Here is a 144179-nt window from a genome sequence, read left to right as displayed (position 1 = left end):
GGTTACTTCCAAAAATGAAACCAGAACTATGGAAATTGTTCAAGTAGGGAAACCTTGAACTCCCTGGTCTTCTTGCTTTCTTGTGCTGGGTGCCCGAAATGACTGGTTGCCCAGAACTTGCCAGGCGAGCATGCAGAAAGCTCAGGTCACAGGAGCAACCTTGACCATTATTGATCTGCTGCAGGGAGCTGCACCCACCTCTCAACGTTAAAAGAATATGGAGGGGACGCCTGGGTGGCTCAGTCAGTCAAGCGTCCGACTCTTGATCTCTGCTCAGATCATGATCTCATGGTTCCCGAGTTCAAGCCTCGCTGTCAGCACAGAGCCTGCTTGGGATTCTCTCTCTCTCCCTCTCTCTGTGCCCCTTCCCTGCTTGCATGCTCTCTCCTTCAAAATATATAGCTAAACATTTAAAAAATAAATAAACTTAAAAAAATAAGATAAAAAATATGGAAACCTCATTAAAGTAATACTCGAGTTCAAATCCTGACTTTTCCACATACTAGTGTGTGCTCTTACTCAAAATATTTATTTAGTTGTTTGTTAAAATGTAAACTCATTCTTAAGATACAGAAATACATATATAAGCAAAACTTCTAATGATAGCATCTGATGAAGCTTTTCAGGAATTTCCTAGACATAGACAATGTATTTTCTTTTTTTTGGTTTGTTTTTCTTTTTTAATTTTTTTTAGACAATGTATTTTCATATTTTTTACACAAATGGATTGTACTATAATGTTCTTTTTACCTTTATTAATACCTCTTAAAATATTACCACTTCCTTATAGGCTTCCTCATATTTCATTTTTGTGGATATACCATACTTACTGAAACAGACCTGTTAGCAAACATGTACGTTGCTGTTTGGGGTTATTACAAAGCAATGGTTTACTGAACATCCTTCTCACTCAAGTCTGACAGCAGGATAGTTTCCTAGAAGCAGAGCCACCAGGTCCAAGGTTACAGTCATTTCCAATTTTGATAAGTATTACTAAATCAGCCAAGTTACTTAAGTGAGCCTTGATTTCTTCATGTCTGTAAAGAGTGGACAATAATGGCTTTCTTAAAGGTTTCTTATAGGGGCGCCTGGGTGGCTCAGTCGGTTGAGCGTCCGACTTCCGCTCAGGTCATGATCTTGCAGTCTGTGAGTTCGAGCCCCGCGTCGGGCTCTGTGCTGACAGCTCAGAGCCTGGAGCCTGTTTCAGATTCTGTGTTTTCCTCTCTCTCTGACCCTCCCCCATTCATGCTCTGTCTCTCTCTGTCTCAAAAATAAATAAACGTTAAAAAAAAAAAAAAAGTTTTCTTATAAGGACCAAATGGGATTAAGGCATGTGAGAGCTATACAGCAGTAGGCTGTCAATGAGTGCTGGTCTCCAACTTCCCTTTTTACTTAGGAAAGACTGTTTATATTATGATGCTTATAGCTTCAGTCACGAGCTCAGCAAACAAACATTCACAGTGCTCTATAGCGCCATGTTCTTTTTTTTTTTAAGTTTATTTATTTATTTTGAGAGAGAGAGAGAGTGCGCATGGGCAAGGGAGGGGCAGAGAGAGAGGGAGAGAAAGAATTCCAAGCAGTCTCCATGCTGTCAGCACAGAGCTCGATGCAGGGCTCGAACTCACAGAACCACAAGATCATGAGCTGAGCTGAAATCAAAAGTTGAACACTTAACCGTCTGAGCCTCCCAGGGGCCCTGTGCCGTATCCATTTTAAAGTCCATGGTTGAATGTAACTAATGAAATCCTGGAGGTCAGATAGGATATTTTTCAGAGGACACAGATTTGACATTAACTCTAAATACTGCTTTCCTAGCCTAATGTTGATCCTATCTGATAGCTGTCTGTTTTAACATATATATCCTTGATAATAAAAACAAAATGTACTAGACTAATATAGTAATTAAGATATATCTTCCAGTCATGTCTTTTGTACTTGAGTAAAACTCTTGCCACTCAATTTGAGTCATTCATTTATTAATAAAACCCATATATCCAGCTCTGAAGAGAAACATTTTCCAAAAAAAAAAAAAAAAGGAAAATTTTAGACCTCTCATTTCCACTTTAGGAAACCTGTTGTATCTCCCTCAAACCTCCAGGGCCCTGAGGCATTTTTAAATTTATCGAGAGTCTAGGAGGAGGTTAATTGGACATCTCAGAACAAAATCCCCAAGTGTCTCGGCCCAGAAGTTCCAGTTGGGATCACAGCCTGTGGTAACCTCCAGGCCGGAGACAGAACCTCCTTGGAAGGTGTCTCGAACATGCAATAAAAGCGTGTTGTGTCTTTCCACAGTGCCGGCCTTACTCAATCACATAGCAAGGTTGACAATTGTCAAGCAGGTTCAGGATTTCAAACTCAATGACATTTCACTATGCATTTAACTTGGCTTCACACACGTCACACAAGATGAGATATAATACAAAGGCACACAACAAACGAAATGCCATGAAGGTAAGAAGTTAACAAACCAAAGGCGAAGGCAGTCCCTGAGCGCAGTTGAGGCGGGGCGGCCGTCTGGTCCGGGTCAGCTCTCATGCTCACCGCTGATTGTTCGAGCCACGGAGGATCTCTGTCATGTTCGGAGATCAACCAGGCAGAACCTTCGGGGGCAGCTGCCTCTCCAATGTGGCCACACGTGGGGGGGTCAGAGTCTGGAGAGGCTGACCGTTGGCCGTCCTCCCTCTCAAAGGAGTTTAATCAGGCTTGGGCCTTCGCAGGCCTCTTCTGGTTCTAGTGATTATCAGCCCCTGGTTCTTCCAGGTTCTGTGGCCTTCTTGTTTATCAGCCCTTAGTGCGGCCAGTCTGTGTTGGTTTGGGAGATAGCTGGTCACAGCTGCAGGGCCCTTGGCTGCTTTCCTGTTTGGGTCACTACTTGACATGAGTGACTCCATCTTGCTCCCTACATCCCATCCCGTGATTACTCCTGACTAGTCATAAGGGCTGTACAGCAATCAAATACATTTTTAACCAGGTCAGCAGTATGGTTTTATCCTGCTATGGATAAAGGCAAATCTAAGTCATGCACTCATGGTTCCAATGAAAATCAAACAAAATCAAGTCAATCTCAAATCATATGAAATGTCAATTGACATCATAAAATGAAAATCACAACAAATCAAAACAAGTTAGATAAAATAAACTGAATCAAATAGAGGTAAATCAATTTAGAGTAAGGCAAAATCAATGAAGGATTAAATAAAATATCAATTAAGTCAGGTTGTAAAGTCAAATCAGAATCAAAATTCAAACTCAAAGTCATATCTAAGAAGAATTAGTCAAGTCAGAAACCAAACTAAATCTGAATTCGATTAAGGTAAGTTAACAAATCAACAGAGCAGTCAAATAAATCCAGTGAAAATCATACTATCAAGTGTGGTAGACAGAAGTCCAAAAATATATATGAAATCTTTGACATAGGCTCACGGCACATACAGAATAGAAAAGCAAGGGTATGGTTAAATCATAGTCTTTTTGCAATCTTCCCTTCTTAAGCCTGAAGGTGCATAACACGCTAATAGCATTTTTAATAAAATAGCAAAAATAATAGCCAAAAGCAATAGAAGGGTTTCCTTAAAGGATTCTCAAATATGAGTAGAGAAATAATTCCACCCCATCTTTAAGCATTTTAAAGTGTTATAGTGAGACCATGAACTAGAACAAATGACGTATTTGAAAGGTTTCTTTAGCAACTCTAGAAAGGAACATTTATCGTGTAAGCTTTGAATACTTTTGCTCAGTGTGGCTAGGTTTGTGTCGATGAGTGCTGAGGCCGCATGAATGACATTCCCAGGGTTAGCTTACTGGTCGAGGTTTTGTGGGCTGCTCCAAGTTCTTCTAAGTTTTCATCCAAAGTTTATCGATCTTATCAGTTTTTACTCAAGGTAACTGTTACCTTAGTATGAGAGGATGTTGGAAAATTCTTATGTGGATATTCTGAGATAAAGGTATCCATTTTGGTAACATTATTAAATGTCACATTAAGAGCATATAATATTTTAATACATTCTTTGTCTATGGTGACAATGGTATCATTTCCAGTTGAAAAGTGTCCCAGGTCTAAGAATAAATTTTTTGTGCAGGTTGTTGTTAGAGGATGAAGATTAGCATTGATTTACAGTTCAGGCAAATATCTCCAGGTAGTAAATACCCATCAATCCATAAGGGCGCATGTTTTGTCAAAAGTGATGTGTTACCATGTACTTGTTGTGGTTTAGTGTATGTGTTATATGCTAATAGGCTCTGACCACCTAATAGTCTCAACAATGAAAGTTTATATATATTGTTCTGTATTGTCAACCAGATGGTCTGGAAGTGTCTAACTATAAACAGACTCTGTCCAGTCAGAAGAATACATTTCCCCTGTTAAATCATGTTTCTGATATCATTCCATGCTTTCTCTAGTAGGTTACTGATTCTGTAGCAACCATTTTTAAGTTTATTTATTTATTTTGAGAGAGAGAGAGAGCGGGAACAAGGGGGAGAGAGAGAGAGAGAGAGAGAGAGAGAGAGAGAGAGAGAATCCCAAGCAGGCTTCACGCTGTCAGCGCAGAGCCCAGTGAGGGACATGAGCTCTCAAACCATGAGATCATAACCTGAGCCAAAATCGAAAGTTGGACACAACCAACTGAGACACCCGGGCACCCCATGCAGCAGCCATTTTTTCGTTGTTCTTTTATGTAGAAATTTCTAAGATTGAATAAATTTTGCTGGAGGACCTCGACCTTACGGTCAGTGTCATAGTTAAATTCCAGTTGGTAGGCATGGTGATCATGGATTGTAGTTCTCTGAATGCTGAGGAGATCTTGGAACCTAAGCTACCCACTGCATTAGATAAGGGGTGAACATGTGTTTTTTTTTAAATGCAAATAGCTCCTGCTTAATAGTGTGGATTTCTGCTTCTTGTATCCCAGAGATAATTAAGTTAGCGATGATACCCAGTCGTACCAGGAATTGTAGTTTTTTAAGTCTAATTTTATCAATGGGTGGTGAGTCAGGCAATTCCTGGGTGGTCATTCCTATTTCTGTTGCATAAATTTTACATTCAGGCTGTATATAGAACAAATTGAATTATTCTTCTTGTTATTTCAACTCTCTGTGGCATCAGTTTATATACAATTCTCACTGGGTTAAGTAATACAGGTTCAAACATATTTGGCTTGAGGATTTTCCATGTTGGTTTGGTAATGCCATGTACCCGTTGTGGTTTCCAATGAAAAGTTCTCATACGATGTGTAGTATTTAAAATCCTCTCTCAATAATACATGGGCCCGGGCTGTTGGGTGATACACCACATTTGTCAAAGGTAACTCCTTTAGCCATGTAAGTTGGTATCGATGAATCCGTTCTGGATCTATTCTCATAGATAGGATGCTGTGCCAAGGGTGTGTGTTCTACCCACCATGCATCTGATGGTTGGATCAATGAAAAGAAATATTGTTGCATACCTGGTTCAATCTATGTCAATGTTACTAATTAATGTTACTAAATTTGCATTAAAATCAGTTCCCAATATATCCTGCCATGCTGGTGATCTTCCTTGTGTAATTGAGGTTTTATTAACCAGAGGTCATAAAAATATATTGCATCTAGTTGTTCTAATGGACAAACCAGCATGATTACTTCCTTTGTTGTATTATATAGATTGCTGCAGATTTTGATATTAAGGTAGCATTATATGTGCCATTTATTTTAAGCTGTTTACAAAACCTGTATTTTAGGTGGGATCTGTGTTGGAGTAATTGATTTGTGTCTATACCACGAAGGTGTAAAAGGACCTAACATAGCTGGACTCCGAGCTGCAAGGCTATTAAAATTATCTAGAGTATGATCACAAGTAAAGATCTTATGCCCCATTTACCTCTTCTGTGCTAAAACTCATTTAGGTATAATTGTATAGTTGTGTCACAGACTGTTCTGGGAACCATTGTTTTAACTACTGGGTACCCAGATTGCCCACATTTTGTCATATTAACTGGCAGTTAGTAAGTTGTGCAGTAGGGGACTCCGTAACAGATAGTCGTTAAAGCCATAAACATTGTCTCTGGAAATATTCCACCATGTAATGTTGCCTCTAAATTTTGATAAGCCTGGATTGTGTCCGAAAGTGTTACTGCTGGAGGACAAGTCCCTTCCATGGGGACATGGTGCCATAATGACATATTTTGTGAAGATGTCTTTAATGATGGAGGTGTTGTGTGGCATCCATGTGTAACCTTTGTTTGTGTCACCATTCCATGGTATACTATATCCTGCATTATTGAAGCGTAACTTCAACTCAGCTGTACCATTAAGTGGGAGTTACCTGATCGTGGTGTTGTTCAAGATTTGTGATTCCATTCCGTTATGACTTGGTATGTAAAAGGTGTCAACAGTTGAATCTGAGCCTAGAGGTCCTGCTCAAAGCAATTTACTAGTCCATCAGGGCAATGCCCATGCCCTGTAAACTAATGTTTTAAAGTCTGAATTGTTCCAAATGGGTAGTTTAGGTTCTGGTTCTCTGAATATTCTGTGTAAAAATATCCCTCGGTGTGTGGTGCTGTAAGGTTCAGTTGAAAGCATAAGAGAACTGGTTTGAAAAGCATTCGTCTTGCAGCTTTGTCCCCGTGTAGGTGTGTGGTAAAATTACCTTTCAAGCCTCTCGGGCATGCCAATGTCCAATTACGTCATAATTGTTCCATATGATAATGTGTGTTTTGGGGTACATGTAAATCAGGTCTAGCTTGATGTGTGAAGTGGTGATCTGGCTATGTAAGCAAGGTTGGTCCTATTTTTAATTTCCAATCTAATTTTGTGGGTGCAAATATTCCATTTCCTCTTGTATAAATTTCCTCGGGTTGATGAAGCCTTGGCTTACCAAGTACAATGTGTATTATTACATTGTGAATCTTCATGTCTTGTACCAAAATTGCCAAACAATGGGATCTGTTAAATAATAGTCATAATAGGTAACAATCTTGTTTGTGGATATGATGTTATAATCCTTCAGGTACCCAGTTGGCATTGGAAGCTTGTCTAGGAATGGGTGAAAGGGTGGAAATGATAATAATGAGGGTTTAGTATGAGTAGTTTTGAGATACTCATATTCATCCCATACATCCTCTTGTTCCATAGGCGGTTGGTACAAAAATTGACACCACGTGTTGACAAAGGATTTGTATGAGTGTATAATAATATTTATCCAATGGGATGTTCAGATATCTTGCAGTGTATGGCTCCTTGTTTGGTGGTGAGATTATGTAGGACGGTCCTAATGTTTTAAAATTCCATGGAAGTGGTTAATTCCATGTCTTCACTTAAAAAAATTAAAAAAAAACCCACCTCAAGCCAATATACCACTCATATTACAAATAAGACAATTTTAAAGTTTTATTTTATTTTTGAGAGGGAGAGAGAGCCACAGGGTACGAGCGGAAAAGGGACAGTGAAAGAGGGAGATGCAGAATCCTAAGCAGGCTCCAGGCTCTGAGCTGTCAGCACAGAGCCTGATGTGGGACTCGAACTCTGAACCGTGAGATACAACATGAACTGAAGTTGGATACTTAACCAACTGAGCCATCCAGGTGCCCGTTTGAGATATTATTAAAGTCTTCACTGAATGAACATTAATTCTGGTCTTTTACACTTTATCGTATTTTGTCTGCAGTGATCTGGTGTGTGATCTATATTTTATGTATAGCTCCATAAAGGGGTACAGTTTGTAAGGTAGAGCAAAAATTTGTTGGCAAAGCTTAATATCACTGTAAGTGCAAAATGGTCTTAAAGTTGCTGTTTGAGCCCCACTGGAATCAAGCATGTATGTAATTAGCTCTCAAAACAGAGAGATATTATTGTAAAAAATACAGCCTGGTATGTATTCAGGCAGTCCTGGTATGGTTGGGACATGATTTGAAAAATCGACTTTTGGTGTGGGCTGGGTTTGTGGTATAGGGAAAGTTATGTTGTAATCAGGATCTGGTGTCTTATTGGTGTCTCCTGTGCTCATTGGGTTAGTGGCTGTACTTATGATGAAGATACATAAAACTGGCCACCAAATCTTGGTAATCATGTGATACATGTTTCCAGCCTAGAATAATGTCCTCTATTAGCTCTCTGACTAATCAGCCCTTGTATATATTGACGATAGTATCTTAAAAGCCAGCAAATATCAATTAAGTGACTTATGTGTGTGACCTCCACTAGTCCTTGTAAAGTTCCTAGTGCTGCTGCTAGTTCAGTCAAGAAGCAATCATTAGAGGCGTCTGGGTGGCTCGGCTGGTTGAGCGTCTGACTTCAGCTCAGGTCATGATCTCGAGGTTTATGAGTTCAAGCCCCGAGTCGGGCTCTGTGCTGACAGCTTGGAGCCTGGGGCCTGCTTCGGATTCTGTGTCTCCCTCTCTCTCTGCCCCTCCCCTACTCCCACTCTGTCTCTCTCTCAAAAATAGGTAAACATTAAAAAAAAAAAAAAAAAAAGAAGCAATCATTAAAATTAGTATGCCTCATGGGAGTCAGCACATCTTGGCACTCATGTGAATCAGCACGTACCTGCTGTGACCAGGTGTCATCATCCGACATTGTCTTCCAAGAGCTCTGAGAGATCTTCCTGGCTGCTTCTAGCAGCGGGGTAATCTCTGGATCGTCTTCCCATGTTATTTGTGCCAAGTCTAGATCATTGTCAGGAGATACTGGGGAGTCTGATAGGGCAGAGTCTGGAATTTGGTGCATCTCCCTGTTGATCCTGATGTAGAAAGTCTTATTCTTTTAATGCTTTGTTAATTAGGCATTAATTAGTTAACTAGGTTTGACTAGTTAGGCTAACGAAACTAGGTTTAACTAAACTAAGTTTAACTAGTTAACCTAGTGTAGTTAACTAGGTTTCTGCACAGTAGGTGGGTCCTGTTAGTTCAGTGAGACAAAAAATCAGGACGATATTGGTAATTAAGAGAAATACTTCCCCCCGCAGCGTCACTGCCACGAAACTAGATCAACGCTGCATATTTGTATCCTAATCGATGATGCGATTTGTGTGCAGGAGTATCACTTGTCTTATAGTGACCGTACAAGTGAGCAAGAACACACAGATTAGATGCAGTATATAGCAGTTTTCTAGTCTATAATATGAGGACTGTTGTGTTTTACATGTGCCTGGCACGCTTGTGTAATATATAATGCCCATATGAGCGTGCGGTTATTAGCCAAAGTATAATGCCATGTAGTAGGATTCTAACTAGAATGCACTTTTCCTCTAATTCTTTTTAAAAAAATTTTTAATGTGTATTTATTTTTGAGAGAGAGACAGAGAATGAGTGGGGGAAGGCAGAGAGAGAGGGAGACACAGGATCCGAAGCAGGCTCCAGCCTCCAAGCTGTCTGCACAGAGCCCTACGGGGGGGCTCGAAGTCACAAACTGTGAGATCATGACCTGAGCTGAAGTCAGACACTTAACTGACTGAGCCACCTAGGTACCCCTATTTTTTTTAATGTGTATTTATTTTTGACAGAGAGGGAGAGACAGAGCATGACCAGGGGAGGGGCAGAGAGAGAGACACACACATACACACACACACAGAATCTGAAGCAAGCTCCAGGCTCTAAGCTGTTAGCACAGAGCCCGATACAGGGTTCAAACTCATGGACTGCGAGATCATGACCTGAGCTGAAGTTGGAAGCTTAAACTGAACCACCCAGGCGCCCCCCTCCGATTATTCTTCAAGTATGCCCATGGGGAAAGGATCCCGGATTTTCTTACATTGCAGCGGTCCTTTGGCCCCTGTGATCTACTAACTTTCCATGTCTATGAGCAACAGTAATTTGTAAGGAGACAGAACTGTCTTTCAGTTTAGGTGCTACCTTATGTAGAAGTTTGGGTGTGTCTACTGGTGTCTCCCTTTTTCCTTTATCTGGGGCAGAAGTGTTTAAGATCTTATAAGGATACCTTTTGTAGTGTCTCTCTTTGATTTAGCACAAAGTAACCCATATCTATGGCCTGTTGAAAACTCCCTTGTCTATCAATTGTTAATTGTCTTTTTAATAATCCACCAAATCTCTCTATATATCCAGCAGATGTAGGGTTACAGGCTAGGTGGCAATTCCATTCTAAGTTCTATAGATCACAGAGCTTTTTGAACTGAGGTGGCTGTAAAATAAGTTCCCTGGTCGCTTTCTACAGTTATTGGTGCCCATGATTTTGGAGTTCTTACTGTTGCATGGGCTAAGGGGCTAGAGGCAGCCGCAGCTATCCCCAGTCCTGTATATATGTATACCATGGTTGTGGCAAGCTTCTATAGATAACTGTGATTTCACCATCCTAGGAGATCTATTTGAATTATAAAATTAAATGTAGTGGGTTTGTATGTGTCTATTGGTGCAGTATACCCACATTTGTCTATCATTTGTTTATATATGATGCATCATTGCAATGCTCTTTTATTTCCTAAGTAACCCTGAGATTTCTTTGTGAACCATTTGAATAATGCATGTGTTCTTATGTGATCTTTCTATGTATTTCCATAACTGAATGGTTTCATGAGGGGTTTTCAGCTAAAGAAGAGACCAGACGGGGCGCCTGGATGGCTCAGTCGGTTAAGCATCAGACTTCAGCTCAGGTCATGATCTTGCGGTCCATGAGTTCAAGCCCCGTGTCAGGCTCTGTGCTGACAGCTCAGAGCCTGGAGCTTGCTTTGGATTCTGTGTCTCCCTCTCTCTCTGCCTCTCCCCTGCTCATGCTCTGTCTCTGTCTCAAAAATAAATAAAAAAAAAAAAAAAAAAAGAAGATACCTGATGCATCTGTGTACCTGACGGTGCAACCGTGTTTGCTCCACTATCCCACACATGGAGCAGCCAGTCTATATCACATAGGTTTTTAACAGAAATCTGTCCTGATCTTCTGAAGCTTAGCACAAGTATATTCTTTATCTTCTGATACTTCTATTGGTTGTCCTGGCCCATGATTATAATCTACCACTCTTTTGCTTGTAATTATAGGTCTGCTTCGATAATCATCCTCCCCACCCTGGAGTTACCATAGTCTCCTGGGTCCTCAGGATGGGGTCCCGAGGGTAGTTTGTCTTTTAAATTCAAATTATTGGAACACGTGGGTGACTCAGTCAGTTAAGAGTCGGGTTCTTCATTTTGACTCAGGTTATGATCTCACAGTTCATGGGTCTGAGCTCTGCATCAGTCTCTAGGCTGACAGTGTAAGCCTGCTTGGGATTCTCTCTGTCTCTCTGCCCCTCCCTGCTCGCTCTGTCTTTCAAAATAGTAAAAATACACTTCAAAAAACAATTTAAACTCAAATCATTCATAGATTTGGCCTTCCTTTTTATTCTGTTAGCTAGCTCCTTGCCCTTTTATTGGTCCTGGTCTAGCTGCAAGGTGGTTTTCATTAGCAAGACGGGAACCTCTGTAGGGGGAGCTGGGGACATTAACAGTTTTACATTCTGAGAATCCTTCAGATCCATGATTACATGGGGTCCCAGTTGTGAGCCTCTTTCTGACTTCTAGTTCTGTGGGGGTAACACAGATCTTCTACACAAAGTAGGATGTCTGACCTCTGGGAATTTCTACCTTCATTTTTAGGCATTTACCTGGTGCCCACATTTTTCTTCCTTTCTTGTATTCTAGCAGCTGTTATATACAATTTCTTAACTACGTAGAGCTCTAGTTCTCCCATATACCTGGGAAATGTCTATAGGTTTCTACACAGTTTTTGTTCCTGTCTTTCTTTCCTTCAAGTTGTAGATTATTTTGGTCCCTAGTGACATACATTTTTGCAATGCTTCTGAATGGTTCAATTTTTCATAAGCTTCCAAGTGCCTTTCTAGGTGGTGTCCCTTGGTTTCGGCTTTAGCTACTTCTACCTCCTGCCCCGCTTGCAAAAGGGGGAAGCCAGGCTTCTGCTGCTAACTGCCTCCTGCACACAGCTGGTCTCCATTTCACCTGCCTGTGCCAATACCTTTGGATCTCACCCCCAGCAAAACACGTGGAAATTCTATTTTCACACAAATTTATCCCCAACTTACTGTTTTTAATTCTGCTATCATCAATTCCAGCAAGACACAAGGAGTTTTTTCCCCTCAATTCTTCCAAGTTTTCTAAAAACACGTAGTGAGTCAGTGACACAGCATTCTGACAACTCAGCCAACTTAGGCGAGTCGTAAAGGCCTGTACACCAGTTGTGCCTTTTCCACAGTGCCGGCCTTATTCGATCACATAGCAAGGTTAACAATGTCAAGCAGGTTCAGGATTTCAAACTCAATGACATTTCACTATGCATTTAACTTGGCTTCACACACGTCACACAAGATGAGATATAATACAAAGGCACACAACAAACGAAATGCCATGAAGGTAAGAAGTTAACAAACCAAAGGCGAAGGCAGTCCCTGAGCGCAGTTGAGGCGGGGCGGCCGTCTGGTCCGGGTCAGCTCTCATGCTCACCGCTGATTGTTCGAGCCACGGAGGATCTCTGTCATGTTCGGAGATCAACCAGGCAGAACCTTCGGGGGCAGCTGCCTCTCCAATGTGGCCACACGTGGGGGGGTCAGCGTCTGGAGAGGCTGACCGTTGGCCGTCCTCCCTCTCAAAGGAGTTTAATCAGGCTTGGGCCTTCGCAGGCCTCTTCTGGTTCTAGTGATTATCAGCCCCTGGTTCTTCCAGGTTCTGTGGCCTTCTTGTTTATCAGCCCTTAGTGCGGCCAGTCTGTGTTGGTTTGGGAGATAGCTGGTCACAGCTGCAGGGCCCTTGGCTGCTTTCCTGTTTGGGTCACTACTTGACATGAGTGACTCCATCTTGCTCCCTCCCCAGGGCCAGTGGGACCGGGAAGCCATTGCCTCCTTCCGCCCTGGCTTTTAGTACTTATTTTACGCAGTCAAGAGCACAACCGGCTCCACATCACTCGCCAGCGGAGCAGAGATCCCCGTGGGTGACTCTGGCCCTGCCAGGAGGGCGTGGAGTGCACCGGGTGCACCGGCCACAAGAAACTTCGGACGCGGCCTACGGCGCGGTCCTGCGGGAGGCAGTCGGACCGGTCCTCCAGGCAGGGGGACCCAAGCGAATCCTCACACCCCTTGAAGTTTTCCCGCGGGCAGCCACGCGGGGCGCCGACCCAGGCCCGGCCGCTTCTCGGGACGCGGCCGGCGCTGGAACAAAGGGCGCCCGGCGCAGGAGGCGGCGGCGGCGGCGGCGCGGGCCGGGCGGAGGCTCGGGGCGGGGGCGGAAAGTGGGAGAGGAGGCCGGGCCGGCCGAGGGCACCGGGCGCGCTTCCGCCGGCCGCGCCGCGCACGCCGCGGTAAATGGGAGGCTCGGCCGGCAGGGGCGGGGGCCGCGCAGCCGGGGAGTTTCAGGAACTGGAGGAGCGGGCGGCGGCCGGAGTCGCGGAGCGCCCAGCGGCGGGGCCTGAGCGCCGAGACTCGGGGCCGAGGCGGAGCCGCCGCCGCCGCAGCGCCGGGGCCCAGCCGTAGCCGCCGCCGCCGCCCTCGCCCGCCCGCCTCGGGCCGACAGCCGCGGCGCCGGAGAGGAGCCGGCCGTCCCGGGCCGGGGGAGCCGCCCGCCATGGCCACCAAGGTGAGGGGCGCGCGGCGCAGGCCCGGCCGGCCGGCCGCTGGGGCCCGCGGCGGCGCGGGGGAGGGTCGGGGCCGGGGGCGCGGGCGGCGGCGGCGGCACGGCCCAGTCACGCGGGGGCGCGGACGTTCGGGGGCTCGGCGCGCGGCGCGGGAGGGTCGCGGGGCGGGACCCCGGACGCCAGCGGCGGCGTCTGCAAAGTTTGCGCCTGAGCGTGGGCTGCGGCTGGGCCGGAGGGAGGGAAAGTTCCCTCAGCCCCGGAGCTCGTTTGGGGCAGCCGTCCGGCCGCCGGGATACCCCGGTCCTGCCCCGAGTGGCGTCCTCTGCCCGCTGCCGCCGCCGCGAGAAGCGCCCCTCCCTCCGCCGGAGGGTGGGACCCCGGCGGCGCGGGCCGGTTTTGGGGGACCCGAGCCCCGGCGGACGGGACTGGACATTTCAAATGACGGCCCGCGAGCCAGTGCTGTCGCGGACGGAACCCGCACACCGAACGCCCCGCGCCTCCACTTCCTTCGTTTTTTTTTGTTGTTTTTTCCTTTTGTTTTGCTACCTTTTCAGTTTGAATGGTATTTCCAGCGTGAATAAAATACGAAGAGGGAAATGACTGTGCTTTCAGCAACGAGTTTGCTTGAAAAAAAAAAAAAAAAAAAAGGCCCAGGCCCCAATTACGTGGTGGAACTTTAGCTCGATCTTGGTAATTGGCCAAGAGTAGTGGTTTGCTTATTTCAGGGTATTGTTCGTGGAATTAGCGGTCACCCTTTGCTACCTGAGTGTGTCGAAGCCACCCTCCCCCCGCCTCTTTCTGGGGCGTTTTCTTTAGCTCTTCATGTAAAGTAGTAGCTGGGAAAGTCACAGTCGCTGAATAGGGCACTACTGGTTAGGAGACCCCTCCTAGAGCTAGTGATGTGGTTTGAGGAATGGCTTGACTTTTGCAGATAGTTTTCGTGATGTCACTTTTATACAGCATCAGCACCCTCTTCCATATTCATGTTTGAAATCTCCGAGCTTCTTTTGGGTTGGCGAAAACCTTAATTTTTTGTTGTTGTTGGGTTTTTGTTTTGGATTCCAGGATAATTTAGGAAAGGATAAAAATTTTGAAATCCCTTAGAAAGATCAGATTGTCTGATGTCACTTCAGTCTGTTAACATTTTGTGCTCTGACACTACGGGCAGTGTTTATTTAAAAAAGAAAAAAAGATTCTCCACGGGGAACCTGTTGTCTACTGTTACAGAAATAATTACCTGCTTGTTAATACATTATTGGCTGCACTCTTCCTTGGTTTTATTAGATGTCTTAGAACTTGCTACCTTTTTAACATATGTAATTTTGTGTTGATCTCTTTAAAAACAAAGCTCAAGCCAAGGATTTCTAAGGAGATTTGGTTTTGAGGTTTGTTGCCAGCCATTCCAGAAATCACCAATTACCGGACCTATTTTGCATTCATCTTGCAACCTGAAAAGCTGTTTGTGGTAGATTGTGTTCAGTGGTGGTCAGTGTTGTGGTATTTTGCATTCTGATCTGCTGATGCATGTTACCCGTACCCCTCCTACCAGTGGGACCCAGGTAATGAAACTGGTTTGATTAAACTGAACTGAGTTTTTTTGTAAAGTGAAAAAGGACAGTGGTTCTTGTAGTAAGCTTGACTTGCACGTGTCCTCACTAAACCAAGCCTTAAAGCATGTGTAAGCACTTCCTACTTTGTTATCTCCACTACTCGTAGGCGAATTCCCATGATTCCAAGTCTGTCTGTCCTGCACCTTTCTAATCACTATTGCACATGGCATTCGGCACCATGTTTACGTGATGACAAGCCACTTCCATTCTCAAAAAGAAGGGAGGAGCAAAGAAGCACTTGTTAAAAGGGGACCCTACCCCAGTTCTCTGGTTTTGCTACTTCCTAGTGATTCTTGTGTCAAACCAGGGTCATTTTTTCATTGTTGCCAGAGAGGAAAGTTGTCCTTGGTTTCCTCTCGCCCCTGCAGCCACACCCCTGCCTTTGCAGACATCTGAGTAGTTTGGGGTTTTTCCTTCCCTTTCTTTAATTGGGTAGGTGGTGAGAATGTAGCTTGCTAAGTAATGACTTCTAACTTTTTAGGGAATCGGAGACTCACGGGGCGCTCAGGCTCTTGCTAGAAGCCTTAAGTAATGACAAACACGACATCTGGGTGTGTGAGGTGGTGTTGCGTTTCCCTTTGAATTTACCAGAGAATGGCTTTAGTTGTCTGCAAATATAATTTTCTTTTGTATTCTTCTTACGTGTTTTTTCCCCAAGATGCAGTTATCTCTGAACTGTCGTGATTTTTTTTTTTTTTAAACAAAATCCACTGGTATGTTCCCAATAGAAAGAAATTCTCTTTTAGAAGAAAAACTTTAATGGGGCAGTTCTTCACTGCCAAAGAAAGTTAGTCAGTAACTGCATATTAGAGATTATCTTCTCTGTTTCTAATCGCCACACAGGAGGATGCTGAATTCAGTTGTTAAGTAAGTACATTATTCTGAGTCCAGTCTTATCTCACTTAACAAATACAGTGAAGGGCTAGTATGTGTGTTTAAGCCTTGGCTTCTACTAGAAACCTCAGAGGGTTGTATTTTATCACAGTCATATGGTGGATTTAGGAGTCAAATAAGTCTTATATATCAAGTCATGAGAAAGAAATTTTTTCTTTTTTTGCCCATATGTATCAAAAGAAGCATGAAAATAGTCGATGGAAGTTGATCCGCAGCCTTATAACACGGTCATTTCCGTGTCAGAGTTAACCTTTGGTAACTAATTTGGTTCCTTTTGTGCTTACATAATCACTTTTAAGAGTAATCATTATAACAAGATTCTGAGAGTCCCTGAGGATTCCCACCCCCAACTTTCTAGCTCCAATATTTAAAGTTAAACATTTGTGCTCGTGCTTACCTGGTTGAATTAAGTGGGTGCGAAGTGTTGAAAATACTGGTGGGAAATGAGTGAATTGCTCAGGACTGTTCCATGATATACATTAGTGAGAACAGCAGAAACCATGCTTTGTAATGTCTCCTGAGCAAAAACCTCTTTGAGTGGAAGAATAGAAATATCTTCCTAATAGAGCTTTAGGGATTCAAGTTGGTTTTGATTATTTTTAAAAACTGTACAGAAAATGCTAACTATTCAATTTTGTGTACGTAATTTTTTAAGGGTCTTACTAAATAGAATATCTGGACAGTATTTGTGTAGTCAAAGAAAAATTCTGACAGTAAAAAGGTCAACCACTTTTTTATTAAGGAAGGAATAGATGAGGAAGCATAAAATTTTTGCAGAGTTTTCTGTTGCACCGTTTCTATATTGACTGTATGAAAATTAATAGTTTTCCTTTGCCCACCTAAACCTTTTAAATTTTGCCTGTGCTGTTCCTTTCTTTTCTGGAATGCTGTTCTCTGGCTTCTTCCCTCCAGGTACCTTTTTTTTTTTTTTTTTAACACCTTCTGTCTTAGCTCAAAGCAATGCTTCCTCCAGAACTCCTTTCCTGATCTCCCTGACCTCTGTTACAGGGTGACATTGTGCGTCTGGGCTGCCATTTTACCTGTGATTTTGTCTAGTGACCGTCTCCTGTAGGAAGCTCTCAGCCCCAGGAGGCTGGGTCTGTGTGTATTTCCTCACTTTGAATCCTCTGTGACTGGCACAGGCAAGGCTCTTGATAAATTGTTACTGCACGAACGGATGCTGAATTTTCTTGCCTGGGTTCCTTGCTGTCCAGTTTGAAAGAGTAAAAGATATTCCAGTGACATAAGTGATGGCTGAAGAAAACTGTTTTCAGCAGTAAACTGTCTTTCTTGTTCACTGCGTTTCAGTAAACTTTCCCTTTTTAAGTATACATCCACAATGGACAATACACATCTACAGCGTAGGTACTAGCATGTGTTTGAAATCGAATAATTCAGTTTTATTGGTTCTTATGTTTTCAGGTGTTTGGAACAAACCTCATACTGCTGAGACTTTAACCCATAGTTGTTAGAAATGTGTTTGATTACCAAAAGTATAGGGTGTTCCCATTTACCTTTTTGTTAATGATTTCTAACTTAATTGCATTGTGACCAGGGAATCTGATTGCTAGTAATACCATACCTGAAAATTTGTTGAGGCTACCGTTGTATCTGTCCTGTAGTCTGTTTTCATAAAGGTGCCATCTGTTCCTGAAAGTATGTATATCTGCTAATTGATGTATATATTTGTATTCTGTGTATGTCCATTAGATTGAATTTATTATACTAGTCACATGTGCATCCTTACAAAATCTGTTGTATCTGGCTGATCTGTTGTCTACTTGATGGAGATATTAAAATGCTGCATTTAAGAAATTTAAGAAGTTTAGGGGTGCCCTGGTGGTTCAGTCTGTTAAGTGTCAGACTTGTGCTCAGGTCACGATCTCACGGTTGGTGAGTTCAAGCCCCGCATCAGGCTCTCTGCTATCAGCACAGAGCCTGCTTCAGATCTTCTGACTCCCTCTCTCTCTCTCTGCCCCTCCCCTGCTTGCTCTCTCTCTAAGATAAATAAACATTTTTTTTTAAGTTAAAAAAAATTTTTTTTAAGTTTAGAATTAGTATCCTCTTCCAGGTGCTTTGAACTTTTTTTATCCTTATGAAGGGACCCTCTTTATCTCTAGTAGTATGTTTTCTCATAAAGACAATTTTGTCTGAAGTTCATGTGGTTTCAAGTAGCTTTCTTTTGGTAAATATTTGCCTGGCATATAAAAGCCTGTAGCTGAATTTTACCTTTTTATCTAGTCTGGTGATCTTTGTGGCTAGAGTTTTGTCTGTTTTTATTTGTGTTTGCTCACATGTTTGAATTTCTGGTTACCATCTCTGGACTGACTGAGGATTTTTCCCCCCTTCCTCTTATTTTACTCCTCTTGACCTCAGTTTTTTGGAAGGTTTGTCCTATATGTCACTTTTTTTTTTCCACTGGTTATCATAAGCATGTATGTTACCATTTCCAAGTTAAAGTCTGAAGTTACTCAATATCATTGCCCTCCTTTTGAATTACAAAAAGGTCTTAAGATATATAACTCCAATCATGTCCCCCAATATAGTCAGCTACTGCCCAGTATTGTCATTCTTTTCCACCAAAAATTGGACATTATTTTTATTTCTACATAGTTAATGTTTATTTAGATTTAATCAAATTTTATTGTATCTTTGCTATTTCTGTTTACATTTCACTCCTTTCTGGGATAATTTTCCTTCTGTTTAAAATGAATTCTTTGGAATTTCCATTGGGGAAGATTTGTTGTTGGCAAATCATTTATGTGTGAAAATGTATTTTGCCCTATGCTTGAAAGATAGGTTTCTTGGTTGACAGTTTAGCTCAGCATATTCGACGGTAGTATCCACCTTTTTTCTCTGGGCTTTCAGAGTTCCTTCTAAGAAGTGAGCGGTCTAATGCCCATTTAAGATGATCTGCCTGTTTAAGACCTTCCCTATATCATTAGTACATTGCAGTTCTAATTAGTACATATCATCAGTACGTTGCAGTTTTACCTTAGTGTGCCCATGTGTGAATTGTATATACACAGCTTGAACTTTACCGGGTGTGTCGGGTCCGAGGATGGGAATTTCAGTAGATCTAGAACAATACAGTTCAGTAGAACTTTCTAGGATGATGGAAATGTTCTATATCCGTGCAGTCCTGTATGGTAGCCACCTGCTACATGTGACTAACGAGAATCTGAAATGTGGTTAGTGCGATTAAGGAACTGTGTTTTAAATTTTAACTTACATAGGCTCATGTGGCTAATGGCTGCATAGTGGGGAGAGCAGTTGCAGAGAATTCCCAGAGATGGTTATTTCATGAATATTCCCTCTTCCCCATTTTCTCTTTCTGGAGCTCTAATTAGCACGAAAAGGTCCAGCACATCTCTAACTTCTTTACTTTCCACCTGCCGTGTTTTCTTTGTGCTGCATTCTGGATAATTTCTTTGGCTCTCACCTGCAGTTCACTACTTTTTCTTTCTTTGGGCATAATCTACTCTTTTATCCATCACTTTTATTTCAATTATATTCTGTTTTTAGAAATTATATTTGATTCCATGGGCGCCTGGGTGGCTCAGTCGGTTAAGCGTCCATCTTCAGCGCAGGTCATGATCTTGCAGTTCATGAGTTTGAGCCCTGCATCAGGCTCTGTGCTAATGGCTCAGAGCCTGGAGCCTGTTTCAGATTCTGTGGCTTCCCTTCTCTATCTGCCCCTCTCTGGCTTGCGCTATCTCTCTCTGTCTCAAAAATAAATAAAAATTATATTTGGTTCTATTTCAAGTCTGCCTCGTCATTCTTAATAGTCTCATTCTTAGCTCATTTTTAAGCTTCTGTTCAGCATATTAAACATTTATAGTTTGTGTCTGTTCTGGTATCTGAAGTCTAATCATCCATCTGGTTCTGCTCACTTTTACTCATGGTGCCTTGTTTTCTTGTGTGTGTGTGTTTCTGTGATTTGCTCATTTTCCTTGGAATTTCATCTGAGGGAATTTTAATGCCCGGATCGAAGTTACAAGGTCTTCCAGAGAGAATTTGTCTTTGCTTATGCCGGTCTCCCAGGGACGCTGCATTCTTGTGGTCACTCTAACTTTCTCACTCCTGGTTCAGTGCTTCCAGCCATACTGGTGGCAGAAATACAGACCTCAGATGTCTGGGGAGATTTCCCTTACTCCTGTACTCCAGGCCTATGAAAAAAACAGGTTTCCTTGCTGTCCGCTTTTGAACAATAGGTTCTCTCTTTGGCCTTTATATTGAAGTCCTTTTGGGGTCGCAGTGTCTAGCTCAATACAGGAGTCTTTCCTACCTCCCCCAGTGTAGCCTTCAGCACACAGACTCGAACTCGGAGTCTCCAGGGTCTCAAACTCAGGGTTTGGAGGAGACGCCTAGAGTGGAATCCTGGCTCAGCACATATTTTTCTCCAAGGAGAGAAAGCACTCCCTTCCTGTGTGACCTCTCTAGAGCCTTTCCTTTTGTGCTCAGTGGCGTGTTTTCAGAGGTGTTTATTTATGTGTGTGCTCGTCTTTTCCTTTTAATATTTTATTCAGCACTTAAGTGCTTCATCCTGCGGGCGGTTCGGGGTGGTGGCTTGCCGTGTGTGCTGGAATAAAATCCGAGTCAGGGCATCTTTATAACAGACTGTAAAGTGAAGGAAGGGAACGTGCGCACGCACAGCGTTAACCTCTTCTTTGGAGGGAAAAAGGGTGAAAAAGCAAAGTAGTTAAGCATTTTAGTAGAAACCAAACCTTAAGCTATCAAAACAACAGACTGTGGCCATATTTCACTTTCCAATTGGGGTTTCTTTGCTTCCCCACCCCCCTTGTTGACTGTTCAAAGCACATGGTAGATTTAGCCCTTCTTATTCATTTTTAGATACTGTAACTGCAGTGTTTGAGGGTGTTGTATGACTCAATTCTTCTAAGCTATTTTTAGTCTCTGAAAATGGAGTCATATAGTGTCATTACCTGTAGAGGCAGGATGCACAATCACCTGTTAGTGGTTATTTGTGTCAAAGAGACATATAAACTTTAGGGTTAAGGAGGGTGATAAATGCACCTTTATCCTGGGAGCCGATACCCTTCATCATTCACTGACTCCTTCATTTGAACTCCAAAGGATCTCAGAGCCAGGTCCTTCCGCTGCACTTGGGATGTCAGCATGAAAGGCCTCATCCGCGCTCTCAAAGAGCCTTTACCAAAGTCGTAAGTCGTAGCCCCTGGATTGGAGGCTTTCTTCCGGGCACAGTGGGGGCTCCTTCCTGATGCAGCTTCTCATGCCCGCAAGGCTTGCTAAGGAGCGGAAGTCTTGAAATGTCTATTTTTTTTCTTTAATTCATCGAGTGAATTTTTGCCCTTATTCTATTACATCAGTCAGTTTTAAGATACTTCTGGAACACATTTGACAGTCTGGAAGTCCAGACTGCCTTGTAGGATCCCAAATGTCCAGTTCAGCAGGTACTTCAGTAGTGTCTGTGTACCTCTTTTACACTGGAAGTAAGAATGAGATTTGGATCCTTGCCTGAGAGAGTTGACAGTCAGAAATTAATGAGCTGTGTGAAATGTACCAGTTCAATGTCAGTTTAAATATATTTTCTAATGCAGATTCAGGAAAGAGGGCTTGAAAATGTAGATACGGGTGTGAATACTATTTGTCTATCTCATGGTGGTTGCACTCAGGAACTTCTCTTTCATCTTTTAGCCTGTTTTGAATTTTCAAGATTTTGAGTAGTGAATATTTGTTGCTTTTGTAATGAGGAGGAAAACAAGTTCTTTTTTTCTTTTTCTTTTTCTTTCCCATTTAAAAGCTTATTGTCATTAACTGGGCCCTGAAAGCAGATTCCCAAACTTACCTACCTTCTCTTAATTTGCTTTGAAGTATATAGTAAGATGAAAAAAGTGTTTTTAATTAATGCTTATAAATAGTGGCACTTCAATAGGAAAATACTAATGCATGCAGGATTACAAATAGAAACTAAAAATTTTATTTTACTTCCTGAAGCACTATATTTTCTTCTGCCAAAGGAGAGAAAGTATGGTTTTTAATTTTCAAAAATAACTAAAAACTTACCAAAAAGCAGCACTGAAGTTCTTAACAGTTGCTGCTTTATAGATACTTTCGTACTTTTAACCAAAGCTTGCTGGTGCCCTTTCCCTCAGGAGCTTGAAGGAAGCAGAGCTCCTGGCCTCCTGTGGGCTGGACTGGTTTTCTTCACTTCCTTACGTTCCCCACCTTCATAAGATTTTAGAGTCAAGAGTTGAATTTAAGATTTTATAGCCTTTTCGTTGGTGTGTCAGACTTACTTTGTCTTGTGATTGTCCTTCCCAGTGAGTAAAGCACATTCAATGTCCTTGTAACCGCCTCCCCAGCCTCCAAAATCCAGTAGGTTTTAGATTACGGAGATCTGTAGTTACATTATATTGATTTGTCTTAATCATTTAAAGCCAAGATGATACCACAGAATATGGAGATTGTGTTTTAAAATTCCGATATTTAAAGCTACTTCTAGTATTGACTGCTCTATCTGTAACATTCCCCTTTTTGGTAAATAAAAATATCTCATGTCTGTTTCTGTAGTTTGTACTGTGAAAGTAATAGGTAGTTCTCTAAAATGCAAGTATTAATTATTTTTCCTCAAACTCCCCTCTTCTCTGCCTTAGTAGCAATCTGTGCTGTACAGAGATTACGGCTGTGACAATAAGCTTTCATCTAAGGGAGAAATTGGATTCTTACTGAAATATATGGATGTTTTATGAGCTATGATGGTGTTTTTGAGGTTTTAGGCACTAATGGCAGAGCTGTGGTACCCTGGCTGCATCACAGCCCCCATCCAGAGAGCTTGTTAAATCACAATTGCTGGGCTTCGCAGAGTTTCAGATTCAGGAGGTGGGGCCCAGAACATGCATTTCTGCCAGCTCCCTGGTGATGTTGATGCTGCTGGAAGAAGAATCAGAACCTGAGTTGTGTTCTTGGTTCATCCCTAAAATCTGTGGGCTGTAAAACGGGTGGGCCACACTAGTGCACCTGTGAGCAGTGAGTATGGTTTCTTGTTTCAAGGACTCTTCTGTCTAACTGGGTTCAGGTGATGCTGAAAATCAGATCAGTAGTCTCAAGTAAAGACTGTTTAGTTTCTTGTCAGCTTGTGGTTTTCAGTAACTTTTCAGTGTTGTGTTAATGGGTCATTTGTATTGTATGCAAATGGGTCTCTGTTATGGTGGTGAGGTGGCTGTGGCTGGTTATTAACTTTTCCTGTTGCTTTTAGTTGGCTAAAAAACAGGCCATACAATTGTGTTTATCATTATGGTTCACAGTATTCAGCCTAGATTTATTTGCTTTGTATAGTATGTTCCTAACGTGGCTGTATAATGATGACAATTTTAATTCACTAGGAGGGGGGTGCCTGGGTGGCTCAGTCCGTTGGGCGTCCGACTTTGGCTCAGGTCGTGGTCTCGCAGTCCGTGGGTTTGAGCCCCACGTCGGGCTCTGTGTTGACAGCTTGGAGCCTGGAGCCTGCTTCGGATTCTGTGTCTCCCTCTCTCTCTGCCCCTCCCCCACTCATGCTCTGTGTCTGTCTCAAAGATAAATAAACATTTAAAAAAATTTTTTAAAATGTTAATGACTTCATAGTACCTTTGTGGCATTGCATATTAATAAATTGTGCTTTTGTGTAATTACTGTTGTTTGTGGGGTGATGGATGTATGTGTGAATTAATTTCGAGGTTGTTGGGATCCCTCTATGATTCAAGGTGACTTTTGTATAAAAGCCCATTTCCCTTATCAGTATTTGCTTTACCTTAAGTTTCATCTTTAGAAGAGAGATTTTGTTGGGTTTTCTATTAGAGATGCAGTGAACAAATAAAGTCAGTTTTATGTGATTATGAAGTTTATGTGTTTCAGTGCAATAGTGGTATAGCCCAGAGATTGGGAGTCTGGGCTCAAATCCCAATCAAATCCAGCTACATAACTTTGGAAAGTTACTTAATGTTTCAGATCCCTCATCTGTAAAATACAAGTAATCATATGAACTCAAGTGTGAATTCCATTGCACAGTCCAGGTGTGGAAAAAAATAGAACTTTATTTTTCATTAATAATTTACCACAATCGTGTCAATTCTACTGGGTAAGTGAAACTATCATCTGTGAGTTCGCAGACCTCCTTCTCTTGCCTCACGGCTGAATTGAGGGTGGAGATACCTTTGTAATGTCATTGCCTGGGGGGACCCCATCCTGCCCTCTGGCCGCCTCTCCCCACACTGGAACCATTCTGCTATTGCCACACTCTCATGGGACACGCATCTCTGCAAAGTTCAGACACTTTTTGTCCTAATGCAACATATAGCTGTTCGTACCTCTCCGGTCGATTTGCCGTTTCCCCGGGGCTCTGGCACTATGATGCGGGCTGTCTCCAGCACTCTCCATTGCGTCTAGACTCTGTCCTGTACTTCTCCACCTCAGACCATCTTCCCCAGGCTTTGGAGGCAGAAGTGGCAAGGGGAGAAACGGGTCTTGCCTTGTCTCTCCTGTGCAGTGTTTCTCACAGGTGTAGACCTAGAGTTCCCTCTGTTCTTAGGGCCTTTGGAACCTGCAGCTGGGAAGACTGTTGTGTTCCACTGTGTCCTGTCCCTCTGCTGAGGCAGTGACACTGCTGACTTGGGGGTGTGGAGGTGGGAGTAAAGACAAGGAAAACAAAAATCCCTAGGGATGAAAAAAATTATATTTTAAAGCTATTATCTCTACCAAATTATCTTAAGAATTAAGTGAAAATTCTTATAAAGGACTTACCAAGTGTCTGGCTTATTGCAAAGGATAGTTGTTATGGTTGAATGGTGTTATTCACATTATTATAAAAGTAGAGTATAAACTAAGATCTGTTAGACCCCAGGATCTAGAGTCTACCTTAACTGTATTCAGGGAGCTGAAATAAGCTTTTCTAATTTCCAGTTACTCTTGTGGATGTGATCAGCTTTTCCATCTCCTTCATATTTATCTAAAACTTTGGATAAACTTCCCAAATTGGGGTGCCTGACAATTTGAGTTTGATTCTTTTTGCCGTTGCCTTGGTGAGCCTTGTTAATTCCGGTAAATTACCTTTCATACATCAAAACAAGATAATTCTGGTAAATTACCTTTCATCAAAAACAAGACCAAATGTTGGAGGCAGAAAGGAGAGAAGTATGAATAAAATCACAGAGTACATTGGCGGGGCACCTGGGTGGCTCAGTCAGTCAAGCTCCGACATTGGCTCAGGTCATGATCTCGCAGTTCATGAGTTCAAGCCCCGCGTCGGGTTCTGTGCTGACAGCTCGGAGCCTGGAGCCTGTTTCGGATTCTGTGTCTCCCTCTCTCTCTGCCCTTCCCCCACTGACCCTCTGTCTCTCTCAAAAATAAACACTAAAAATAATTAAAAAAAAAAAAAACCAAGAAGTGCGTTGACATTGCTGGAAACCCTATGGTGGAACAGCACCACGTGTGTGGAGCAGCTCTGCTTGCTAAATTCTTAGATGGCACATCTCATTGGATCCTCGCGGTAGTGGTGCTCCATGTCCCCCTGTTCCTTCAGTATATTGTTGAGCACCTACCATGGGCCAGAAACTGTTGGGAAACAGTAGGAATACAACCTTGAAGGAAATAATTCAAAATCCCTGCTGTCGTGAACCTTGCTGTCTAGGGGAGGAGATGACAACAAACAAGGTCAGCGAGGAGAAGGACTAAGGGAAGGAGGAAGCTCTGGCTGTGAAGAGGAGAACCTGCCCGTGAGCGCGTGCACACACAGCGTTAGACGTGGCTGGGGAAGGAGACCCTCCAGCAAAGAACTGAAGGAAGGCGGGGAGCAGGCCACTTGGATCCTTGGGACCCCAGCTCTGTTTCCCCCCCGGAGTAGCACCCCGGGGGTCAGCCTGGCAGCCGGAACCGGGAAGAGCTGTGGGGGCCTGGTCGGGTCTGGGGCCTCGTGGGTGATGATGAGGCCGGTGGCATTCATTCCCAGTGCGAGGTGAATCCCTGGCACGTTTTCAACAGACCTAAAACCGCTGGCTTTTTTTTTTTTTTTTTTCTTTTTCTTTTTGGAATCCAGCTGGCCTCTATTGGCCAAAGCTAACTGGGGAGTTAATGCTCTGTTCACTTTCTCTCTTCTTGAAACTTGATTGTATCTAATTAGAGTACCACTAGGAAAATTCTGTGTGACCTTTAAGCCAAAAAAGGAAAGAGCTCCAAAAGGACTGATAGGTTGTCCTTTTTTGAAAAAAAACTATATGTGTATTTTTATTTAAAAAATTTTTTCATGTTTATTTCTGAGAGAGAGACAGAGCATGAGTGGGGGAGGGGCAGAGAGAGAGAGGGAGACACAGAATCAGAAGCAGAGGCCAAGCTCTGAGCTGTCTGCCCAGAGCCCGACACAGGGCTCGAACTCACAAACCGTGAGATCATGGCCTGAGCTGAAGTTGGTCGCTCAACCAACTGAGCCACCCAGGTGCCCCCCCAAAAAACTATATTTTTAAGAGGACACTTCTCATGGTCAGCACTGAGTAGTGTATGGAATTGTTGAATCTCTTTATTGTATACGTGACACTAATATAACACTGTACATGAGCTATACTGGCATTAAAAACAAATAAATTAGCCTTTTATATACAAAGACTGCCTCAGCCAAGTCAGTTGAAAATAGTTTTTTTTTTTAATGTTTTTATTTACTTTTGAGAGAGACAGAGACAGAATGCAAGTGGGTTAGGGACAGAGAGAGAAGGAGACACAATCCAAAGCAAGCTCCAGGCTCCAAACTGTCAGCACAGAGCCCAAAGCGGTGCTCGAACCCACGAGCTCTGAGATCATGACCTGAGCCGAACTTGGACGCTCAACCAACTGAGCCACTCAGGCGCCCCATAGTTGAAAATAGTTTTTAAATGAAATTTAAAAAATCTTAAGCACACTGGATTTTAGATTTTATCTGATAGGACTTTTCAGCTGTCTCCTGGTTGTACTGAAAGTAAATACATACACCTATCTGGCCACTTGCTTAGTTGGACTAAAAGATGGTTCGTTTGGCCGTCTTGTGTCATCATCCTGTTGACCTCACTGGTGTTCACCCAGACAGTAAGTGAAATATTGCCAGACCGGCAGGTTTTAGACAGATACAAAAAATATTTATAACTAATGACAACCAACTACATTCCTCCTGTGACTGGAGTCACTACTTGCTAAAGCAGCAGACTTTCTGAGGCCTCAGCAGTTTTGAGAACAGTAGTGTAAGAAGGCAACAGGAACTCCGAGAATTGGGTCAGAATGTTCTCACAAGCGGAGAACAAGTGGCATCATCCTGGCTTAGGATTTTGAGATTCAGTGAATCTTTATTCTTTTCCCGGTTCCGTTAGTGATTTTGGGGGGGGAAGGGAGGAGCGGTGTGCAGTAGATTACTGAAATTTTATATTATTTGTCCTTTAAAACTCCATGTCTGTGAGTTTTAAAGATAATACCTTGGCATGACTCAGTATTTTTTTAACTTTTTGTTTATAAAAATTCCAAACACAGACGAAACAATAGTACAGTGAACCCTCCCCCGCCCCCCATACCCATTATCAGCCTCACCAGCTACCAGCTCCTGGTCCATTTTCTTCCCTCAAACCTTCCTCACCCATTTCCCCCTTCCTTCATTATTTTGAAGCAAATTCCAGACCTATTCTTTCATGATAAATATTTTAGTATATCCCTCCCAAAGTAAGACTTTTTAAAAACCCATAACAGGGGTGCCTGGGTAGCTCAGTTGGTTGAGCATCTGACTCTCGATATCGGCTCAGGTCGTGATCCCTGGGTCATGGGATTGGGCTGCACGCTGAGTGTGGAGCCTGCTTGAGATTCTTTCCCCCTCTGTCCCGCTCCCCCACTCATGCGCGCTCTCTCTCTGTATCTAAAACATAATAAATAAATAAATAAATAAATAAATAAATAAATAAATAAAAACATAACAATCATTCCTATCATTTAAAATTCGAGAACAGGGGCGCCTGGGTGGCGCAGTCGGTTAAGCGTCCGATTTCAGCCAGGTCACGATCTCGCGGTCCGTGAGTTCGAGCCCCGCGTCAGGCTCTGGGCTGATGGCTCAGAGCCTGGAGCCTGTTTCCGATTCTGTGTCTCCCTCTCTCTCTGCCACTCCCCCGTTCATGCTCTGTCTCTCTCTGTCCCCAAAATAAATAAACGTTGAAAAAAAAATTCTTTTTTAATTCGAGAACAAATCCTTAATATCTTGAAATATCCAGTCTGATGGTATACAGTGTTGTAAACATATTCATAAATTAATAATTTGCTCTATTTACGTGGCTTGATACGCATTCAGATAAAGACCATGCCATCTAGTTTAGCTGGATGCTTAGGTGATAGGTAAAATGATTATTAATTGGCATTTGTATGAAGCTGCCAATGTTAAGACAAATTTTGTCATAAGTAGTGTGTGTATAGCTAGTATACCACAGGCTTTAGAATATATATGTGTGTTGCTCTTCTCGTGTTGACTCACTGCCCTTAACAGAATCCTCGGCAGACAAGGCCTTTCCGAAGGCTTTCTGCCCAGTTCGGGTGGTGCCAGCAATGGGAAGATGCTTTGGATTAGGGAAGAATGGGATTATAGAGGCATTTATTACATTAGAGTGACCTCCAGGTGATGGTTAAAAAGTTGACGAAGCATGAAAAGAAAATACCATCATCATGTTTTAATGTAGGAATACATAAATCTACATTTCCTTACCAATCCTTTGATAGAAAACCAAGGTCTGATTGGAGTTCTAAGTGATCCATTTTGTGTAATCTCAGAATGCATCGCCTAGGATTTCCATTTTTAGTTTCTTTTAAAGAGCTTTTAAAGAATTTAAAAACAATTTCAAAGCATTGTGGATACAGAATTCTAGATTTTTAAAAATTATTTCCCATTTGTCCTGACTGTTGCCTCAGCTGCATTAGTTTGACAGTAAAGTTTTTAGCAATTTAACTTTTTGTCACTGTTCCTCCAAACATTCAACTGATTTTCCTAGAAACAATTGCTCCTTTGTCACAGTCTTGTGTGAAAGGCAATAATAGTTCAGTTGCATGGCTACGGCCATAAGTACCACTACATAAACGGGTTTCGGAACCATCTTGGTATGTATACGAGGGGGTAGCCTGCTAAATGCAAGAGTTCAGGATGCCACGCCTTTCACCCAGAGCCCAGACAGCGCCCATAGATTAGGAAAGTTGACATAGAGGGTACAGGCTACGTGACACTCTGCTGTTAATGAGTCACACTGTTGAAATTGGTGGCTGGTTACCTGGGACTGCTTGGCTTGGACTGTGGTTCCCGTGGCTCAGAGGAGAATTGACGGGAGATGATGAATTCAGTGTTTGTTCCTTAGTCTGGTACCTTGACCAGCTGCGTCCGGTAGGGCCATTATCATGATGTGAGTGATGAGAAGAGCTTTTGTGACATTTTCAGTGAAGATGGATTTTAGACAGTGACCTAAAAAACAACGAAATGTAGTTTACTAAAGTAATGTGGTGTCATTTTTTTTCTATTTTGCAGAGGAGAATGGTATAGCTCTTGAAACTTAGAGATTTTACAAGTGTGGGGAACTTGAGAGTTTACAGTTTCTGCAGTAGCCTTTCCTTCCATCCTGGAAGTAGGGGTAGACTTAATCCTATGAAAAAAACCTCCTCTGCCAGTGGTGATGGACATGGTAAGCTTTCTTAGCATTTCAGTTTAGCCTGTGTTCTGTGTTTACTGGAATTCACAACTGAAGTGACTAGGGTATTAAAAAAAGGAAAGTCAAGCATTGTCTCCGTCCTTGAGGCCCTCCATAGTGTTATCAAACACAAAAACAAAAGCCAGCTGCACGAGAGCATATTCAAGAGGAAAATGAAAGCTACAGACCACTCACTGAAGCTCGAAATGCCCTCTGCCCGGCTGCCTCTGTTTTGTGCCCTCCTTGCGGGCATCTGCCTCCCGGCCCACTGTGCTGCTTCTGTTTTACTAGTGCATTCTCTTGATCACACCGTATCTTTTTCCCATTAGCCTTGGAGGACAGTGACTCTTCCTTGCTGGTGTTCGTCTCCCTGTAGAGTGATTTGTACTGTATATTCAGTAGATGAATTTTTGAGCAAGAACCAGGAGCCACCTGGGGGTGCTAGAAAGGCCAGGCTTTGCCATCAGAAAGCCCTGGGGTACAATCCTGGCTTCAGCGCTCACTTTCTTGATCTTTGACCGCAGGCAGATGAATCACTCTGGGCTGTGATTCCTCATCTGTAATGATGCAGGCGTGTTAAACTTCTGATGTGCAGGAAAGTCTCAAAGAACATAAAGACTCATCCTCCCCTTGGCCCAAATATGAATTGTACCACCCCTGGGAGACCTTGGCCTAGGCTCCTCAGGCCTAGATCACTCGCTAGGGTAGACACGGAGTTACCTTACCTGACTCACAAGAGGGAGGGTGAAACCTTAACCAAAAGCGGGGGGCGGGTGGGGATGCATCCAGTATGGAGGGAAGAAGAGGGCACAGATGAGAAATAGAGTCACGGGGCGGGGGAGCGGTTGGTATTGTGGAGTGGGGGAGAGGCCTAGATTTTTAGATCGTGGAGGATCTTGAATGCCAGGGAATGAATTTGAAGTTGATCTTAGGTGATGGGGTACCGTTCGAACTTTTTGCTGTGAATGATGCCTGTGTTGAGGGGAACCTTGCAATAGTGTGTACAGGCAGCTGGGTGAGAGGGAAGGTCATGGCAGGAAGATCAGCCCAGGGGCTCCAACGCGGCAAAGAACTGGGTAAAATGCCACTTTTTCCACTCGCTGGTCATTCAACCTCAGGACCTTAGTGTATGTGATCTTGTGAGCTGCTGTTTCTCCTGCGAAGCTAAGTCAACCGCCACCATAGGGCTATTTTGAAAGTTAAATCCGGGCATATGTAAAGTGCCTCACTGCTGGAGAGGCTTAGTCCATCCCCACTTGGCTTGCCCTCTTTGTTGTGCTATTAATTTGCAGGAAGGACCAGTTGGGAGGGGAAAGAGAGGAAGCTGGCAGAGATCTGGTCAGAGGCACCTTTCGTGCCCCATAGAAGGTGCCTCGTTGGGACCTGGCCAAGAAGCTTTCCTGTCTTCTCCATCTCAGATGTTACGAATCCCGTATTTGTAAACTTTTTCTGTCCGTTGGTTGCTATTTAGTCTAACTGTCTTCATTTGGCCATGCATGATTCATTCTTCTGTTTTTGGCATACGAAACTTCAAGTTGGCCCTTCAAATTGTTTTATTTTGCTAACTTTGGCAGTCTTATTTTACTGCCTTACACTTGTGCTACAATAAAAACCAGGTCTAGTTTTGTGGTTTTATGTCAGCTGTGTGAATCTAGAAGACACATTATCCTAAAGAGGAACCACTGATAAAAATAAGTCCTGGTTAGGAGTTCTGCCCTTCATCCACGTAGCGGTTTAAAGCAGACACCCACATTCCTCACGTAACCCAGTTGTATGTGTATTCATGTTGAAGGGAAAAGCATCATTTTGAGTAGTTTAATTTTAAAGATCTCTGTATTTCACTTTAGCGTTCTTGAAATACTTAAAAAATTTTTTTGTTTTTTTCATTTAAGACAGGGTATACTCTTTGTTCGGACCCATCAGAGAAACGGACAGCTTGGGTCTGTAACAAACTGCTGTGTTTTAAAGCAAAGATCAGTAATTGTATATGAGGATATGCTGCTACATACACATTGACTTCAGGGCACAGATCAGAGTTTACTGTTCCTCTCGTTCCTCATCCTCTCCTTCAACAGAATCCGCACCGACCTCCTTACAGTCTCTGTCAAGGGGAGCCATGCCCTCACCCACATACCGGTGAACAAAGGCACGCTTGTCATACGTCGGGTCAACCTTGTGGTCCGGGCGAGCCCAGGCACCCCAGCAATGGCTGGGGTGTTGCTCAACATGCATGCTGCTCACTCTCCTTTGGCCAGGTCTCCACCAGGTACCGCAGGGGGAGGCGGGTAATTAATGCCGACTTTGAAGCCAGCGGGGCACCAGTCCACAAACAGGATGGTATGCTTCCTCCTGACGGTGGCAGTGGCAGCATTGACATCTTTGGGAACCGTAACTGCCACGGTACCCCGGGCAGGAAGCCATGGCGAGGGTCACATTTCACCATCTGGTTGGCTGGCTCAGAGCATGCGTCGGTGATCTCTCCTACAGAAAGCTGTTCAAGGCAGGCTTTCTCAGCAGAGGTGACAGGAGCATATGTGGCCGGAGCGAGAGGGGCGTGGCAGTAGGGTACGAGGTCGGCCTGGAGTTCTGTCAGATCAACATTCGGGGCTGCATCGAATCTGAGGGAGGCGGTGAGGTCAAATCGTGTCCTCCATATCAGTTAGTGTAGGTTGGGTGTTCAGTTCCGAGGTTTCTATGACATGTCATAGGTGGCCTCATTGTCAACCGTGAAGGCACAGAGTGTTCCAGGGTGATGTGGGTAGTGAGGATGGAGTTGGAGGGCTCAGCTACAGCTGTGGAAACCTGGGGCCTGGGTAAATGGAGAGCTCCAGCTTGGACTGCTTGCCATAATCAATAGATGTTGGAGGCAGCAGGGAGGTGAACCCGGCAGCAACTTCCGCCCCCAAGTAGAAAACCAAGAGACCCTGAAGACCTGTGCGCTGGTTGGCCAGTTTCCAGACTCGGTCCAAGACAAGGTCAGTGATGATCTTGCCAATGGTGTAGCGCCCTCAGGCGTAGTTATTGGCAGCCTCTTACTTGCCCGCGAGGGGCTGCTCGATGGTGAAGGGCTGGCGGTGGGTGCCAGTGTGAGCCTCATCAGTGCCCATGGGTCCCAGGTCTGCAAACACCGGCCTGGGCACGTGCTCGCCAGCACCCGCCTCACTGAAGAAGGCGTTGAAGGAGTCAGCTCCTCCCCCAGTGGTCTTGTCACTTGGCATCTGGCCGTCAGGCCGGATGCCGTGTTTCAGGCAGCAGAGCTCCCAGCGGGCATTGCCGATCCGGACACCAGCCTGGCCAGCGAGGATGGGGGTGCATTCACGCACGGCTGCCGAGCAGGTGGCGGAGAGGAAGAGGACAGGTTGTCGCGTCTCAGAGCACGAGTCTTAGGCGGTCGACGTAAGAGAAGCTGCCAGTGTAAAATATTTAACTTGAATTCTTTAAATAGGCCCAAAAGGACTTGCAGGTCATCTAGTCTAACCCTGTCATTTTTCACGTTTGAAAGCTAAGGCCTAGAAAATAAATATTCAGTGTCTTTTACTTTATACAGTAATCATGGTTATGATAAGGACCCTGAGTCATTAGGAACAGGCTTTTTTTAAATGAGTCCTACTTTCAGGGTAGTCGTTTTGAAACTAGGAAAATATGTAATACAAAAGAAGGACCATGAGAGATGAATTATTAAAAAACTTCATCTCTTTTGGTTATTGAGCCTTCAGGACAGAGAAGGCGAGCAGGAGCTGCCGGGAGGGCATTGCTGAAAAGGACTGAGGCCACGTACAAACCGTGCCGAGATTACTAATTTCTTCCCTGGGCCCAGGAAGGAGCAGGGGAGCTGATGTAATATACCTAACATCTTCTGTTCTGGTTTTTAATAGGGCTTGATTCCTGTAATTTAGTTTTCAGTATATTTTACTCATAGGTTGTATAAATGATATTTCCTTTTGTCTCCTGAATGCTTGTTGTTTTTTTTTTTTTTTAATCGAAGCGTCAGGGAAGTCATGCTAAAAATAAGGTGTTCAGTTTTAAAACTCTTTTGTAAATGTTCCTTTGTATCATTTGACCTCTTGTTTAGTTACACTTAGCACTTATGACCTAGCACTTCCCCAGGGCCTTTGCACTTGCTGTCCTTCCTGCCATACCTGGGCGTAGTCCTCCAGCCCTGTTCCTCACCAACTAGCTCCCTCATTCTTTAGGTCCCAAATGACCCCTTCTCAAAGTGCCTTTCCCCAAACACCTTAAAGTAGCCTGCACCAGCCTGTTACTCTATCACATCACCTAATTTCTCTCATTGTCCTTAGCACCAGCTGAAATTACCCTGTGTTGAGTGGCATCTCTTTCTACTAACACACTCTGAGGGAGGGTAGACGTGTTGTTAGCTTTCCACCACTGTGTGGGCCTGGAACAGGGCGTGGCAGTAGGGACTGTCTGTTACATTTGATGACAAAATGAATGCATATCCGCCATCTAGCTTCAGCCTGGTTTCTAGCCGTCGGCTTTAGTGACAACATTGCATCCCAGGAGAATTGCCTCTGACTGCGTTGAGCAAAAAAAAAACTAGGATATTGGGGGGGGGGGGGCAGGCAATTCTCTCCCAAAATTACGGTAGAGTTTAAGAAAGTACAATTAAGAAACGTTTGGGATAAATGTTGACATCTTGCAAAGAAATGTTTAGCTTATAAACTCAAGAGATTTATGATTGCCTGTTAAAATATTGGCTTTTGGTTGTTTTAGCTGGGACAGCAAACCTGGACTAGTGAAGTTTTTCATCTCAAGAACAGTGTATTTTCTGTAATTTCATCACCAAATTAGGAGGTTGGGTAGATTTGGAAATGGCAGAGAATTCATTAGCTCAAACATTCTAAACACCTGTTAGGAGGTAGCCGCTGTGCTGTGATGACTGGGTTAATAATTCATCCGTCAAACGTATTTGAGTGACTGCTGTCAGGTGCTGTGCTAAACAAGACCGAGCAGGAACCTACAGTGTAGTAGAGAACACAGAGAAGTAAACCAGCCAAGCTAGTGTAGTGCAAATACAGTGACGGAGGAGTGCAGCCCCCTGCCCCCCACCCCCGGCAGTTCACAGGAGGGGTGCATGACCAATTTCAGAGGTTTTTAGGGTGCTTCCCATAAGTGGAATCGAAGCTGGAACTTGAAAGGTGAATGGGACTTAGGTAAAGAAAGAGGGAAGGTGTGTATGGATTTGGGGTTCATCAGTGTACGGATGAAGTCGTCAGGGTGGTTGTCATCCAGGCAGAGTGTATACGGTAAGGAGAGCATGGGGCCTGGGGAACGCGAGCCTTTAAGGGGGCCTGCCTCCACGAGAAGACTGAGAGAGGAGAGACAACAGACAAGGAGGAAGTTGTGGGCACGTGTGCAAAGCCAGAGGGAGGAAATGTTTCAGGAAGGAGTAGACTGCGGTGTCAGATGCGGCCAGGAGAAAGGAGGGTCCAGCAGGTTGCGGGTGGGAAGGTTGCAGGTGGCCTTGGCCAGGGCTGTTCCAGGGGCGCCAGGTGGCAAAGCTGGACTACAGAGGGTTAAAGAGTGAGGAGCAGGTGAAATAGACACAGGAAACATGGACCGCCTGTCTTGAAATTTCTTAGATTAAGAGAAAGCATTGGTCAAAGGAGTCCTTGGAGTTGAGGGAGGATTCTCTTCCTTTTTAAAGATGTAACAGACTGTCTCCTGCCAATGGGAAGGAGACAGGAGAGATTGAAAATCCTGGAGTAGCTAGAAAGTGTAACTTGCTGAGCGTTGTCCCATTGTGACTAGGGGTGGTCAGGTGCAGATTATCTTTGTACTTTACCCAAGGAGTTTTCTCTTGGCCTCTCCCTCCTTCTTCCTTTCTTTCTTTGTTTTTTATCTTTTTGAAGTTGGCGCCAAGGCCAAGTACTTACATGTAACCCCCAGGAATGCCCTAAAGCAAACATTTGGTGGTGAACTGTATCACATCTGCTTTATAATGTTGGGTGACTGTGTTTAAAGTATTTGACCATTCTTGAAGACTTCTGGTGACCTCTTTGAGAGCATATCTTTGTTTGACTTTTCAAGCCCCAGCACTGCTGGCTGCTGGTCACTGTGAAGGTGGCTTAGTACCAACTGTCAGCTACAGAAGGCTAATTACGTAAGAGGAAGAAAAAGTACAACCAGGGCACCATTCATTTTTTCCCCCACAATTGTACACCATTACTTATTTGTATAATCTTCAAAATCGTGGTAAAATATACATAAAGTTTACCATTTTAACCGTTTTTTAAGTGTATAGGATTCAGTGGCATCAGTACATTCACAATGTTCTATAACCATCACTTATTTAAAGAGCTTTTTCATCATCCCAAATGGGAACTTGGTGTTGTTATTAAACAATAACGCAGCCTCTCCCCTACCAGCCTATGGTACCCTCTTTTCTGTTTTCTGCCTAAGAATTTGTGTCTTGGAGGTGCCTCATGTCAGCAGAGTCGTGCAGTATTTGGCCTTTTATATCCGCTTGCTTCACTTGGCATGACGTTTTTCTAAGTTCATCCGTGTCTTTGCATGTCTTAGACTGTCATTCCTTTTTATGCTGAATAATACTCCACTGTCATTTGTTTAGCCATCTCCTGATGGACACTTGTGTTGCTCCTACCTTTTGGCTATTGTGAATAATTGCTCTAACAGTGCTTATATGTTTAAATTAAAAAAAAAAAATTTTTTTTAACGTTTATTTAGTACTTTTGAGAGACCGAGAGCATGAGCGGGGGAGGGGCAGAGAGAAAGAGGGAGACACAGAATGGGAAGCAGGCTCCAGGCTCTGAGCTGAGAGCACAGAGCCCCACGCGGGGCTCAATCTCATGAACCATGAGGTCATGACCTGAGCCCAAGTCGGACACTTAACCAACTGAGCCACCCAGGCGCCCCCATTTAAAATTTTTTTAATGTTTGTTTATTTTTGAGAGAGCATGAGAGAGCACACTTCTGAGTGGGGAAGGGGAAGAGAAACAGGGAGACAGAATCCAAAGCAGGATCCAGACTCTGAGCTGTCAGCATGGAGCCCAATATGGGGCTCGAACCCACGAACCATGAGATCGTGACCTGGGCTGAAGTCAGATGCTTAACCGACCGAGCCACCCAGGTGCTTCTATATCAATGTTTAATATAAAATCAATATTTAATTTTTAGTGTTTACTAGGTACAATAATTCATTTCATGTTTAGTGTTAATCTTGTCTCAGATAATGGAATTAGTTGACATTTCTGGGTTAGTTTCCATTGATTTCCCCTCCTCATTGGGGTCTAATTTCCTGCCTGGTATTTTTTGATTGGATGTCAGACTTAGTGAATTTTAAGGGTGTTAGGGAATTGTGTATGTTTCAAAACCTTCTTGAGCTTGTACTGGAATGCAGTTAAGTTACTCGGAAACCATTAGATCCTTTTGATCCTTGCTTGAAGTTTTGTAGGATGCGATGAGGTAGGTCAGCCTTTGGGACTGTCTTCTCCCCACCACTGAAGGGATACCTGTCTGAATAATTACCCAGTGCCCTGTATCACAGAGGTTTTTCACCATGGCTGGTGGGAACCCCAGCTTTCTCCAGCCTTGGGTGAACTTGGGAGGAGATTGTTCTGCCCACCGCTTCTGTGGTTTTACTTCCACTGTTGGGCAGTTTTCTCGCATGCATGTGCCGATCGCAGATCCCCAGAACGCGGTCTCTGTGCAGCCGTTTCTGCTCCCTCTTTGCCACCCCCTCCCCCAGTCCCATCTTGGAGTCCTCACTGCAGAGACATCCGGAGGCTTCGCCCGGGTTTCCTTCCCTCCCTGTGGCCCACAGTCACTGTGGCAGTTCTCAGGCTTACCTCCTTGCCCCCCTCTCTCAAGATCACAGTCCTGGGCTGTCCCGTGTCTGTGGCCTGCAAACTGGTTTCACATATTTTGTTCAGTGTTCAAGTTGTTTAAGGTGGGAGAGTAAATCCAGTACCTGATACCCCATCTTCTCTGAAGCTGAAGTTTGCCTGCTATTTATCAGAACATTTTTGTCTGTCTTCTAAAGTAGGTTTTGTTAAATTGGCCTTTTCCCAGGACAGATCATCTTCAGAAGAAAAAGGGGGCCGGTGTCGTCCTTCCCTCCCCAGCGCTCACCTTTCCTGTCTCTAGTGTAGCAGTTTCGTGGTGACCTCTACCCGCCTGCTGCTTCCACGCACATTCCGCGTCGGGTCACCCAGGCACGCGGAGACCCCGAACCGCCCCCCCCCCCCCCCCCCCCCCCGTTGCATTGGGCATGTATCTGGTGCAGGCTCCCTGCCGGCTGGCAGAGGGATTCGTCCTGGGGGGGAGTCTGCACACACTCCTTCTGCTACCCTCGCCTGCATCCTGATGTGAGCTGGCGCCCCAGTGCTGTTGCCCTCTGCTTTTATTCTCCTTACTCTTCAGGCTTCTGTCTCCTTATACGTAAAGTGCATTTCTTACAGACAGCACCTAGTGAGGGTCTGGCTTTGTTCTCAGGTCAACAATCTCTCTTTTCATTGAAGTGTTTAGACTACTTACATTTAATGTAATTATCCATTTAGCATAATTTGATTCGGTTTAAGTACCGTCTTGTTATTTCTTTATTTGCTGCATCTATTGTTTCATGTTTTTCTTTTCATTTTTAGGTTATTTAATAGTACTTTTATCTTCATCATTTGCTTATTAGCTATTTATTCACATATGTTTCTCTCTCTCTCTCTTTTTTTTTTCCTTCTGTCTGCTCTCAGGTTCACAGTATGCACCTGTCACTGCACACTCTGACTCCACCTTCTGGTGTCACGTATACCAACTCTGTAACAACTCACTTCCACATCTGCCTCCCGCCCTGTGTGCTGTTTGTCTGGTACATTTTATTTCTCAATAGTATAACCCCCACAGTACACTGTTGTCCTTGTTTTAAAAGTCAGTAATCTTTTAGGGAAAAGAAACAATGAGAATTTTTTGTAGATGACCCACATGTTTACTCTTTCTCATGGTCTGTGTGGGTGGGTGGGTGGGTGTGTATTCAGGTTTCTGTACAGCGTCGTTTTCTTTCGGTAAATGAGCTCCCTTTAGCATTTCCTGCAGTGTCAAATTGTTGGTGATAAATTCTCTTAGCTTTTGTCTGAAAATGTCTTTATTTCAGTATTATTTTTGCAAGATGTTTTTGCCGTATAGGGAATTTTAGCTTTATCGTCTTTGTTATTTTTTAGCACTTGAAAGATAGATTTTGGCTTGCTTCTGAGAGGAAGTCTCGAGTTGTTCTTTGTTCCTTTGTGTGTCATGTGTCTCCCCCCACCACCTTCGGCTGCTTTTAAGATTTTTCTCTTTATTGCTGATGTCCTGCATTTGATTATGATGTCTCTTTGTGTGGTTTTTGTGTGTGTGTGTGTGTGTGTGTGCGCGTGCGTGTGTGCTTTTTTCATTTGTGGGACTTACTCAGGTTCTAGAATTTGGGGATTTTAGTTTTCATCAAATTGGAAAGTTTCTGCCATTATTTCTTCAAAAATTTCTGCTCTGCCTCCCTGCCCTCCTGGAATTCCAGTTGCATGTGCGTTAGACTGCGCGATACTGTCTCACAGTCCATGAAGGCTCTGCCCATTTCGTGACCTCTTTCTTTCTGTTCATAGTTTCTATTCCTATTTCTTCAAGTTCACTGACCATTTCTCCTGGAGTGTCTAATTATCTGTTGAGCCCATCCAGTAAATTTTTTAATTTCAGAAATTGCATTTTACAGCTCTGGTTTTTCCATTAGGATCTTTTTTTTATAACATCTATTTTTTTTCTCCTTATAATCAGATGTTCCTTTAAGTCCTTGAACATATTTGTAGTAGCTATTCTAATGTGTCTGCCAGTGTTATTATGTCTGACATTTCCTGGTGTGTTTCTATTGACTGATGTTTTTGTCCTAGGTCACATTTTTCTTTCTTGGCTTGTCTATTAATTTCTTATTGGATGGTGGACATTGTGTTGGCATGTTGCTGAGTGTCTGGATTTTGCGTTCTGCCTTTAAAGGGTGTTAAGGTGTTTTGGTAGGCAGTTGAGTTACTTGTGAACCAGTCTAATTCAAGACTTGTTTCTGTTTTGTATGGGGAGGGGGGTGTCCAGAGTAATCTTATCCTAAGGCGCCTCTACCCCAGCCCCATTGGGGTCTCTACCGAGAATGCTGTGATGTGTTCAGTGAAGCTTCTCCACTCTGGCTAGTCCGAACTGCCTGACCTCTGAGCATTTTTCCAGCCCACATCCCCCCTGTAGTTGTTGTTTGCTTAGCCTTAAAGAGTTTTACCCTGCCGTATGCAGCTTGGTATTCATCAGCAGGCTCAAGGAGACCGCCCTGCAGGTGTCTGGAGCATTTTCTCTGAGTAGCTGCTTTCTGATAGTCTGTTCCTCAATTCCCAGTTTCCTAAGCCTCCTGGAGTTCTGGTCCCGCTCACTTCACCTCAGCAGGACCTGTGCTTTCCACTTGTGGCTCCCTGCTTGGGTTCTTCTCTTAGCTTTTGAGTCAGAAGCTGCCTCCAGGCAGAAAGCTAGAGCCTTCATAGGGTTCGCCTCCTCTGTTTCCCTTCTCTTGGAGTTCACTGTCCTGTGCTGCCCTGTTGTTCAATATCTGGAAACTGTCATTTCATGCATTTTGTCCAGTTTTCTAGCTGCAAATGGTAGTAAGAGGGATAGTTACTCCACTGTGGCTTACTGCTATTTGATTTTGATTAATTTTGTTATGTTTATTGAATTTTGATGTATCGTTCATTCATTAATTACTAGTCCTTCTCTTCTCTGTTTTATTTGGTCTGAACTATAGCCTCTTGAATTCAGCCTTCAATAGTTTTATCCCTATAAGGCCCTGAGTTGATTCAGGTTATTCTAGGAAAATACTGAAGTTCTAGGGCACACGTTTATTTTTGCCGTTTTGCATATATATTCAGCGTCTCAGGGTCTCCAGATAACAGTGAGGGCTGCATGATAGCTCACATCCCCATTCCTATACTTTTCCCCAGCACACAAGTGAGCCCTCTGAAGATCTTCGTATTGTTTAAGAAACATGGGCTTCCAGGAAATTTCAGTTCTTGTGAGGAATTTAAGGCACTGAATATAATACAACATTTTGATAGATTCCTTTGTGATGACTATTTCTTCTGTCATGAGATAATGTATTTTTTCCTAAACGAAATTGTTGGAGTACTGGGTACAAAGTAATCAGTGTAGTAAAGGACTAAGGAGTACTTGATCATGATAATTAGCATAGGCTGGTAACCAGGGGCTAATGGCTGAAACAGGAATTTATTTTATAGGACAGTTTAATCTGATCAAAGTTTTCAGTCTCATGGGGGAAAAGAAATATTTCAAGGTAGTTTGTGCCATTTTGGAAACGATGCTGAGTTTGTATTAAAGAGCAGGATGGAACATTGAAAGATTTTAACATGGTCCTTGGCTGTTGATTTTTGTGGCTGTATAGTGCTAAAAATAAGGTGTCGTCTTGCTGTATTCCTGAGGTCGTAGTATGTTTCAGGAGCCCTTTAAGAGATCACAGTTCGTTTGTGATGGAGTTTATTTGTAATTTCTCCCAAAATATCCCCTTGGGATTTTGAATGAACCTTCAGTGCATTTATAGACTGACATCTCTGTGCAGTTATCGCTTTGTTCTCAGGAACATGGTGTGATTTGCTAGTGGGACTTTCCTCATGAGGTTCTTCATGTTTGTGGCGATCTCTTCTGCTTTGTATTTTGGCTTTTGTTGCTTATTGGGAATATCCTTCCAGTTGTATTTTTTTTTTTTATCAAGTCAGTATTTATGGAGAAACTTGATTTTTGCCAGTTTATCTTTAAATCGGTTTTCTTATTACATGTTCATTGTTCCAATATTTTTGCAAGTGAATGGGGTCAAGGGACTCCCTGGGACCATCCTCAGCATTGCTGTAATATCTCTACCTGTATGCAATACTCCCCACACACAGGGGCGAGGGGGGTGTGAAGCAGGTAGTTGACCCTGTGTGGGGGGGGGGGGAGGGGGAGGCTGCTTCCCTCAAGATGTGCTGAAGTAACAGATTACAAAAACACCTTTTGTGGGGATAAGTAACCAGTACTCAGCTCTTTCTCTTGAACCGCAAGGCTAGTTCCAGAATGCTTGGTAGGCTAGAAGGAGGACACAGTTAAGTAACAACTTTTAGCCTAATATGGAGTGTGTGTATATGTGTATATGTGTGTATGTATTATATGTATGTATGTGTGTGTGTATATACGTGTGTGTGTGTGTGTGTGTGTGTGTAAATAAAACCCAAAGGTCACAATAACTGGCATTTACCGGGCCCTTTGTGCCAGTCACTGTTATAAGCACTTCATATTTATGACTTCACTTATCATCGGTGTCACGAGGCACATGCTGTTACCCTTATCTTATTCTGGAGGAATTTGAGACAGACTTTAAGGAATTTGGCCAAGTTCAGAAAGCCATTGAAATGGTAGAGTAGGGAGTTGACCCCTCGTGGTCTGGCTCCAAAGTCAGCTCATAATTGCCATGTTGCCAGCGATCACATTTCCTCTCCTGTTTTGCGCTTGTCCTTTTACAATCACGCTATTTCAGTTTAGGCTGGGAGTCAGGTTATCTTCTTAACCACAGCTAAGTAAGTTTTCATGTGCTTTGCCCTGGAGGTTGCCGGGTGGGTTAGACACCTTGCAGCTGTGATAGAGAACAAGATAGATGTGCTGATATGAACACTCCTATGATGACATAAAACATGAAATGTAGACAAGCATAGGTGCTGTGGTTCTAATTGGCTCTGTGTGTGTGCACACACGTGTGTCAAATGCATGATGTTTGGAAGGCCAGTTTCAAATCTGTTAGCCCTTGTAACCTTTGACAGGGGGAGAGGAACGTTTTTTAACTTTTCCATTTGTAAACTTCATTGTATTGCTTTTCATGTGATTGTATTGCTTTTCATGTCGTTGTAAAATGTAATTATGTGTATATTTATGTGGAGCGAAGGTAACAGTACTCAGAATGGGAACTCCTGGAAGACAGTACAAATTCTGTCTGCCCCCTTCCCACCCTACCCCCTCCCTTTTAAGTTATGCTTGGGAGCATTTTGTGCTTTGTTACAACCAAGGAAGCATTCTCCTGTAGATTGTGGTATTTTCAGCAGAATTCTGAGCTTCCTAGGTAGAGGCATTAAACAGTACTTCCAATTTTTAATTTTTTTTCAACAGGCAATAGACTTATGTTAATTAAAAAAAAAAAACAAACACGAAAATGGTGCAGAGAGAATGACACAGGAAATTCCTATCTGTCCCCGCCCCCGGCCAGCTGGCTTCTCTCCTTGGGAGCTGTATTACCGGTTTCTTTTCCCTCCTTACAGAGATAGTCTGTGCACACACAAGCAGAGGCATTTTGCCCCTCTTTTCACACAAATGACATACCAGGCTTTATTTTCTTATTTAACACATCCATTAGAGACCATCGCACCTCTGAAAAATAAGCAAACCTTAGTTGTTTTTTGCTGGAGCCTGCTGTTCCACTTTGTGCAGCGCCCTACTCTCTTTAGCAATCCCTAGCGCTGGGCTGCGCCTGCTCGCTCACTGTTGTAAACAGGGCTGCAGTGAGTACCCTTTTATGCACATCACTTTGCAGACATGTGAATATTTCTAGAAGATACGTTCCTAGAAGTGGAATTTCCAAGTAAGAGAGTCTCTGTAATTTTCATAGACATTGCCATCCACACCGTAAGAATCCTCACTCCCATTCCCACCTAAGAATAATCTACTTCCTGAACCTACGGCTTCATCAACAATGATGTTGCTATGAGTTTCTAAATTTTTTTAACGTTTATTTATTTTTGAGAGAAAGACACAGTGCAAGCGGGGGAGGGGCAGAGAGAGAGAGAGAGGGAGAAACAGAGTCCAAAGCAGGCTCTAGGCTATGAGCTGGCAGTGCAGAGCAACTCAAACAATGATGTTACGAGTTTCATTTTTGTTTCTCTGCCATGCTGGTAGGCGAAAAATAATGTTTGGTTTATATTTTTAAGAGCCATCTTTACTTTTTTTTTTTTTTTTAATTAATTTATTTTAAGAGAAAAAGAATTCCAAGCAGGCTCAACACTGTCAGCACAGAGCCTGACGTGGGGTTCGAACCCATGAACTATGAGATCACAACCTGAGCCGAAATCAAGAGTCGGATGCTTAACTGACTGAGCCATCCAGGTACTCCACCCTCTTTTTTTTTTCTTTTTCTTTCTTTCTTTTTCTTTTTTTTTTTTTCTTTACTGATTTGTAGGTACCCTCTGTAGAGTAGGGGAACTAACCTTTAGTCTCTGATATGAATTACAAATATTTGTCATTTGTCTTTTTTTTTCTTTATTGTCATTATTTTTTATCTTATTTATATTGGCTTTCGCCAGGCAAGGCTGGTATCTTTTACTTGAGTGAAGAGAAATCTCTCTCTCCCTCCCTCTTAAGGACTTGAAGATTCTGTTTCACATGTGAAGCCTTCCTCTACTGCAAGGTTATTTTTTAAATTCTTCTCTAAGATTTCCCTTGGTACTTCTTGTAGTTTCTTAAAAAGTTTTTTTCCCGTGGAGAATGTCAAACGTATTCAAAAGCAGAATAGTATAATGAAGCCAACACACCCATCACCCAGCTTCAACAACTATTGACTCCTCTTGTTTGGTCCAGACCCCTCAACTTCCCCTGCTCTTGCATTTTCTGAAGAAATGCCAGATCTCTTATCACTTCATCTGTAAATATTTCAGTGGATTTCTCTAAAGATGGGCAGTACTTTAAAAATATAACCACAAGGGGCGCCTGGGTGGCTCAGTCGGTTGAGCGTCCGACTTCGGCTCAGGTCATGATCTCATGGTTCATGAGTTTGAGCCCCGCGTCGGGCTCTGTGCTGACAGCTCGGAGCCTGGAGCCTGCTTCGGATTCTGTGTGTCCCTCTCTCTCTGTTCCTCCCCTGCTCGTGCCCTGTCTCTCTCTCAAAAGTGAATAAAGATTAAAAGAAAAAAAATTTTTTTAATTAAAAAAAATATATAACCACAATACCATTTTGATACCTGAAAATTGAATGCTTTTTAAATATCCCATAGCTCTTAAGTATTCAGATTTTTTTATTATCATAACCTTTTTTTGCATTTTGTTGAACTCAGAATCCAAATAAAGTCTATGTATATTGCAGTTGGGATCAGTCTCTGAAATCTCTTTATTTATGGGTTCCCCTGTTCTCCCACCCCCAGCAGGCTTGTTTTTGTCTTTGAGATTTGTTAGTTAGAGAAAATGGATTCTGTAACTTCCTACATATGGATTTTCTTATCACATCCTCATTGCATAGTTAAATATATTTCTTTATACTTCCTATAAATTGGTACGAGGATCTAGAGTGTCCATAAGATGCAAATTCTTTTTTCAAGTCGATTTCATAATTGGCATTGTATTCCATCAGAAGGCAAATAATTTCTGGCTGTCTTTTGGAGGCACTATGCTTAGATGCATTAAAGTATTAGGGATTGAAAATGATGTTCTAATTCTATTACTCCCTTTTCATTTATGAGGTATCTTCAATGTTCATCCATGTTTATGCATTTTGCAGAATTTCCTTCTTTTTAAAAGCCTAGTTTAAAATACCACATTTTCCTTATCCATTCATCTGTCAAAAGGCATTTAGTTTGTTTCCATATCTTGTCTATTATGAATAATGCTGCAGTAAATATGGGTGTGCTAATATCTCTTTGAGATCCAGATTTCAGTTCTTCTGGATAAATACCCAAGAGTAGAATTATTGGATCATATGGTAGTTCTAGTTTTAATATTTTAAGAAATCTCCATACCGTTTTCATAGTGGCTCTACCATTTTGCGTTAGCTAGAATATTTTTATAAAGGGAAACTTATCTGTTACTTGATTCCTTAGTGGTACAGTTTGTAAAAAAGGGGCAAGATAAACGCCAGATTTTTCCCACCTTTATTTGCCAGCTTTCAGAATGCATTGGTTCCCTCATATCATGTAATTGTGACCCATTATTTTTATCATTTTGAACTCTCAGGTTTAAGTAAATTTGGTGCTCAGTCCACTGTAGCCTTTATCCTTATTGTTGCTTGTATTGCCTCTTGTTTGGGTAGCGAGCTCCCCTGCAAGTTGGAGCCTGTGTCCTTTTGACACTGTCTTAGCAGGTTTGGCGAGTATCTTTGATATCTGATAGGAAAAGATGTTCTGGGCCCATCTTTGTATGTTGTGCATGTGTTCTTGTTTGTTTTCTTTTTTCTTTTTCTTTTTTTAAGTGTATTTATTTTTGAGAGAAAGAAAGGGAGAGCACAAGTGGGAGAGGTGCAGAGAGAGACCTGAAATTGACCTGAAATCAGCCAATTCTCTAAGCAAATCTGATTCCTTTTAGTGAAACGTGCTATTTGAAGATTCTAATCTGGGCACTAGCTATGTGATTTTTTTCTTTCTCTCACTTTTTCTCTCTCCCTTTTCTCTCTCTCTGTCTCTGTCTCTCTTTTTCTCTTTCTTCTTGTAAATATTTGGTCCATCTTAGAATTTATATTGGTATAGGGCATGAGGTAGGGATTCACCCCCCCCCCCCCGAAGATCGACTCACTTACAGTAAAGCAATATAATGCCCTCATACTACTTATTATACTGGTACTTATTACTATACATTGGGACTAGTTGTGGACTTTCTACTTTTTCTCTTCTCTGCTTGTTTTTTTGATGATTTTTTTTTATTTTTATGTATTTATATGGCCAAACATATTTTAGGATCAGTTCTGTTTCAGAAAAAAAAAATCTGTTCATCTTTTTATTAAAATCTGTGACAGAGAGTTGCTATCTCAGTGGAGCCTCCCATCTTAAAACATGGGAAGGTTCTTTGCATGAATTAGTTTTTCTGGTCTAACAAAGTACCTGCAGACCTCGTAACTTAAAACAACAAAGACCTACCTTTTCTTTAGCTCTATGGGTTGGCTGTGGGTGGCTCCTGTGGCCTGGAAAGCCCAGCTGAGGCTGGAGAAGCTTCCAGTGGCCTTCCCCCCATGTTGGGGTCTCACCTTGTACAGCTCGGATGCCTGGGGTGGGATGGCGTCCCCTGTAGAGGCTAACCTGGGCTGATTCAGTGGTCGCAGAGGCGATCCTGGTAACAGAAGAGGGCCACCCTGGGTGTGCAAGTGCCTTCATGCCTTTCTTCTGTCACATTTGCTGTTACTCTCTTGGCCAAGGCAGCAAGCACATGAACAAGACCAGAGTCCAGAGGTGGAAAAATGGCCTTCCCTTCTCAATGGGAGGACTGGCAGAGTCACCCTGCAAAAGGATATAGGGATGGGAAGATTTATTGTGGCCCTTATTGCAAGCAATCTGCCACACTCCCCAGTTTTTCCAATTTTCTGTGTCTTTCAGGAACGTTTTAAGGCTTTTTCCAGATAGGTTTCTATTTTTTGTTACTACTATAAATGGTGTCTCCCTCCTCCTGTTTTAATTTAGAATTCTTGGGCGGGTGGTACGTGTATACAGCAAAAATGGAAATGATGTGAAAAGGAGTCCACTGTGAGGAATCCACTCTTTTCCTCTCCCATCTCTATAGGTAACCAGTTTAAAAATAATTTATCTAGTGCTTTTTGGTGGAAATATTGGCAAATATAAATATCTGTCTACGTATGAAAAAAAAGTAGTATTCTCTATGCCCTATTCTGCGGCTTGCTTTCCTCACTTAGTGATATTTTTCTTCCATGTCAGCACATAGAGATTGTTCTTATTCTTTTATTGCTGCGTAATATTCTCTTGTGGTGATATAACAGTTTCCTATTGCTAGACACTAGGGTGGTTTACAGTCTCTTTATATGAAAAACAGTGCTATGTTTTCACTGGTACACATTCTGCGTCTAGAGAATGGAGTCCAAAATGAGATTTCTTTTTTAGTTTAGAGAGAAAGTGCGCGAGTGGGGGAGAGGGGGCAGAGGTAGAGAGAGGGAGAAAATTCTAAGCAGGCTCCATGCTCGCGTGAAGCCTGATGGAGGGCTCAATCCCATGACCCTGGGATCATGACCTGAGCTGAAATCAAGAGTCAGACACTTAACCTGACTGAGCCACCCAGACACCGACCAAAAGAAATTTCTGAGTCAAAGGGTAAATTTATCTTTAAAACTTTATTGAGGGAAAAAGAAGAGAGGGAAAGAAGCCACAAGAGAGACTCTTAATGACAGAGAGCAGAGGGTTGATAGAGGGTGATGGGGGGGAGATGCGCTAGATGGGTGATGGGCATTAAGGATGGCACTTGTGATGAGCACTGGGTGTTGTATGTAAGTGATGAATCACTGGGTTCTATTCCCAAAACCAATATTGCACTGTTAACTAACTAAAATTTAAATTAAAAAAAAAAAAAAAAGCTTCTGCACAGTGAAGGAAACAACAGAACTAAAAGGCAACCTACAGAATGGAAGAAGATATATGCAAATGACATATCTGATAAAGGGTTAGTATCCAAAATCTGTAAAGAACTTCTAAAACTCAATACCCCAAAGACACATAATCTACTTTACAAATGGGCAGAAGACATGAATAAACATTTTTCCATAGAAGACATCCAAATGGCCCACAGACACATGAAAAGATGCTCAACATCACTGATCATCAGGGAAATACAAATCAAAACTCCAGTGAGATAAACCTCACACCTGTCAGAATGCCTAAAATCAACAACACAAGAAACAACAGGTGTTGGTGAGGATGTGGAGAAAGAGGAACCCTCCTGCCCTGTTGGTGGGAATGCAGATTGGTGCAGCCACTCTGGAAAGCAGTATGGAGGTTCCTCAAAATTTGAAAATAGAACTACCGTACAATCCAGAATTGCACTACTAAGTATCTACACAAAGGCTACAAAAATACAGATTCAAAGGGATACTTGGACCCCATCGTTTATAGCAGCATTATCAACAATAGCCAAATTATGGAAAGAGACCAGATGTTCATCGACTGATAAATGGATAAAGATGCGTACACACACACACACACAGAAAATGGGGTATTATTCAGCCATAAAAAAGAAAGAAATCTTTCCATTTGCAACAATGTGGATGGAGCTAGAGGGTATTATGCTAACTGAAATAAGAGTGAGAAAAATACCATATAATTTCGCTCATGTGGATTTTTAAGAAACAAATGAGTAAAGGGGGAAAAAGAGAGGCAAACCAAGAAACAAACTCTAGGGATGCCTGGGTGGCTCATTTATTAGAGTGTTTGACTTGGGCTCAGGTTATGATCTCATGGTTCATGAGTTCGAGCCCCACATCAGGCTCACTGCCATCAGCCTGTCAGTATAGAGCCTGCTTCGGATCCTCTGTCTGCCCCCCCTTTACCCCTCCCTGACTCGTGTGTGCTGTCTCTCTCAAAAAATAAAACATTAAGTATATATTAAAAAAAAGAAACAGACTCTGAACCATAGAGAACAAACTGATGGTTGGGGGGGGAGGGATGGGTTAAATAGGTGATGGGGATTAAGGAGGGCACTTGGTGTGATGAGCACTGGGTGACATAATGGAATTGTTGAGTCACTATATTGTACAACTGAAACTAATATTACACTGCCAACTAACTAAAATTTAAATAAAATGAAAGCTATTATTCCTTTGAAAAGAAAAAACAACTATGCTGAGACAGCATTTCTCCCTTACTGGATTGGCAAAAATCCAAAAGTTGGGTAATTTATTCTGTCTGTGAAACTGTAGACAGCCAATCACCTTCATATATATGTTGCTGGTAATAGTTTAAATGGTACAGTCCCTAGTGGAGATCTGGCAACATCTTCCAAATGAATTTGCCTTTCCTTATGTGTGAAATTGAGCATTCTTTTTTTTATATGTGTAAGTACCATTTATATTTTCCTATGAATTGTTTGCTCCTCTGCCCATTTTTATGGGTTCCTGGTCTTTTTCTTAAGTTCTAGAAGCTCTATATATTAGAGTAACCCTTTGTGACATGAATTACAAAGATTCTTCTCTTTATGACTGATGCAATATATATTAATGACTTTTTTATAATAATTGTGTTCCCAGCCATGATATAGAGATCAGATTATGGCCCCCTGAGCGAGATCTGGCCTGCCATGTGTTTTTTTTTTTTTTTTTTTAATTTTTTTTTTTTAACGTTTATTTATTTTTGAGACAGAGACAGAGCATGAACGGGGGAGGGGCAGAGAGAGAGGGAGACACAGAATCGGAAGCAGGCTCCGAGCCATCAGCCCAGAGCCCGACGCGGGGCTCGAACCCACAGACCGCGAGACCGTGACCTGGCTGAAGTCGGACGCTTAACCGACTGAGCCACCCAGGCGCCCCTGCCATGTGTTTTTTGTAAATAAAGTTTGATTTGAATGCAGCCACACTCATTTATTGCACTATTGCGTATGGTAGCTTTTGCACTACGGCAGCAGAGAGACTGCATGGCCTGCAAAAGTTCAAGTGTTTAGTACCTCACCCTTTACGGAAAAAGGAAAACCGACCCCCATTTCAAGCAACCACATCAAAGTGTTTAGTATGATGAAGCCATTTTGATATGGCCTTAAAAATAAAAAATCCAGGTAACTTTAAATGTGTATGTGCAGTTACGAAGCAGTGGGCAGAACAGGCAGTCACGTGCGGGTGTCCTAAGTGTCTGTTTTGGCGTGTTACTTGGTCATAGTGATGTTATGTGTGGTATGGCCAGTTTGATGCCACCTAATCAGATAACTATTAAAACACCTTTGTCTGATTGGTCTCATGTACGGTACTAAAGAAGCTTGGATCTGGGTGAGTTTGGGGAGAAAGTCGCTTAAAGTCTTCCCAGTCTCTAGCAGTTTGGTTTGGTTCTGTTCAGAGAATTTCCTTGGCTCAAGTGCTTTTCCAGAACTATTATCCATACGTGGACTACAGGGAGGGGAAAGTAATGTGGAAGCGGATGGTACAATGTGGTTTATTTATGATCGTTATTTAAAACTTTTCTGTTCCTCTTGTGATTGTGTAATTGATTTGCCCTTTGCTACACTCAGATTTAAGATTATTCTAAATATGTCTTGGAAATTCGTATTCCTGTACTCTGTGAACTGTTTCTGTTTACATTTCTTTTTGTGGAAATTTCCCAAATTGCTCATCTAATTGACCACTAGTTAAAAAATTCCTCTAAGTGCATCATATTTCAGGAAAACAGATGAAAGCCCACTTTAGGAAAAACATTTACAGAGCATGTTAATTTCACTGTGGTAGTTCATTCCTGACATTTTTGCGTAAGAAAAGTTTTCAGCCATTCTCAATGGCTACTCTGGTTCTTTGTAGAAATTTCTTTTGGAAAAAGATCTTTTATAGAACAACTATTAAAATAAAACCTTAACAAAACTTTAGCATCTTAACTATATTCTTTTCTTATTTTAGAGGTAAGGACAAGGAGATGGGGAGAGGGAGGGGAGAGACTCTTGTAAGCAGGCTCCACGCCCAGCACTCGGAGCCTGATGTGGGGCTTGATCTCATGACTGTGAGATCATGACCTGAGCCGAAATCAAGAGTTGGATGTTTAACCACCTGAGCCACCCAGGTGCCCCTTGACTATATTCTTGAATAGATAATAAACACATTGCTTGTGAACATTTAAGGAAACAGACTATTTCCTTTGTTAGGGAGCAAGAATTCCTGTCTTTTAAGGGTCATTCTAGCTGGACCAAGAATCAAATTGTCAGACAATTAACAGGAGAAATTGTCAGACAGATTAACAGGAGAAAATCAAATTTAATGGCATATGTACGGGGAATCCACACAGACGTGGAAATTCCAAAGACCGGCAAAGTGAGATGTATGTGTCATTGTGAACTAAGGAGAAGGGGGTGGGGGTCTGGGATTTCAGAAGAAAGGAATGTTCTTCACGGGGTGATAAGACCAGATGTTTAGTAATTAGATGTTTGCCCAGCCCTCACACATGGGTCACTCAGATAAAACTTATCTCCGTGAATACCCTTATTCTGGGAAGGACCCCCAATGTAGATTTTTCTGTGTAGTTAAGGGAGGAGCAAAAGTTTCTCTTCAACCTTCGGGGTCTCAGTTGTCTTCAGCTCAGAATAATCCCCATGCCAGAGTGGCCCAGCTTGGGGTGGCCTGCTCTTAGCCCCTACGGCTTCCTCCTGAAACTTCCCTGAAGTTTCACACATTAAAAAGTTGAGCTGATAGGTTGTTTTATCCCATTGAACCAGTCTCTTAGTCCTGATAACAGGTCAGTATAATCTTGTTCATTTCATGAGGTGGTGACGCAGGTGTGTTCTCCAAGTTACCCCTGTGGTAGTCAGGCTGCTGGGAACTCTGGAAGCTAGGTACCAGGCTGATAATGTCCAGGGGAGCGTTTTTGGCTCCATGAAGTCAACCTTAGTTCCCTAAAGCTGTCCCGTCACATCTGAGTCTGCGCGTGTCTCTCTCAAATACGACATTCCAGTTGAAGCTTTGGTAATACCATGTGGTAATACCATGTGATAATACCATTTTTTCCATCGGTGTCCTGTCATAAGGAGAACAGATTCGTATTGAACTTATGCAAAGAAATAGATTGCCATAAGCATATAAGAATACTCACTGAGAGTTTCTGAGTTCCGGAGGGTTCAGATAGGGAGAAAAGAAAAGTTTCAGTTTGTTCAAAAAGGTGTATTTTATCAAATTGCAGTAAGTCGATTAGCTTAAGAGAAAACGTCTTCTTAAATCTGGAAAAAAACCAAAACATTTTTAAAAAGTCAGCAATGTTCCAAACAAAAAATCTTAAAAAGCGTCATTGTCTTCCTCAGTTTCGGTCCCACGTTATTAATTCTTCTGCTTGAATCCGGTTCTTCTGTTAGTTCCAGAAATTTTTACCCATTTCAGTTTTACGATTTGCAGGTTATCAGAAACCTGTACTCCGTGTTTTTTCCATGTGTCTCATTGAAGATGAAACACATTTGCAGGAAGCTTTTGTAGAGGCATCTGAGTAAAAAGTATTACTGTCTGTAAACGGTAAACTTACATAAAAATGGCCGTGGTTGAAGATTTGATTAGAGTTCACTACAAGCAATTGGTAAGGAGATTGGGTTATTTTTGTGACAGACGCTTCAGGATAATAACACACCAGGACATCAGATTTCTAGGAGTTTCATGTAATTTTTACAACACTTAACTTTAATAACATATCTACATAAGTATAATGTAGGAGGGTTTAATATCACTTTTTTGACAATGCTCCCCATGTAATTTAACATACCAAATAAGCCTGATTCGTTTAATTTCTCAAATCTTTGAAACGTTCCATGGGCCCTTTGTAACACCTCAGATTGTGGTCAAAGACTTTATTTTAGAATTTGGTTTTGGGAAGTATGTCAGAAAATATCAAAAGATTTGGATATTTGATTAAATAGAATCACAAGTCATTTAGAAAAAATATTTAATTATCCATTTAACCACAATGACAGTACAAGATTTCAAAAACCAATACAGAAGATTACATAGTTGTGAGCAAAATTGAACTCTTTTCATATTAAGACTCAGTTTTCTTAAGTAATCAAAGAGCTGATAAACATAAGAAATTATTTTGGCAAACATGGAATAATTGTTAGGCAGAGAACTTAAAAGGTAAAGAAAAACCTTTGTTTACAATTTCTTACGAAATTGTAGACCAATAATAGTTCAAAAGAACTTTGTACCGTTAACGAAGAAAAAAACTAAAACATTGCACCAGGGTACTTCTGATATTAAAACTCATTTACTTATTTGAAATTATCCTAATCTTAGCCAGTACAGGCCACACGTAAAGTTTCTTTCTGAAGAGTTTCTCTGTAAACCTTACACACGTTTCTTTTTCACGTTCGGATTTTGTCCTAAACTTTACCCTTTTAAATAACTAGTCTCACTTGAGGACAAAATTCTTTTCTTTTCCTTAACAAACATGTATTTTATTCCTCATACTTTTTGTTATCAAAAGCACATCCCATTTTCCTCACATACCAAGTTGTTTCCCTTATTATTTCCAGTGCTCTTAATTACATTCATTAGAATTCTTAGTGCTTAGAAACCTTAATTTCTAGTGAAAACTGAGTAGTAAGCAACTGTGAATTGTTACACCAGAACTCTTTAGATTGGCAGTTTCATACTTTATATGAATTTTTTTCATAGTACAATAAAGCACAAAACATATTTATTAACAGACCCAAACGTATCCTTAGTTTCTCTAGAGTAAGACAGAAGTAGATTACTTAATGTTTCATTATTTTATCTTAATTGGAAATGATCTAGGCAATCAGTGAACTCTACTCATCATTTAACTTCGTGAAATTTTAAGTTTTTAGGTTACCAAAGATTTTGGAAGCTATTTAAAAGCTACAGGGGCGCCTGGGTGGCGCAGTCGGTTAAGCGTCTGACTTCAGCCAGGTCACGATCTCGCGGTCCGTGAGTTCGAGCCCCGCGTCGGGCTCTGGGCTGACGGCTCGGAGCCTGGAGCCTGTTTCCGATTCTGTGTCTCCCTCTCTCTCTGCCCCTCCCCCGTTCATGCTCTGTCTCTCTCTGTCCCAAAAATAAATAAACGTTGGAAAAAAAAAATTAAAAGCTACAAACCTTCTTATTTTATTTACATCTATTTAATTTACTTGTTCTTAACAGTTATGCTTAGCCTACCTGTAAAACTTCATGAGGCATTAGACAAAGTCAGTTGTTATTCTGAGTTTTTTTCCTCTGACATATTTTACAACAGAGATACCATAAGTTTATTTGACTTTTAGTAAACACAAGCAGAATGAAAGTTTATATTTAATGCTGATAACTGTAAATACATGTCTGCTTTAATTAAACCAGCAACCTTAAATTGGCTTTCATACCACATATTGTCCCACGTCACATGAACTTGAAAAACATTTGAGTTAGTTTCTATCTTTCTGAGTTTTAGGATGGCCAATCCTTATAAGTGCTTGCCTTCAGATCAACTAAATAAAGGTCTTTTACAAATTAACTTTAGCAATATCATCCAGAGGTAGAGAAAACGCGGACACACACAATACACAGGCAAGATGTAAACAAAATCTTAATTTTCTTTTTTTTTTTTTTCCTAATGTTTATTTTTGAGAGACAGACAGAGTGTGAGTAGGGAAGGGGCAGAGAGAGAGGGAGACACAGATTCAAAGCAGGCTCCAGGCTATGAACTGTCAGCACAGAGCCCGACGCGGGGCTCGAACCCACGAACCGTGAGATCATGACCTGGGCCGAAGTCGGACACCCAACCGACCGAGCCACCCAGGCGCCCCTTAATTTTGTTTCTACTAATATTTGTGGAGAGGACATTACAGGCCCAATTTAAGATACTTCTCTTTTTTTCTTCAGTTTCAGGAGATTGTGGGCTGTGTTTACATTTCAAAGACATAAGATTATTAATTTCAAGGGACAGAGAAAGAATTTCAAAAAAGTTTTTTTTTTAAAGAGTTTCAAGGTGATTGTCATTTAAAATTTACTTTTTGGGGGGGCCTGGGTGGCTCAGTCAGTTGAGTGTCCAACTCTTGATTTTGGCTCAGGTCACAATCCCAGGGTCGTGGGATCAAGCCCCATGTTGGGTCCACTCTGAGCACAGAGCCTGCTTGAGATTCTCTTTCTGTCCCTCTGGCCCTCTCCCCGACTGCCCCTTGAATAAAAGAGAAAAAAAAATTTTTTAAGTAAAATTTACCTTTTTAAGGTACAGAATTTAGTTCCAATATCCTGATCTTTTATAATACATACACACATTTTGAGAGGAATAGGTAAGGTTTGGAGATTGGTAAAGATACGTGAACTTTCACTTGTTTCTAGAGTTGTAGTTCTGGTTTTAGAGAGATTTGTAAAATAAAGGCAGTTATTCCTAATTCCCCAAACACCTGGATTAGAGCCTGAGTGAGTATCAAGAGATTGACTCACATTTTTAACTATCAGGGAGAACTTTAACTAAAATGGGAACCAAGAGGTTTCTGCCTTTGTAAAGTATGTATGAAGCATTTCAACAAGCATTTTTCTGGATACAAAATTTACCCTTGGCTTCTGTTAGTCCCTAAACATTGGCCTTTTGCAGTGTCATTTGTATAAGGGCCTAGGAGAAATTTTGGTCATCTATTTCCTCAGTGAAGGGAAAGTGGTGAATATAGTCAAATAGCCTTTCTGATTACTTTCTGAATTCAGTGGGGTCATTTGAAAGTAGAGGTAAAAGGTACTTCATAATTTAAAAGATCCGACGCTGTTCAGAGGATGCAAATTCTTTTGCAGGGGGTTGTCTAGGATATACCTGCAAAGGACATAGTACAGGAATGCCTACTCTTCAGTAAACCCTGATCACAGAGCCCTGGAAAGTAGGAGCAAAGCAATCCTTATTGCCAGTCTCATGTGCTTTTGTTAAGATTTTCTGGCTTTCAGCTTTTACATGAGCAACCTTAGAGCCTAGAGATTAGGCCAGAGTGATCTCTATAAATCTTGTAGGGAAAGGGAAGTTAAAACAGGCAGGTGAGCCTGGAATTTACTTTCGATGTGGATATTTATTTTTAAATCTTAAGGCTAATTTCTGTTCTTTTATCTGGTCAAGGGAGTCCCTGAGGCTAGCCATTACATTAATAAGACAATTGAGAGCCTTTTTTTTTTTTTTTTTTAATCTAAATATAGCCTATTTAAAGGATCTATTGTCTGGACATTGGTGAGTTGGATCTATTAATAGCAACTCAAACCAATACGCCTTTTAGTGGTTTAACCAAAGATGCAAGAGGCATCCAGAGGGCATAAATGATGTAGCTCCCATGGTCCAAAAGTTTACTCCTAAAATTAGCCTAGGAAAGCAAAGGCACAGGCGGCAATAAGGGTGGTGTGGTGAAAATGCCGTGTTCAGTCTCCCGCGAGAATATGAGATGCCTCCAGTCCCAGATCCGCTAATCCAACACCAAGCAGGTGCTCCTGGAATGGGACTTTCCAGCGCTAATCAAGCAATGAAGGCTGAGATGCCACAGGTTCCTCTGGACTGGAACCTCTCATGACAGATACCCCTGAGAGCTGGCACAGCTGGACAGAGAGAAAGAGGCTTGGATCCCCAGCCTATTCAACTGGCCACCAAGTGCACCCTCTGGATGGTGGAGACCAAAGAGAATATTGCCATTGGTCATAAAGCCAAGCTCCTAGGACATAGAACAAGATAAAAGGAAAAATCTAACAGCTTTGTCTAAGCCTTAGGTTTCCTTAAGCCACACTAATAACTAAGAGGGATGTGCTGTTGGTTTGGAGACTGTTATTTTAGAGTGTGCCTCATTGCAGGTGGCAGGTGACCTAGTGTCTGTCTACCCTGTTCTGTGACCAGTTGGTCCTATCATAGGAGTCTTCCTGAGGGTCTAGCAGCTTTTAAGTGCTTGGCCCATGCCCACCAATTTTGTGGCTTTGGCTTCAGATGGCCTTTAGCAACAGATGACAGACAAAAGGCACAGCCGAAGGAAAACAAAGACCACCTCTGGGAGGAAATGGATGAGTAACCCATGTGTACTCTACCAAATTTAACCAAAGAGTCGCTAAGCCCAAGGAACTAGTTCTACAAACCTTTTCTCCTGCTAATCTCAATTTAGAAAGCGAGTAAAGGACTCTCACCAGTGTTGCCCCATCCACTCTGCAGGGGGAGATTTCCGGGAAGCTGATGTGGTGGGAAATCTCACTTTCTGTGGCTGCTTGTCAGTTGTCCTGGGATCTGTCAGCCTCAGCAGTGTGCTGGGGAATGGTGGCCAGCGAGTTAAAGCATCTTGCCACCTACACCGACAGTCAGATAGGAATTCTTCCTGCCCTTCTGGCCAGACTGAGAATCTAATTAACATGAGACCGCTTAACAGGAGAAAAACCCAATTTAATAGCATATGTATGGGGAATCCACACAGATACGGAAATTCCAGAGACCGGCAAAATGAAATATATATGTAGCTGGGGCCCAGGGGTATAAGAGCACCTGGCTCCGGGATCCCCAAACAGATGAGGTTTAGCTGCTCACCCCTGACAAAATCCAAAGGCAGAGAAACGAGATGTGGTGAAACAAGAAAGGAATTGATTTCACTGAGACCACCACTGGGAGGCCAGCAGACGAGCATCTCAGACTGTCTCCAGAGTGCCAAAAGTACTTCCGGGTTTATATAAGAAAAATGTGAGGCAAAGGTGGGCTGTGAAGGTCAAGTCAGTCATCAGTCAAGACCCCACATGTTGGGGGGTCAGTCATGTGGGGTCTTGCTGACTGAGGGCAGACCTTTTTGCTTGAGGGGGTGGTTTTGGTTCCCGTGAGTTAAGAGAGAAACTGGACAGAAGAACTGAATCACTTAGAAAGTTTGAGGTCAAAGTGGAGGTCGTTGAAGTTCTCCTCAAATATGTCGTTCTGAACTAAGGAGAAGGGGGCAGGGGTCTGGGACTTCTGAGGGAAGGAATGCACTTCACAGGGCAATGAGAGGAGTAGATACCTAGTCGTTAGATGTTTGGCCTGCCTTACAGATGGGTCAGTCAGATAACATTTATCTCAGTGAGGGGTGCCTGGGTGGCTCAGTCATTTGAGCATCTGACTCTTGATTTCAGCTTGGGTCATGATCCCAGGGTCGTGAGATTGAGACCTGATATCGGCCTCCATGCTGAGTGTGGAGCCTGCTTGGGATTCTCTCTCCCTCTCTCCCCTCTCCAGCTTGCATGCGCGCGCGCGCGCACACACACACACACACACACACACACACACACACACGCTCTCCCCCCCATAAATAAAATAAATAAGAGGACAACTCTGATAGAAAAAAATTTTTATGTCAGGAAATAACTCTTAGACTCCCACTCTAGATTTTTCTATGCAGTTAAGGGAGAGGCAGAAGTTTCTCTTGAGCCCTCGGGGTCCCCATTGCCTTCAACTGAAAATAATCTTCACACCAGAGTGGCCCATCTTGGGGTGGCCTGCCTTCTGTCCCTACACCTTCTTTAGAAATTTCAAGAACAACTTACCTAAAATGTGATAATTGATCCACGTCCTCTGGGAGAGTGTCTTAATGTTCGTGGCCGTCTTGGACCTCAACCCTGCCATACGTTAACAGTTTTACTAATGACACAGGTGAAGCTATGAAAAGCATGCTTATCAGCCTTTCTGATGACTCTTGGCAGGAAGCGCTAAGGGATAGTTGGATATAGTTGGATGACGGCTTCAGAATTCAGAAAACTTAGTAGGTTGGAACAATGGCTAAATCTAACAAGATGCAATTTTACAGGATAATTTAAGATTCTCTATTTGATTCAAAATAACAACTGAACAAGCACGGGCCAGGATTTAAATGGAATCACAGATTGATATAAACTGAAAAGCATTTAAGTCTTAATCATTTAGAATAAGGACAGATGTATATATAAAGGATGTCATAATGCTCTCAGAGTTTATTAAAGTGAGTTCTGTTTTTTCTGATGATCTTGTTGGTTATGTAAAAATGAGATACAGAGAGGAGTTAAGTGGTGGAGGAGTGGGGGGCCCTAAGCTTGCCTCATCCCTCAAACACAGCTAGATAAATGTCAAATCATTTTGAACACCCAAGAAATTAATCTGAGGACTGAGGGAGCAAAACTACACAACTAGAGGTGAAAAAAACCACACTGGGGAGGGTAGGGGCTACAGAAGGTTGGTTTGGGGGAGACGAGAACTGTGGATGCTGCAGTGGGGAGGGAGCCCTGACCATAGAGAAAGGAGAGAGAGAAATAGCGAAAGCGTGCGTAGTGGACCACACACGGAAGACTCTTCCCCAAAACCATTGACTGGGAAAAGCAGAGGGGCTTCTGCCACACGTTGTCATGAGCAGCAGAGCGCAGAGTCTGAAGCTTTACGAGTCTGCACCATTGCTAGTGTCTGGCAGGCGGTGCTCCTGTGGGAAGGAGGGTGGAGACCCAGGGGTGGACAGTGTAGCCTGAGGATCCCCTGGGTCACACGGGGAGAAACAGTCCCCCTGCTTGGAGTGCATTTGGGAGTGGCGGCCTCTCTGGGGATAGAAAGAACCAGTGGCACCAGTGTGCTGCCCAGTTTCCTAGCATAGGAACAGAGACACCAGCTGAGGGCAGCAAATCTTGGCGCCAACTTAGTGCAGAGCTTTACCATAAACTCCCAACTGCTGCATGATCCTGTGACCGCTTTTCTGGGACAAACTGGCAAACAGCAAAAAGTGTGGCAGGACTCTCCCCCAGAGTATCAGCGTGGGGCTGTGTCACGCAGGTAAAATTTGGAGTTTGGAGTTTGGAAACCCAGCCGCATGCCTGAGATACAACACAGGAGTACTGTGCCACGCAGCAGGCAGGCAGCCTGGATGCAGGCAGGGTGAAGGCAGGGGTCTGACAAAAGCTGGGTACACAAGAAAGGTGATAGTTTGCTTCTCTGTGAGGGCTTCCTAAAAACGTGGCGGGTGTGAGCTCCCGGCTCCAGGGATGAAAGAGCAGGATGACACCATTCCTTCCCTTCCCCATCAGCATTGACCGACTTCAGTGCCATCCAGTGGAGGCTGGAGCTGCTTACACCAACACCCCCCCCCCCTCACCCCCGACCTCCGCCTATGCCCTGCAGGTGCAGCTCTACTAGAGCAAGTCCATCTGAGAATCAGTCCAGCAGGTCCCACCCCCAGAAGACCTGTTCAGATGCCTCGCAGGCACCAAGTCTGATGATCATAGAGTGCTGCAAAGCTTTACTTCTAGGGGACATAGGATCTAGCTTCCCTTTTTTGGGGGGGGGATCTTCTTTTATAGGCAGACCAAAACACACCTAGGATCTAGCTTCCCATCACCCCCAACCTTTTTTTTTGACCTCTTAGTAATATAGCCATTACACTCAGGAGCAGGAATACAACAGGCTTTCCTAACAATCACACCAAAAAACTGACCCAGACAAAATGACAAGATGGAGGAATTTAACCCCAAAAGGAAGAACAGAAAGTCACGGTCAGGGATTTAATCAATACAGATACAAGGAAGATGTCTGAACCAGAATTTAAAACAGTAATCATACGGGTACTAGCTGGGCTTGAGAAAAGCATAGGAGACACTAAAGACTCCCACTGCAGAGATAAAAGAATTAAAAACTAGTCAGGCCGAAAGAAAAAATGCTATAACCGAGATGCAAAGCTGAATAGATGCAATGACAGTGAAGATGGATGAAGCAGAGGAATGAATCCGTGATACAGAAAATAAAATTATGGAAAATAGGCTGAAAAGAAAGGGAAAGGTATTGGATCACAAATGTAGACTTAGGGAACTCCGAGACTCCTTAAGGCATAATAACATTTGTAGCATTGGAGTCCTAGAAGAAGAAGAGAAAGAAAAAGGAGCAGAAGGTTTACTTGAGTAACTATAGCTGACAACTTCCCTAATCCGGGGAAGAAAACAGACATCGAAATCCAGGAAACACAGAGAACTCCCATTAAATTCAACAATAGCCAGCCATCAACAAGACATATCATAGTCAGATTCACAAGATACACAGACAAGGAAAGAATTCTGAAAGCAGCAAAGGAAAAAAAGTCCTTAACCTACAAGGGAAAACAGATCAGGTTCACAGCAGATCTGTCCAAGGAAACTTGGCAAGCCTGCAGGGAGTGGCATGATCTGTTCAATGTGCTGAATGGGAAAAATATGCAGCCAAAATACTTTATCCACCAAGGCTGTCATTCAGAATAGAAGGAGAGATAAAGAGTTTCCAAGACAAAAACTGAAGGAGTTTATGACCACTAAACCAGCCCCGCAAGAAATATTAAAGGGCCTCTTTGAATGGGGGGAGAAAAGACCAAGAGCAACAAAGACTAGAAAGGAACAGAGAACATCACCAGAAACACCCAACTCTACAGGTAACACAATGGCACTAAATTTATATCTTTCAACAATCAATGTAATGTAAATGGACTAAATGCTCCAATCAAAAGACATAGGATAAATGGATAAAATAACAAGTCCCATCTGTATGCTGCCTACAAGAGATGCAGTTTGGACCTATAGACATCTGCAAATTGAAAGTGAGGGGATAGAGAACCATGTATCATGCTAACGAACACTAAAAGAAAGCCAGAGTAGCCATACTTATATCAGACAAACTAGATTTTAAACCAAAGATTGTAACGAGAGATGAAGAAGGGTATTACATCAAAATTAAGGGGTCTATCCATCAAGAAGATCTAACAGTTGTAAATATTTATGCCCCCAACTTGAAAGTTCCCAAATATTTAAATATATAAATCAATTAATAACAAACATAAATTCATTCGTAAGTTTCAAGAGTAATGGGAGACTTTAACACCCACTTAAACAATGGATAGATCATCTAAGCAGAAGATCAACTAGGAAACAATGGCATTGAATGACACACTGGACCAGATGGACTTAACATATATACAGAACATTTCATCGTAAAGCAGCAGAATACATATTCTTTTTGAGTGCATGTGAAACATTCTCCAGAATAGATCACATACTTGGTTTCAGATCAGCCCTCAACAAGTATAAAAAGACTGAGATCATACCATGCATATTTTTAGACCACAACACTATGAAACTTGGAATAAGCCTCAAGAAAAAATTTGGAAAGACCACAAATACGTGGAGATTAAAGAACATCCTTCTAAAGAATGAATGGGTTGACCAGGAGATTATGGAAGAAATGCAAAGAAAAAAAAATACATGGAAGCAAATGAAGATGAAAATATGACAGTCCAAAACCTTTGGGATGCAGCAAAGGTGGTCCTAGGAGGGGAAGTATAGGGGAATACAGGCCTACAACAAGAAGCATGAAAAGTCTCAAATACACAACCTAACTTTACACCTTAAGGAGCTAAAAAAGGAACACAGAAATAAAGCCTGAAGCCAGGAGAAGAAGGGAAATAATAAAGATTAGTTCAAAAAATAAACAGTCTAGAAACAAACAAAAAACAGTAGAACAGATCAATGAAACTAAGAGCTGATTCTCTGAAAGAATTAACAAAATTGATAAGCCCTTAGCCAGACTTATCAAAAAGAAAAAAGACCCAAATAAGTGAAATCATGAACATAAGAGGAGAGATCACAACCAACACCACAAAAATACAATTATAAGAGAATATTATGAAAAATTCTATGCTAACAAACTGGGCAATCTGGAAGAAATGGACAAATTCCTAGAAACATAGAAACTACCAAAACTGAAACGGGAAAAAATAGAAAATTTAAACAGACCCATAACCAACCAAGAAATCGAATCGGTAATCAAAAATCTCGCAACAAACAAAAGTCCAGGGCCAGATGGATTCCCTCGGGAATTCTACCAGACATTTAAAGAAGAGTTAATACCTATTCTTCACACACTGTTACAAAAAATGGAAGTCAAAGGAAAACTTCCAAACTCATTCTCTGAGGCCAGCATTACCTTGATTCCAAAACCAGACAAAGACCCCCACCAAAATAGGGAATTATGGGCTAGTATCTCTGATGAATATGGATGCAGAAATTCTCAAGATACTAGCAAATTGAATCCAACAGTACATTTAAAGAATTATTTACCACAATTGAGATTTATTCCTGGGCTACAAGCATGGGTCAGTAGTCACAAGTCAGTGTGATACATCACATTAATAAAAGAATGGATAAGAACCATGCAGTTCTCTCAATATATGCAGAAAAAGCATTTGACAAAATACAGCATTCATTCTTGATAAAAACCCTCAACAAAGTAGGTACGACTATCCAATGGAAAAAAGACAGTCTTCTTCAACAAATGGTGCTGGGAAAACTAGACAGCAACATGCAGAAGAATGAAACTGGACCAGTTTCTTATACCATACACAAAAATAAATTAAAAATGGATGAAAGATCTAAATTTGAGACTAGAAACCATCAAAATCCTAGGGAACACAGGCAACAACCTGTTTGACATAAGCCGTAGCAACTTCTTACTAGACAAATCACCAGAGGTAGGGGAAAGAAAAGCAAAAATGAACTATTGGGACTTCATCAAGATTAAAAATCTTCTGCACTATGAAGGAAACAATCAACAAAATTAAAAGTCAGCCTACTGAATAGAAGATATTTACAAATGACATAACCTGATAAAGGGCATCCAAAATCTGTAAAAAACAAACAAACAAACAAACTTATTAACCAAATTCAATACCCAAAAAACAAGTAACCTAGTTAAGAAATGGACAGAAGACATGAATAGACATTTTTCTAAAGACATCCAGATGACCAACAGACACATGAAAAGATGCTCAACATCACTCATAATCAGGGAAATACAAAGCAAAACCACAATGAGATACCACCTCATACTTGTCAGAATGGCTAAAATTAACTCCAGGAAACAACAGATGCCGGTGAGGATGCAGAGCAAGGGAACCCTCTAGCATTGTTGGTGGGGATGCAAACTGATGCAGCCAGTTGGAGGTTCCTCAAAATGTTAAAAAAAACAAAAAAAAAACTACCCTATGATCTAGCAATTGCACCACTAGGTATTTCCCCAAAGGGTACAAAAATATAGATTCAAAGGGATACGTGAACCCTGATTTTATAACAGCGTTATCAACAATAGCCAAACTATGGAAACAACCCTAGTGTCCATCAATTGATGAATGGATAAAAAAGATGTGGCCTATATATACAATGGAATATTATTCAGCCATCAAAAAAACCCGAAATCTTGTCATTTGCAACACTGTAGGTGGAGCTAGAGTGTATTGTGTTAAGTGAAATAAGTCAGAGAAGAACAAATATACGATTTCACTCATATGTGGGATTTAGGAAACAAAACAGATGAACATATGGGATGGGGAAAAAAGAGGGAAGAAATCATAAGAGACTCTTAATGATAGAGAATAAATAGGGTTGGTGGAAGAGAGGTAGGGTGGGGATGGGGTAAATGGATGATGGGTATTAAGGAGGGCACTTGTGATGAGCACTGGGTGTTATATGTCAGTGATAAATCACTAAATTCTGTTCCTGAAACTGATATTACACTATGTGTTAACTAACTAGAATTTAAATGAAAATTTGGAAAAAAAAAAAAAACCCACAGGACAAGGGATAAGCTACGATTTCACAAAAAGTCAAATGAGTGTGCTTAAGTAAAACAAGTTTGGCATTTGGAAAAGTGAACTAGTTATATAGAAATATCACTTACATGCAAAACTTCCGGTCTCAAGGGTGTCAAATTAATAAATCTGTCCATCCCTTGAATTTTTTTTTTTTAGCTTTTACTTGAGTGTCTCTGTTTTTAAAATGAGGTAGCTGCATTGCTGAAGATGGGCTGCTTTCCCCCAAAGATTTAATTGTGATTTATGTGAAACCAGAGAATCAGATCCTTAAGAATGGGGGCTTGCCTTCTGCATTCTTACTGCCTTCTGGACTTCTTTGCTGACAGTTTTTTGGTCATCTTGAACTGTTTAATTCTTTCTTGTTCATTTTAGGTTCTAGTGTTTTGTTTTTTGTTTTGCAAAATAGGAAATGCAGTAGTATATTTCTATCCAGTGTTGCTCTTTGTTTAGAATGTCCTTTTAATAAATTCTTTGGTTTGGGATTATTGGTTTGTATCAGCTTGGATCTCTTGTTTGTGCGACAGAATCTGAACTCACATTAGCGTAGGCACACAAAAAAATCCATTGGCTCTTGTGACTGAGAGGTCCACAAGCAGAAGTAGCCTCAGGCTTGTCCTTCAAGTGATCTCCTTGGGACACTCTCTCTCTGCCATTCCACTCCACCAGAGATGGACCTTCTCCATACCTCAACTAGTTAGCCATTGGCGACATTTTCAGAGAAAATTAACCATCCATGCTCCGCAGCAGCTGTATATTTCTAGGAAAGAGTTCGAATTATTCCTGTTTGGATTATATGCTCACCAGTCACTTAGAGTCAAGGCAGGAACAGTTTCCAGAAAGAAGAGATGTGAAGCAGACAGAATAATAAATGCTTACAACCTGGTCAAGAGGATTGAATATTTTTATACCTGTCTCTCTTCCCTCAAAAGGAAATCTGTGTTAAGGATGATGGATTATGCACAGATCAGGTGTGTGGCAGCACATTTAGTATTCCAGTGCCTGGAACGTTGAGAGCTTTGGATCTGCTAATGTTTATTTGCCTGTCGCCAGATAATGGAGCCAGATGTGTTTAAGGCTGCTGTCTACTATCTCTTGACCTTCGTCTGAAATACTTTCTGGTACTGCTATTGAAGAGATTAGTTACGGGGCGCCTGGGTGGCGCAGTCGGTTAAGCATCCGACTTCAGCCAGGTCACGATCTCGTGGTCCGTGAGTTCGAGCCCCGCGTCGGGCTCTGGGCTGATGGCTCAGAGCCTGGAGCCTGGTTCCGATTCTGTGTCTCCCTCTCTCTCTGCCCCTCCCCCGTTCATGCTCTGTCTCTCTCTGTCCCAAAAATAAATAAACGTTGAAAAAAAAATTAAAAAAAAAAAAAAAGAGATTAGTTACTGTTGACGGCGTGTGTTCAACATACGGTATCACATCATCTGCCCAGGATCTGTGTAGACCCTTAGCTCCCGAAAATACTTGAATCATTTCTTAAAGTGTAGCCAGTACTGGGGAAAGCAGTATCAAAGACTGGAGTTTTCCGGAGTGCCGGTGTGGCCCAGTCAGTTGAGCATCCAACTTCGGCTCAGATTATGATCTCGCGGTCCGTGAGTTCGAGCCCTGCATCGGGCTCTGTGCTGACAGCTCAGAGCCTGGAGCCTGCTTCGGACTCTGTGTCTCCCTCTCTCTCTCTGCCTCCTTCCTAGCTCATACTCTGTGTGTCTCTCTCTCTCTCTCTAGAAAATTAAATAAACATTAAATTTTTTTTTTTTAAAATGGGCTTTTTCTGTCAAAGGCGGCATGAAAGAAACATAGTGGGACTGATGGGCAGTGGGGGTGGGGGTGAGCCTCTTCAAATACTGTCCGTGGTAGAGACGGGGAAACTGGGAGCTGATGGGGGAGAGAGGGAGAAGTCAGACGGAAGCCAGATACAAGGATGGGAATGAAAAAGGAGGTAACGGGAGATACGCCCCAAGGCTTTGAAGAGGGCACTTCCAGGCCACCTGAACTTGGTAAGATCAGAGGAGTTGCTGAAATTTGTTTTCTCTTGGCATGTTAAGCTCATTTGGGGAGGTGCTTTTTTTTTTGTTGTTCTCTTTTGTGTTCTTTTGTCCTCCAAAATTTCTTCCCATTCTAATTTTTAAGAAGCATCTCTAGGTGTTTGTTTTTTAATAAGGCTTAAATCAGTGTTTATGTAAACCTGTAATGTTTGTATACATTTTTCCATGGCGAACGTTCAGTCATATTTAAATGTGTAAGGGGGCGTCCATTTTTAGTTTTTCACTTGTTTCACCAAGTCACAAGTTTGATACACAAGTTTTGGCACACAGGAAGAGGCTTTGGTTTTCTGTATTGGGGCTTAGATTTAGCCAGATTAAAAAATGGTTAGCCAAGATTCTTAAAAAAAAAGCAATAACAAAACAGCAGGTTCCACGTCTGGCTCTTGTGTGCACACCAGGGCCCTTCCCAGGAAGCCCGCAGCCCTGGGGGTTGTGTCCTGGCCCCAAGGACCCTCCTCACCCCCCTCACACATTTATGTGCACCTGCCCTCATTGCATGAGGAATTGAGATTGGGGTGACATGGTTTTTAAAAAGTACCCCCCAAGGGGACTAGAAGAATTCTATCTACTTTTGCAGCTGTATGAGAAAAAAGACCTCACAGTTTCATTGTCCTTGTAATGACCTCAGGACAGCTGTCATGCTCACAGAGTTCTCAGTGCTTGCGACCTGCCCCCTCAGCCCCCTTCCTAGCCTCTCTGGACAGAAGTCCAGGACGATGCCATTCTGTGACTGACAGACAGTACACTAGCATTTGCCTCTAACATTTTGTAATGAAAAAAAAATCTCAAACATGTAGAAAAATCAAAATCCTTTTCCTTTGAACACCATCAACCTACCATCTAGATTCTATAAATAACATTTTGCTATGCCTGCTTTATTGCATTTTCATGCGTCAGTCCATCTTATTATTCTTAATGGGTTTCAAAATAAATTAGTATTTGGAGTTTTTTTTTTCTTTAACCTTTTATCATTAGATGTGAATCCTTAATCCTTGTTCTAAGGATTTCAGGCATCATTACCCCAGTGTGGGGAGAGCTCACTGGCAAGAACAGTTCTCGCCATATGGTGGGGGTTCAGTAAATATTTGTTAAGTGAGTGCAGTTCCATTAGTCCTATTTGACTAGCCCTGTGCATATACTTGAACTTGCTGCTTGGGACAGTTACTTTGAAAATAAACCCTGTGTTTCCTAAGTGCATGTTATCCCCAGTTTATGATGGACCTTCTTTTATGAGATAATCCATGAAAGACAAATATTTAGAATTTGAAGCGCATTAAAAATGTATATTCACTAAATACTACAAAAGTATATAAAAGACATGTTTTTTACAACACTGATTGTCTTGGAATACGTGCGTGGCAGAATTCCTGGGAATTCTGCACAGCTGCTTACGTCAACCAAAACAGCTTTCCTTTGGTCAGTTTTCCACGAAGTTACGATTTTATTGCAGGGAACGTTTGCAAATCACAGCTGTTAGGTTACCTGGCCAGTATGCACAGCCCCGTGTAGATCATTGCATAGTAGGAAGTATTCTAGTAGAAGTATGTAAATACATCTTGCCACCCACACCTGAAATTCTGAGTTCAGTTGGCCAGGGGTACTGCATTATTAAAATTCATCCCAGTGGCTCTAGATAAAGCATAGTGAACATTTTCACTGCCAGGGAATAATCTAAACCTGTATGAATCTTACGTGTGTGTGTGTGTGTGTGTGTGTGTGTGTGTGTGTGTGTGTTCCTTCAGTCCCTGAGAGTGAGTGGGCCCAGAATGAACGATATCTCTATTTCCACTTCTCACCTCTTTAAAGAAAAGGTGTGCTTCCTACCCCTCCCCACCTCCCACCCCCGCCGATGAAACAAGTGTGTTTTGAGAACACCTTGGGGGCTGATCTCTAAATGCAGCGTGGGCCACCCTTCTTCTTTCCAAAACAGAGTAGGGGCTCTCATTCTTGGTGTCTTTTTTCCTCACAATAGGGCTGATGAATCATTTTGGTGATATGTCTTCCTTTATTTCAAAATAACCACAGCCACGAAGTGTTTGTTCATTACCAGCATGTTTACAAAGTGGACAATAAAGGTTGTTTGTTTTACTGTTAAGTTTATGTTTGTAACTTCCTCTGCTTGTCTCTATTCCCAATAGGCTCGGGTTATGTATGATTTTGCTGCTGAACCTGGAAATAACGAACTGACGGTTAATGAAGGAGAAATCATCACAATTACAAATCCGGTAAGACAACTGTTAGGTTTAAACCTGATTGTCTCTTAAGGATTTAATAAATTGATCATTCACACCGGCACGAATTTTTTTTCTGGTGCTTATGAAGTATTGATGATGAAGTAAGACTCTATTTTATAAACATTGATAAAAGTTAAGTCCTCTAAAGGTAGTTGGATGGGGTTCCATCAGACAGAAATGGAAAGAGACATCCCAGCCAGATCCCAGCCAGATCACAGGTACAGAGATTAGATCGTATTCAGTGTTTCTTGGAAGTCACAGCTATTGTTGGTTGACAGCCCTACGAGCCAGATGTTTGGCTGATACTACACGTGTATTCTTGAATGTGTTTTCCCCATGAACTCCATGAGCTAAGGACTTTTCATCTCTGTTTTACAAATGAGGGTAATGAGACCTAGAGGTTAAGCAACTTGCTCAAGATCATTTTGCCTGTAAGTGGCGGGGCAAGGATTCAAAGCCCCAGCTGTTGAGCCTCTGAGCCTCTGCTCTTGCTCTCTGCTGGGAACACTACATGTAAACAAGGGTTCCCAAGGGTGCAGGGTACACGTAGGCCAGTAGCAGACAGGCTAAGAAAACTGGCTCTTAGCCAGATGGGATAGGCCCTGTGGGCCAGGCTGTAGACCTTGGGCTTCATCTGTAAGTAGTGGATTCTTTTAAGAGCTTTGCTTGGTTTTTATTGTTGATGCTGTCGTAGGCAGGTGGCAAGATGACACCTGCACTTCGGGGAAATTAACCTAGCAGAGGTGTGTTGAACGAACTGGTGTGGCTGGAGTCTGGAAATGCGCCTTTCGGCGGTAGCGACAGGAGTTGGAAAAAGCTAGACACGGCAGGCTTTGTGGAGTCAGTCCCAGAGGACTTGGTGTCAGGTTAGATGCTGGTGGGAGAAAAGAGGCAAGGATCCATAAGGTTTTTGGCTCTGACCTTTAACCTAAGAGAATGGTAGATTTATTAAAGTATACGAGTCATGAAGAAGAGCTTCTTTGGAAAGGTTAAATGAGTTTCTTGTTGGATGTGTAGAGTTTGAAGAAAAGCGAATAATTAGCCCTTCCCTATAGCTTTGCATCATAAAAATGGAAATGCCGAGCTGGGGGTAAGAGCTGGGAATAGGCCAGCTCCCTGGACACCTCAGGGAGTAGCCTGTGAGGAAGGTTGCCAGGACAACCGAGAGGCACTGGGAAGGAAAGGGGGAGATGCTGGGGCTCCGCCAGGTGGGAGGGACCGAGGGCAGCACGGAGACCAGGGACAGAGGACAGCGAATGAGCAAGAGAATGATGGCTTCTTAATATTGGTACTGTTTTCAAAACTTGTCCTCTGTGCTTTAGATACAAAAAAGAATCACTGGGTAGGAACTGTATATGAGCTTTAGATAATACACCAGGTGTAGATAAGTACCTAGGTCCTATTTTTAATCATAGGAGAAATTAAAGATTCTTTACCCTTCTGATTTTTCTTAATGGAGAAATCATCTTGATTTCTTGGTAAAGTAGTATTGAATTTAAGTTGCTGTCATGGTTACAAATGGACAAAGTTGTGGCTTAAAGTGATTTTTGAAGAAGAATGTGTTACCTAGATTCAGGTATTTATTAACGAAGACACGATTTATAAACTTAACGACAACTCTTACTATTATAAGGGGAAAAGGTAGGTCTTTGTTGAGATAATAGATTGGAAAGTGGGAATTCTGGTATAGAGGACTTTATTATTTAATATTGTTTATCCAGAAGAGCTAAGGAACCATGGATCGGTTAGCTTTTCCTAAAGAGCAGGCAATCTCAAAGCTTAGTGGCTTAATCGAAAAACCTTTTGCCGCTTTGCTCAAGAACTTATGGGTTGGCTGGATGGTTCTACTGACCTGAGATGCCTCTCCTGTCTTCAGTCACCTGGTGGGCAGCTCTGGGTCAAGTGCTTAAACCTGTGCTCACGAATGTGCCTGGCGATTCCCCTCCTGGTGCCTGACTTTGGTTGGGGCAACAAGGAAATTGGGCCTTTTTTTGTCATCATCCAGCAACCCAGATTATTCCCACAGCAGCTCTTTTGAAAAAAGTGTGCAAAGCCCCTTGAGGCCAGACTCTGAACTCACCCCGTATTATTTCCACCTCATTCTGTTAGCTATAGAGGTCACCAAGCACATCACGGCTTCCAGAGGGGGTGGTATCCTTCTGCCTCTTGACAGTCGGAGCTGCGAACCATTTTTATAGTCTGCCACCAACCGATAAATAGAAAGGAATTACGCAATGATGGCATTCTGTTCTGTTGAATGGGCTACTTTGCAATCTTCATTACTTGTTTAATGTTTTCAGATTATATCATTTTCTAAAGTAAAAGAGAAGCCTTGGGAATTTAAAACTTTGAACAGTGTTAGATCGGTGGGAATAAAGAGCTTAACGTTAATTATTTTTTCCTGTATGACAACTCCCGAAGCAAAATTTTGCAGGCAACTCCCAACTGTAATCTTGGTCTTTTTTCTTTTCTCTTTTTAAACGTTACTAGGATGTTGGTGGAGGATGGCTAGAAGGAAGAAACAGCAAAGGAGAACGAGGGCTTGTTCCCACAGACTATGTCGAAGTAAGAACTTATTGTCATATAGTAAAACCTGGTCTTTGTCAAACGTCTTTTTATGAATTATGGAAAGTAGCAACTTTATTTTTAATCAGAAAGTTTCCACTGTAAAAGTAATACCTGGTAATTATGTAAAATATGAACGATACATTGAAGTAGAACTAAGAAAAAATATTACCTATAGACCTGTGCTCCAAAGAGTGACTCCATATTTAGATTAAGTTCCTTTTAGGGAGAGCAACTTTTAATTACTCTGAATAAATGCCCCTATTTTTCCTGTGTTTATATTGTGTAATAGCTGCTGCTGCCTATAATGCTGTTTACATTACAGAGTTCATTCACAAAGTTTAAAAAGATTTTTTTTTTTTGAAGTAGTTCTCTTCTCTCTGTGCTGGTTTCGGACATATCTCTTCAGTTCCTTCTCCCCATTTCCATAGACAGAGGGTCTTGGATGAACTAACTTCTGGGACCTATTGCCTGGTTTTAAGCTGTATTCCCATAGATGCCAAGGATAGTGTTACAGCATCTGGGAGGAGCCTCCCTGCCTGGGACACACCCACTCAGCTGACCACCCCCCCCCCAGCCCACCCTGAGCCAGCCTCCTGGCGCCCCCTGCTGGTTGTCTGTAGGTCACTCAAAATTGAGTCCTGGGAACTGAGCTTGCCTTTCCACTCAGGTGACTGAAACTAAGGTGGCCTGGTGCCCTGGGAGTAAAACTGAACAAGAACAAGGTGCCTATGGTTCCCCTCCAGCAGAGAGGAATAATGCCCTGGGAGGATGTTTACCTGGGCACTGCCTGCAGAATGGGAAGACTGTCTGTCTGTTGTTCTGATCAAGAGTTGGGGTGGGGAGTTTTGAACCCTCTGGAGAATCTGATGAAATCTGGGGCCCTTCTCTCGGAAATATGTGCACGTGCATGTACCCCAACCTCTTCTGTAGAGTTCCACAGGGTTCACGGGCCCCTGGACTCAGTCCACCTGTCTTATACTTATGTTGTGCTTTACCTCGGTGCACTGTGTATTCAGGACTCTAAAAATAGACAAGAGTGAGAAAAATCTAAGGATTTAAGTTAGTGCTGGCATTAATTGCATTTTCTAGAACTCTGCATACTTCTAGAAAGGGATGGTTAATACAGATGTTCTGGGGCTTGCTTACCTTTTAAAAATATAAACCCCTTTTCCATAATAGATGACAACTCTTGCTTGCCCTCAGACTCTAACTCTGAGATAACCCTAATCTATGAAAGTAACTGTGGTTCTTTCTAATATTCAGATTTTGCCCAATGATGGAAAAGACCCATTTTCTTGTGGAAATTCAGTGGCCGACCAAGCCTTCCTCGATTCTCTCTCAGCGAGTGCCGCTCAGGCCAATTCATCAGCTGCCAACAGTAGTAACCAGGTGAGTCTTCCATCATCTGGCTGGACTGAGCACAGTGCATTTGTGAGAGCTTGTGATGCCTCCGAGCCATTGCCATCCCCGGAAAGCATAAACAAAATAGCTGTTAGATGTGTGTGTGGCGTTTCTGTTGGGTATTAACAAAGAACTTGCCTGTTAGGCGGGCTAAACACTGTTTTTAAAGATGATTATAAGAGAGAATTGCAGGGTGTTCATTGAGAGTTGCTTTTAAAAGTCTGGCATGATATGAACACGGACCTTGTAAGGTACAAATATCCTCTCAGGTGGGGAAAGAAAAGCAGGGTCCTGTGCTGAGGTGATCTGTGTCAAAACTCCGGCTGAAACAGGAGACGATTTCTCAGACCTTGACATGGTCGTTACACTCTCAGAGCCCCCACATCTTGTGGACACTACACGTGTAACAGTGGCTGCAAATCCAGCACTTAGCACTCGGTATCTTGTATTGCTTCTAGAAAACTTACAATAGTGGGATGATTTGGGAAAAATACACTGAAATTCTACATTGATTTTAAGGAAAGTTTGACCAGTTCAGGTGACTCTGCCTAGTTATTGTAAAATGATTACCTTGGGCGAGTGTCAGCAAGAACAGTCAGAAGATGGACATCAAAATGTTACCCTTCCTAAATCTTTAGAAGCAACTCGGCTTCAGGGGATGTTATTTCGTGATACTCTTTAACTACAAAAAAGGTTTTGAATTATGTGAAGCCTAATAGTTGTATCACTTGAGAATTATTTGCGTACAGAATGTTTATATTTTAACCTTCCAAGAGAATTTCTCAAAGTGCTATTACCATATGTTAACTGTAGGTTTTACACATTTTTAGATAGCTTTTGATGGACATCCTGAGTTACAACTTAGTCTGACCCAAATACTTAAAATTCAGAGGCAGAGTGATCACCACATTTGAGCATTTGCCTGTATTTTGTAACTCTGTAATACCTGAGGACCCTGGGCAGTTAAAGACTACGCAAGATAAAATGTGAGACAGTAGTAGTTAGGGGCACCTGGGTGGCTCGGTTGAGTGTCGCACTTGATTTCAGTTCAGGTCATGATCCCGGGATCGTGGGATCAAGCCCCGTGTTGGGTTCTGTGCTGAGTGCGAAGCCTGCCTAAGATTCTCTCTCCTCCTCCTCCTCCTCCTCTCTTTGCCCCTCTGTCCTGCTTGCACTTTCTCTCTCTCTCTCAACAAAATAAAATAATATTTTAAACTGTGAAGCCATGGTAGTTAAACCTTCCTTGAAGTTTCACCAGGGATTCTCAGCGCGAGCACTGTTGACCTCTGGGGCCTGAGCTTCAGGTTGTGATGTTTAGCAGCACCCCTGGCCTTGATTCACTACATGCCAGTAACATCCCGTTGCCCTCAGTTGTAACAACCAAAATTATCTGCAGATGTTGCCAGACGTCCCCTGGGCGCAAAGTCAACCAGCTGAGTTCACTGAGTTAGACAAAAACATCAGGGAAATGGGTTTGCACTGAGTAAAAGACAACATTTTAATAAAAGGGAATGATGTTCAGATGATCGTAGAATAAATGAAGGAAACAAAAGATGGAAATATTCATCTTATTTTTTTTTTAATTTTTTTAGTGTTGAGAGAGAGAGAGAGAGAGAGAGAAATAATATCCCAAGCAGGCTCCTTGCTGTCAGTGCAGAGCTGGACGTGGGGCCCAGACACACAAACCGCAAGACCATGACTGAGCCGAGATCAGAGTCGGATGCTCAACTGACTGAGCCACCCAGGCGTCCCAGTTCGTCTTATTTTAATTCAAGGACCTACATCAACCATTATCTCAGGATAGGCTGAAGCACTCTGCACACAAAGTTGCAGTCAGGCTCCAGTCTTGTCCTGTTGTGAAATAGCTTCCTCGGTGTTTAAATGTAGCAATACAGACGGATTAGCATAAGTATAAATGTTTTTTCTTCCAGGTTATTTAGAAGAAAATATAACCACCTTTTCGAAGTTCGATTTTACTAATCCGTTCGGACATACTAAATCTAGCCAGATCCTTTGAAAGCAAAGAAAAAGTGAACTGAAACTAGAAGTAACAAAATAAAGCAAGCATGACCATAATTAACTGAGCATTTGGATTTAATTTAAATCAAGTAAAAATATTTTTAATAACCGTCTATGCTTTCGGTTATCTGGGATAGGAAAATAACTTAAATAGGCCAAAATGGTGATGATGTTCATACATACCATGAAAACTGTCCTGACCAAGAAACCAGGCAGCCATTATCAATTAGTAGCTTTTAAAACTTTTGCTGTCGGGTTTACTCATTCTTTCATTTTCTGGATGTCAATGAGAAAATACTGTTTTTGTCCCAGGGATGTGCCCCTTGGGATTTTCTAATTACTCTGGCACTGTGTTCTCTCCCAGAGGTCAGTCTCATTTGGAGGACAAGTATGTCAGAGGCGCCGGCTCTCTCTGTCCCCCGGTCAGCCCGTGCAGGCCAGACCCCCTGTCCCCTCCGCACACCGTTCACTTCCGAACCAGCATCTGTCTGCTGTCCTCGGCACCGATGATTTGAAATTTGGCTTTCTTCCCACACACGCAGATTAAAGCCCTGCATTTAGCTCCTGGTTATCCAACTTTCTGACTGTTGTATCTTTCCTCTAAATCGTGTGTCTTTTTTTTTTTTTAATCTCTCTAAAAGGTTCTATCCGTCTGCAGATCTCCTTGAATAGCTTATTTTGAGCCTGCTATTTTTTAATCTGTCTGACCCTTCCTTGACTTTGTATTCTTAATCTGTCCTACATGTCAGAGTAGTTAGTTCATAAATTTGTAATTTAATATGTAAAAAGCACTTCCTTGGGTTTTTCTTAAAACTCCGCATTTCAGGGTGCTTGAGGTACCTTCTGGTTCTAGCTGCTTACTGAGCAGCTGCAGAGGTCATGCAGTCACTGGTGTAGAGGAGAGAACAGGGTACTTTTATCACAATGACCCACTGTGATCTTTTTCTCCCTTTACTAGTTCATGGGGGATCCCTTATCTGTAAAACATAGTCCAGTTGTTGGTTGTGGTATAGACTAGGATTGGAAATGTCAGAGGAATATGATGCAGTATTCTTTAAATGTGTTGGGACAATTTAGCTTGGAAAACGGTAAAGCTGTTTATTTTTTAAGTACTCGGAGAGAATATCAATGACATTTTTTCCATAACCTTGGAATATGGCAAGACAGCACAGTGTCTTGCAGCCGTTAAGGAAAGAATGGATGCATTTAAGTAAAAAAGTAATACTAAACTAGAAAAATATTGCCCACATACTACAGAAACCGGCTAATTCTGTTAACATACAAAGAATTCTTGCAAATCTATAGAAATAGATGAACAGCTCAGGAGAAAAAAAAATGAGCAAAGGGTGGGAACAGATTTTTCATTGGAAAAGTAGTACAGACAGCCAATAAATATAGGAAAATACTCATTTTTAGTGTCTGCTATTAAATTAGCAGAGAATTAATATGTTTTAATACCCCATGTGAGGAAAGGAATATGCCGATAGGCATTCTGCTGCAAAGGTGGGGGAAGGATACATTAACGAAGCCTTTTGGAAGACAGTTTGGTAACATGCATTAATATTTAAAATGCATCTACTCTGTGCCCCAGCAGTTCTGAGTTTACTTCTAGAGCTCCTCTTGGGACTCAGCCATGTGGGCTGCAGATTCACCGTGCGAGGTCCAACATGAGGACGTGGGGACACACACGTCTGACCATAGGGACCTGGCCAGGCAGAGCCCAGGGCGGCCACATGGTGGGAAGCACGAGTGTGGGTTTAGATGTACAGGTGTGGACGTCTGTTGTTTTTTAAACAATTTCTTTTTTTTTTTATAAAGTTGATTTATTTTTGAGAGAGAGACAGAGTGTGAGTGGGGGAGGAGCAGAGAGAGAGGGAGACACACAGTCTGAAGCAGCTCCAGGCTCCGAGCTGTCAGCACGGAGCCCGGCGTGGGGCTCAAACTCACGAACCGCAAGATCGTGACCTGAGCCGAGGTCGGCCGCTTAACCGACTGAGCCACCCAGGCGCCCCACATCTGATTCTTTTTTAAAAGCACATCAGTAACGTTATCTTTCCTGTGCTTGAGTACGCACACACCACAGATGCAAATTGTGTGTAGAACATTTATTGAAGCATAACCAGGAAATGAATCGAATTCTCATTGTTTTCTTACTCTAATACAGATCTTAAGGTGGATGAGGACCACTATTGCAGTACCTTTAGAAAAGGAGAATAGTTTCTAGTGGTTCATACTAGTTTTGTTACTAGGGACTTATCTGGTATTTTCCAGCTGCAAGAGCGTTTCATGTGGCAGCTGTGCCACCAGCCGCCATTCAGAGACGTGTGGGGACAGTCGCCCCAGTCTTGGTTTTCACCCAGTGATCAGTGTTTCAGTTACACCATTGCTTTGATTCTGAGAAGCTTCTCACTATAGATCTTTACAAACCTCGGAGGTGGCTGCTTCTGTGGAGTATTTACTTTTGAGAAATTAATGGGAAGTTTTGTACTTAATTTTTTAAGTTTTTTTTTATTATTATTTGTTTTGAGGGGGAGGGGCAGAGAGGGAGAGAGAATCCCAAGCAGGCTCTGCACGAGTCAGCGCAGAGCCCAACGTGGGGCTTGAACCCACGAACTGTGAGATCACGACCTGAGCTGAAATCAAGAGTCAGACGCTTAACCTACAGAGCCACCCCGACGCCCCTGTACTTTCTGAAGAAGAACAATAGGGATTACACGTGAATTAAAAGTTCTGTGAAACTAGATGTTTCATCTGAAGCCTTTGACTTGAGAGGTTTATTTTTCTATCTTGAAATACTGGCAAGATCCACATCCCTGGGATGAACTGCTTCTGTCTTTACCACACCGCCTCCCAGTTCCCCATGAATCTGTCTTCCTGTTGCCGGGTTCCTCATCCCCTGCCACCAGCACCGTCCCCAGGGTGGGGTGGCGTAGTGGGAAGCACCAGAGCCTTGCCACCAGACCTGAATGTGACGCTGTGTGAGCTGTGGCTTCCGGAATTGCAGGATTAGGCCCCTTGTAGAAAGTGGTTTCATACACGGAAGACATTTAATAAATCCTTTGCCTCTTTTCTCCCCTCTTCCCTTTTCCAGGGGTGTTCTCATGCATCTGCCCTGGTTTCTTCCAACCTCTCCCTCTCCTGCCACGTGGATGTTCCCCTATGCCTGTCTCCAGTCTCGAATTTTCTCTTCAGTTTGCTCATTTTCCGGCTTCTTGTTGAACGTCTCTGTCCGCCTATCCCTTCTGTGTCTCAGAGCATGAGCACAGTCACTCATTTCCCCACAGAAGTAGTTTCTCTTTCTCCCTTTCCCATTTCCTTTCTCTGACATGCTCGTACTGCCCTTCTTTCATAAAACCCTAGCCGAGTGCCGTTGGCAGCCACAGTTACTGACGGGAGGGTCCTGCATCCTTTAGATGGGCAAGGGCAGGAAAAACCCTCGCTTTTAATCCCAGGCCTCATGCTTCCGTGAGACTTAGGTAAGCTTCTTCCCTTCCATGCCTCCATTTCCTCATCTGGGAAGCCTCGTACGATTGTAGGAGTGAGTAAATGGGGAGCTGCTTCTCAAGTGTGTGATGTAGTACTTGATAGAGATTTAATGATTGTTCATGACAGTATCTTACACACCACTGCCTCTACGATAAGATGATTAAGTGTTTCGGTTCTTTGCTCAAGAAACTGTAGGGGCTCCCCCGTCGCCTCCTGAACCAAGTGACCCCTTCTGCGCATCGAGAGAGATCCGTCGAGCAGGTAGCCACTACCCTGTCAGAGTGGGACAGGTGGACACTGAACAATGCATGGTAGGGAACTTGTGTAAGAAAAGCATCTGAACTTGAGGTGCGACCAGACTTTTTCCAACCTGTTACGTTTGTCTGATTCCTCCACATGGCCCCATCCTTACTTTGTCCTTATGATAGGCTCCAGCCAAACTGGCCCGTCTCCAGATAGACCCCATGCTGTCCCACCTTCTCTTTGTATCTTTTGCTTTTGCCTCCAGGAATGATAGAGTGACTCCTTCCATCTTTCAAGTCTGCCCAGCCCCCAAGGTTAGGTTCAAATATCATGTCCTTTATGAAGCCTCTTTTTTTTTTTTTTTTTGTCTTTCATTCTCTCTTCTTGATTCCCTCTGTGCTATTTGTGATTCTTAATCACAGATTATATTACTTAATTATAAACTTGCGAGCTTGGTGAGAAGCAGAGATTTTGTCGTATTTTTTCTATTCCCATAACCTCTCTGAGGCCTTGCACCATAATACGGTTCTCTACAAATGTGGGAGTGATTTTTTGGTTCATTTGTCAATACAGCAAAAAGTATTTTACAGGGGCGCCTGGGCGGCTCAGTCGGTTAAGCATCCAACTCTTGATTTCAGCTCAGGTCATGATCCCCTGGTTCAGGAGCTCGAGCCCTGTGTCGGACTCTGCACTGACAACGCGGAGCCTGCTTGGGATTCTGTCTCTCCCTCTCTGCCTGCCCCTCCCCTGCACTCTCACGCACACCCTCTTTCTCTCTCTCTCAAAAATAAGTAAATGAACAATTTTTTTAAAAAGGTATTTTACAATGGAAAATGTTATGAGATTGACTGAGTCCAACCCGAATTCTCTCTAGGGAGGTTTGTGTTCTCAACATTGACTGGGGGACTGGGAGCCACCATAGCACCTCATTCTAACACCCACCGGTTTTCCCAGTCAGAAGTAGCTCGTTCTCCTACAGGAGACCCACTGAGATTGTTAACTATCTTTTAACCATTCGGATATTAAACACATGCTCAAAGTTAAGTGGGTATTTAGGGAAATGACATCTTTTTATTCAGAGATTTTCAGTGTAATGATATTTGTTATGAAGGGTTTTTTTGTTGGTTAAGGGATAAGGAAGACCATAGTAATTTTATGTTGGAACTACATTTCCCTTTCTCATTCCACCCCCCCCCTCCCACCCCCAAACCCATGCTTAGGCCATTTTAAGGCCATTTTGTAGACCATTTAAAAATAAATCAGCAAAAGAAAATGTCACATGGGTATTAAGTTTGCTTATTATTTCATTACCTCAAATGAGATCTGTAATGCCATAGACTTCTCATAATTCTTATTGAGATTTCCTCTTTACAAAACCCTATTGGAAAGGTTCTCTCTGTCTCCCCACCCCCATGTGAATTCTTTTTAGTTGCTTACAGAGCTTTGTAAGGAAGGTTGTATACATCTATTTAAAGGATCTCTTGACATTTCTCCCCAAAACTGCATTAGGCTAGTGATACTAATTTTCCATGGTTTATTGATCACGGATCCTTGCTTTATATAAGACAGCTTTATGCACCTAGGGAACCTTTCCAAAACTACGTGCTATCAGGGGCACCTGAGTGGCTCAGTCACGTAAGCATCTGACTCTTGGTTTCAGCTTAGATCATGATCTCATGGTTCATGAGACCGAGCCCCACGTCTGGCTCCATGCTGAGCATGGAGCTTGCTTGGGACTCTCTCTCTCCTGCTCTCTCTACCCCTCTCCTGCTTGTTTCTCTCTCTCTCTCTCTCTCTCTCTCTCTCATAAATTAATGCTAAAAAAATCAAAATAAAATGCTTAAAAAAAAAAGTACATGCTATGAAATTCATTGTTTAGGGTGGTTTGTCGTTGTTTGCTTTCGTCTAATAGGAAACAAATGACAGAAGCAAAGGGTTTGTTTTGTTTTGTTTTTTACCTTAAAACAGCTCTGGTGAAGGGCCAGTGAGCATTGTTCTAGCACGGCCCATCATCACAAGTGTCCCTAAGCCTGTCCTGCATGGACTTTTGTTAGATCCATCTGGAGGTTACTCGTAGCCTCATCCTATTTGGGACATAAAGCTACCGATATTACTTAAGACTTCGTGCTGACGAAGTAAGTAAACTCTCTAAACTAATACAAATATCCCCATTTCTTTTGTGTGTGTGTGTGTGTGGTTTTTTTTTTTTTAATGTTTTATTTATTTTGAGAGAGAGCAAGCGAGCACAAGCAGGGGAGGCAGAGAGAGGGAGAGAGAGAATCTCTCTCTGCACTGTCAGCACAGAGCCCCATGTGGGGCTCAGCCTCACGAACCGTGAGATTATGACCTGAGCTGAAATCAAGGGTCAGACGCTTAACCGACCGAGCCACTCAGGCACCCCCCAGATGTCCCCATTTTTTAATATGAATTGTACTGTTTTAATATTCTGTATTTAAAAAATAAATATCTGGAATTGACATCTGTGGGTTCAGAATATGAATTAACAAAGGGCTTGTTAAACCAGTTGTACTTTTTGGGTCATTTGCAGTTAGTGCAAATTGATTTCATTGGTTCTTGTGATCTAGACTCATTCTTAAAAGAAGGTACAGTGTTATATTCTGACCAGTGGTTTTGTGAAGTTAGTCGAAGTTTATCTGAATTAGATGAATTACAATTAGGTAATTTCCTCTGAGCAAAAGATCTATAAACAAGAAAACAGGAAATTTTTCAAATTCTTAAACATTCCAAGTAGAAATGGCTAGGCTCTTTACATAAGAGATTTTGTACCTCCTGTAGGTTCTTTTGAGAAAAAGAGTTAAATTGTTGCCAGAAACTATTGAAATGTTCTTGGGCGTAGAAATCACAGTCTTTGCTTTCTGTTCCCTTTTCCTGACACAGTTGGCACACGGTCATTACAATCTGATGAAGGAGAAAATGTCAGGTAAAGACTTTAGTACCTTGGTCAAGCAGATGAGTTACAAAAACGAAAGAAGAAAAACTATAATAAGCCTCAACCTTCACAGAGCAGGCAACTTTCTTTTCATTTTTGTTCCTTATCCCTGGACAAAGTCTTGCCCTGGACGTTTCTAGTTACAAAATTCCTTCCTTCCATCTTCCCTTCCAAGCAGGAGACCATGTATGAGGGGAGAGTGGAATGATAAGTTAGGGCAGGGTAGGCCAGCTGACAACAGAGTGTGCGAGCATGTGAGGGAGGCACAGCGAGAAATCCCGTGTGTGGTGTTACGGGAGCCCTGGAATGCTTCCACTGTCTCTGCTCCAGGGTAACAACAAGAAGGGCAGTGAGCCCGTGATTCAGGACTCCTCTTACCTGGCAGGCTTCTCAGACTGAGTGGTCTACTCTGACCTGTATTGATTGAACGTCTCCTGTAAGGAACCAGGTGGGCAGCCAGAGCGGTGACCATGAATTGACTTCTGTCGAGCCATCGTATGTCCTTTGTACTCTTGTTTGCTGGTTTGGTAGAGAGCCAGATAGAAAGCAACCTTAATGAGCTAAATGGGTAAGGGGCATTAAGGAATCTACTGAAATCACTGCTTCACTATATACTAACTAATTTGGATGTAAATTTTAAAAAATAAAAAATAAAGTTAAATAAAAAAAAAAAAAAGAAACTACAAACCTACAATTACCAACTGGGAGTATATCACTTAATTTTTATATTTACAAAATGCTACAGTTTATTTTTCTCAAATTATTTCAAATTATCATCAAGAAACTAATAAATGAATACTATAAAAATGCAAAAAAAAAAAAAGCAACCTTAATGAAAGACATGTTCTCTTTTTCATTAATCCTCAGACCTAAATCACTCTCAGTATCCAACCTAGTTTCAGAGGACACAGAAACAGTGGCATCATTGCCCTTCTCTGCATCTTGTCCCTGCTGCTCCCATATGGATGCTGTTGTGATGTGTGCAGTGAAGGTTGTCCTTCTCACACCACATCTTGTCTGCTTACTGGGAGACCAGTGAATGAGTCAGATCTCAGCACCCACACAAGTCCTTGCCCTATTGTCAGAAGTAGGAGTTTTCTTCTTACTGGTCCAGGTCCCCTCAAGATGTCATATAGAAGAAAATACAGCAAAATACAACAAAACCAGAACTTCTCATTTTGCGGTCAGTGGTTGCAGACTAGTGTTTTTATTTTCTTTAAAAATACTTTTTTAAAAATAACCTTTTATCATTATAGAAGCAGTACATAAACACTGTAGAGAATTGGAAAATTCAGGCTAGCAAAAAGAAAAATGTCACATCCACGCCATGCATGACTACCGTTTACACCTTGGTGCATACCTTATTTTCCCTGCGTGAGCATGGTTACCCACGTGCTTACCTGGATGAGACACATTGAGTACCTGCTGTTTGTAACCTTTTAAAGGTTGACGATCCTTTCCTTTTCAGTAAATTTTCATCGGCCATAATATCCAGACCACTTTTAATTTTCCCAGCAGCCCCCAGAATGTCCTTTACAGCTCGTTTATGAACTGGTGTTCAGTGTAGGACCAAGCGTTATGTCTGGTTATGTCCATTATGTCCCTCACATGTGTCCTTTCTTTCCAGCACAATCCCTACTTTTTTATTCTGACTTAGTTTTACTGTAGAATTCCAGTCTTTTGGATTTGTCACATTGTTCCTTTGGTGTCCTTCAAGTTCTTCCTCTATCCTCTGTACTTCTTACAAATTGGAAGTTGTACCTAAAGGCTCAGTGGATTCAAACTGAACATTTGAGACAAGAATATACCATAGGGATATCCTACATTCATGCTATATCGCATCAGAAGACGTAGCGTCTGGTCATTGATCACAATGACCTTGGGTCAAGTTGATGACAGTCTTGTGCTTCCACTATCTAGTTACATTGTTCCCTTGTGACCAGAAGGTCATCTGTCTGGTATTAATTCAGTGCTGGTAACCATTCTCCTATTTGTTTACCACCAATGATAAGCCTTGCCTGAATCAGTCAGGCTGTTTCTCCCACACTGTGAGAGGTGGCTTTCTTCCGTAAAATAGCTCTCTTCCTTTACCAGTTGGAGCTAGTTAGCTACCTTGCGAAACAATTTCTACTGGAATTAGGTATAGATATCTAGTTCTTTCCCTTTAACTCCCAGTTTTCCAGGTAAGAGTTGTTTTAATAGCTGCCTCAAGTAGTGACAAATGAGTTTTCCCATCTTTATTTATTTATTTATTTTTGGTATTGTTGTGGACCCAGCGGTTTACATTGATTCAGTGTATTTCCACCAGAGTGGGTTTTTCTTTTTTAGGCTTATAGCTGTCACCCCTTGGAAGCCCGTTCAAAATGTTTCCTCTAGCTCATCGATATCTGGAAGCTTTCTTGCCCTTAAATATTGCCAGTTCTGTTATCTATGTCATTACTGGGTCAGCTTTGATTGATTGGTCTTTCTCTTGTCTATGGTTCATATTTTTCTGCTGCTTTTCATGCCTGGTGATTTTTTTTTTTTTTTTTTTTTTATTGGAAGCCAGACCTTGTGATTTTCACCTTGTTATATGCTGGATATTTTTGTATTCCCATAAATATTTTTGGGTCTTGTTCTGGTATACAGTTAAGTTACTTAGAAATAGTTTCATCCTGTCACATTATTTTTAAGCTTTTTGAAGTGGGACCAGAGCAACGTTTAATCTAGGGGTATTTTTGCCTGTCCACTGAGGCAAACCCTTCTTAGTAGTGTACCCGCTGCCCTGTGACTCGTGAGGTTTTCCACTCTGGCCGGCGAGAACCATCTGATGCGAGAGATTGACGCTTCATCCTTGCGTGTGGTCCGCTGCCTAGTATGAGCCCAGGGCCCAGGTCCACAGATGGTTCTCTGTGCAGCTCTTTTCCTCTTTGGCCCTCCGCTCCAGGCTGCCAGTTCTGTCTTCTCAATTCACAGAGACCACTGGTCTTTGTGTGGGTTCTTCATCCCTAATCCGTGGCTTAGAAAGTCTCTCTAGGCAGGATCAAGTCCTTTAGTGTCTGATGCCCAATGATTGGAAAACCGCTTCATATATTTTGTATTTTTTTTAAATAGTTTCAGTTTTAAGTGGAAAACTGGATCATCTTGATGGCCTCCTTTGTATTAATTGATTTCCAAAGTCAAGTTTATCTGTGTCTATAAAATGGAAATAATACCACCACTTACTTAAGAGAGTCCTACCTGGAGAGTGAAAAGTGCATTCTCATAGCACCACGTGAACGTTCTGGTAATGACTTCCCTACTGGATAGTTGCACAGTGGGCTCAAAGCCTGGACACTGGGCTCCGCAGTTGTCCTCTTGACAACGATGCCAGTTTGGGCGTCGAGTAGCTTCATGGGAGCAGATCTGTTATGTGTTCCCACAACGACGCTGCGTACTAAGCCAGGAGCGCGCACCGGAGACCTTTGCTCCTGCGTTCAAGGGTTCTGTGCTCTCACCTGGGCTTGCTGGGTTCCATCGTGACTCTACGGTTCCTTTGTTGTCAGCCGGGTGGCTTCGCTCATCTCACGTGTCTGGTGGCTTTGAAAGCACTGGCTCGGCATCTTGACGTTTTTAACAGCTTGACTTTGCATTTCCTCTGGGGTTTTTCTCGTCGGCTGTATGACCCGCATGCTATTTGTTCCGTTCCTTCTGTGCTGCTTCTGCTTATTTTTAGTGCTTTAGTAATACCGCGATAGGACAACAGTCTCTAGAATATGCACTGAAGACAACCCACTAATACACAGTTGGGGCTTTGCTTTTTGCATGGAATGTCTGGGAGTGAGCAGCATGCTAGAATTTTCTGGTGAACTTAACCTTGCCATGAATTTGCTGTTTCTAGTTAGAAGCTTGGGTGTGCTCTTTCTTTGCCCCGTTTACTGAGCACTTCTTTTGTTTTAAGGTGGATATTTTGGCTCAGATTGGTTGTATTGAAAGTCTCAGCCAGTCACCACCTTCTTCATCTTCTCCTTCTCCTACCATAAATAAGGTAAAATTCAAACTTGAATGCAAGAGGAAATAAACATTTAAAACCTCATGACGTAACCCTTTTCCCCAGGTGAGGCGATGGTTGTAGGTGAAGTATCTCACCGAGGACCATCTTGGGGCATGGAGACGTAGGGCGTGGGCTAGGTGGGAACAGGAAGAGCAGCGGGGCTGTGCCCCTAGGACAGCTGGTCACTGAGACTTGACCGATGATCTATTCCAGGGGCAGCAAGCGCCAGTGAGGGGTTCTCAGTCACGTGGTTGGCGGCGTTAGGGGGTGTTTGGTACCATAAAGGGTGGACGAGGAAGAGGATGAAGACCTTGCCCCGCAGAGGGAGAGAAGGAGGAAAGCCAGAAGAAAGGAAGGAAGAGGCAGCCCTGCGTTTGAAGCCTTGGCTCAGGAGCAGAATGGGTTGTTTTGGCCAAATGCCTGCGGTCGGGGGTTATTGGGATTGGAGGCAAAAAAGTCAGAGGCCGCAGGGTCATTAAGCCAAGTCTTCGTGGCCAGGTTGTTTGTTCCAGGAGGGGTTGGACTTGGAAGGCTGTGGCATCTAGCACCCAGAAAATGTTTGTGCCGAGCACCCCAATTAAGAGCTGCTGTTGAACTTTTTGGTGAACGGTTTGTCTTCTTCCTCTTTCATTTATGTACCTGAAGCCAACGGATCAATAGTGAGAATAGAAAATATCTTAAGTGGCTGTTATCCCCTCTGAGGGGATGTGCCCCTGAGGCACGATCTGGCAATGAAACCATTGGAAATGCAACTTCCCATCTTTTCCTCTAAAGCGCATGCTAACAGGTGAACCATTCACATGGCGTTTACTCAGCGAATTGCCAGTCTTCATTCTTTTCTATATATTCTAGCTGAGCTGCCATGTAATAAGGTAACCTCTACTGAGTGCATACCATGGACCAGGTTTTGTGTTATGTGCTCTGTGTGCATCGTTTCATTGAATCCTTTCAAAGCCCCCGTGACGAAGTTCACGTTATTATATCTATTGTATAAGCATGGAAACAAAGAGAGATCATGTAAGTTGCCCAAGTTCATACAGCTAGTACGTGGTAAAGCTGGGCTTCAAACCTAGACAGCTCTCAAAGCCTAAGATCTTAACCGCTATACTCACAAAAAATAGATTCCTACAGTTTCATTAAGGGATTTAAAACTCCCTTAAATGGACCAGTATTGGGGCGCCTGGGTGGCTCAGTCAGTTGGGCTTCTGACTTCAGCTCAGGTCATGATCTCACAGCTCATGGATTCAAGCTGCGCACCAGGCCCTGTGCTGACAGCTTGGAGCCTGCAGCCTGCTTCAGATTCTGTGTCTCTGTCTCTCTCTGCCCCTACCCCATTTGTGCTCTGTCTCTCTCAAAAATAAATAAACATTAAAACAAAAACCAGTATTCTTATCCTTGCCCCTTTTTACCCCATATTATTTATTTGGAAGATGCCCAGCTTTCCTCTGGTGATCACATCCTGAACGCCCATCACTACTCACCCCTGCCTGGCCATTGTGACTCCATTTTATGGTCCTTCTGGCTCTGTCAGCTACAAGCCAGTCTGCTTTCTTAAGAAACTTACCTTACCTTCCAGTGGATACATTTAAATGTCTCATGACATAAGGCCAATATAAATGGATTTCTCTACTTGTCTTATGAGGATAAGGTACCTGTTAAATTTAGATCAGCAAATATGTTGAGTACATTGCTCCTGGCCATAAGAAGCATTTTAATTTCATTGGAGTGGGGGCTGGGAGAGCACCAGACATACCAGCCAGTTCTAGTGCAAGGCAGATTAAAATGTGTTCATGATAGAGATTCAGGCAAACATGCTTTGGGAGCGTGCTAATTAACAAATAATTTATTGAGAACTTACTACATGCCAGGCCCCATGTTTATAGGCAACAGGAGATCACTGGTGGCCCTGAGGGACACAGCCCTTCTCTGGATCCCCTGCATACACCCTACTGGAATTCAGAAGGCAGAATGATTATGTGAACAAATTTTATGTGTTGGATTTTCCAGCATTTTGTTAAAAGTTCACGCATAGAAAAGTTAAATGAATTTCATAGTGAATAATCATGTTTTCACCTTTTAGATTTTACCATTAACATTTTACTATTCTTGCTTTATCAAACACACGTGCCCACCCCTTTGTCCACCTATGCCTGTCTGTCTTCCAACTTTTCTGCAGTGGGCTGATAACTGCATTTATAACTCGGAAGGCGATGCTATTTTAAGAGTATGGTAGTGTCACGTGCTGAAAATTATTCATCCTGTGATCAACCACAGCAGGTTGTTTTCCTTGAAAAGACTGAAGTCACTGAACATAAGGGAAATCTGATTTCCTTCTTTGTGAAAAAAAAAATGATAATGTTATGAAGATTAGGTGTCTGCCAAGAATAATATGTATTTGCTACAAATGATCAAGAACGTCATGTATTTTTTGAAAAGCCAGTGACAAAAGCATTAAAAAAAAACACATTAACCACTTTAAGTTAAAAAAATTTTTTTCGTGAGTTTTTGCCACTTTATGTAAGACATTTTGAGAATCTTTTGGGGAAAATGTTTTTGTTTTTGTTTTTGTTTTTTAAAGACAGGCCTTGGGATATGGGTGGCTCAGTTGGTTAAACGTCCGACTCCTGATTCCGGCTCAAGTCATGATCTCAAGGTTCATTAGATAGAGGTCCTAGTGGGGCTCTGTGCTGACAGTGCAGAGCCTACTTGGGAGTCTCTCTCTCTCTCTCTCTCTCTCTCTCTCTCTCTGCCCCTCCACTGCTTGTGCTTGTGCTGTCTGTCTCAAAATAAATAAAATACATTTTAAAACATTTTTAAAAAAAAAGGCATTATGCCCATGAATTACTACAGGGAGTGAGCAACTGATATGAAATAACTCCAGTAGAAGACTGACTTGGGGAGAACGTGAGGCCAGCAGGCTCTGAGGCCGGGGTCGTACATGGGCCAGGACTTTGACATAATTTGGGAAGCTGAGGAAGAAGGCTTTGTATGCAGATAGAGAGTATAGAGTGAGCGGAGGCAAGAGTGCAGGGAAGCTTGGGAACCTGAAGGTCGAAGCATAAAGCAGGTCAGTGGTGAGTAATGAGAATGGGGTTGCGACCAAGGAAAAGTTAAGTCCTGACTGACGGACTAAGGAGCTTGGAATTTACTCCCTGGGCAGAGAGAACTAATGAGGGGTTCTTAATCTTGTGGTTGACAGAGTCGGGAGGTGTTTGGTACCATAAAGAGCAGGGGAGGTATGACCCAGCAATAGCACTGCTAGGAATTGACCCAAGGGATACAGGAATGCTGATGCATAGGGGCACTTGTACCCCAATGTTTATAGCAGCACTTTCAACAGTAGCCAAATTATGGAAAGAGCTTACATGTTCATCAACTGATGAATGGATAAAGAAGTTGTGGTTTATATATACAATGGAATACTACTTGGCAATGAGGAAGAATGAAATCCTGCCATTTGCAGCAACGTGGATGGAACTGGAGAGTATTATGCTAAGTGAAATAAGTCAGTCAGAGAAAGACAGATACCATATGTTTTCATTCATATGTAGATCTTGAGAAACTTAACAGAAGACCATGGGAGAAGGGAAGGGGAAAAAAAAGAGTTCCGGAGAGGGAGGAAGGCAAACCATAAGAGACTCTTAAATACAGAGAACAAACTGAGGGTTGATGGGGGTAGGGGGAGAGGGGAAAGTGGGTGGTGGGCATTGAGGAGGGCACCTGTTGGGATGAGCACTGGATGTTGTATGGAAACCAATTTGACAATAAATTTCATATTAAAAAAAAAATCAGTCTCCAAGGCATATCTAATAGAAGAGTCTTGGATATGATACACATTTCTCTCTCAGGAGACAAAACACACTCTTGCTGGCACAGAAGCCTCACTGTTGCATCTTCGTCCGTATACTGGGAATAGTAATACTTGTCATTAGGATTAATAGGTATAATATTCATAAAAAAAAAAGCAGGGGAGGAAGAGGATAAAGACCTTGCCACGCAGGAGAGAGGGAAGGAAGGCGGGAAGAAAGAGAAGAGGCAGAAGGTTTGAAACCTCGGGTCAGGAGCAGGATGGGTTGTTTGGCCAAATGCCTGTGGTTGGGGGACCCAAGGGGTGTTGGCGATTGAAAGCAGAGACGTCAGAGGACAAAGCGTGGTAAGGTGGATTCAGAGAAAGATGGAAAGAGGCAGACTGTGTGGTATTAGAGGAGGAGCCTGGCGGTCAGTACCGGTCATCTGAGAGACAGAGAAGTCCGTGATTGAAGCTGGAAAGATTTCCAGTGGGCCAGGTTTTGAAAGATTTATCAGCAGGAGTCACCTTGAAACAGGAAGAGGGAATGTCAGGAAAAATAACAGAGAACAAAGCTAAACAGTTACTAGATTTGCCGACAAGGATTTCACAACACAGGTAGGAGCTAAGATCATCATATGGAACCAAATGATAGATTACTCCAAGCAGTTTATACACAAAGTAGTTTTATATATTTTGGCCATGATTAAACTTTTTAAACATTCCATTGATTTGTTTTTTAATGAAAGCGTAATTAGCGTAAAGTGTTGTTTTAGTGTCGGGTGTACAGTATAATGATTCAGCAATTCTGTATGTTTCCAGTGCTCATCGTAAGTGACCTCTTGATCCCCTTTACCTCCTGCACCCATCCTCCCCCCCCCCCCACCTCCCCTCTGGTGATGATCAGTTCTTTGTACTTCGGAGTCTGTTTTTTTGTTTGATTTTTTCCCCCTCTGTTCATTGTTTTTTTTGTTGTTTTTGTTCCCTTAAATTCCACATATGAGTAAATTCATACAGTATTTGTCTTTCTCTGACTGACTTATCTCACTTGGCATTATACTTTCTAGGTCCATCCATGTTGTTCAGATGGCAAGATCGTTCTTTTTTATGGCTGAGTAACATTCTCGTGTGTGTGTGTGTGTGTGTGTGTGTGTGTGTGTGTGTGTGTGTGTGTGTGTGTGTTCTTTTATCCATTCATCAGTTGATGGACACTTGGGATGCTTCCGTATCTCAGCTATTGTAAATAATGCTGCACTGAACATAAGGGTGCCTGTATCTTTTCGAATTAGTGTTTTTCTTTAAACAAAGTAGTTCTAAAAAGAACTGTCTTTTTTTTAGGATGCTTGCTCTGAACAGTTCACATCTGATTGTTGCCTCACTGTTGATGAAACTCTTTCTTCGCTATCGTTACAGTCTCAGGGTCATGGCAAAGCTGAGCTCTCGCACTTGCTGTCCTACTTTGTAACCCTCTGTTTCTTTTCAGTTCACTTCATGTAGTTGCCATCAGTCTTTCTGAATCTGAGGCCACCTGCCTGGTTTCAAATTCTAGCCTGAGGTTTCCTGGCTGGAAAGAGGTAGAGGCAGAATTTCAGCCCGGCAGCCTGACCAGAACCAATGCCCCTGACCATGCTGCCCTTGGCCTGTCATTCCACGGTGGGGCCTACCCATTCAGGAACTGATAGAGATATTAAACAAATGAATGCCTGTACTTACTGCCATCTGACTATCCAAGCTTTCTGTACTTTTTGAAGTTCGTATTCTGAAAATAAAACCTCATAGTTTAGAGTTTAGAGGGCACAGAGTATGTATGGGCTACTAGAACACCCTCCCTTCAAACCATGGGAGGAAGGGGTTCTCTTAAATGAAGTCTGCTTGTCGGGCCCTTTAGCATGACTGCCTTCATTTACAGAATCCACTAGAGTGGCTCTTGAGTATCCCCATTGGAAGCTGTGTATTCACAGGTGTATGGATGAAATGTCTTTCTGCTGTTAATATTTGACTTAGAACAAAACCACTAGTAACTTTGTGTTTTTTTCTTGAAAGTATAGGAGGTGTTTGAATGGAATCGTATTTCTGCATGTAAAACATACACTCCATTTTTTAGAATGCTTCTGGTGTGTTGGCGGGCAGTTATTCTCCACACCCTCCCCCACCCCTGTCAGTAGAGAATTTAAAAAAGGCCAACCAGAGTAGTATTCTAGAATATTAGGTATATTACACAGTTAGGGTAACTTTCTTGCAAATCCCCCTCTCTTTCTTTCTTTTTTTTTTTTTAAACTCCAATTTTTTTTATGTGAGAAAAAAGATTCAAGAAAAGTGAAAATTTGCTATTCCATGTTCCTAGATAAACAGATTCAATACTGAAGTTATTTTTTTTAAGGCACTGTTTTCCCTGAATTTATTTGTAAGTTTAAGGTGATTCAAATGAAAATCAACATGTTTTTCAAAACTTTACATCCTGATGCAAAAGTTTAGATTGTTTTAGTTTTAAAACATTAAGCTGATGCTAAAGTTCGTGTGTAAAAATAAAAGATTTATGATAAAGTATGAGTGGTTTTCTATCTGGTGGGCTCCCAGGTCACTTGGTACTTGTACAGATGGACTCCCAGGGTACAAGAGGGAGCCCAGAGATAGGTCCAAGTCCAGGATGTGATAAAGGTGACATTTCAAATCAGTGAGGGGAAGTTGGATTTTTCATTAAATGGTATCAGACCAACAGACTGACTACAAGATAAAATTAAGTCAGTTGTGCCTGGGTGGCTCAGTCGGTTGAGCGTCCGACTTCGGCTCCGGTCATGATCTCGCACTGTGTGAGTTCGAGCCCCGTGTCGGGCTCTGTGCTGCCAGCTCAGAGCCTGGAGCCTGTTTTGGATTCTGCGTGTCCCTCTCTCTCTCTGTCCCTCCCCCACTCATGCTCGCGCGCTCTCTCTCTCTCTCTCTCTCTCTCTCTCTGCCAAAAATAAATAAACATTAAAAAAAATTTTTTTAAAAGATAAAATTAAGTCAAATTCCTATATTATTTCCTCCATCAAAGTAAATTCCAAGTCGAAGATTTAAAAGGTGTAAACCAAGGAAATAAAACGCACGGCACCGTGGCTGCCCCGAGCGGATGGGGCCGTGTGGCAGATGGGCCGCCATTCTCTTACCGTAATACTCCCTGAGATCAGGTGCCATGCGTTGCCTGTTCCAAAGTATATGCTATTAATAATTGAACTATAAAATTACTTAAAGAGAGTACAGGAAAAAACAAAGTTTAAAAATAATTTTGGAGCATGGTAGCCTCCTGTTATGCAAGGCAGAACCCATCAGCAAGTTAGGAACAGAGGAACATAACTGTACGATCTCTTTGGGAAAGAATTTGACACAGTCTGTCAGCTGAAGAAGCACATTCATTAGCCCAGAAATTAATCTTCTGGGAATTTCACAGAGACGTATGGGACACACGGGAAAAGATGTACAAGCATGTGCATGGCGGGGTTGTTTGCAGTAGCTGAACAGTGAAAGTACGATATGTGAGCATCAGCATATGCCGGTTCAACTGGGAGAAAACTACAGCGGAACTTCCTGGAGCCGCGTAGAAGAGCCACGTCACCCGTTCGTGCTGATGGACCTCGGAGAACGTTTCAGGCCATTAAACGTTTCAGACAAACACAAGTACAGAACACAAAGTATCATTTGGGCCCACTTGTATGCTTAAAAACAAAAAGGAGAGGTGCCTGGGTGGCTCAGTCGGTTAAGCGTCCGACTTCAGCTCAGGTCATCATCTCACGGTTCGTGAGTTCGAGCTCCGTGTCGGGCTCTGTGCTGACCGCTCGGAACCTGGAGCCTGCTTTGGATTCTGTCTGTCTGTCTGTCTGTCTCTCTCTCTCTATCTCTACCCCTCCCCTGCTCACACTCTGTCTCTCTCTCTCTCAAAAATGAATAAACTTTTAAAAAATTTTAAAAACAAAAAGGATCTCTGTGGGTGGGATATTTGATTAAGTATCCATAAGGAACTGATTAGTAATAGTTGTCCAGAAAGAATGGCAGCTTAAGTGGCAGGTATATTTATTAAATTGCATATCCTTTTATTCTTTTTAAGGTTTTTTGTTTGTTTTTTTACTGGGAAGGTATTACTTTTTCAAATAAAAATAAAAACCTAGTCAAAAATACAACAGATTTGCTCTAAAATTGCTAACGTGAGTAAAACAGAACCTCATCAGCTTGTATAATCTCAAAAACATGATTTAAGTGGGGAAAAAAAAAGAACCTACAAAGAGATACGTACAATGTTGTGTAGGTCAGTTTTTAAAACATAAGTTATTTACAATGTAATTAGTAAGTAGTGGAAGTATAAAACCGTGGGCAGAAATGAATACACATTCAGAAAGGTAGTTGCTGGGGGGGGGGGGCGGGGGAGGCGAATGGGGCAGGAGGGACAGGGAAGGAAGAAGAAGGGGAGTAGACAGCCGCTGTGTCTCATAGTTCCTTGTTCCTGGTTGTCAAGTTCCTAAGCAAATATGGCAAAAGGTTAACATCAAAAAAAAAAAAAAAAAGGTTGATGCTGCTTTTTGTGTTTTCCTCATCTATTTAAATGTAAAATGTATTATTTAGGGGCACCTGGGTGGCTCAGTCAGTGAAGTGTCCAATTTCAGCTCACGTCATGATCTCGCGGTTCATGGGTTTGTGCCCTGCGTCAGGCTCTGTGCTGACAGCTCGGAGCCTGGAGCCTGCTTCGGATTCTGTGTCTCCTTCTCTGTTTGCCCCTCCCCCACTTGCACTCTGTCTCTCTCTCTCTCTCAAAAATAAATAAACATTAAAAATAAATGTAAATTATTATTTGAATTTATTTATTTAAATTTAAAATTGTTTTAAATTTATGTCAACTTTTTCAGCACCCCTGTTGTATTCATTATTATGTAATTCCTACTGAATTGAGTAATGTTTTCAAGAAGTCATAAATATTCTTTCTCTTTTTTTTTTACCCCTAACAACAGGTCAGCAGTGGCAATGACCCCTGGTCAGCCTGGAGTTCTTCCAAATCTGGAAACTGGGACAGCACGGATGGCTGGGGAGCCAAGCCAGAGGGGGCCGCGGCCCAAAGAAACACCTCCAATAACTGGGACACTGCCTTTGGTCACCCCCAGGCCTACCAAGGACCAGGTGAGGAAGAGGGCCCTGCTGGTGATCGGGCCCACCCGTAAGGGGACTAGTGAGAGCATCCCAGTTAAAAATAGAATTTAATCAAAGGAGCGCTCTCAAATGCTCTTACTCACTAATAGCAAACCTAGATTTCTGGAGCCAAATGTGGGTAGTCGTTAATTATAATCTTTAGTTCCGTCTTTGTCATCTGTCATGGAGTCGCGAATGCTTGCAGGGTTTGTAAAGCAGAACAGAATGGCCCAGTGGCTGCTGGAGATGGAAGGGCATGCCTCCTATCGCCGTTAGCTCGATTGCCACTGCAGGAGACCCAGCTCGTGCTCCTGGTCCCCCAGAGAGACAGGAAATCTCAGTTTTTTAATGGCACCTTCCCACTCCAGAATCTTAGCAACTGATACACATTTGCTTTAAAACTTTGGGCCAAAACAACTGCATATACAGAGTGAGTATAATTTGTCACCTGCTGGTTTATAACCTCTGACTTGCCTGTTTTCTTTTTCCTTAACTACTCATTTGACTCCCAGGCCTTAATGGAAATACAGAGGCAAAAGAGGAATTTGTAGAAGGGGAAACAATTCAGGAATTAAGAAAAAGGGTATTTATGTCTTTCTGAAATTAAATAAAAAGAGATCTGCCCCTCATTATTTTACGGCCCCTGTCTGAGCACGTCACATGGAGTACGAATGTGCTAGTGGCAGGGAACCCATGCGCAGGAAGCATGGGGGTGGCGGGCAGGCTCCTGCTGGCAGCCGGGGCTGGGCTGTTGGCAGGTGCGGGAAACACGGGCTCGGGCTGCGACCCAACAGCTAACTCCTGGCTCTGTACTCGGCCCAGATCCTCCCGGTGCATTCAGTGCCTTCCTTTTTCGTTTTGGCATTTGTCTCTTGGCTTCTCCCATTGGCACTGCTAGGGCAGAGATCCCAGGATACCTGAGGCCCTCAGGGTGGGAGACAGAAGCCCAGACTAGGACCAGGAAGGAAGGGAGAGCCTGACAGAGGTCACTGTTAGGATATGAGGCTCCTGGTACTGCCACTTCCCTTTTGTCTTGTTTCTTCTCCATCCCTTCCCCCCCACTCCCACCCTGCTCCTCTCTCCCTTTCCCAGTGTTATCGTTCCTATTAATTTCTTTCCAAAGATCTGTCATCGCCCCCCCCCGGCTCCCCTCCCCCACACTCCCCGGTGTTCGTGACTGAGAAGGTATTCAGTGCTTATGTGCAAGTTTATAAGGCGAGATTTATCTGTGTGTGGGCCTTGCCCTGGGTACACACCTCGGAGCCGCTCTCAGTCTGCATCTGTCTGAAGTTACTTGGAGGGACAGCCTCGTTTCTAACTTGTCCTTTGCACTAAAAGGCAGAATCCACAATTGGAGCTTTAAACGTAACTAGAGCCTTTGCTCCAGTCTGCATTATGATCCTGTGCTACGCCCTTGTCTCCTGTTCTTTAATTGGTTAACGTAGGTCCGGTCCATAGTTACTCTCAGAAAATTAAGTCATTGCATTTGTATTTTGTTTTTCTTCCCTGGGGATCTTCTGTGCCCACCTCTAGCAACCGCGGGTGATGACGATGACTGGGACGAAGACTGGGACGACCCCAAGGCGGCCACCCCCTACTTCAAGGATTCAGAGTCAGCAGAGGCAGGGGCTGCTCAGCGAGGCAACAGCCGGGCTGGTTCCTCCTCCATGAAGCTGCCACTTAACAAGTAGGTGTGAAGGGTGTTGGCACCGTGAACACCATGCGGAAACAGACAGGAGATCCAAGGAGGCTTTCCTCTTTTCAGCGATCTGAAAGGGGGTGAAGTGTGGGGTGGTGATTTGGATCTCAGCTTTAGCTTCGTTAAAGAAAAAAAAATTTTATTCACTTTAAATATATACATTATATGTGTATATGTTATTTTCATATATATATTATAAATATATATGTAAATAAGTTTATTCACTGTAAAGTGAAATAGTTGTTGTATTTAACCATCTGCCAAATACCATCTTTTATCTTTGTCAGCTCTGTGACACATTAAGTTCTTATTGCTGATGTCACAGGAAAGCTAAATATAATCATATTAATAATAGTAACTGTCTTTTAAATGTTTTACCATTTGTTGATCACTTACTGTGTGCCGGGCATTGTGCAGCGTGGTTTGTACGCACTGTGTGACCCCCATCTCCCTCTGTGGTACATGTAATCTCTGTTTTTCTGTGGGAAAAACTGACGCCCAGAGAGGTTAAGGAACTGTCCAAGCTCACACAGGTGCCAAGTGATCTAATCAGGATCCTAGTCGATCCCTCAGTCTCTCAACTACTTGCCTAATACGTTTCAAGGCTTTGTTTTCACGTAGACTTCTCTTAGATTTAAGAAGAAAAAAAAGTGTTGGAACAGTACTTGTAGACACAGTGCCTAACAGGAAAGCATCTGGGAAGGGGGGGAATACGGCCATAGCGCCCTGGGATTTCCTGGGGGAGAGTTCTGGATAAGTCTGTAGTTCACAGTGTAGCTCGAAGGAGACAGAATTTCTGACTTCCAGAAGGATCTTCAAATACTCTTCTTATAGTAGTGTGTTTAATACGGTTTTTCTAAAATTACGACCACTTTTTCTCAATGCTCCAAGTCCATGATTCAAAGCTGCTAGGAAGGAATGTTAATCCGTATCTGGAAAAAGTTGTAAGCATAATGTTTGCTGTATTTCTAGATGTCAAGATCTAGGTCTAGATCTGCATATGAGTTGTGCAGGTTCCCCTTAGTATATCTAAGTAGCATCAGATGATTAAATGAGCTGTCTTCTAGCCACACATTCTTCCTACTTCTCTCTCCAGTTTCTTCCAGTGTGTATTTTCAGGCTCCATTGCACACATAATAACCTTAGTCATTCGTATTGACTATGTGCTGTTTCCTTTGGTGGAATAGGAAGTTCTCAGTGTGGTCCGCAGTGACATAAATTAGTCTGTTCTTTAAACCTAAATACAAGTGCATTTAAACCCGTTTTGCTGCCATGTAAGCCCCCCTTGGACAGTGAGGAAGCACAAACTCTACAACAAATGTGTGGCCAAGTGTGCCTGGCTAGTCAGTGAGGTTCTGTCTCATGCCCGGGTCCCTGTTTCTGTTTGCCCTGGCTCCCCTCTTCCAAGTGATCTTGGGGAAGACAGGTGACCTGTTTGAACCTCCGTTTCCTCATCTCTGAAGTGAAGGGGATGGCTTTAATTTAAAATGCTCTCTGCTCTAAAATTTCAGTTCAGGTTGAAACCAAATCAGAGGAGTCCTCATTTGCACCTGAACCTCTGAGGCCTCCCTCCCTCTCTCTCTGTCTCTGGTGCTGAGAGCTGTTTAAGATCCTGTGTGTTTTTTTTATTTAACTTGACTCATGTATGAAGGGCTCACTTATAACAGTTGTAAAACTTTTTAAAGTATTAGCATTTTTCAGGAGTTAATCCATTTTATATGATAGCTGTATTCCAGTCCTGGAACATGAACCTTACACTAGAGAAGGAGAATAGAAATGTAAGTGTACTTGGGCATTATAAGAATCTATCTTGATAACACTCAGAGAATTAGTCAATGGCACTGCTGTTCGGTAAGTATTAAGTGAGTCGGCCCTAGAGTGTTGCTGTGATCCCTAAGAATACCAAAGGAAGTGTGAAGTGAGACTCTGCACCCAGAAGCTTACAGTCAAGGAATTGCCACTCTGTGACTTCCTCAATTTTTCCATCAGTATTTTCTAGCGGAAGCATAGGTTGTTTTAATGAAACCGTTCCAGGGGCCCCTGGGTGGCTCAGTTGGTTGAGCATCCAACCTCAGCTCAGGTCATGATCTTGTGGTCCATGAGTTTGAGCTCTGTGTCAGGCTCTGTGCTGACGGTTCGGAACCTGGAGCTGACTTCTGATTCTGTGTCTCTCTTTCTCTCTGCCCCTCCCCTACTCGTGCTCTATCAAAAACAAATAAACATTAAAAAAAAAATTTCTAAATAGAACTATTCCAGATGAGTCCATTAATTCATTAAGTATTTAGTGTATTTTTCCCACAACTCCTCTGGGTCCTGGAAATACAAATACCTTCTCCAAGGTGCTTCCGGTCGGCTGTAATGTGTAAATGGATGATGGCAATTAAGTGTGATAAATTGTATAGCAGAAGTATGCTCAGAATGTTGAAGAAGCACAGAGAGAGCTAGCTGTACCAGAGGCTGTAGGGAATACTTTCAAAGAGATGATGGCATAGTTAGAAATAACTTTAATTTATGAGTATATTTGTGAGGCTCTTTATATAACTCTTACATTTAATTCCCTTATCATCTTAAAAGGCAGGTCATATTGGTCTCATTCTTCACACAAGGAGACGGGAGCTCTAAAGGTCACATAGCTTTTAATTGTTGGAGTTGGAATTCGAACCCAAGGCCATCCAGCTCCTACACCCCTCTTTGTTCTCTCTTGTATGAGCTATGTTTAAAGGATGTCTTAGGGAAAAGAGGATAGAGGTAGGTCCTTTGAAGATGAAGGAAAAGACAGGCCCCTGAGACCAGCATGTTGGCCTTTAATTTAGTATTTGAGTGAAATAGAAGTAATGTAGTTGGTTTTTTATAGAAATAATACTTCTTTTCCTATTATAGGTATTTTGCTTTCTGAGGGTCTTTTTTTCCTGCTTATTAAAAACATTTCTGAAACCCAAATTAATCTTGCCCTCTTTAGCACTTTGGCGGGTGGGGGAGGGGTGGGGGGGGGTGCCTGGGTGGCTCAGTCAGTTAAGTGTCCAACTTGAGCTCAGGCCATGTCTATCTCACAGTTGGTGAGTTTGAGCCCCACATCGGGCTTGCTGCTGTCTCCGTCTCTCTGCCCCTCCCCATCCCCTTTCAAAAATAAACATTAAAAAAAAAAAAAAAGAAACCTTAAAATAAAATAAAAATAAAAACAAATCTTTAAAAAAAAAAGTAGCACTTTGGATGGCTATATGTTTATTCCAGTGTTTCTCCAATTTTAGAATGTGTGTGGAGTCTCTTTACTAAGGAGACCAGTTTTCTTTTGTGTCCCCTAAACCAGGTCTGAAGATAATCCAAAAGGAAATGGCACAAGTACTTATGGACAGCGACAGCTTCTTTGGGATAATTGTGGCTTCCTTGAGGGAATATGTCAAAAGGCAGCTTTAATTTGGATATAAAAATGCTGGCATGTGGCCACTGGCCCATGTGTTCAACTCAGATGGCTGTTCTCGGTACTTTCTCCTCCTGTGCCCTGGGGGACGTTTTTCTAGGCTGCCCTTCACTCTTTGTGGGGTGATAGAGTGTTTCAGATCCAGTTAAGCAAATAGAGTACCCATAAATATCACACCTTCTGGAGTCAAACTGTTCTCTGACCAGATAAAGCTTAATTAAATGACTAATTGGCCATTGAACAATCTGATTACATTAGGTTTCATTTACCACAGTTTCCTAGTCCTGGTACATCTGAAAGACAGAACAAGGTTAAAACTGTTGTATTAAGTAAATGTGGACAAGAGTTGGAGAGTTCCTCTCAGGAAACACGTAAGACTCACGGGCATTTATCTTCATGATCAGATTTCCCGGATTTGCAAAACCTGGTATGGAACAGTATTTGTTGGCCAAGCAACTAGCAAAACCCAAAGAGAAAATTCCTATCATTGTAAGTTCATTCACTTTTGTTTGCTTGCTTCGTTTCTAATTAAGCTCTTTTATAATGCTTGAAAGCCTAGAGGGTTATTAGTCTTTTGGAAGGTATTTTTAACACATCTAACGCTCCAGGTAACTGACAATATGTATTAGTATTGTAAGAATACTAAAAATATTTAGCATACATTAATGCCTGCCATTATGTTGTTTAGGTATATTTTATTTTTACTTTTAAGACTATTAGTAATTGAACCAGCAGCACCTATAGCATATTTTTGTTCAATAATTTTTTTTCTCCAAAGTGTCTTGAAGTATCTTTTATATACTGTCTTTCTACCAGCCCTATATATTTAGCTAACAAATCCTAATCCAGATATTTAGGTCTCTGCCCTGGCAAAGTACAAGCATATTATCAAAATAAAATGTTCTTTCCACTGCATTGGTGACAGTTAGCTTTTTCTTCCAATAAACCAGCTGTCAGGTCACAATAAGGAGCTAGCAAATAAAAACTGGGAGTTGGTGACACCATTAAGAATCTCTCTCAAAGAATAACTTGATTATTACATAATGTGACACGGGCTCTCTGGTTTCACCCAAATGTTGACTGCTGATAGATTTTCTGTCTAAGCATTATCTAACTTCTGGAAAAGAGAACTCTGGCTGTCTTTTGATCCTATGGACTTGACCTAGTAACTGTAGGACAGGGATGGAGGTGGGAGTGGGGGCCTTGGGTGTGATCACCGTAGGCCCAACAATAGGAGGTGGAAACACCTGGTCTCATTCTATAATCTCTGGGTCCTGGGAAACTTGATAGAACTTCAAAACTGATCATTGGATTTATTTTTATTGTGTTCCTACATCTTTGAAAAGCTTGAGATCCTAGAAACTCGAGAAAGAAGGGCTGCAACCAAGAGCCCCTTTTATCCCTTTTCCGCAAAGCAAATTTGGGGTAATTACCTTCTGAGTGGTTAGAGATTATTTTAATTTTTAAATTTTTTCTTCAGATTTTTTTTATGTAACTTCTGAACATACATTATTTTGTTTTTTCGTTAAATTTAAAACTCCACAGGACTGGAGCCCACGGCCCTGCCCCTCAGATCCTCAAAAGGGACTTTATCACAAGCCCAGAAGGGTTGGAACGGAGCTGAGGGACCCATAGGTTGTAGGTAGAAACGGCCCCTGAACCCTGTAGGCGGGCCTGCCCAGGCAGGCTCCGGGCATGAAAAGGGAAGCCGAGGAAAAATGCCTTCAAGTCTTCAGAAAGCTGAGAGAAAGCAGAGATGTGGTTCTTTGCTTTTGAGGCACCGCAACTCTACCCACTAAGAAAATTAAAAGCCTCTGGATGTTGGGCCCTAGTTGATCGGAGTTACCTCTCTCGGTCTCAGTCACTGAGAGACGCTCCCCAGAGGCTCCTGCTCCACAGCTTTCAGAGAGTTTTCTGGATCTGAGCTCCCTCTCAAGGAGTCATAGTAGCTCCTTGTCAAGGTCTTCCGTTTAGTCCTCCAGTAAGATTGTTTGGGCCCTGGTCACCCTCCTGACCTCATAACCTCTGAACTTTGATACACCATCCCACTTTTTCCTCCTTCCACCTTTAGAAAGAATTAGGACTGAACATGCAGAACATGAGAGTGAGCCTTGAAAGAATTTGATGGCAGTTTGATGTTGTTGAGACATCCAGGTGTGTAATTTTGTATTTCACAAAACCATCAGTCTGTGACAGATCGGAAGTGTTTTAAAACTAGCCCGTCAACACATACGACTAGGACCACTGAATGGGAGAGAGGAAAACTGTGTTCCATCCTGCCCTCTCCCAGGAGAGGGAGGCAGACATCTCTCCTCCGTGGCCTGAGATGCCCACATGGGGAGCAGGAGGGTTTGTCCTGGCAAGTGTGTTCTTTAATACATAATCTTATCAGGAACAGGGAGCGTTTACATAACTTCTCAGAGAAGAGCAAGAATGATCCTCCAAAGGACCTCTAGTCCTCTAGTCCTAAAAATCCTTTAATGACTTATATCTAGCATATTGACTATTTTTGCATGTAACAAAATCACCTCTCCCTGGAACATTGTGTAGGTTGGAGATTATGGCCCAATGTGGGTTTATCCTGCCTCTACGTTTGACTGTGTGGTAGCAGATCCCAGGAAAGGCTCCAAAATGTATGGTCTGAAGAGCTACATTGAATATCAGCTAACACCTACTGTGAGTATCTGAGTTATCAAAACAGAATCGTGCCTGTGTTCCTAGCTACACTTTGCTTTTTCTTCATTTTCTACAGTTGGCATTGGTAACATTTTCTTCTCTCTCCCTTGCATTATAGAACACTAATCGATCTGTAAACCACAGGTATAAGCACTTTGACTGGTTATATGAGCGTCTCCTGGTTAAGTTTGGGTCAGCCATTCCAATCCCCTCTCTTCCGGATAAACAAGTCACAGGTGAGTGCATGTGACCTTCAACTCAGGATGACAAGTAACAAGACTGCAGATAGAGCATCTGTCCTAATGGAAATCAGTAATGACATTTTCCATCTTCTAGAAGAACAACATATGTGTTTGGAAACAGTAGCTAAGTGTTGTACATCCATGTATACTGGACATACATTTGGAAGTTACCTAAACACCTAATGAGAATATTGCCTAAAATTGTTTGAGTTCTTGCATACACATCTTAAGTTGTAGCGGTCATTGTGTCTTTATTGCTACGTGATTTCCTGTAAAAGAAATACGTGACTTTTTTCAATGTGAAAAGTGACACCTGAGAAAATAGGAATGCTCCAAACAACCTGAAATGGAAATAACAATGTATGATCCAAATGACGTAAACCTGTCATGCAGTTCAGCTGTGTTATTTTCATGAGAAGTATGTAAATATCAGATGTTGTAGAAGCCACAGACCTTCTAAGGATTAACGTAAGAAGTTGCAAAGTTGTTTACTCCGTTACTTTGGTGACAGATAATGTTTAAATGTTTTTGTTTACTGTTGATCATCACTCTCTGCCTTAATTATTCAAAGTGTCCTATTTCTCCTGTTTGTTTCTCCTACACCCCCTGCCTCAACTGATCAATATGGTCAAGATCAATATCAATATGGTCAAATGATCAAACGGTCAGTAATTCACAGTGCTCTGAAAGCCCCTTGTAAAAATGCACTTAGAGAGTATTTGTTTCTCTCTGCTTTGAGAACTGTCACTGGTTTTTGGTTTTTTTGCTTTTTTAATCTGCAGCCCGGTATAGACCCTGGAATAGTAGTACTCAGAACTCCGTATGTTTGTCTTGGAATAAAAGTGTGTAAAGAGGCTGAACTTCACTAGAGATTAGAGTTTTAAAATGCGGCCACAAAACTTGCAACTAAATGAAACTAGTAAGAATAGAAAGGGAAGGATCCAAGATGAGAGCAGGGCCTGAAAGGTCAGTGCCAGAGAGGCTCCACGTCATATACCCCGAACGGCTAACCTGAACTCGGGGGGAGGAAGTGTGGAATCTGGGCAGGAGGACTTCTTTCCTGGAGGTCAGGGAAGACCGGAGAGGGTTTAGTCCTCACTCAGCCAGAGCGGAGGTGGAGAGCTGGGAGAGGGATGGGGACTCCAGGAGCCAGATGGCCGAGCCAGCACCAGGCACTTGCGGCGTTGGGGTGAAGCCACCTGCCTGCCAGGAGTCACGTGTCCCCGTGTGCCACTCCGTGCTTTCTCACGGCCGAGGCACTCGATGCCGCCGAAACAGGCGCTTGAATCTGATTCCAGATTGTTCTTTTGACGTCACAGGATGTGTATCAGCTAGTCGTGAGCCAGAATTCGTTACCTCGGGTAAGACGGTTACAATCTCCTTAAAACTTGGTGCTGTATTTTGTTGTGTATTTAGGTTTCTCTGAAACTGTTGGAGGAGATGGAAGGTTTTGTTTTTAAAGAAGTTGTTTTGATTGTGACTTTCTTTTTTTTTTTGGAAAACTTTTCAAAAATTTCAAATGGTAGCAGAGGGGTGAGTGGGGCTGCATTGCCAAGTAGGTGACAGACCCGTCCTGGCCCTCATCTGGGTGGCTCCTGAGCGGGCCCTCCTGGAGCTGGGGTGGGGGTGGGGGGGGTGGTTGCTGAGTGAAGGCCACGTCAGGGCGGCCAGGTTGGCGCAGATTGTCGCTTCCTCCCCCCGCCCCCCACCCCACAGAGGTGTCCCGGGTTCTGTGCCCAATCCAGATACTCACTCTTCCTCTGTTTTGTCACCCTTATTGTTTGAAATCACAGCTTTCCTTTTTCAAATTTAAATCCATTTCCTTGAAAACTTCAGTTCTGCCTTTCTCCTTGTTTTCAAATTTCAGTCTGTTTCCCTGAATTTTAGCATTCTCCTTTATCAACTTGATTGGCACAATATGGGTTTCATGGTGTCTAAGGAGCTGTTTCGAGGCTGTGGGGATTTCTCACATCTTTTAGGTTTTAATACATTGTTTTCTCTGAATCCGATAACTCAGTGCTATTTTAAAGCATCAGAGAGCCACACAGTTCCGCCCCCAAACTAAGGTTTGGTTTTTTTAAAGCTCAGGCCCGAAGCCAGAGGGATGTCATAGAAAGCAAGAAAGCAACAGCCGCTCAGTCTGAAGAAAGTTGAGCTTTGATTCTCTGACTGGGACATGTGCCGAGGAAACTGAAAAGCACAGAAGCCACTTTATCTGTCCCCTCTCTCGTTTGCCTCCTGCCTGTGATACCCACAAGATCATTATTATATAAACCCCCCTCTCACTTACATCCTGGAGGGAAGAGAAAGGAATGCCAAGTGGATGATCTCATGATATTTCTGTGCCCTTGATAATCCATCCATGAGGAACTTACAGCTAACAGTTTTAGTTTGTTGAGAGATTTTGTTCTCTGTGAAATAATATTGAACAAATCTGGTTTTATTCCTGGATGCCAAACTGGGATACTCACATACTTGGTGAAAGCCTAAGTCAGGTTCATTGAAAATGGAGAATCGGAAATCCCCCTCCCCTCGACCTTCGTTCCAGTTTTCTGGAACCTGGTAGGAAAATCCTAACAAGCACAAAATAATACCTGAAGTCAGAGTTTGAAAATAAACCAGAGACGTCAGAAAATTTTTCAGGAGGAGTAAGCATTAATTAATTCGTTAATTAATTTCAGGCAAGGAGTAGGTTTTAAACTCTTGGTATAATTCACTTTCTCACGTGGAGAATTCAATATAGCCCAGCTTCATGTGGACTCACTGGGTCTCTTCTGCCAGGAGGTGAGTCATCTTCTTTCCAAGGGATGAGACTTTCTTCATAGCCTTATTAGCTTCTATAGCATTTAATCTCTACTGAGATTTGAAAAATTTGAAGTATTTTAATATATATAGGAAGTGTCCTGATCCATCGTGCTGTTTGGGTGACTCTTTCTGAGGTAGTGAGTTTTTGCGGTATGGATCCGGAATGCTCTTCTCTCTAAAGAAAGTTGTGCTTATTTGTACTTGTCATCTCTAAAGGAAAGGCCAGCCTGTAGTTTTTAAGTTTATTTTCAAACGTACATACAGTAAATTAACTCCTTTTGGTGTATAGTTTTAGGAGTTTTGGGACACCTGGGTGACTAGTCGGTTAAGCATCCTACTCTTGGTTTTGGCTCAGGTCATGATCTCACGGTTCATGAGTTCGAGCCCCACATCAGGTTCTGTGCTGTCCATGTGGAGCTTGCTTGGGATTCTCTCTCTCTCTCTCTCTCTCTCTCTCTGCCCCTCCCCTGCTCTCTCTCTTTCTCTCTTTCAAAATAAATAAACTTAAAACCAAAAAGTATTAAAAAAAAAAAAAGTTTGACAACCACTATGGTCTTATAACCACCACTACATTCAAGGTACAGGAAGTCCCCCCACCTCCCCAAATTCCCTTGGGCTTGCCCCTTTATCTTCATCCCCTCTCCCCAGTTCTAACCCATGGCAACACTGGTGTGTTCTTTGTCTCTATAGTTTTGCCTTTTCCAGAATGTCATTATAAATGGAAGCATATAGACCTATCTGAGAAAGCAAGAAAAATCTCATACAACCCAACCTTACTCCTAAAGGAGTTAGAAAAAGAACAAACGAAGTCTAAAACCAGTAGAAAAAAAGGAAATAATGCAGAGCAGAAATAAATGAAATAGAAACTAAAAGAACAGTGGAACAGATCAATGAAACTGGGGGGGGGGGGGGACTCAAAAAAATTGGTTGCATACAGTGTGTACTCTTTCAATTATGGCTTCTTTCTCTTGGCGTTGTGCATTTGAGATACACGCAAGATGTGTGCATCAGTTTCTTTTTATTGCTACTTCCATAGTTTGTTTCTCCATTCACTTGTGAAAGGTATTTGGGTTTTCAGTTTGGGGCATTTATAATAAAGTTGCTGAAAACATTTACATGCAAGTGTTTGTATTAAGCGTAAGTTGTCATTTCTGTTGGGTGAATACCTGAGAGTGGAATGACGGGGGCATTTGGCAGGCATATGTTTCATGTTTAAGAAATTGCCAAACTGGGGTATGTGGGCGGCTCAGTAGGTTAGGCGTTCGACTCTTGATTTCGGCTCAGGTCACCATCTCGCAGTTGTGAGATCGAGCCCCGCATTGGACTCTGCACTGAGCATGGAGCCTGCTTGGGATTCTCTCTCTCTGCCCCTCCCCCCTCAAAAATAAAGAAATAAGCATTAAAAAAAAGAAAGAAAGAAAGAAATTGCCAAACTGTTTTCCAAAGTGGCTGTACCGTTTCGGAATCCCCACCAGCAGTGGATGAGGGTGTCAGGAGCCCCACATCCTTGCTTGCGCTTTTGGTAACGTCAGTTTTTCTTTATTTTAACGATCTATTAGGTATGTAGTGGTACTTCATCATGGTTTTAATTTGCATTTCCCTTATAACTACTGTTGAGCATCTTTTCATGTGCTCATTTCCCTTCCATATATTTTCTTTGGTGAAATGTCTGTTTGAATCTTTTGCCCATTTCTTATTAGGTTGTTTTTTTCATTACTGAATTTTGAGAGTTCTTTATATTCTGGAAATAATATAATCTGCAAATAATTTGTCCCGGGTGTGGCTTATCTTTCTCTTAACAGTGTTTTTCACCTAACAAAAAGCTTTTAATTTTAATGAAGTTCAGAGTACCAGTTGTCTCTTTTATGGATTGTGCTTTAGGTATCATGGTGAAAACCTGTATGCCTAATCCAAGTTCACGCTGTTTTCTTCAGAAGGTTGTGTAGTTTCAGGTGCATTTTGAGTTAGTGTTTGTGTAAGATGCGAGGTATAATAAAGTAGAAGTTTATGTTATGCATCTGGATATCCAGTGATTCTGGCACTACCTGTTGGAAAGACTGTCCTTTCTCTGTTGATTTCCTTTGCATTTTGTCAAAAATCAATTGAGCATATTTGGTGGGGTTTTTTTAATTTTTTTTTAATGTTTTTTTTAATGTTTATTTACTTTTGAGAGAGAGACAGAGACAGAGCATGAGCCGGGGTGGGGCAGAGAGAGAGAGGGGAAGACACAGAATCCGAAGCAGGCTCCGGGACCTGAGCTGTCAGCACAGAGCCCCACGCGGGGCTCGAACTCCCGAACCGTGAGACCATGACCTGAGCCGAAGTCAAACGCTTGACTGACAGAGCCACCCACGTGCCCCAATTTGGTTTTGTTTCTGGGCCGTATTCTCTTCTCTTTTGTGTCCATCCTTTTGCCAATACCACAGTGTTTTGATTCATGTAGCTCTATAGTAAATCTTTAAATCAGGTAGTATAAATCCTCCAACTTGGTTCTTTTTCAAAATAATTTCAGGCTGTTTTTCTTTTGCCTTTCCAAATAATTTAAGAGTCCATTTGTAGATATTTGTAAAAAATCATGCTGGGACTTTGGTATATATACAGTTCGTAATTGTTACATCTTCCTAATGAGCTTTTTTGTCTCTAGTGAGATTTCCTGTGTTAAAATCTGTTTTGTCTGATGTTAACATAGTCACCCCAGTTCTCTTACAGTTACTGTTTGCATGGCATATCTTTTCTCATCTTTTACTTTGAATCTGTTAGTGTCTTTGAATCTGTATCTCTTGTTGACAGCATCGTTGGAGCTTGCTTTTTTATCAAGTCTCGCAACCCCTGCGTTTTGATTAGAGTTTTTAGACCGTTTATATTGAATAATTATTGACCCAGTTAGATTTACGTTTGCCATTTTGATATTTGTCTTCCATGTGTCTTGTTTGTTCCTCCTTTAGTGCCTTTCTTTTGCGTTAAATATTTTCCAATATGCTGTTTTAATTTCTCTCACTTTTCCACTAAATTTTAAAAATTATTTTCTTAGTGGTTACCTCGGAGGATACTACGTGCATCTTTTTTTTTAAACTTTTTTTTAATGTTTAGTTTTGAGAGAAAGAGACAGAGTGCGAGTGGGGGAGGGGCAGAAAGAGAGGGAGACCCAGAATCCGAAGCAGGCTCCAGGCTCTGAGCTGTCAGCACACAGCCCAACATGGAGCTCGTACCCACAAACCATGAGATCATGACCTGAGCCGAAGTCGGGCACTCAACTGACTGAGCCACCCAGGTGCCCCTGTGTACATCTTTTTTGTAATGTTACAATGCACTTCAGATTAATACTCAATTCTAATAAAATTGATAGAAACTCTTCTCCATTATAGCTCTGATTCCCTCTTTTTATGCTACTGTCATCATATATATCATAAATCCAGCAATATGGTATGATAATTATTGCTTTCTACAATCTTATGTCTTCTAAAGAAGAGAAGAAATTAGAAAAGAATACATATTTTATGTTAGCCCACATATTCCTGGTGCTCTTCATTTCTCCCTGTGAATTTAGGTAATTTCCTTTTAGCCTGATGTAGTATTTTTTTTTTAACCTGAAGGGCTTCTTCTAGTATTTCTTTAATACAGCTCTGCTATCAGTTAATTCTCTCATCTTTGTTCATCTGAGAATGTCTTCATTTTGCCTTTATTTTTGAAGGATAAGTGTGCTGGTTATAGAATTCACAGCTGACTGTTTTCCTTCAGCATGATGAATATGTCTTTCCGTTGCTTCTGACCTCCTTTGTGTCAGATGACAAATCAGTCAGTTCTTTTGATTACACACACACACACACACACACACACACACACACACACACGAGCACATTCCACTATACAAAATGAGTCATTTTTCACTTGCTGCTGTCAGGGTTTGTTTCTGTCTTTCGACAGTTTGATTCTGCTGTATCTTGGTGTGGATTCATCCTCATATTTATCCTATCCAGGTTTGTTGAGCGTCTTGGAAATGCAGATTAAAATTTTCCATCAAATTTGGGAAACTTTCCCTTTTATTTCTTCACATATTTTTTTTTTCTTCTTCTCCTTTGTGGACTCCCACTGCAAGTATGTTCACGTGTTTTGTTTTCTGAAGCATGGTTCATCCATTTTTTTCTCTCTGTTCTTCAGATTAGATAACTTTTTTTTTTTTTACTTCTTATAAATGTTTTTTTTTAATATGAAATTTACTGTCAAACTGGTTTCCATACACTATCCAGGGCTCATCCAACAGGTGCCCTCCTCAGTGCCCATCACCCACACCCCCCCCTCCCTCCCACCCCCCATCAACCCTCAGTTTATTTTCAGTTTTTAAGAGTCTCTTATGGTTTGGCTCCCTCCCTCTCTTTTTTTTTTTTTCCTTCCCCTCCCCCATGGTCTTCCGTTAAGTTTCTCAGGATCCACATAAGAGTGAAAACATATGGTGTCTGTCTTTCTCTGTATGACATATTTCACTTAGCATAACACTCTCCAGTTCCATCCACATTGCTACAAAAGGCCATATTTCATTCTTTCTCATTGCCAAGTAGTATTCCATTGAGTATATAAACCACTATCTTCAGATTCACTGATTCCTTCTTCCGCCATATTGAATCTGCATTTGAGCCTCTACAGTGAATTTTTAACTTCAGTTACTGTATTTTCAGCTCTAAACATTTCATTCTATTTATTTGTAAGTTCTTTTTCTAGAGAATTTTTATTGTTTGATTCCGTGTCCTATTTCTCTGCATTTTTAAACATGACTTTAGCTCTTTGAATGTATTTCTGGAAGCTGCTTTGTCTGCTAAATTCAACATCCAGGGACACTTAGAGATGGTTTCTGTTGACTACTTTTTTGTCGGTATGGGTTATACCTTGCTTTTTCTCTGCATATCTCTTAATTTTTTGTCAAAAACTGAAAATTTTAGACAATATATTTTAGCAACTCTCAATTCTGATTTTTCATCTCTGAAGGTTGTTGTTTCTACTTTATGTTTATTTGATTGTTTGGGAAGTAATTTGCTTAGGCCAAGTCTCTGAATTGTCTCTCCCCTAAAGTTCAGTTATTTTTATTTTTTCTTTTAAGTTTGGCTCCCTGGGGCTCACCCTTGTGTCTGTGTAGATTAGCAGTAAGCCTGCCTCAAGCCAGTACGGCTTCTGTCCTCTGCTGATGGATCTTTGGGTAGGGGAGTGCATTCAAAGATCAGGTAATTTTCAAGTTAGCCACCCTGGCTTTTACTTTTTTGCGGACCTTTTGTGTCTCCTTTACGAGTGTGTGCAGCCTCAGAATTGGCCAGGAATGTGTGGCTGACTCAGATTCCATCTGGTCTCCACTGTTTCTGCACACAGCCTCAGTCCGGAAAATGCTTGGCTGGACCACGCAACCTTGGCTAGTGGGGTCATTGGCCCTCTCTGTTCCCCAGCCTCTGGATTGTCACTGCCACCACCACTGAGTATGAGCACGTCCCCCTGCTCCAGGTCAAGTGAGCCTTTTTCCTCGCCAGGGAACCTGCAGTGGCCAGCCTTCACATTCACAGTCTGCTCTACACTGTCAGAACCTCCATGTCAACCAGGGAGAGGGTGGGGAGGTACAGGGGCCACAGGGGAGATGAGAGCAGCCCCACACCAGACAGAACGCCACAGATTTCCATAAAGTTCAGCAGTTTTGCAAGTATAAACACTTCTCACATGGCTGTTTGCCTTTGGTTGATTTCCAGAACACTTATTTTTGGTTCTGGGTTCTGTCCAGCTTTATAATTGTTTTGGGGGGATGGGAATAGCTGATTGCCTCACTCAACTGTAGCTGGTATTTTCATCTCCAGGAGCCTTTTAACGAACAGAGATTTTGATTGGTAGACTTAAAACATTTTCAGTGTTCACTTGATGTTTGGTATGTCAGGCTTGTTAGGCTGATTTCCTGCTTTTAAAACAGAAATATCACTCATTTGGCTATGTTTTAGAATGGTCATAAGTTCTGGGATAGTAGCTTTACTGCATTCGTGGAAAAATTGTTTTTTCTATTTTTGGTTTAAGTACGTTAAAAAACAATGAAATAAAGAGCTACGGTCTTGAGCTACTTTTCATAAATACTAAATTTGAGGTTATATTGCATTTGGACACATTTTTATAGATATAAAAATTTTACACACTTTGTAAGGATTACTTATTAAATTCCATTCTTTCACCCCTTTCTGCCTACAGACTTCATATGGCCACGCAGGACTGGCATAGTCTTAGTTTATCAGAAAGAGGAAGTTTTTCATACTTAGATAAGATTTGCTTCTAAATTTGTTGAATACTCAGGGATCCTTGAAGAAAACAGTACTTTGCAGCTGTGATTTTTCTTGTCACAGCTACAAAATTTGTTAATCTGTTAAATCAGAATCTCATCCTTAAAAACTAAAAAGCCTGTTGTATCTCTTTCCTGTAGCTCTTTGAGCATCCGCTGTGTTACAGCTCGTTTTTAGGTTAGTGTTTTTAGTTTAGTGAACGATCACTATGGTTTTACCTTGTACTAAATAACTTTCTACCAAAGACCCAGTAGATACAAACAGCTTTCATTTGTGCTGACGGTAATCCGCTTTAGACAGGGGTGTATATCACTCTTGTCCACCTTGCAGGTCGCTTTGAAGAAGAATTTATCAAGATGCGCATGGAGAGACTTCAGGCATGGGTGACCAGGATGTGTCGTCACCCAGTCATCTCAGAAAGTGAGGTTTTCCAGCAGTTTCTAAATTTCCGAGATGAGAAGGTAGGACCTTTTGTTATGACAGTCATCGATCATATTGAGAATTGTCACATTCATACCAATTTTATGTCTGAAAGTTAAAATTATGTTGACTCGCTATTTCTCATTTCCTCCAAAGACAATGAGGGGACAGAAACCTAAATCCTGAGCATGGGAAATTAGTCATGATAATGTGGAAGAACCACTTGCCAGAATGGTTTTCCATCAGCTGGGAATGGATTGGACCAGAGTGGGCAGGAGGTGAAGGATATGATAGGATGAGGAATGAAAATTTTTCCTGGATGCTTTTAAAAATAGGATAGGCCCCAAACTATGCAGGATATTATCAGTGTGAAGTGAGGGAAATGATTTCTTAAGATCACATTTTGACCTTGCAGTGTAATAACGTTATGAAACAAAAAGTAGATTCAGCATTGGACCAGCCTTCTCCAAGCCAAGGCGTTTTTCCAGAACGGTAGTCGCAAGTCCAGACTAAATGCTGGTCTCCCTTTGTCCCGTAGATAGTCATTCTGCCAATGGCCATGTATTCTTTGTTGAAGGTCAAGAAACCATTGGCTGTTTAACATCTCATTATTGTCTGCTTTGGAGACGGTTCTCTCTCTCCATAAACTTTTGCTCTAAATTGTACCTTTTTATTCTGAAAGATGTTTTCTCCGTGTTTCTCTTACAACAAAGATGACATATCTTAGAAAGCAATGTAAAGAATAAAAGCATAAGTTTTTATAGGAGATAGGAAATATATTACAGTCCTAGAAAAAAAGTCATGAAATTATTTTCGTGTTTTATTAAATTAAATACCGGAATATTATATACTTTGTTGGAACTTTCAGGCAGAGATTTACTTGCTAAACTGCTTTGTAGTACTTTTCCCTTGTTAACATGAACACATTTATAATAAGTGTGAATAATCAGGCTCTGTGTATGTTTACAGACCTACGCATACACTTAATATTGTACAATTATTTGGGCCTTATTTTCAGTTACTGCTTATTTCTAGAATTGGCGGGCTTATTCGAGTGTGTGGCATGTAACCAGGCCAGGAACTAGAAAACACTGAGGTGCTTCAGCAATTTTTGGTCAAGATTGTAGGTCTAGACTTGCACCTGCTTTGGACAAGTCTGGTTTGTCTGGTGAGATGTGATGTCAGTCACACAGTCACAGTGTGCCGTGAAATCATACAGTGGTGAAACTACGTTCTTTGAGGGAGTTCTGTCCATCAGTTCTGTTACTTTGGAGACACGAAAACTGCATGGAATCCCTTCCCAACTTTCTTGCCTTGCTGGTACCCACAAGGCTCAAACAGAAGTCCTGATTTTCCAAAGAATTGATTTAGAAAGCGCTTCTAAAGGTTGTGTTCAATACAGAATATTATTATTAAAAAAAAAAAAAGAAATCTGGACACTGGGGCTTTAGGATTTGATATAATAGGAAGAAGAAAGAACCTGGGAGTCAGGACACCTGAGCTCTAGTCTGGGCTCTGCTGCAGGCTCCCTCTGCGATCTTGGCCTCGGCATTTGATCTCTTTGGGTCACAGTTTCTCACCTGCTAAATGAGGGTGTAAAACTAGATACTCACTGAAAGCTGTGATTCTTTGGCCAGAAATAGCTCATGTAGATGGATGGACGTAGGTAATCCCAAAGACCCGAGGAGAAATTATTAGAAATAAGTGGTTAGAAGATAGCTGGATGCAAGACAGCACATATTTGCATACCAGCAATAAACACAAAATGAAAATCTAAAAAAAAACTATCACAGTAGCATCAAAAATATATCTAGGAATAAATACAAGAAAATGTACAAAAAACTCTACATAAGAAGGTTTGATGTGGTGGTTCCTGGGTGGCTCAGTTGGTTAAGCATCCAACTCTTGATTTCAGCTCAGGTCATGATCTCACTGTGAGATTGAGCCCCATGTCGAGCTTGTGCTGACAGTGCAGAGCCTGCTTGGGATTCTGTCTCGCCCTCTCTCTCTGCCCGCCCCTGCTTGCATGCGCACGTGCGCGCGCTCTCTCTCTCTCTCTCTCTCTCAAAATGAATAAACTTAAAAATAAAGCTATAAGGAGTGCCCGGATGACTCAGTCGGTTAAGCATCTGACTCCTGGTTTGGCTTAAGTCATGATCTCACAGTTAGTGAGATTGAGACCAACATCGGGCTCAGTGCTGACAGCTTGGGATTTCTCTCTCCTCTCTCTCTGCCCCTTCCCAGCTCGCTCACTCTCTCTCTGGCCCTCTCTCTCTCAAAAAATAAATAAGTAAACCTTAAAAAAAAAAAAAGCTGTGAAACATTTTTGAGAGAAATAAAAGAAAACCTAGCTAAGTGTTCCATGGAATTGGGGAACAGAAAAGATGCCACAGGTGGAAAATCAGAGCACTAAGAATAGCCTAGCCAAGGTACCCTTGAAAAAGAATGAAGTAGGAAGAGGGCTTTATTGGATATTAAGACCTGTTATAAAACTAAACTAACTTTAAAAGCATGGCATTGGCATAAGGCCAGACAAATAGATCAGTGGAACAGAATAGAAGGGACACGATGTGAGGCAAAGATGGTACAAAGTCCAGTGGGGATAGGACAGTCTTTCCAGTGAATGGTGCTGGGTCACTTGGGTGGCTTCATTGGGGAAAAATGAAATTTGGTCCCTACCGCACAACAGTCTACTATGGATTTTGTCAGGGTTGACATTGGTGTTGTGATTATGTATTTTGAAAATGTGGTCTTCTGTATTAAAGTCATATAATAGCCTTCTCTATATAAGGTATTTATAGGTGAGGGGCACCTGGGTGGCTCAGTTGGTTAAGCATCCAACTGCGGCTCAGGTCATGATCTCAAAGTTCATGGATTCAAGCCCTGCATCAGGCTCTGTGTTGACAGCTCAGAGCCCGGAGTCTGCTTCTGCTTCTGTGTGTGTGTCTCTCTCTCAAAAATAAATAAACATTTAAAAAAAAAAAAAAAAAGGTATTTATAGGTGAAATGATACCATATCTGGGACTTCCAGTAAAATCAAGGGAAAAAATGCAGAATGGAGGAGAATAGAAAAAACAAGATTGGCAAATGTTGATACTTGTTTTGCAGCTGAGTCTGAGAGGGGAACTATTAGACTTTTCTGTGTACTTTTATATGTATTTGGAAGTTTCCATTGTATAGAGTTTTTAAAAAAATCATTTCCAGGTGGTTTGCAAGTCTAATGTGAAAGGCAACACATAAAGCTTCTAGAAGGTAACATAGGGGAATATCTTCATACCCCTAGTGGAGGGAAGGATTTCTGAAATGTGGCACAAAAATGACTAATCACACAGGAAGAGGTTGATAAATTAGACTGCATTAAAATTAAGAACAGCTGTGTATCAAAAGAAGCCTTTAAAAGTGAAAAACAAGCTAAAGTTACAAACATTTAGAACCAACTAAAGGGCTGCCTTTTAGAATATAGGAAAACACAAATCCGTAAGAAAGATAATCAGCCCAGTTGTAGGGTTGACTTGGTAACGTACTTCACAAAAGACAGTATCTCAGTCATCAACGATGTATGGGAAAGTACTTAATCTCATTAGTCATCACGGAAATGCAAATCAGAAGTACCGAGAATAGTACTACCCACTAGCCAGAAATGGCTGAACTAAAAACCTAGCGTCTTAGTGAGCTCAGTCACACCTGCTGGTGGGTGTGCAAATGGGTGAGACCAGTTTGGAAAGTCACCCAGTGTTACCTACTAGGGCGAACATTTTCTGCCCGCATCGGGGCACATATACATAACATCTTGCTCAACCACCGCCCTCCTGCCCGCAGGGCCTCAGGTGGCTACCCGTAGTAGAATGAACAAACTGGGGAGTGTTCAGGCAAGAATGGAACCAATGACCTGTGGCTCCACCAACAATGTGGCTGTAGCTCCTAAGCACAGGTTGAGCCAAAAAAGCCAGACACATAGAATACATGGTAGGGTGGTCTTCACCAGCTCGGAAACCCAGCCAACCTACCCATAAGGGACTTGTGTCTAGAGGGTATAACTTGAAAGAAAAGTGAGGAACTGGTAACTATAAAAGAGGATAGTGGTTACCTTTGTGGGGGAGGGCAGGGGTCAGGACTGGGAAGGGACACGAGGGGCCTTCTGGAATGCCAGCTTGTTTCTCTTGGCCTTGGGGTAGGTTACACAGCTATTATCTTACACTTTGTGAGAATTGGTCGCACTGTATATTATGGCTTTAGGCGCTTTTCTGTGTGTGTGTGTGTGTGTGTGTGTGTGTGTGTGTGTGTGTAGATAGATCTTTATAGATCTGTCTTACAAAAAAAAATTTTTTTTTAAAATAGCTCATAATATTGGTTCCTATCTTATATTTTAGAAAAGCTTTCACCTTTTTTAAGAAAACATTTAACCTAAAACTTTGAGGTACTTGGTCAGGAATATAGGGTGTGTTCATGTTCACTGTTATATTGCTGTGCGTTGGGAAAGGATAGGGATTGAGTCCCCTCTCTCTGAAGGGACTTGGGCTCACAGGGACCGTTCTGCGCATTGGCACGTGTTTCGTGTACAGAGATTACATCTGGAGTGTGCACACTCCCTCGGTGGAGAGGGCGATGGCATGGGAGCTGCTGTCGACAATTAGAAAGATAGTCAGTGAGCCAATCGCATTAGGGAGTTTTGAGAGACTGTGCTGTCCACGGTAATATTATAATGTTCTTATTTGCAGGAATGGAAAACTGGGAAGAGGAAGGCTGAGAAAGACGAGCTGGTAGGAGTTATGATCTTTTCCACCATGGAACCAGAGGCCCCTGACTTGGACTTACTAGAAATGTAAGAGAGATCAGCCTTTCCTTCCTCCCAAACCTGTGTCCACCTCCTGTGCTCGCAGGCCGGGGAGGCTGTGGTTGGATGATGGGGAGCACATCACTTGTGCAGGGAAGCGTTGTCTTTCTAGCCGTAGCATCAGATTGAAGTCTGCTTCCTTTTTACCTTGAAGTCCGTGATTTCATAATGGACATGGTGGTTTCTAGTTACCTCTAATAAAGCATGATAATTTCAACAATAGCCACATTATGGAGAGAGCCTAAATGTCCATCCACTGACGAATGGATAAAGAAGATGTGGTTATATATACAATGGAATACTACTTGGCAATGAGAAAGAATGAAATCCTGACATTTGCAGCAACATGGATGGAACTGGAGGGTATTATGCTCAGTGAAATAAGTCAGAGAAAGACAGATACCATGTTTTCATTCATATGTAGATCTTGAGAAACCTAACAGAAGACCATGGGAGAAGGGAAGGGGAAAAAAAAGAGTTCCAGAGAGGGAGGGAGGCAAACCATAAGAGACTCTTAAATACAGAGAACAAACTGAGGGTGGATGGCGGGAGGGGGGAAAGCAGGTGGTGGGCATTGAGGAGGGCACCTGTTGGGATGAGCACTGGGTGTTGTATGGAAGCCAATTTGACAATAAATTGTATTAAAAAGGAATAAAAATAAAAAATAGGTCTGATTAAAAAAAATAATAATAAAGCATGATAAAACAAAGTGGCACAGAACCAGCACATGCCTACATGATATTCAACAAGGCAGAAATCTCTGAACATTGCCTCAAAGGAAGTAAATCTCTAACCTGCAGTTTTGTGCTATTTTTTCATCTGTTGTTTCTAATTATGTAATTTTTTTTTTTTTTTTTTTTTTTTATGAAGGCTTGGTCGAAAATCTGGAGTAGTTCCTTTTCTATTTAAAAACTAACTAGAAATCTTGGGGCTTTTTTTAAGAAGATTTTTTTCTTATTATAAAATTCTTGCTTATGTGTTACCAAATGTGTAGACAAGGAAAAAAAAAACAAAAACAACGTTACAACTGCCCAGAGAGAAAAATCAATGTTAATATGTGTTGACCTAGGTCTTCCAAAATCTCCTCTGTGCATATGTATCTAAGAGAAAAATTGTTTAAGCAAAAAAAGACCTCATACTATGCATTCTGTTTTATAAGTTTTTTTTTTTTTTTTTCATTTAGCATTATGTTGGGATGATTTTTTCAGGTTGGCATTTTTTATATCCTCAAAGAACTGAGTTGTTCGGTATCACTCAAATGGTTGTGTATCCAGGTCACTTTCTCCGATTCATTGAAGTACTTACTGGAATGAATGAATAAACTACCCGATGGTACCTCCACCAAATAAGATATTCACGAAACCACAATTTCATTTCCTTTAAAATGATTTTAGTTAAAATTCACAGGGAATTGAGGGGGAACAGAAGCAGAGTTAAAATTTAAATGGCAGATTTTTAGGTAATTTTTTTTAAGTTTGTTTATTCTGAGAGAGAGAGACAGTACAAGTGGGGGTGGGTCAGAGAGAGAGAGAGAGAATCCCAAGTAGGCTCTGTGCTGTCAGTGCAGAGCCTGATGCAGAGCTCGGTCCCACAAGCCACGAGATCATGACCTGAGCCAAAAGCGAGCTGAAACCTGAGCCGAAATTGGGCACTTACCCGACTGAGCCGCCCAAGTGCCCCTTCAAGCCTGAGTAAAGGGCGTTGCTACAGTGCCAGAAAACCACTGCCCGTGGTTATGTTTGGTGCATGTGTCTCTGACCGGGTTGATTTTTCTCATCTTGCACCTCACACTGACCATGTGGTGGCAAAGTCAAGGACCTGCCGTCTTGTGTTTCACCCCACAGAGAACAGAAGTGTGATGCTGTCGGTAAATTCACCAAAGCCATGGATGATGGTGTGAAGGAGCTACTGACCGTGGGCCAGGAGCACTGGAAACGGTGCACAGGACGTAAGTGCCATCCTTGCGGCCACTTCTGGGTTTGTAGGTGGCAGTGCAGGCCCCGTTTTGTGACCTTTACCACATTGGGGAACCGTCCCCTCAAACAGAAATGCACATTGTGCAGTAATGTCATACCCATGGCTCTCTGGTGACCCTCACTGGTCAGCCCTAATCAGATGACGGAAAACGGACTCCAACAAATCCAGTTCAAGAACTCTTACAAAAATGTGTCCCCTTAACTGTTTCTAGTTATTTGGGGCTTATAATCTGTGAATAATGAATCTTTTCTTCGTGTTTAGAGAATGCTTGTTGTTTTTAATGTCATGATTTTACGTTGTAATGTTTATCCATTTGGTAAGATTTGTTTATAGAAAGTTCTTCAACGTACAATGGGGTTACATCCCAAAAAGCCCATCCTGAGTGGAAAACACCCTAAGTTGAAAATACATTCAATACACTTACCCTCCCGAACTTCACAGCTTAGCCTGGCCCCCCTGGCTCGGGACGCTTGCATCAGCCTGCAGTTGGGCAGAGACGTCTCACACAGGACCGAGACGGTTGAGCGTCTCATACCGGACTCAAAGTGACAGAATGGCTGCACGGGTGCAGAATGCGTGTCGTGTGCCCGCTGTTTACCCCCGTGGTCGCCGGCTGCCCAGCATCACAGACAGGATCCTCCCGTGTGTCCCCGGCCCAGGACAAGATCCAAATTCAGAATTCCAAGTACTGTTTCTGTTGAACGCATACCACTTTGACACCATCATAAAGTCAAATATTGTTAAGTCAGGGACCACCTGTATGTGGCTACAGACCTAATATTTAAGAGAAAGCAAGATGCTGGGTCAGACGAGGAGCAGGGTGAGGGCAGGTGCTCCGCCAGCCACTGCCGTCTGCCTGCACTTCCCTGTTCTCGAAGACTTCGTACCTCCCCTGGCCCCCTCCCCACGCGGCCTTGGTTTCTGGACCGTCATCCTGCTGAACCTTTGTTGTCTTGCAGTCAAGTCCTTGCAGCTCTTGTCACATAGCCCAGGCTAGAAGCAGTCAAGCGTCGGCCATGGGGTCAACACCCCGCGGCTGCCCTCCCACCTCTAAGGCCCAGCAGGCTTCACAGACCCGGTCACCGCTGCACAAGTGCTCACGTGGCTGTCCATGGCCATAGACTCTCGGGAGCTTCCTCCTCTTTGCGTCCATCCTGCCCTTATTGCCACAAGGCCTCCAGAGCCCCAGAGAGAGAGAGAGCTGAGCTCTCATCATGGTCGCTTGTGATGATCTCTGGAGAAAGAGGTGCCGTGAGTCCTAACTCACCTAACCTAGTACTAAGGCTAGTAGGTCAGCCATGAGGCTAGGATCTAAGAATTTTCTGGCTTTCAGCTCATACACCCTATAAGAATACTGGTTGTATTCAGGGTTTGGGTGCAGGTGGGGTGGGGGGTTGATTGTGTGTTTTAATAAAATGGCTTCTACTTTGAATTACAAAAATAATACCCACTTTTAAACTATGGTACTCAGCATAGGAAGGAGCTTAATTATCCATTTTGTAAATTTTTTTAACAGGTGGTATTTTTCTTTTAAATGAGGGGAAAAGAATAAAATTGGAAGTCAAAAACTAATTTTAATGAATAAGAAACTGAATGTGGGGTAACTTGTGAATGAATTATTAAGATACCACAGCAGAGTTAATAGCAATAGTAAGATCTATTAAATCCAGACCCTAGCACAGCAAAGTTCATAGCAGTGTTAAGATCTATTCAGTCCAAGCCCTTATTACATCAGGAATTGGCAAACTGTGGCCAGCAGGCCAAATCTGGCCTGGGGCCTATTTTTGTAAAAGTGGAACACGGCCATGCCCGCTTACATACGTACTGTCCGTGGCTCCTTTCCCATTACAGTGGCAGAGTCAAGTACCTTTGACAGAAACCTGTGGCCCCCCAGAGCCTGGAATATTTACCGTCTGGTCCTTTGCAGGAAAAAAAGGCCCTGTTTATACCGAATGGCCCTCTGCCACTCACATAATACTTTATATCAACAAAACCACTTGTGTGCCAGCTGTTCGTGCCCGGGGGGCAGACGCTGGGAGTGATAACAGTTGCTCCTTTGTCACGGCAAAGACATATGATGCTGTACCCTAAATATAGAAGTAAGCCCCACACGGCAATGTATACAAATGCAACACTAGAAAAGAAAACCCGCTCAGGCCTTGGGTCACAGGGAGCTAAGTCAGCACGGAAGGGGGAGTGACATTCACTCAAACAGTGATTTCATTTTAAAATAATTAATTTTAGCTGTAAGCTCTTTTGAGGCCATGATAATAAATCATTTCAATCGTAGATTCTTTGAAAGATGTTCCCTGTTTTTTAGAAATATTTCAAGTGCAAATCCTCCAATCAGAATTTTAAGGATATCACAAAAATCTGGGTTTATGATTTCTTTTAAAGAGTTAAATCCCTTATGTCTAATATCTAGTCACGTTCAGGTTCCATATGAGCCATAGGCCAGATTTATGAAATAGAGGATATTGGTGTAAGGCTGCCCTTTTTGGTGTGGGGGGGAAAGGGAGAGTTGAAGCGCTTGATTTGGGATTTAATTTAAGCATATCTTCTTTCTTCTTTTCTCTCAAAAGAGTGTCTTAAAATTCCTGATTTGTAAAGTGAGAAATGTAGCACATGCTTGGTGTGGTAAAGCACGTGGCAGGTGTCTTTAACCCCACGTATAGAGGCAAAAACTGAGTCACAGAAAGGTGAACAGTTTATTAAAATTAAGCCAATATGGTTTGAATTCATGTCTCCTGATTATTGCGGCTTATAGACCATATTTCAGATTTCTCTGGACTAGATGTTTTTAAAGAAACATTTGAATCTTTCTTCTTTAAGATAGACCCTGCACTAAGCCTTCAAATGCAAGTAAGGCTTTCTTTTGAAAAGCACTTGGTGTGTTGAAAGGGATTACTTACAGATGCAGAGAAAATAGCCTAAGATAGACTCTGCTCAGAGTTTTCCAGAGTGACTGTAGAATTCTAGAATGTTAGCGCTAGAAGGACCTCAGAGATCATTTCATTAATCATGTTATACAGATGAGCAAGCTAAAACCCCCTCCCTGGTCCTGAGTCCTTCTGCCGTATTTTTCTCCACACGTTGCTGCTGTCACTTACTTACTTACTTACTTACTTACTTACTTACTTATTTATTTATTTATTTAACTTATGCAAATAATCGTTCATACATACGTAACAGTGAGGAAAGCAATGTATTCGGAATCACACGTGCCAAACCCACCATTCGTTGGCCATGTGACCCTGGGCAAGCCCATTCACTTTATCTGAGCCTTATTTTTCTAACCCACAAAACCAAGATGTGGAGTCTCCACCCGGTAGATGGGTTGTCGTGGTGATCGGGTGGTGTGCATGAAAGTCCTCTGTCAGCCAGACATCTTCCAAATGAGCTCCCGGTCGCTCCAAAGGATGCAGGCGGTGGTGACGGGGGTTAATAATAATAGCATCCGCCATTTACTGCACCATCCGTGAATAATGAATTTTATTTTTAAAAAATCCTTTGTTCAAAACAATTTTATTAAAGAACATAGACTATTTTGAATCCTGTCAAATTTCTTTCATGATAAAAGTAATCACTTTTAGGAAATAGTCAGAGGCCATTTCAGTTTGCTCAGAGGACTGGTTAACCGTGCACTCCTTTTTCTCTTCCAGCATTACCCAAGGAGTATCAGAAGATAGGAAAGGCTCTGCAGAGCTTAGCAACAGTGTTTAGTTCCAGCGGTTATCAAGGTACGTCTGTGTCTATCTGTCTTGGGGCCATAAGTGTCTCACAGACCAGCCACCCCTCCAGCCTCTTGTAGGCAGACAGAGACTCCGCAGTGAAGGGCCCTTGTCACCGACACTTAAATTGGCTGGGCTGCTCCACTCAGGACTCCTGCAACCTCACTTCATTGCTTCTGAGAAGAGTGGAGGGTTGTTACACTATGTATTTTCTTGCTGGCCTTCTTCGCCTTTCTTTGTGCTCAGGCACAGCTCTCGCGCTCGAACGGGCAGCTGTGATACGTCAGCCTCCGCCCTGGCTCTCATCTCCCCGCCAAACTCAGAAGTCCAGTCTTCCTGTTACAAAGGCCAGAATTCACCAGCGCGGTTTGGAGGGAAAATTTGACTAAGTGACAAATTCACGTTGCTTTCTGTCTCTCCGCAGCTTATAATTATTTTCAACTTGTCCCACGTTGTAGATCTTACCTGTGGTTTTTCGAATTCATTGTACGTTTACATTGCCCACACTTGCGAGAACAAGCCAGCCATTTCCCCTTATGTTTTGGTTTGCTTTTGCTCAGTTTGCCCTGTGGAGCAGGTAGGGAGTCCAGGTATCTGTCAGGTGAGTGGCAGTTCTTAAATCTGAGTGTGTCCCATCACTTACAGAAATGATAGAATTGGTACTTCGGCCGAGTTCTGTATCCCAATTCCTAGGGAAGATAGGTCTTTGGACGTCAGTGTCTGAGTATCTTCAGGAACGAGAAATTAGCCTCTCACCAAAATGTATTGGGGCTGCTGTGTATGAATATTTCTTTTTGCCCTGGCTGAATTGTGTCTTATAATCCCAACTTTCAGATTGATGGGAGCGTTGAAGACTAGTTAATCGGGCCCCCTCTTTCAAGATGAGGAACGTAGGCCTGGAAAGATAAGCTTCTGGCCAGGGTGCCACGGGGGTTGATGCAGAGGCCAAGTCTAGGACCACATCCGCTGCTTGGGTGCCAGCAAGACCCTGAGAGCACGCTCCTCTTTGTGGTTCTGTAGTGCGTTGACGGGATGAGAGCTTTTGTTCTGAAGACGCTGGACCCCGATCGTGCGCTCACATGTCAGAGCTCACCCGAATCTGCGCCTTCCTTAAGCCTCACCTGAGAGCTGGGTGTCTTCCGGCCCCGCCCTCACTTCCCTCCATCACCTCTTCCTGCACACAACCCGTGTGGGGGAACTGGCCCTGCATTTGGGGCTCCCCAGGCTCTAGTCCCTCACAGCCCCCATGCAGTGCCTCCCGTCCCCCCCGGGGCTCCTCTGCCTGTGGAGGGCTCCCTCTTCCACCCGCGTGGCAGGCTCAGCCCTTTCTGATTTTAGTTCATTTGGATTTCTTCATTCCTACAGTGCTTCAGTGACTCGAAGGGAAAGTATGGCTTTTGAGTTTATGTGATATTATTACATTGAGAGCAGCAGTCTTATAGGTGTCCCCGTCCAAGCTACAATGGAACCGCTCCGAGATTAGATTTTTAAGCCCAACAATGATCCTTCCAATAGCTTCCAAGTTTGTATAATACGTGGACCCATATTTGAGGTCTTTTGTCCCTTGAAGTCACGCTTAAAACTTAAAAGTCATTCAGAGCTAAATCACAGAATGTGTAAACAGCAGTTCACTCACTGATTCTCCTGGTCGATGCTGGGAAAGACACATCGCTCCCTCTTCACTAAATGTGACCTTTATAGAGGGTGCAGATAATTTGAACCAAAAGTCTTGAAAAGGGGGAAACAGCAGACATTCGGTAATCTGAGAAACGGTTCCTAAAGATCTTCTTTGGTAACTTTATAAAATCTTCCCATATATTTCTCGTTCTGTATGTGCATTTTAGTGGAGTCTGTGTACCTTCAAAATGACCAGCTTCTCGCCCGCGTTTGTCTTCTGTAATTTCAGCCTGAAGCGACCTAGAAGAAAGGAGGGATAGAGAGGGCTGCAGGGGGGCAGTAGAGTGAGGCCCCGACAATATCACGACATCCTAGAGGGGAGGAGACAGTAAGAGATGGCCTTCTCCACGGCGCCCACCTGTGTATTCCCTTCCGAACCACAAACCACACTCAGAGAAGCACTGTTTGCTTTCTCCATGTTTTCTGCGCTTAACACTATCCTCAGTGCGTTGCCAAATACTCCGGTTGCAAGTGGCACTTTGCCAACTACTAAAAGTACTCAATGTCATACGCTTTGTGTTGAATATCATTCACCTTACTAGAGATCTTGTTTTGAAAGAACTTTTCAAGACTGGCCTTTGACCTTTCAAGGCAAATGAAGGTCAGCAGGGTTGAGTTCTGTGTCTCATCACGTGTTCCTTTGCCCACACGTGCTGGCTTCTTGGGGCAGCGCTGCACTCTTTGATCTTGAAGTAATTCAGATGATTCCAGTTCCTGAGAACATCTTGGATTATGTTAACTATAACTTTCCACACTCCCTTGAAGAATACATGAACTAATTACTGGAACAACACGGAGACCATTAGCATGGCCTTTGCACAGATCTGTGAGGTGCTTCATATCCTTATGGATTATCATGGAAAAATAACTGATAAAAATATTTAAATGGTTATCTTTGGGGGAGAAGAGGAACGGGTACAGAAGCTAGACCTCTAGACCTCTAGTTTTATCTTGTTTCATAGATTCTACTTTGGAACGATGTGAATGTTTTACATTTATTTTTATATTTGTTGTTTTACTTTTATTATTAGAAAACAAATTTAAATGAAAATGTAAAAAAAAAAAATTCCTAAACAAAAGCAAAATGAATCCTTGGATGCATCAAGAGGAGGGCATAACCATGTAGAGAATTACTTCAGATCACCTTAAAACAACGAATTTTGATTATACGTCCCTAGTAGCAGGTGTCTTAAAGCCAAAGAAGACTTCAAAAATCTCGTTTTTCAGTAATCATGTAGTTAGCATAAAATGTTGGTATTGTTTTTCTAAAGCTTCTAAAACTATTTTACGTTCTGTGGGGGAAAGCAAATACGTAATTCTTTTACTGTTGTTAGGAACCAAGTTTTAAAAGAGAGAAACATAAAGATCAAAAGTTTTAAAACCCATTATGAAAAATCCTGTAGTCCTAAATTTGAATTGGAAATGTCAATATGAGTTCATTATGATTTCCCTGTTTTTAAAAAAATGCAGCTTGCCTCACTCTGCACGTTGAAAAGGCCCCGAGATATCCAATCCAGGAGTGAGAAGCGCCTCTAGCGCCACCCACAGGGGGATTTCTGAACACTGCGCTCCACCCACATGAACCAGAGCTCCCAGCAGAAAGAACTCAGATGCCAGTTTGAAGAGCCTTCCGCTGGCTGTAGAGAGAAAATTTGAGCATTAGTGCAAGTAATACTTTCTGTGAAGTGAAGCTTATCGAGTACGTTTAAATCCAGATTTCAGTGCTTTTTTAAAAAGTTGATCTCTGTTACCTTTAGGGGACTGGTTAGGGAATCAACTCATTATTCTGAAAATGGTAAAGAGAAGGAAGCATTTAATGTGCTTTTTCTCGTCCAGTACCTCACGGTAAGCAGATAGCTGATAAAGGAAGGTTCCTTTTTATAGAAGTGCTTCCGATCGAGAAAGAGTAATAGAAGCGGAAAAGCAACAGTTTACAAACCTTTCCTCAAATAAAAAATTGAGACTGTACAGGGAACCGAGGACTGGGTTATCACCACAGAGACAGTCAGCAGAACCCAGACTGTAGGTAGCAAGACAAGTACCCGGTTTCTTCAACACCCGAAAAAGAAATTTGCAAGAAAACAGAGAGGGAGGAGAAAGAGCCTATAGACTGAAGAAACACTTAGGCTCTCGGCCACCTGGACGTTCTTTGCATCCTGAAAGCAGCCACCTTGATTTCGGACATCAGGGAGCTGCACACCGCCTGGATAATTTATGTCAGGAACAGTTTGTCTTTTCTACAGTGTGGTGTTGGTATCGTCCTCGCTTTTTGAAGAGTCCTTATCTTTTAGGTAAAAATTATGAGTGAACTGTTATATGGCCAGCGAAAGAGGGAGGTAAGGAGTGGATGGTACAGGTGAAAAAACACTGGCCATGAGCTGTTCATTGGGAAGCCAGGTGACGGGTAGATTGCAACTCATTACACGATCCTCTGGTTTTGAAACGTTTAGGATTTTCTAGAATAAAATTTTTAAAATAAATGAAGTGAAAATACAACTTACGACCACTGATGTCGCTATAATGATTTCCAGGCGAAACGGATCTCAATGCTGCGATAACAGAAGCAGGAAAGACTTACGAAGAAATTGCCGGTCTTGTGGCAGAACAGGTATCCACTTAGACACGCGATTCCAGTAAAGATTTCATGCTGTCGAATCCACATATTTAACCTAACCTATTTTAAAACAAACTTCGCAAATAGATATCCTTCTCTTTGCTATCCTTGTGTATCTTTGTTAATGGTATTTGGTAATAGTTTTTCTTTGGTTAAGCAAAAGTGCTAGATGAATGTATCCTCAGGAAATCTAAAGGAGAGTTACAGAGAGGGAAGGAGGCAAACCATTAGAGACTCTTAAATACAGAGAACAAACTGAGGATTGATGGGGGGTGGGGGGGAAGGGGAAAGTGGGTGATGGGCATTAAGGAAGGCACCTGTTGGGATGAGCACTGGGTGTTGCATGGAAACCAATTTGACAATAAATTATATAAGTAAATAAAAAGAAAAAAAAACTAAAGGAATACCTTCCGGTGTCGATGGCTTGGATCCATCCTTCACCCACAGGGGGTTGGAACATTATAGCAAGAACACTGTTCAAGTCACTGTTTGGACCCTTAGTCTGTCTGAGCCTTGCTTCACTCAGCTGGTAATGGTGATGGGAGAGCCTTCCTCGTAAGGATCTCAGCAGTCAGCAGCTCACGAGGAGAACATACCTGCTGTGGCCCCTGGGAAAGGCAGGTCCTTGTAACGTGTTCAGTGTTCACGTGTTCAGTGGCCCAACTCCGGTTCTTTTGTATAGACAACAGATCAGAAATTCCCTAATGGGGGATAACCATGTATGTTGTTTCAAATCCCTAAATTAAAAAAAAAGTTTTTAGTTCAGTTCTTGAGATATATCCTTGTGCACGCGCGTTCATGTTGGTCATTGACTACCTCTGCTTGTTATAAAGAGATTAATTTTTAGAACTATGCATAACATAACTATTAAAAATTATAATTCAAAAAAATTTAAAAATTTTAGGTTGCCACTTAAGGTGGTTGCCAGATTTTTAATTATATTTTACGTTCTCTGCTAAAATTGAGACATTGATTACATCGTATTTGCTCATATATAAACAGACAGTATTGACTAGCTTTTTTCCCCACATAATGTTATATTTTGAGCCACCTCAAAATAGCTGATTTTACCAACCAACCTAAAAATTATCTGATGTTCTATCATTTTCTCTTCAATCTACAACTGAGAGTGTAATAGCCTTGGAGGGTTGTTTTCTTACAGGAAAACTAGGCTGAATGCATAGCCCTTGACCATAGTAACTAGCACCTGGGGGCTTGGCTGACACAGCCCTCAGGTATGACTGTTTTCTTGTCCTCCGTTGCCTGGATTTGTCTGCCAGTAATAACCGATCTGTGTCTTGTTACAGCCAAAGAAGGATCTCCATTTCCTCATGGAATGCAATCATGAATATAAAGGTTTCCTTGGCTGCTTCCCTGATATTATTGGCGCCCATAAGGTAATTTGATTGCAGAAGATGATGCGGGTGAATCCGGCTGCCACTCACGGCCACCTGCGCGGTCCCTGTCTGTCAGCACAGCCCTGAGTCAGGAGGGGCTTTCCGAAATAAGCTGGAAACTGCTCAGTCTGTTTAAATAGTGAGGTCCCCGTAACACGTTTAGATCATGGGGAGTTTCTAGTTTTTTGGATTCTATAAAAAATAATTTTGAGGAAACAAAAATACGAAAAACGCTCCTTTATGCACATGCTTAGGTCAAGTATCAAACAAAATAATCCTGCTGTTTGAAGTTGAAGACAATGTTAGGAATACTGCTTTCCCTTTGTGAGACCCCTGTAAGCTGCTTGGGCAAGTCCTCTGAGATCCTTCCCTATTGATATGAAATAAGATGTTCTGTCCCTGGGCCTGATGAAGGGCTTCCTGACTAAAACTTCAATGGTCAACCTTAATTTTATATTTTTAGGGTAATAAGAAGGAAACTGTGTAGTTCCCATCGTAAAGGTATTTTTAAACTGAATTTAGAAATGTTTTAGGGTGTCCTCACATTTTGATTCTGGTTAATTTTTCTCTGTTTCAGATTCTGTATTATTTCAGAACGTGGACTTATTTTATCCACTCTAGTACTTCTCTAGGGTCTTGTGATGTACTTGGGTTTGTTAGGAAAATCTCCACAGAGGGCTGGTCTGTGACCCTAACAGTCCTGGCACGAGGCCCCGTTAGCCTTTGACTTTGATAACGGAAGTGTCAGGAGGGGGTGGCGTAGGTAAACAGGAAGCTTTGTGCAACTTCAGATCTTTTCATACAAGACTCAGAACACTCTCTTCACAACCCACCCGTCGCCGGACACTTCGGTGTTGCCGCATCTTGGCTGTCGTGGGTAACGCTGCAGTGATCCTGACGGTACAGTTATCGCTCTGAGACCATGTTTCCATTTTGTTCAGATACGCGCCCAGGAGTACAATTGCTGGGAGAGTAGACCTTGAAAGTGCTCATCATAGGGGGGCAGGAAAAAAAAAGCTTGTAACCGCGTGAGGTGAGGGATGTTAATAGCACCGTGGTAATCGTCTTGCAATATACACAATACGTCAGCTCCTACAATATTGTGTGTCAATTATAAATAAAACTGAGAGGAGATTAAATAAAATAAAAATCTCAAAAAAAAAAAAAAAACAACCCAGCTCAGAAGGGTTAGCTTGTTATAGGGATTGGTGCCAGCACTTAAGAGTTTTGGGCATGGAGCCTGATGTATGCGCGAGTGTGAAGTTTTTCCTTCCAGACAGCTCTAATGAGCTCTCTGATGGTCCTGGAGTAGGAAACATTTGGCAGCTTTCATAGCTACCTCCATGTGAGTATTAATCTGAAATCGGTACAGCGCTCCTCGCAGAAACCAGAGTAAGCTCCAGGACAGCAGAGGGGGAGAGGCCCCGGGCGCAGGCGCTCGTCCGTGTCCCTGATCAAACGACTTTGCAAACTGCTAATGCCTCTTTCCCTCTTCCATACCACTCTTGTCCAGGCCCTGACTCTGGCTCACAGATACTACAGAAATCAGAGTGCTGTTTGGTTTTCTATTCTGGCGTGGCGTTAAACAGTCCCATTTTAGCTTAGTTCTGTATTTCAAGAAAAGCAACCTTTTTGCTTCCAAGCGACTTACAGGAAGTTACAGTTAGGTGCTTTCCTGTGTTCTTATTTTGTGGGGACATTTTTTTTTCTTGTTGAGTAGCCAGTCAGGTAGAGAATATGTTGGCACTGTTCTATTTTAGATTAATGGCTAATCCTTTTAGCTCTGTTTTATTCATACTCTTGCATTTGTATTTCACAGGCAGCGATAGAAAAAGTGAAAGAAAGTGACAAACTGGTGGCCACTAGTAAGATCACCCCACAGGACAAACAGAACATGGTGAAGCGAGTTGGTACCATGTCTTACGCGTTGCAAGGTAAGAGAGAGGTTCGTGCACAGCTAGCGGAGATTTTAAACCCCACCCCCACCCTCAGCCCCCAGCAAATCTGCTGTTCTTGCTGGAGAGAAATCCAAACGTGAACCACAGGTAGTAGGTAACCAAGAGCTGATTTAAAGTATTCTCATAAGCCGTTGTTTGCAGGATCCCAGTGTTAATGAAGATTTGTAATATTTATTTATTCTTTTGCACATTTCCCTGACATAACTATGGATGACAGCCTGATCAAACCTGTACATGTTTATTATCTCTTAGAGACAGTGAAAATTACTTTTATAACCCTTAATATTAGCTCCTTTCGTAACACCGTGTGAGATTCCCAAATTCAGCTTTTAGCACTTTGTAACCTGTGTCCCCCAGGACGCTAGAATGTAAAGGGAGATTGGACATAGCGCTTTCAGCAAAGTTTGTTAATAAAAAGAAGATATTAGTTAATTTTTATATATTTGAGTGCTTTCCAGCAGAGAGGAGCAGTGAACAGACTTTTCCTGTTTTGACGGGTGGGTAGAACAGGTGTAAGCAAAGGAGAAGGAGGAAGGATGTTCTAGTTGGAACAAAAGCACACAAAAGAATGGGACAAGATTCTCTCCTCTTGGCCTTCGGGCAGAAAGTATACCTGCAGGTTGTTGGGGAGTAAGTGTGGTGATTGTGGAGGGCCTGGAGAGCCAGGCCGAAGAGCCTAGACTTGACATGGGCATGAGGAAGCCATTAAAGGTTTGATGTTGGGGGCCAAGGGGGTCCACTGCTCCGGGAGAGGGTGGGAGACACTGAAGGGGGCAGATGTCAGGAAGCCCACAGAGAAGACGACTGCTTCTGCAGTCTGAGAGTTTGAGGGGCTGAAAAAGACGTGGTGCTCAGAGAAGAGAAGGGCCCATTTACGGACTTTGCCAGGAAACACCCCTCGGGGCTAGGGAGCTAGTGGGACAAAGAGAAGAATGTCTGGAAGATATCCAGAGCTAGGGCAACTAGAGGCAGAAATGGGAAAGCCTGAGTGAAGATTTGGCTTTTGAAGGGTTTGCAATGGGGAATTTGGTTTGAACTTGTGTTTGAAGTTACCCAAATAGATAAATGAGAAGCTTTGCATGACTCCAGCTAACACGAAACTCAGGACAATTCCCTTTTTGTAGGAATTGGTGCCAGCAGCTGGCTTTCTGGGCACAGAGAACAAGGGGAAATGCAAGGTGGAGGTGTGAGAAGTCCCCTCCAGAGTTGGTGATGGGGTGGGGGTGGCACCGAGAGACCAATTTCCACAAGGGAGTCATTTGTGAATCGATGGATTCAGCAAAGATAAAGAACGGGCGTCAAGTCCTCTCGCCTGGTAAGACACCGAGTTCCGAGAGCCCTGGTGCTCAGGGCAGTGAAACTCCGTTACAGAAGAGGGTTTCTCTGTGTCTCATCCATCTGCACAGCTGTTCCAGGGCGCCCCAAGAAACCTGCCCAGGCAGTGGCCACACGAGGGGGAACAGGGCAGGACCCACGAGGCGCCTTGCTAGGTCCTCCATAACGTGATGCTCTCAACTGCATTGTTGTCTGCAGAGAATAACCACCAAGTCAGCCTTCTGCTCGATCGGTTCTGTTGGGACAGTAGTCCACACGTGCGTGACCGTGTCAGGCTTCTTAGTATCTAACACATAAATCCACAAAACTCATCTCTCTGCGAAAGTATTGTTTGCCATCAACTGCTCAGATTTTCTAGCCTCTGTATAAAGTGATTTGTCAAGAACTGCCCCTGCCCTGAAGCCAAGCAGATTAAATCCAGTTGATGACGGATCACAACCCAGCAGAGAAACCAGGTGTTGTCTGTTGAAGTTCAGGGGTACTGATTGATGTCTTGGGTTTGGTTGTAGCTGAGATGAATCACTTCCATAGCAACCGGATCTATGACTACAACAGCGTCATCCGCCTGTACCTGGAACAGCAAGTGCAGTTCTACGAAACAGTAAGTTGGCCGCCGGCCCCAGGCCCTTTGCGCGCACGTGCGCGCGCACACACACACAGAGGAGGATTTGTGGTCACTTAACTTTGACCCTACAGAGTTAACCTGTTTGTATTTTTTAATCCTAAGTATTAAACCAAAGGAGGTTAATTATTGGGTGTGTTTTTTAAAACCCTTTTAATTATATCTGCCTTTTCCTTTTCGAGTGGTACAGCATTAGAAAAGGTTTCTCTTGAGGAAGGAGTACTGGAGGCTGGTTGTGAGGCCCCCATAAGTCCTTTCTGGGAGGTTCCCCACCCCCGCAGCCTCTCTGTGCCTAGGGAACAGGGAAGGGAAAGGGGCCTGGCACCACAGGTGGCCTGTGGGAATGACGTCTCCCTGTGCACCGAAGGAACTTCAGAAAGAAAACAAGCAAGCGAAAGAAGCCCCAAATGTTTTCATTTAGGAAACCGCAACAGAAATGTAAACTCTTATACTCTGCGTAGTAATTTTATCGTTGACCAGGGTGTACAGTCAGTAAAGAACCTGGCATGTAAGTGGAAACTCAGACGTCGGAAGACAAGTCCTGTCACTGCGTGGTTGACCGTGTGTGTTGGCTGCCCGTTTCTTACTAAGTTTTCCACTGTTTCCTCGGTATTATCTCATGTATGTTCAGGATGGTGGTAGGCAGGCCCCAAACTCCCGTCCACGCACGTGTCCTCTCTGGGCGAGACAGCGCCGAAAATGTCTGTCTCCAACAGACTCTCGAAAGGAAGCTGTGATTGGTGTGCTCTCCGTGTGTTGTGAATTGCGTGTCAGAAGCGGCTGGTTTTGGCGCGGAGTTTCTAGAAAGAATTCCCTTCCGCCTTCGTGTCCTCTGCAGCGTGGTTCCTGGGCTCTCCGGCTGCATGCTCCGTGTTAACCGGTGCCGCTGTAAGGTTGCTTCTCATCATGTGTTGGAATCACAGATTGCACTTGTTCTACGTGAGAAAAGAAGGCAAATTGCTGAAATTCTGATAATGTTGATTCGTTCAGTAATCTGAAGCCCAAGTGAGGTGTAATTATCAATGACCTTGTGACTCAAAATAGAAACCCGTGCATTCAATCACCGGCCTTGTTAGATGCAACAAGTTTTATGAGAAAGTACCCTTAAGTTGTAAAATGCGCATATTTGTTCACGGAGCAAACATTTATTGAGTACCTATTATACACCAAGCACGTATTCCAGATACTTAGGCTCCAAGAATGGGGAAGACATCTGTGTCCTCAAGGACCGTGTGGTCTCCTTGGGGGCAGGGTAGACACATGATCTCCTCCGCAATACGGCACTGGCCGTAACGGTGCACCTACCTGTGTGCTGTCTCCACATTGGCGGCCCAGCAGCAGGCGGGATCAGAGAGGCGCGCTCAGCAGCGGGGCCTCAGGAGTCCGTGGTGTCCAGCAAGGCAGGGGGATCTGGGCGAGCCTGAAACCCGCTCTCTCTGCCTCACTGGAGGGAGAAGTGAGTAGCCTGGCAGTGTGGCTCCCCAGGGAGGAAGGGGCCGTGCTGGGAAGAAGCGGCACACTCTGGGCTCTCAGGGGGTCTCTCTGGCTGCCTGGTGCTGGAAGAGACTAGAAGCATAGCCCAGCTAAAGTATTTGTTTTTAAAAAATGTTTTTCATGTTTATTTTTGAGAGAGAAAGAGAGCATGAGCAGGGGAGGGGCAGAGAGAGAGGGAGACACAGAATCCGAAGCAGGCTCCAGGCTCTGAGCTGTCAGCACAGAGCCCGACGCGGGGCTCGAACCCACAAGCCATGATGAGATCATGACCTGAGCCGAAGTTGGACACTCAACCGACTGAGCCGCCCAGGTGCCCCTCAGCCGGAGTATTTGTAATGTTTTACTCATAAGAGATGGAAATAGTAGACTACTATGAATTCGTAACAGGCGTGATCTCTCAAGGTTGTTTCGTTTTTCACCAGATTGCAGAGAAGCTGAGGCAGGCCCTCGGCCGCTTCCCAGTGATGTAGGACAGAACGGCACACGAAGCGAACTCCCAAGCGCTTCTTTCCGACCTGGGGCAACGCAATGTGATGTTTCTCCCCTGTCATCAAAATCAAAAAGGAAGGAAAGAAAACCAAAAAGAAATAGAGTTGCAAAAAACTGCATCTACTTTATTAACCAACTGAAACGCACCGGTTACTTAGGGATAGTCTTGTTTTGTTCATTTCCACATCCGTTATTAAAACGATGGAAATCGTCTCTATTTTTGGAAAGTACTTAAAGTTATCAGAATTTTGAACAGAAGATTAGGGGTTTCCCCCACCGATATTTTACATAAAACTGTAATTTTTACGTCGCCCACCATCTTCTGGTTCTTACCCAATGTCAGGTAATTACTAATTGCTTTCTTAAAAATATGAAGTATGCCAGAATAAAATATATATATGTTCGTATATTTTTATAACTCTTTTCAGTCCTTTGGGATTCCTGTCTACTTAGGAAAACCTACATGCCTTTCACTGACATATTTATGACTCGGGCGCTCATGTCTTCGGGAGAGAGGAAGCAAAGAGGGGCTCCTGGGGCGGCCGGCCCCCTTGCGTACAGCTCGGTGGTGGCCCGTGGTCCCATCAGAGCACTGGGCAGAAACTGAGGATCAGATCGACGTGCACCCACTTCCCTCAGGACCATTTCGAGTGTCCCCTCCTTGGGGAGGGCTCGCTCTCCTGGTGCTCCCTTCCTCAGCTTGGTTAGGGCATGGTTCTTGCCAGAAAGACTATGTTGAGAAAGTTGGGGATGTTTCTAAAATCATCTGACCCGGCTCCTCTGCTCCCAGTGGTGGAGCCGCCCTGCGGACTCCTGTGCTCGGGAACGAGTGCTCGGGCGGGGGGTGGGGTTGGGGACACACCGTCTCCCCCAGAGCTTTCACCTCGAATCTGAGCCGACAGTGGCTCAGTCCGGCCGCATGAGAGACGTGTGAGAGCGTGGTTTGCCACTTGATTTGGATGGCAGACTAGCGGGCCGAGGGTATTCTCTGGAAAAAATGAAAACACAGCTTAGTAGACCTCTCCATCCGCACCACATCGAAAAGTCTGGGGACCCATAAGGGTGACAACCTGAATAATACACAGTAACCCCCGGAGCTTTTATGTTTAAGGAGTACAGAGTGAAAGTCTCCCTGACTGCATCCCTAAACCTCAGACAGAATTTTTCTGATCACTAGGACTCCAGTTAATGGCATAAAGCAAAACGTAATCTTTCTGGACTGTCAGCTTTAAATCTGAACTCTCACAGACACTATCTTCCTCCTGCAGACGAGCATGTCTGTCCTCCCCAGTTGCCTTGCTGCGTTATCTCCACTGCTTTCGTTCTCCTGACCTGATGATTCTAGCATAGAAAATGAAAGTTTTGGGCCAGCACAAATGAAATGAAACCAAAAAATAAGTAGAAGAGGAAATCAAATGAACATGAATATGAGAATTTCTTGTTCCTTAATATCACGGGTTTTGTTAATGTTTTATAAGTAATTTTCCCTATTGGATTTTTCTTTTATAAAATCTCATAGAACAACGTTTATGATACAGCCATTTAATATATGTACAAATTGTAAAGAATATGTATAAATGTTTTACACAAATGCAAGAGCATGTAGAAGCCAACATATAAATAAATTGTTGAAAACTGTACAGTAAATTCTGAAAGCACATTTTCAAAACACTTTGGTGTTTGTGTGATTTTTTTTTTTTTTTTTTTTTTTTTTTTTTTTTTTTAATAATTGCTTCTTGCTTCCAGCTGCTGAAAATAGTCCAGGGAATGAATTTGTCCCCAAAACTTAATTCTCCCAATAGGAACTGATCATTTAATTCTTTAAGTCAGAGTTATCAGTCCTAGAAGCATGTCCTAATCACCAGAGAGCTGTAAGAAACAGATACTGATGCCCAGTGTATTCGGGTTCTGCAGAGAAACCGCCTACGGAGCGTGTGTGTGTGAGTTCCCTAAGTGATGTTTGCGCTTTGTGATATCTTATAACTTAGTTCTGAGGTATGGAAATCTTATGTTACATGATAAGGAATAAGAGAGGAAAGAAATCAGGTACTTGCTTTACACATACACAGGTATTCAAACAAAAGAAAGAGAAAAGATGACCGTTAAAATCCTTTTATCGGCCACCCAGCAGTGGCAGGGTTAGGGTCAGCCTCGGTGAGTGAAGTCTGTTGCTGAGCCCATGCATGACCTCCATCCCTGCCACCATGGCCACTGGGTTCATGAGCCCACTGGGACAGGACGGAGCGGCTGGAGAGGGAGGCTGACTGGTATCCACAGAATGGATCGTCCTGTCCGCTTGATTATTAAAATCCTCTCCTGCTGACGTCACCCTACGGTGGGCATTTATAGGACACAAATATCTTCACTTTTTGGAAGAGAGGACCATCCACATTCCTCTTCCCCAAATTTCTTGTCACCAGTTTTTCCGAATCTGACCATCCAGCCAAACCGTTGGCCCCAGCCCAAGAATTGATACATAATTGCACATCGGGCCATTTCTCCTTCCAAGCAAAGTGAACGGCCAGGTGTCCTGCTCAGAGTTCCGCCACTGGGAAGATCGCCCTTCACCGTGTCCTTTAGGGATGTCCCCGGGAGGGTCCATAGTGCTGCCGCTGTCTGCGTTCGGGCGGTGTCTGTACGTCGGGCAGAACCTTCTGTCCCCCAGGCCTGAGCCTTCTCGTCCCCGGCAGCTGATCTTGGAGAACTCCCCAGGAGGCCATCGATCAGCCTGGGAGAGAGAAGATGATGTGGCAGGAGTGGGGACGTGGGCATTTGTGCCGCTTTCTCCTGTAGCTTCCTTGTGCCTCCGGGGCCTGCTCGGGCCCGATCGTATATGCCCCCCTTCCGTCGGATGATGGAGTGCTGCTGTGCGTGTCCAGCTCCGTGTCCTGCTGGGTCAGCCGACACGCAGCTCGTGGCGGGCAGCTCGGGTCTCCTGGTAACTTGGTGGCCCGCGGGGTAAGCGTTCAGTCTCTCCTGAGGCCGGATAGCGAGGCAAGAACCGTGTGGCACAAGGGGAGTGGTTATCTGTGGAGGAGGGCGAGGCTTTGCCCCCAGATCCCAAGGGCTTGCTTTGCTACTCACCTACAGGGCGCTGCCAGAGGCTCCAAGCAGCATCCCTGTCTGCTCTGACATTCCAGGTGCAACGTGCTCGATCATACGGCCCCAGCCGCAGAGCGGATCGCACGGCAGCCTGGCCCTGCTGGGGAGCTTTCTCCCCTTCTGGACCCCGTACCAAATACCTGCACACCCTGTGGCCTAGTCAAGTCGATACCTCCCACATATACCGATTTAACTGGTCCGAGGAAGGGGCCAGAAAAAGGCATCCAAGGAAACAAGATGACCTGAGGTGCTGAGAAAAATGGTAGCTAACTGCATGCCAGGCAAAGTAACAGGAGTTTGAAAGTGAAAAATCACCCACTGAGCGTCGATACTTGGATGATTCTCCTGCAAATGGCAGCATGTTAAGGACCTAGGACATACTTCACTCTCTATGGGTTCAAACACATGTGGTTCTTACATGTTGATGTCTCGTTTTCATTTGTATCAACCGTTAGATGTCACAGAAGAGCTATAATTACAGAATATGATATTTACCCATCTTGACCATGTAAAAATCAGCATTTGGAGAGGAGGGGTCAAGGCACGGTGGAAGAATGGGTGAGTCTCCTTGTCGAGCAAGTGACACCGGTCACCTGCCACCAGAAATGGCAGTCCCCGGATGTCAGCCCCCTGCAGGATTCGCAGATGTCTGGGTCGCCAAGGAGGACACGGCTCAGGCACTGGATGGAACGAACACTTTGCTCACAGAGAAGGGGCAGACAGAGATCAGCTGCAGTGATGAGTGTCGGTCCCCAGCGGCCAGCGGGTCTCAACTGCCACAGATACGGGGGGACGGTCTGTGCACATGCCTCTCGCACAGCAGGTGAAGGGCCCCAACCCTCCCCGCTGGGAACAGATAGAGCAGGGAGATTGGCCAGGTGCCAAGGGACACACGATCGGAACAGAGAAATACACATCAAGCCTGGAACAAGGGAAGATACTCCCGCATGAAATATGCCCCTATGTGTCTTAATTTTTTCAACCTGTTGGTTTCAAATCCTTTTCTCCAAGAAAGTAAGGCAAACTTGAGTTCCTCTGGCGGGCAGGGTGGGGCACTTTTCCACTGGTCTCTTACACTCTGCCTGGCTTTGCCGGCCGTGCCCAGAATGCTGTGCCCAGACTGCTTTGACCAAGGTCATTTCTCAGGGCTGTTTCCAGCAAGCATCCCTGGTGGATGACATAATGTCTTCTTCCCGGAAGAAAAGCAGCCTTGCTTGCTGCTTGCTGTGAAAGCTGCAGGCTCCTCTCCTGTAATAGGACCCACTGCATGTGCAGGCATCCCTCGGGGTCTTCTGGTCCCCCTGCCCCCCCAGGGACCTGCAAGGTGGGAAGAAGCTGAAGCTCACAGTGCTTGCTGCACCGAGGGTAATAAATAAAGTCTGTCATCAGACTCGCCTAAGCCTCCTGCCAGCATCCATAACCCGGTAACAGACTAATTTATTTGCTCGTAAATAGAACATAACCAAATCCCAGACCTAGCCGTTACTTTTGTACGAAAACGTTTTTAAAACAAAAGAATATGAATAGAGCCACCAGCCACCAAAAATATATACATTTGCATAGATGGCTAAAGGATGAGGAAGAATCTTTCACACTCCCCCAGCAAACGGTATAAAAAAACAGAGGAACAAATTGAAGTTTTAGCAAAGCAGGAAGGAGATGTTTTTCCCCCAGCTTCGTTGGGATATAATTGACGTATAATATTGTATGAATTTAAATGCAGAGTGTGATAGTTTGGTGTCTGAATATGTTTGCAAACGATTAACCACAATAAGGTTACTGAACATCTCCATCACCTCCCGTAGCTACAATTTTGTGTGTGAATGGTGAGAAGTTTTAAGAGCCCCTCTGTGAACAACTTTCGAATATATAATGCAGTGTGTCAACTGTAGTCCTCATGCCAGACATGGAGAATATTTAAACGTCGTTGACAATTCACAGGACAACCAATGAGCCTGTTTGTCTGAAGGCCATTAAACCTCTGGCGTGAAGACTTTTGGCTTTTCAGCCAATAGTAAATTCAAAGGTCCTGAGGGGGAAATACATGCCCATATCGTACGGGGTGGGCGGGTGGGCGGGGAGGAGGCCAAGTTCAACGAAGCAATCGGTCTGTAGGGTTTGCAGACTCTGTGGGTAGGGAGACAGACAGGTAAGGTGTGTAACTTGAATCCAGGGACCCGGGCTATGCAAGACCAGCTACTTTTAAGTTTGGAAGTACTGTTTCGTTAAAGGTTGAGGGCTGGCCACCCAGCTCCCCACCCCCCTGCCCCTGGAGCCGCCCTGCACAGGGAGCCCCTGGAGCCGAGTCGGGGAAGCCCGGGAAGTAGGGCTGGTGGTGAGTCATTAATTCTGGAGAAAAGCCACTGACTTACTGAAAGTAATAGTGGTTTACCAGTAAGCCAGAGTCATGCACTTCTCTGGGGATAAAGTGATGTCACAGCATCTGGTGCTGAACGTGGACACAGAGGCCTCACTGTTGGAAAGGATCACAGCCCCATAAGTTGTCCTCACAGTGGTTCTCAGCCAGAGGTAATGGGCTCCCCCAGGAGACATTTCCTGAGGGCGTTCCTGTCATCCCGTGGGTTGAAGTCAGAGATGCTGTTGAACATCCTCCAATGCACAGAATAGCCCTCACGATTAAAAAAAAAAAAAAAAAAAAAAAAAAAAAAAAAAATATATATATATATATATATATATATATATATATATATATATATGTACCCAAACTGAGAAACCCCACTTTAAAGCAAACAGACAATTGCTCTTTCCTGGGGATCAAGAGGTGGTTTCAAGTACATACAGAAGGTGCTCGATAAATGCATGTGGACGAGGATACATACAGAAGGTGCTCGATAAATGCACGTGGCTGAGGATAAAAGGCTATTATCGGTAAAACCTAAAAGAAGAGCCCAGGGTAGTGCTGCAATAGAGGTGACAGGAGGCGCGCCAAGGCTAAAACCACAGCACTTAGACCAGGAAGCGGAACGTAAGCTAACGGTGAGTTTCTCTAGTGGTTCTTTGGGGGTATGATTATGAGTGATCTTTATTGTAAAATTACACTTTTTGGAGCTTTTTAAAACAGTGAGCTTGTATTATAATTCAAAGTGTTTAAGCTCTTACAGCGATTTACTTTCCCGCATCCTCTGTTGCCCGGATACTTGTTAGTACCAACGCCGGGCCGGGCGCTGACTCCCTCCGCGCTCGCACACTCAGCGGGTGCCGGTCAGTTCAGCCCCGGCGCAGAGGAACCCGCGAACGTGTGAAGACCGCCCTTCCCCTGGAGAAACCCTTGGTGATAAAAAGAGGTCTGAATTGTGCGTTGCAGCCCGGGACTCTGGTCCCAAGTCTGACGCCAACGTCTGTCACCTTGAACAAGGCGCACGTGCTCTCTGACCCCGGGGCCCCTCCTCCATGGACTGCCAGGACTACAGCAGACGTGTCCCAAAGCCCTTCCCAGCACTGGGATCCTCCGTGAGTCACTTACGGAAGAGCGGGGTGTGAGCGTGAGGCACCGGGCCCCCTGGCCTCTGCCGGGGGCAGCACCTCTGTGATACAGCCACCCCTGGGACTTGGACAGCCGCCCCCAGGCACCCCTCCGGGACACGGTCCGCGTGGGCTTCAGGGCAGGGCAGGGCGTGTCCCAGAACCGTGTGCTTTCGTCACCTGTCAACTCTGCCCTGCTGCAGCACCTCGCACCTGGCAGGGGGTAAAGGTGAGCTCGCGAGCAGACACGATCCAGGGTGACCGTCGGGGCGCCCTCTTTCTGCTCCAAACCTTGATTTCAAAATGGTCAGCGAGCACTGACTGCAGCAGTAACGAGGTGGGGGGATGGCGGCTGACGCTCTCCCATCTTCCATCAGAGTCTCTGCCCTGCTTTCACCCGCGGGGACATCAAAGTCCAGGAACCGCCCCCTCTGCCCCAGGCCTCCCCAGCCCCTTCCGTTCCACGTCTGGAGCGTCAGTAAGCATTCACTGACTCCCTCTGCCTTGGCAAACCCCGATCCCTCACGGATGATGACGGAGCCTCATGACCTGATTACTTCCCAGGGTTGGTGTGGGTTGAGTTACAGGAAAGGGAACGGTTCTCTCCGAGGTTTGTGGAAGTCCTCGCCAGCAGCTTGGCCCACAAACATCTGCGCCTTCCCGGCCACACCCGCAACAGCACAGTCTCTCAGGAGAATCCAGATCGGCTGAAACCCTTTGAGCTTGTTATCCGAACAGTAAACCCAGTATCACGTGATGTAGTTTGGCTGGAAAGCTAACCTCAAGCACGGGACAGACCCAGAGGGAGGCCTGGGGCCTTGCTAGAATTCAGTCCCGGAGCCTCCCGGATGGAGGGCAGCCGGCACCTGCTCCCGGCCCACTTCTGGGGTGAACTCCCGGTTTGCCTGCTTCAGATTATTTTTAAACGGACTCTCTGCTCTGGCACCGGTATGTTTTGGGTGGTCAGATACTAATAACGTTTTCCTATTTTGTTTCTTAGCCATCAGAATGTAAATAATTTCCCAGTGAAGACCTGAAAAAAAGTAGTTAATAATAGAAAAGTTAGGGATGCAGGTGTACCTACAATCACACATAGATAGCTCTGTTCCTGGTTAACCCGCTTCCCAGTTCCTACTCGTGCAGATAAGGAAACACAACAGTCTCAGGCTAAATTCAGTTCACTCCCTCATTTAATAAATGTTGGCTATTAGGATTATGTATTCACCTGGACCTCAAGGAGATGCCACGTCTTAGGCACAGAGGGCCATGGGGCAGCTGGAGGGACGGCAAGCAGGCCTGATACTGTAGAGAGCAAGATGGAGTCACTCGTGTCAAGCAGGGGCCGATGTCAAGCAATGACACAAGCATCAAGGGTACCACAGCCACCAGACATCAGAGACCAGCGCAAGCTGACGACACCCCAGCACTGAGAACAAGCAGAAGAGGAGGTCTGCAGGGGCCCAAGACTGATGAAATCTCTTTAAAAAGGGAGGGTTTTTGCAGCTGCCCGACTCTTCAGACACCGACCCCTCTATCTATGTCTGACCACTTTAAAAAGGCAGCTGCCAGGGCGCCTGGGTAGCTCAGTCGGTTAAGCGGCCGACTTCAGCTCAGGTCATGATCTTGCGGTCTGTGAGTTCAAGCCCCGCATCAGGCTCTGTGCTGACTGCTCAGAGCCTGGAGCCTGTTTCAGATTCTGTGTCTCCCTCTCTCTCTGACCCTCCCCCGTTCATGCTCTGTCTCTCTCTGTCTCAAAAATAAATAAATGTTAAAAAAAATTAAAAATAAATAAAAAGGCAGCTGCCGCCGAAGGCTTTGCCAGAATGATCCCCAAACAGAACTGGGGTCCTCCACGACGTGGACGGAAGAGGCAGCAAGAGCTGACCCAGACGGACCAAGGCCTCATTTCAACTGCGCGCCCCCAGACTGACTTCGAGTTTGGTTCGTTAGCTCCCCCCGGCCCCCCCCACCCCGCCCCTGTTATCTTGTGTGCTGTGTGACCTGTCTTGTGTTCCGCTTTGTGCGTGTCGTTGAGTTTGGGATGCTGGGCCCGCTTCACGATTATGTGGACTTTGCTGTGTGACCGAATGAGGCCGACACTGTGGAAAGACACAACTGGCGTGGGCTCCTTCAGGGCGTGCTCGTGACGGGTACAGAGGACTGAAAGGCGTGTGGCAGGAGCTATGACAAGACAGTCTGGCCTTTCCTCTGCAGTAACCGGAGCCTTGACTGCATTGGCCTTGACGGGTTTTGTGGGACAAGCTTGAGCCCCTAAAGGCGCTGCCTCTGATGATCCTGCGTGATGCCTCCACACTCCGACTGGGGACTGTCGGACCCATTTCCAGCCCTGTGTGACCTGGGAGGATTGTCTGGCCCAGAACTGAGTTCTGGCGGTCGTGTGACTGTCCTCACATGGTTCCCTCACGTGAATGCGTGCACCCAGAAGCGGCCGGTCTTGTCTTTCCAGGGGACTCGCCCCCGGAGCACGCAGACCCGAAGCCCCTCTGCCCACCCCCACCCCCCCCCCCCGCCCCGTCTCGGGAGATTCCTTCTCCTTGCTCTGCCCCTTCCGGTCGTGGCCGCCTGGTCCCCCTGACGGATCTCTGTCTCCTCAACTCGGCAAGACCACAAAACTCAATTTGGTTTCCCCCTCCCTGCTTTGGGCCTGGAATCTGCACTCAGGCAGGAATTTGGGGCCCTCGGGGGGCTCACGCTGTTTGTGGCTCTCCTCTCGAGGATCAGAGTCTGGCACCACCTGTTGTCTGATGTCTGAAGCCATTTTTCATATCGTCTATCCAGTTTTTTCTTCATTTAAGGACGGGTAAACTGGCCTCCGGTCCACCATCGTTGCTGAAAGTGGAGAACATACGGTTTATTTTTAAAAATCTAAGGCTGGGGCAGGTTTCCCATTTGCAGACAGCACTTGGCACACGTACGGCTCGAAATCTGTTCCAGTCGTCCCTGCGAAGCCGCTTAGAAGCATAAAGTGGCAGCAAAATCGAGACGGCTGCACTAAAGTTTCAGTGAGGCCCAGTGTTACTCTAAGTCACCTTTACCCTCTTCTGCAAACCTCACCTCCTGCCTCGTCAGCCCTCGGTTTCAGGACCCCGGCACCACCCCGAGAACGTGACGGACAAGGCTGGCGGAAGGCACACAATTCCTGGGGAAACCGGCTGGATCCTGCGTGTTTCCCTGTAACCACCACCCCCGCGCGGCCTCCCTTGCGAAGCAGTAAAGCTGTTCTTCCTCTTTACCCCAAACTCTGTCTTTAAGTTATATTTTGACTGCACGGCACGAAGGT

The 144179-nt window shown here is 43.2% G+C and overlaps 1 protein-coding gene across 5 annotated transcripts; it reads left to right on the top strand.

Moving 5' to 3' along the window:
* Window positions 1–28267: 28267 nt before the first annotated feature.
* On the top strand, window positions 28268–135964 carry SNX9 (sorting nexin 9). Of its 5 annotated transcripts, XM_053222039.1 has the most exons (19): window positions 31708–31985; window positions 68897–68983; window positions 71483–71557; window positions 72824–72949; window positions 85579–85665; window positions 94435–94600; window positions 96143–96296; window positions 100131–100215; window positions 102277–102402; window positions 102521–102638; window positions 112076–112206; window positions 116884–116987; window positions 118844–118947; window positions 122639–122716; window positions 126916–126992; window positions 128306–128395; window positions 130215–130329; window positions 132198–132289; window positions 134227–135964. In XM_053222039.1, the coding sequence occupies exons 1-19, from the start codon at window positions 31950–31952 to the stop codon at window positions 134272–134274; spliced, it is 1899 nt and encodes a 632-aa protein (XP_053078014.1). In that variant the 5' UTR covers window positions 31708–31949; the 3' UTR covers window positions 134275–135964. The 5 variants fall into 5 exon arrangements, with proteins under 5 accessions (XP_053078012.1, XP_053078011.1, XP_053078014.1 ...); XM_053222037.1 differs by lacking the exons at window positions 31708–31985; window positions 132198–132289 and adding an exon at window positions 28268–29713; XM_053222036.1 differs by lacking the exon at window positions 132198–132289 and having other exon boundaries at window positions 31705–31985.
* Window positions 135965–144179: the final 8215 nt, after the last annotated feature.

This window comes from Acinonyx jubatus, chromosome B2 (assembly GCF_027475565.1).
Source record: "Acinonyx jubatus isolate Ajub_Pintada_27869175 chromosome B2, VMU_Ajub_asm_v1.0, whole genome shotgun sequence".
In the NCBI taxonomy this organism is placed as follows: domain Eukaryota; kingdom Metazoa; phylum Chordata; class Mammalia; order Carnivora; family Felidae; genus Acinonyx; species Acinonyx jubatus.
The sequence above is the reverse complement of the archived record's forward strand: the minus strand, read 5'-3'. Positions and strand labels throughout refer to the sequence as shown.

What these genes read in the sequence shown, in the direction of transcription:
- SNX9 (XM_053222036.1), top strand. Translation starts at nt 31,950, where the DNA reads ATGCTGCTCACTCTCCTTTGGCCAGGTCTCCACCAG. An exon ending in TTCCCACAGACTATGTCGAA is followed by an intron (nt 71,558 to 72,823) that starts GTAAGAACTTAT and finishes TCTAATATTCAG; the next exon opens with ATTTTGCCCAATGATGGAAA. An exon ending in AATATCAGCTAACACCTACT is followed by an intron (nt 102,403 to 102,520) that starts GTGAGTATCTGA and finishes CTTGCATTATAG; the next exon opens with AACACTAATCGATCTGTAAA.